General features: G+C 37.6%; 7 protein-coding genes across 8 annotated transcripts; 4 read left to right on the top strand and 3 right to left on the bottom strand.

Moving 5' to 3' along the window:
* Nucleotides 1–34,288: 34,288 nt before the first annotated feature.
* LOC120426268 (uncharacterized) lies at nt 34,289–111,023 on the top strand. The gene is made up of 4 exons (XM_052707916.1): nt 34,289–35,185; nt 105,771–105,993; nt 106,053–106,246; nt 109,418–111,023. The coding sequence occupies exons 1-4, from the start codon at nt 35,026–35,028 to the stop codon at nt 110,359–110,361; spliced, it is 1,521 nt and encodes a 506-aa protein (XP_052563876.1). The 5' UTR covers nt 34,289–35,025; the 3' UTR covers nt 110,362–111,023.
* LOC120426282 (potassium/sodium hyperpolarization-activated cyclic nucleotide-gated channel 3-like) lies at nt 92,432–94,317 on the bottom strand. Its single transcript, XM_039591027.1, has one exon. The coding sequence runs from the start codon at nt 94,296–94,298 to the stop codon at nt 92,469–92,471; it is 1,830 nt and encodes a 609-aa protein (XP_039446961.1). The 5' UTR covers nt 94,299–94,317; the 3' UTR covers nt 92,432–92,468.
* A 3,797-nt stretch (nt 111,024–114,820) lies between the features above and the next one.
* LOC120426269 (transport and Golgi organization protein 6) lies at nt 114,821–117,762 on the bottom strand. The gene is made up of 3 exons (XM_039591010.2): nt 117,749–117,762; nt 116,210–117,587; nt 114,821–116,153 (listed from the first exon to the last, which is right to left on the bottom strand). Exons 1-3 carry the CDS (start codon nt 117,760–117,762, stop codon nt 114,900–114,902), a joined length of 2,646 nt encoding a protein of 881 aa, XP_039446944.1. The 3' UTR covers nt 114,821–114,899.
* Nucleotides 117,763–121,243: 3,481 nt separating this feature from the next.
* On the top strand, nt 121,244–121,991 carry LOC120426277 (NEDD8). Its single transcript, XM_039591022.2, has 3 exons — nt 121,244–121,404; nt 121,469–121,599; nt 121,665–121,991. The coding sequence occupies exons 1-3, from the start codon at nt 121,387–121,389 to the stop codon at nt 121,750–121,752; spliced, it is 237 nt and encodes a 78-aa protein (XP_039446956.1). The 5' UTR covers nt 121,244–121,386; the 3' UTR covers nt 121,753–121,991.
* A 5,262-nt stretch (nt 121,992–127,253) lies between these two features.
* Nucleotides 127,254–128,440, top strand: LOC120426271 (KRR1 small subunit processome component homolog). Its single transcript, XM_039591013.2, has one exon. It carries the CDS (start codon nt 127,345–127,347, stop codon nt 128,410–128,412), a length of 1,068 nt encoding a protein of 355 aa, XP_039446947.1. The 5' UTR covers nt 127,254–127,344; the 3' UTR covers nt 128,413–128,440.
* A 67-nt stretch (nt 128,441–128,507) lies between these two features.
* On the bottom strand, nt 128,508–135,998 carry LOC120426270 (TBC1 domain family member 15). The gene is made up of 4 exons (XM_039591012.1): nt 135,566–135,998; nt 131,937–132,845; nt 129,823–130,473; nt 128,508–129,111 (listed from the first exon to the last, which is right to left on the bottom strand). Exons 1-4 carry the CDS (start codon nt 135,584–135,586, stop codon nt 128,734–128,736), a joined length of 1,959 nt encoding a protein of 652 aa, XP_039446946.1. The 5' UTR covers nt 135,587–135,998; the 3' UTR covers nt 128,508–128,733.
* Nucleotides 135,999–136,113: 115 nt separating this feature from the next.
* Nucleotides 136,114–138,923, top strand: LOC120426272 (uncharacterized). 2 transcript variants are annotated; one of them, XM_039591015.2, is made up of 2 exons: nt 136,114–136,591; nt 138,731–138,923. In XM_039591015.2, exons 1-2 carry the CDS (start codon nt 136,213–136,215, stop codon nt 138,877–138,879), a joined length of 528 nt encoding a protein of 175 aa, XP_039446949.1. In that variant the 5' UTR covers nt 136,114–136,212; the 3' UTR covers nt 138,880–138,923. The 2 variants fall into 2 exon arrangements, with proteins under 2 accessions (XP_039446949.1, XP_039446948.1); XM_039591014.2 differs by having other exon boundaries at nt 136,123–136,591; nt 138,728–138,923.
* The last annotated feature ends 5,256 nt before the right edge of the window (nt 138,924–144,179 follow it).

Raw genomic sequence — 144,179 nt, 5'->3', positions numbered from 1 at the left:
CCCTCAAACCCCTACCACCCAATGTGATATCCAGCTATCCCACGTAGTCCTCACCTAAATCGCTCTAATTATTGAGTGTCACCGCCGCTACTCAAGCTCGCACGTGCATATAGATTATCTGCTCTGTGTCACATGTGTACAATTCCACTCCACCTATCTCATTTGACCGCTCTGAAATCCATCCCTAGTGACCATGTGTGTGAATACATACCAATACTCATCTCCGAAACACCCTCTCCATTCATATACGTACCCTCCTTCTGCCTCTACCCCCACCACACACCCCATTCCCACCAACCCCCACGAACCCGCTCTCGCACAGAGAATACCCCGCACAAATCACACGTCACTATACACACTCCAAAGATCTCTCATCATCATCTCATAATAATCTCAAAGATAGATACATCTACTAACCTCAAAAATCAGAACTTATCACCACCACCCAACATAGAATCCTATTCTCTTTACACAATCATCCATATATAGATCCATCCACATATCATAACATCTCCACACTCTACCTCACATCCTCCCTAAATTTAACTACATATAACAATAATAGAAATCTCCTCACACTTCATCACCAAACAACCACAACTATGTGCCTCTACACCTCAGACTTCCAATTAATCCACACATACTTATGCTATAGCCTCACACACTCAAACCCCTCTCCTGTCTCATGATCACCTATCCCCGAAACCACATTTGTCCGTCCACCACCTACCCTCCAACCCCGTCTAATTAACACACTCCAAATACACAAATCCCGTAACTACACGACTTACCGATATCCAACTACCCTGACACGCCAACACCTCCGTATGAGTCACCATCTATCCATATGCCACCACCTCATAATATCCCCATTGAGTCATCCAGACCTCCACACCTCACACACACCTGTCTCTCCGCGTAACTACTCAGTAAACCGTCACCACTACCAATGATCAGCACACCTCGACGTGCATCACCAGTGCAACGTCCCCCATCCACACCTCCAACAATGAAGATGCTCTCTTACACTGCAACTCAATGTGACAATCTACGCACCCCACAAACCCCCCAACCTCCCCCGCTAAACAAACAGAGCAAACCCCTCGTACAGCATCTCTCGAGACTACTCTTCTAAACCTCTCTCCCCACACTGTGTGCACAACCCTCTCCCCCAGATCAAGAAACCACATCACCAACATACATCTCAGATCCTATCATCTACACCACACACCACCAAACTCAACCACAGTATCCTGATGAGATGACTAACGTCAGTGAACCCCCACCATCTACTAATACACATCTGTGACTCGCCAAGTACTCACTACCACAACACCACCACCCACTCTGACACTACCCACACCCTCGATAGAACACCACACTGTCTAATTCATCAATAACACACACCTGCACACCCAACCACCATCCACATCCCCAATACTTAACCTCTTCCTCCTACCCCCCTACTACAGAATATCTCCCCCACACAATACTACCCAGCCGCCTATTGTAATCCCCTAGCCCATGTCACCACCCATATATATATATATCCTGTATATCCACCCATATCACTCGCTATATCTAACACTACCACACACACTCACTCCCAAACATACTCTCCACCCATTCTCCCCAAGTCGTGTACACACCTACCTATACACCGTGTCCACCCTCCTCCTGATCTCTCCTTCTCCACCACTAACTATGCCAAGACAATCCTTCTCCACGTGTGTCAAAACCGCAATCCTCTTGTTAAGAGTCACTCTACACAAAATAACCTCTCCCCACCCGTCCAACAGTAACATACCTTACCACTTCCCCAGTAATTACACAACTCCAGCACAAACACATACACATCATCTCTCGTGTGACCGCTCTCCCCGTGTCAGATAATCGTATACACCCCCAAAATATAAATATCTATCACAATCTGTCTCAAGTCACTACTATACACGCTCAACCACATAATGCAACCCAAGTCTCACTCCCTATCACACCAACCGAAACCCAAAAGCTCACATGACTCAGACCCCCACAAGCTCCCTCACCAATTGTGTGCTCACTAATTTCACCACCCCGCAAACACTCCAACTCACTATCACTGACCCACACGCCATTATCCACCTCCCAATCTCACACTCCATCCACACTCGTGTGAACACCTATACATCTAACACCCAACACTCTACCATCTATCTATATCGCCAACCACACCCATCACTCCATACACTGTGAGACACTTATCTATACTCTCTAACCACCTCACCTAGATGCCCCCTCTACATCTCCCCAAACACTAAGAGCACCATTACTTCTAGGACTCAGCTCACCCCATGTAACCCTCCCTATGCTCACACCAGAGTCCCCACACCTTCCAAGTCTCTCTCCGCACCTTAAGCACCTCATATCTGTGTCGTCACATATCACTGCACCCGTGCCCAACCTACACACCACGAACACCTCAACCTAGACACGCCTCATCTAATCTCTCACTAATGTCCCTCCCACTACAGCATACTCCACTGTAACTCCACCCATCCATAATCACCCACAACACTCCTCTATACTCTCTCTCACTCAAATATACCTAAATATCAAACACGTGAAAACTCTCTCCTCGATAACCTATCTACAAGTGTAGATACTCCTCTTAACCTCAAGTCCAAGCAGTCTCTATCACTAACGCTCGTGTGAAAGCGTACCAGTATAAAACACCCCCCCCCTAGTGAACTCCACCACACCCTCCCCTCCACTGAACCTGTGCTACTCACCAACACTCTCCGAAAGAATCAATATCATAAGAACCTCTCCTCCTCTATAACCTACCCATCATGACCTCTACTATATTCACCATGTCCACTCGGAAAAAAGCAATCAGACTACACGTGCACCTCTCCCCTCCATCCTCTAAGACTCTCGCTGTGTGTCACGTGCCACACATCATCACTTACATAGACGAACTCCTCCTCCCTCCTAACTCATATGAACTTATCCAATATTGATGCCCCCATCCATATACCATCACAATATAGTCCTCATAAGAGACTCAACGTCGCCTCCCAACAGATAACTACCACACTCTCAACCGCTCCCTCCATCCACAGACGAAATCGTGTGTCACTCTCCCTACCCTGACTCTCACAGCCACCACACATAAATGAACATACTCATATCCCCACATGAAAAGACCCCTACTCTCGTGAATATCCCACTTCTCCTTACTCTAAAACCCCATGCACTCATTCCCAAGAATCCCCCACTCTATAAGACCTCTGTATACCTCACCTCAATTACTACCCTCCTTCCCCCTGCACACTCTGTGGTCAATGCTTCCTACACATACATACCTCCACCGATACCTCTATCCCAAATATGGGCTATATTATATATACCTCTACCCACCTCATAATCACTAACTTAAGACCGTGTGAGAAGTTAACCTTCACCCTATCTATCTAAAGTGAAACATAGCTATATAGATATCAGTCACATACTTCCTACCAAATTATGATCGTGTCACATAGACTTCCGCCCCCCGTACGTATTCTCTATCGTCAAATACATGTACTAATCTGTAAGAGAAACATACAATACTGAGAGAATCTCATATACATCCCATCACACAGTACTATATATCCTCATATTCACAAACCAGCATCCTACAAATAGTGCACAAGTAAAAGAGAAGCTAATCTGTCCCCCCATACCACTGACTGCCTGAAAGTACACAGCTCTCATACTTCACCATTATGAGTCCTATCCCCCTCCCTCTTACAGAAAACGCTTACTATGTAGATCATGTGATCACAACTCCCTGTGTCCTCATAATCATAGAGACAAAGATCTACACCTTACTTATTAGTTCTAGTAATATACACAAGATATGATATAAGTAGAGTATAAATATGAGATATATATACACTAAAAGATAAATAGAGAGATAGATAGAGAGTATCGTGTGACGTGTACTCTCCTCTGTGTTTCCACTACATCCATGTCATTGTTAGACACTTGTTGTTGCCCTGTGTCCCAATACGTGTAGATATGTCTGTTTATGTGTTAACTCCCTGATCTCATATCTCTATCTATAATCTCTTAATTGTTATAGACGCTGAAGAGAAAAAATATCATCGACAATTCCCAATCCTGTGTACACATCCTTGCAATAAGAAAAGAAAAACCCACTCTATGTGTTAGTGTCCTTGAGTCCTCTACCTCGAGTATCCAATATGTTGATGTATGTGTCATATGTGTCTACAACACAACTATTTATGATTTACACCTCTACCAATATTCCTGTAGTTGCCATTAAGTATGTCTTCCGCTAAATAAGACTATACATATCATTACCTAATTATAACAGTCTCTATGTTCTCTGTCCAAGTGTGTCACTAATCATGTTGCATCTAACAAGTCAAAAACCTAAGATAATATCTTACATGCACACAAAATCCAATGTCTTGTTACTAGTTGTACACCCACACGTCTAAATCTCCAGCTAACGCAAATCCACTGAAATAGTAGATAGACAATCAAACAATGTGCCTTTGATAGCACACTCAACTGCCAAGTTCCCCACCCAGCATGAACATGATACTGTCCCTCACTCCTCACCCTCAATTCACGCACTCACTTCCCGCGTCTCTATTCCTCGTACCTCCTGACCATGTGTCTCTTCCACCTCATCCTAGTACCACTGTCTTCGTCATACTCTAATTATACTATCCCAAGATATACCCTACAAATGGTTGTCTTATGTGTTGCCCTCCACTCTACATACATCTCCATGAACACCCTCACTCATTAAGATAATACATCATTCATCTCAGATCCACATTAAATTTCTGATTGAATACGTGATGTCTTTGCCCAAGTATCCATGAATAATCAACGAACCCAATTAGTATCCATTCACACTATCCTCATTCACTCTCACTACTCCAGTGCGTTGTATCTAGACCGTGTGTTATACCAAATACACCCACCCCCCTCCCCATGTGTCATAGAAGCCTTCCTCTCATCCTCTACAGTGTTGTTTGAGTGTGAACTGATCATGCCCCTATTAAACCTCTTTCTACTGAAACAATATTGTGTAGTCAACTTGCTCGCTCAGAAATATGCCCCCTCCTCACCGTTAACATAAAATCATAATCATTGTCACCTGTCTACCGAACTGACACTGTAATTAATATGTAGTATTTATTCATCCAATCTCCTCCCCTACGCACTGTGTCAATTTAACTAAATTTCCATTCCTTGAAGTACCTTCTAATCCTCGATCTGCCTGTGTTCCATCCGTTGTATATGTTGCCTACATGTTTATTAGTTGCTGTTCTTACTCTGTGATCTTCTTCCTTCTCCCACTCAGTGTGTCAAATTCTCTCTCTCGCTATCCTCCCTCTCCTCTGTGTAAGTCTACAATTCTATGAATACTTGTCTAATAAGACATAACTCTGTAGAAGATACCTCTCTGAAACTGCCCTGTCTCCCAGACCAATGTTAATATAATTATATATCAGTTGCCCTAAGAATGAATTCCCTGTCATTAAATGATATATGTGTAATAATTACGCATAAAAATAGTCACGTGCTGTTTGTAATGTGTGACCCTTAATAAGTAGATACGCTCTTGCTAGAGTTCCTCGTCTACTCCATGTGAAAGAAATAACTCATCTAAGAGAAGTGATCGCTCTCGACATAGTTGTACCCCGCTGAGAACCACACCTACTCACCAGAAACGAGTATCAGTATCCAGTCCAGTTCTCATGTCTTACTGAACAATTGTAGCTGAGTCTAAATTTGAAGCCTTCTCTGCCACCGTGATTGATATCTCCACGCCCTCCATATAAACCCTCGTCCACATTGTCGTGTCCCGTTATCAACCCTAGTGTATCACATCTGTATATGTGTCAAACTGTCATAATAAACCAATATTTGTAGACGCTCTACCCTCAATAGTTACGCAACACCCCAATTGTCCCCTGACATCACATGACACTGTGTAACTCTCTTGGAGCTCACTCCGCATTCTACCTTGCTCATCCTCTATGTCACATCATCTGCCTACAATTTACACTTGTCTCTGAAAAATACTCAAAAAAAATGACAATCACAAATAATTAGTTAACACATCCCCCCCCAATGAACCCCCCGCCCTGAAACGACGTGCGCTCATGACACACGTTTCATTCTATTTAATCACAATGAAAACATAATAGTATCACCTGTACCCACATCCTTATCTGATCTCTCTGTTGTTATATTCTGACATTGTCACATATAATACCAATGTCACCTGTGAGACGTCTCTGTCTTCACACTCTTGTCCACCCATAAACCATCTCACCAGTACAGACCCACGTTGTATTTGACTCTCCGTGTATAATGATTCGTGCTAATGGTGTTTCATGTACCATGTTATTGTGTCGTCTACATCAGACATTCAAGTTGCTCCACTACCTATCTTGACTGTCACTGTCTATCCTATTAATCTAGCACCTAGGTTCTCCTACACTAACAACACTGACATATGTACTCTGACACTGGATATACAAGTCCTCATCCATACCAAACATGTGACTTCCTACTCTGAACCAACTATATCAAACGTTACTATTTATGATATCTGTTACATTATAATGTACTTAAGATCCTGTCATTGTTCATTGCTTAACCTGTAAATGCTCTATTCTCTAAAAACTCAGAGATACACTGGTCACTCTGTTATCTAAGACTACCAATGTCACTGTGTGTGTGTGCGCTTTGTAACAAGAGACGTGTACGCCCATTTACACTCCTAACAGTAGTACACTGATAACAATGACCAAATGATACTACATCCCTGTGAAAGTGTGTGTGTGCTGTAAATAATGCTCCATCTTCTGCCCCATACTTAAGTGCAATAAAACCCCCACACACCCATCAAAGATCTACGCGATCCCGTCTACCACTGAGACCTCACACAGAGTCACACACACTCAGACTGAACAACACCCTCAGTTCCGCTCTCATGAACGCTCAGTCCTATGAATCTCTTACATAGTACACATATATCACACACCCTCAGAGTCTAAACATGAACCACTGACTTTGGTCTGTCTCTCAGATAGACTGTAGTTAGCTGTCAATAATCCTGCCTATGTCTCATATGAACCTCCATGCTCTCCTGATCCGTGACTCTCATATGTTCTGCAGATATATAGCTTTTCTATTTCTCCTCTCCACTTCACACCAACTCAAGTCTCCTGAGATAAATAACATGTCAAACTCTCTCTGTAGTGTCTCATCAAAACTCTCTATCACTTCTGCTTCAACTATAACTTCTCATATACTAACTATAGTCATAAATGCCCGTCCCAGTAGCAGTGTAGCTGTGCTGACATGTGTGAACGTATAGACACCGTCGATCCCTCGCAGTAGCCCTATATATCTATACAAATGAGTAAAGATCAACGTTATCAATATGTCACGATGACTCTACAATAGTTGAGTACACGCATAAACCCCGCTTCCTTTTCCCATATCCCTACCAGATCAGTAGTACATATGTGTGACTTGTTGTCCTGTCTGATGTAGACAGTGTATCCGAAAATCGTAAACGTCATTGTCAATCATCCTTAAAGCCATGATGTGCACTGTTGTACTGTGTGTAGAAGAAGTAAAACACTACGCTACCATGTATCATCACCTCCTATACCTTATGCCCCCCTCAACTACACACAACTACACCCAGTATACCTCACTTAATACACTGCCTTAACCACTCATTCTCCTGTCCTGTCTCTATGTATCTCTCAGCACCTCTCTGATCTCTCTGTAAACGATTACCTAGATACTATTGTGTGTCGCATCGTATCATACCTGATACTTTAAAACAGTGAGTGGCCTAAACTCGCTATGTCCCTTCTATGACCCAGTACTATGATAACTTTACCATAACTATAAGTCCCCTGTCCCTGTGTTTCTCCACTTTCATCATAGTCCCTTCATATATAAAAGTAAATCATCATATTGTGAGTAAACGTGATAATAGATACCGCTCTTATTGTTAAAGTGAGTAATCTCGTGACAACCTTAATTTGCAACCGATGATGAAAAGTATGAGTCATTTTGTTCTCAATGCACCAAAAAGTAGTTCAGCGTCAGTTTATTCAGATATCCCTACCGCCCCCTGACTGATCGCCATCATGCAGACTCTACCACTCGAGTGATAAATGTTACAAATAATAATTATAACTGAAACAAAGTGTAAAACTGTGCTCGATCGAACCCAAACAAATCTCATATAGTATGTGCTACATCAGATATTTCCCCACACCCCCAACAACACTAAACTACTAAAACTTTGTAACTCTATACAAAGCTCTCCACTCAGCTCGCATGTGAAAAGTTTGTATCTCTCTACGTGTTTCTTGACTCGTCCTTTCCATAAAAAAACCCCTTCATCATTGTATTGACACTACACTCTCTCTCTGTGTTGCCCTCAAACCGCAAGAATCTCCAAGTATAAACAATGTAGACCTACTGAAAATACATCCTCCCTCACGCTCAAACCACCTCGTATCATAGTGTAATTATCCACAAACTTGAGTGTGATAAATATTAATAAGATATATACAATATAGATCTAAACTATCCCCCCCAGTACACAATCATAGAATCATATCGAGTCCCTATATGGTATCGTCTTGTTGTCTAAGTATGTACTTAGCTATCCATGTAACTTAAAAGGATCACATTACAATCAACAGACTTCGACTCGAATTACTCCTAATTGTTAAACTGTCATCATCTCTTGTGAAACTGAGTCTACTCTATCGCACTCCTCACTCACCGAAGACCCAACCACGATTTGTGCAAGAAATCGCTACTTGTGTTTACTCCTGCCCACGATGACAATCATACTCCCCATTCCTGTAAGTGCTGAATGTGTAGAATAAAACTATGTGTATAATGTGTTCTGTCAGTCTAAAATATTGAAAGTACCACATATAGTGATATCACTACCACTCAACAGCCGTCTGTCAAAACAGTTAACCCCACCTCCTCTTTGTCATGTACTTGTGTTTCGCTCTTGATAACACTCTTGCAAATTGTCCCCGTACTTAGCTCTACATATAACTCGCTATGTTATACTGATTAAGTGAGCGAAGAGTAAAAAGTGTACAGACCTCACTAGATAAATGAGAATTCACAGTTGTTGAAAGTGTAGATACATCGTTATCTCTCCAAAGATAAATGCTAAGCAGTGACTGACTTATTATAATGCTCTTGAACTATGTGAATAATAGTAGAAGTTTTGGTGATATAGAGTGTAATATCCGTTATCATACCCCATGGATAGAGATCTTGTCTCATGTACATCACACTCTACAATCCGTCCATCGAGTGTGTGTCATGTCAATAGTGTTTTGTCATTATGATCTATATGTAGTATTCTCAAACAAAAATTACTCTACCAGTTCCAAAACATACAATGTTAAGTAGTTATATAACAAAACTGAATATCATTACAGTAACGTTAGATTCATGTGAACCATATCCTGATGAGTATGAAATTGATAACTGAAGTTGTTTAGAGAATTGATATATATGTTAGAATTAACTTAGTAATTTTAGCTTCACTCACTTGTGCATAGATAAAATTTATGAGCACTTATAATCAAGTGAGTTTGTAGTGATTCATATATTAATATAGATAGAGTGTTAGTGAGTTGCACCCTCAAAATACTCAGATAAATGTTTTTGTGAGTCTGAGACTGTATAATATGATCATTTTTTAGTGTAGTTTGTGATACGTTATTATGTATTGCTCCAGAGCTGTTCTATAAATCTAATCATGTATGTGAGATATAGCATCTAGTCTAACATAGTGATATACATAAGAGAGATTAGAATATTTACCTCTAATGTCACTCATATATTTTTGTGCTCATCAGAAAAACATCGTGACTATCTGGTGACGCTAGGATCTTTGTAGTGCAATGTCTGATGTGTGTTTGACGTAGATGTGAATAGTATCGCAGTAGTATTGCTAATATAATCTAATATCAATCAGGCGATTCTGCGAGAGACTCGATTTATTGTCCTGGGGTGCGCTTTTTCTTTGTCCAATATTTATTCATCCGCACCGACAAATAAGAACTATGAAATGTGTTTTTGGTTAGCGCATCATAGGATCACACAAAAAAGAAACGACGGAAGTTTACGTTTGATAGGCCACTCATGAAAGGATTTCCCAGGGGGGACCTACTTTAGCATCGTTTAAATGATTTGGCAATTTTAAAGAATGATCCCCCTATAGGGGTACGCGAGGATAGCTTTTTAATGTTAGTTGCATTACGTAAGGAGTCACAGTACTTTTTGGATAATTTAGTGCGCCGTTTGCAAGTTGGGGGCCGTTGATTGTTTTTTGAATAGTCGCAGTTTCCATTTTTAAATTAGTGGATACTTTGTTTGCCCATCTTTGGAAAGATAGCTAAATGATTTATTTGAGAAAGCTTGAGACTTGAAGATTAATTCATCTGATATTCTCGCTTTGTTTGAATCTTTGTTGATACGACCTATAGTTGCTTGAGATATTGCATGCAGAAGGTTTAAAAGAGTGCAGGAAAATTTATGTTTCGTAAGTCTCCTATCCAAACGAATCGCCACATTGTTCTATGTCGATATCTCAGCAACTAATGTCCGATTTACAAACGTTAAAAAATAAAAATAAAAAAAAAAAAAGTGAGTAGAGAGGGTAGACTGAGAAGGGAATATATGAAGAATTCGAGAGAGTAATAGTCAAATAAATAAATAAAATATGTAACTCGTGGAATATATTTTCACTCTATTTTTACAAACAATCATATTTTATAATGATGTAATCGAGACTATGAATGACAAAAAAGTACTCAGATATCAGATATTTAATGCTCCTTTTGGATAATGTTATGTTGCTTTGATTTGAAATAATTCGGTACATACTTTTGTTTAGAAGTGGTTTTAGGAAAAGAGTAAAAAATATGTGAATTCGTCTACTTGGATTAGTAGAGACAGTTTAGTAACTCTTTTCTCGTAAAGTGTTTCCTGTTTTTGTAAACATTGTAATAGGCTATATTATTGCTAATGTAGCGTATGGTCGATTATTCTATAAGATAGTCGCAGACGAATGCCAGATTGTAATAGTCGAGAATTTTTTCTGCAGTCTGTGTTGCTAAAAAATTATGGTTTTGATTCAAGAGTGGGCAAACATTTGTACTAATTTAAAAAAATTGAAAAACTGCTACAAGTTTTGAAAATTTTCAAAAAGTTACCAAAAATTGTTAGTTATAGGAACTTCAAACGGTGCACTTTATAAAAATTTCACTAGAGTACTTTTTGATTTCAGATTTGATTTTACATGAAATAAGTTTGAATAATTTTGTTTGGGAAAACTTATTTTTGTTTGATTTAAAATCGTATTGATTCTAAAAATATAACTCGGGAGATTTTTTGATTTGGAATTTTTGAAAAGTTGGCATTTGATGTCTCTTAATAATATCAGAAAATATAAAAAAATCATAATAGTTTTTTTTGCAAATCATGGGTGAGTAACTAAATGTGAATTAAAAATATCAATTTTTTTACGTATTTTTTTTTTTCTAAACTTTGCCGAAGACAGCAAATCGATCAAAAAATTCCTTCAAATGATACAGATTTTTGAATTTTCATACATCATTTTTGTATGGACAGCTCCCAAATTTGTATGCAAAATTATATAAACAAACTAATGATGCAAAATGGCTTCTTTGGGCATCCGAAGGCATCAAGAAAGAGTCAGCTTGATTAAAAAATACAAAAAACAAATCGAATAACCGTAATCTCAGAGAATTGCTCACATGATTTCAATTTGTTTTAGAAAATTGATTTTAAGTGTTAAGAAACCTTTGTTTTCATAGAAACTGTTTGCTCGAAATTGTGACTAAATGTTTGATTCAAGTTTTCTTCTTTTCTAAATCACGACCTCCAAACAACACACAGCAGCGGACGGACTTCCCAAATGATTCGCATGATGGAGCGTTTATTTTCTGGAATATAATGCTACTGGCTGTTCCACCACCTAAAAATAGCGCTCAAATACGCCCTACGCCACGCCACTCACGCCAGCTGACGAGGAAAGCTTCTGCAAAACTCGCCTCCGCTAAACAACATCACTCACAGTGGTCGGTCACTGCTGGCACGATAACAGTCCAGACCAGGCAGTGTGCACTTACCGTTTTAATGAATAGATGAAGTTTCTATTATTTTCTAATGGTGCTGCCACCTTGCGGAGCGAGAAAAAAACAAAAGCTTTTGACTTTTGATTTTGACTGGGGTTGATACACTCAGTTTGCAGAAATAGAGACAAAATATCTTGTTAATTTTTTCAGCATACAAACAACATTTTAAAAAGGGAACCAAGTGTAGCAACCCACTACGCCCGAGATCCGTTCCACCAGAGACCAGAAACGATGTTTCTTCTGTTCCGCGCCACTTTTGACAAGACCGCAGCTCTTCACCGGCGACGAAATCCCGGGTGGGACCAAGTTGTAGCTTCTGGCCCAGCTCCAAAAGGCGGCCCAAAAGTGTTCAAACCGTATAATTTGCGAGCCCCTCACCCGGTTGCCCAGATTTTGGGCTGGGTCGAAAATTACATCCAGAGTGTCGTGGTTCCTACTCACACCGTTTGATAATGATGGCGGCGACGATGATAGTGCTGCAAATGCTGGCCAAATTGGGGCTTAGGACGTGCTAGGGTTCAGGGGGAAGGAGGTCGTCCAAACCTCTAATGAAAGAGGTTTGATTTTGACGCCGTACAAGCAGATTTTAGTGAAATGATTTGATGAGACATGTTTGGACTTGAATTGACTTTGACTTGATTTGAGTAAAATGAACTAGTATACTTAATACTAACTAAAAACCCATTTTTTTTAAATTTGTAAAAATTTAATTTAGTATAAGATGATTCGTTAAGACTTTAATTGAATTCAACTTAATGGATTTTAATGATTTCCTTTTTGAAGAATCAACAACAATAAATTACACGATTTACAAGCTTTTTTCCTTCAATTTTCCTCTCTCAAACTGGGAAAAACACATCCATTGCTCACTTCCCGTCTCCTTCTTCTGATTCAAATCCAGTCGCGTGGCCAAGTCTCCGCCAGGTCAGATAAGGTTTGGGCCCTCCGGTTCGACACGTCGGCGCCATTAATTCACCACTGCTGGGCGGAGAAGCCTTATTCTCTTCTCAACATGCAACAACGACGCCGACGACGACGCATTTTCCTTTTTGATTTTTTCCCGAGATATCATCTCCGTCGTCGTCGTCGCCGACGGAGAGTCGACATTCGTGATTACATCAGGAAGTAACGAGGCGTGCGTGCGATTTTTCCGGGAAAAGTGCATGCCACCGTTTTTTGGGGGAGAGAGGGAAATTCCGGCCCACTTTGGAGGGCGAAGGCTCGGCACGTTTTGCTGGGTCACGCGAACACGATGTGGCAGGAGGAAGCACGAAACTCGATTTTCGTGGAATATTTTGGGAAATTTACAAACAAAATTGATGGAGTCACTTTTGAGAAAGGCTTTTATTTTCGAATCTCATAGTAAAATAAAAAAAAAATAAGTTTTATCAAACCATTTTTAATTTAGTCTAAGTCAATTTAAGTCCTTTCAAAGAAAATTTTAAGTGAAAGTCTATAAAAGTCCAATCTAGTTTTGGCAAGTCGAGTGATAATGATAAGTCTCTGCTACAACCGATTAAAGTCTACTCGAACCCCAAATCAAATCAAGTTTGAATTAATCTAGTCAAAGTCAACCGAAGTCAAACCGGTCAAAAATCCTAAAAAATTACATAAATTGACCTTTTTAAAACATTTCCAACGAACTTCCACGAGTGATGTGTGATTCCAGCTAACAAACCATGACTAGACTGCCGACTCTCGGAAAATAGCTGAGTCGTGTGTCTCCTAGAGTAGGAAGCTGGACATTTTTACTACCGGCGGCGACACGCATTCGTCGCCATGGAAAGGGTCAGACAGAGCTCAGCCCAGCCAGTCAGCCCACACGGCCACCGGCGTCACTTGAATGGCTGTGCACACTTGCCGAAACTGTGAAAAATCGATGAAATTATAAAATTAAAAAAACCATTTGTTTTAATTTTATAAAATCTTTGACTTTTACAGTTTTTTGTTTTTTGTAACATTAAATTTATGCAACACTTTTTCAAACTTTTACTGTGGTATCCGAACCACAGTCGTCGAAGTTTTTGCTAGGTCAATCGTGTGATTTCAGCAAAAAACTTACAACAACTGTTCAATTTAAAGTGCTGTATTTTACCAAACAAAAAAACCAGCAGCATTGCGCTGTTCGAACTTGAATTCAATTTATTTAATGTAAATTTATTGGATAAATAACAGCACTTAATAAAATCGCCGTGCCACCCATTCCATCCCGGGAGGACAATTGCATTTTTCCACCTCACCAGTGCCAAGCCACTTCCCTCACTCTTTTGTGGACTGTGTTGAGTTTTCCCGTTTCGCCGTTGTTGCTTCGAAAAGCGTGAGAAAAGTGATAAAATTTGTCTCGATTTTTATATCTCAACCTAAAAAAAAACTTTAAGGTTACTCCAAACTTTAAAAATCAAACCCTTCACCGAGAATTGAAACGTTGCTCTTTGATTGTTAAAGTGATCCTGTACCTCTGTGCTACTATAGCTTGATCTTTCTTTCTCCTTCTCTCTTTGTGTTGAGCATCTGATTGACAGAAAGTTTGACACTCTTTGTTACGAATGTCATTTAGACGTTGACTGTCAGGCAAATTTCGTTTGGATGTAGGTGGATCGTTCCTCAATATTCGCAGTATGTTTCAATTCCCACACAAAGTTTTATTGTTCCTTGTTCAACATTACCCATCCAGAATGGTGGTAGCGGAAAAAACACTGTGTTTGTGTCGAAGTGGTCACATCACAAAAAAAAATACACTGAATGATTTTTGCAGGATATTTTTCATCATTTCATTTTCATTCATCACCACACTGTCATTGTGTTGCGAACAAAGCATGACTTAACTACAGTGACGAGTTGTGTTATTGATTCAGTTTGAAAAAGTAACCTCTCAAAAGTGAAAACAAACACAAATGTGGTTAAAACATTAACTCATCCCCAGTGGGTCAAGGGTTACCCGACCAAGAGTAATGGTATCAATTAACACCATTGGGTCTATTGTTTTCCCTTTGGAATACACATTGCTCTCTGCTTCTCTCGTTGTGTGCGGGGAGGTGGGGAGTGTTTGCATTATGGTTTCGATTATTTATACTTCTCCAGTGGCCGACGGTCCGAATGTGTTTTCCCTCGGGGAAATCCGCCAATGAGAAGAGGAGTACTTAACCCCCGCTGCCCTTTCACGAACCCCTGAACTCAACGACGTGAAAGCGTCAAACCTTTATTTGCGTACTTTTCATTTTCGGATTGTGGTTTGACGTTAATTGTGTAACAATAGCTGCGGGTGGAGACTTTTCGATTGAAATGAATGTGACATTCTCTGGTTAACTCGGTGACATTTAATTATGTTGAATTACATTCCTGCAATCTGTGCAAAAATCGTCCTGTTGGCAAACTAAATGAAAATATTTCCCTAAAATTGCTCAGCTACCAATCTATGATTCGACAATATTGATGAAAGACAAAATTTACCTGAATATTTCGTTCAAAACAAGCTCAGAACCATTTTACGTCGATTTCGTTAAGCTTTATCGACTTCCAAAGACCAAACATTTCCTTGACCACTCAAATTCTTGAATTTGGCTTGTTGACATCTCTTATCGATGTGCGTTTGCGTTATTAAAGTGTAATAAATTTTGCTTGCATCACTGTAGAAAAATTAAATTGTTAAATTGTTTAAAAAAACTCTGTAAATTTGAATATTTAATAAGTTCGTGATTGCACTTCGATAAAATATATACAAATAGTTTTATGTGGAAAGCAATTCATGGTGGCCATTCAAATCGGAAAATCGTGAAAAGTCGGAAATTCGCCAAAATCCTCAAAAAATCGTGGATTTGTATTTTTTTTTTGTCAAAAAGTCAGGGCAATTTTGATTTTTTTTTTCAAAATGTCGGGAATATCGGGAATCTTAAGCAATTGAAAATTATTTTCTAAATCTTGAAAATTATTTAAATGTTTCATACAATTTTCAATTTAAATTTACTCAATTCTTCCAAAGGAATTTACATTAAATTCAAGGTTCCTTTCGCTATTTCTATTTGAGAATGAAGCGGTTATTTAAGACATTCAAATTCATAATAAATATTGGATGCAATTGACATGAAACAAAACATTTTTTTTTGTTATATAACAATAATACTCTTATTTAACAATGTTGATGAAAAATTGATATCAAAATATCTATTTTCAGTGATCTCTTTCTGATTTGTTATTTGTAAATTGATGAGTTTGATTTTTTTTTGGTTCGTTTTTTAATTTGAATAATAATTCATTTAATAAATGTTTTTTTGATTTATAATTTTTATTTTTTTTTTAATTTCATTTCATATATTTAAAATAACTATACTGCCCTGTACTCATTATTTATCCATATTGCAAAAACAGCATCTCTCGTTAGAACAACGCAATTCTAATTTTATTTACAAACTACTAATGCTTCGTTATAATATTTCATTACAAATAAACTTTATTCAACATCATACTTATAAACACCTACCATTATTTATCATCAATTTATAAATCTTAACAATACCTAACATTACTAAACCCCAACTAAATTCACCATATATATAAATACACACTATACTCATCAATAACAATTCTTCAAAAAACACTAATTTGCCAAATACAAATAAATACTATAAAAACAATAAACTAAACAAAAAAAACTACACTATCTTACAATAACACTAATTTTAAATAAACAACGACATATAACAATGTACCATTATTTTGCTTATATAACTTGCAAACTACACTTTATTTCATAAATTTATCTACAACTCAAACCTACCAAAGCTAACTTTAACTAAAAATAATTTCACACACACATCACCCCTCTTTTCCACATCTTCAAATTCTCTTATACCAATATATATCAACAAAATAAAACAAAACAACACACTAAAATAATACCATTACAAACCATGTTACACAAAATAACCCCATTACAAACACATCCAAAACAAACTCAACAAACACACTAACTTAAATTCTAAATCTTCATCCAATTCTCCCATATTCACATCCAACATATACAGAACAAACTCATTCCTACACAACCAATTATCAATACAACACCATACCAACCAATTAAAATCCTTCACCAACTCCAAAAAAAACCACCAACCAATAAAAAACCCCCAAAAACATACTTTCATTCATAATATATTCCAATAATTCTCTATTCACAAACTAATCTAATATTATTACCCACACACCTCTCACACCCCTCTCTAAGACCCCAAAACAGAGTACAAATGATGGTAGATAACATTAAAATATCCAAACACTAATCAACCACAACATACTCCAAAAAAAATAAACCTTTAACTCTATAAAATATAAAAATCACTAAACAATTTAAAATAAATATATAACAATAACATATATAATTCCCAATACTATATCTAAAAATTACAAATTTTTCCCATATTTCAATCCACTAATTACCTAATAAAAATATCTCAAATACAAACTTTACATATATATTACCAAATAATATTTTCTGATATATTACAATACAAATAACCAATACCCTTCAAACACTTACTCACTATAATAATGTACTAACACAATTGAAAAATTGTTATCAATTTTTCCATTTTTCTATTCATTATATACCAAAATAAACATATTACAAAAATGTATTGTAATTGTATCAAATTTTGTTTATTTTTTACCATTTAATCTTTTAATTGTAGACAACTTAAAAATCAAACACAAAAATAAAACCATAACCAAACTCATATAATATCAACTCCCCTACAAAATGCAAACACAATTACTAGTAAAAACTATAACACATTAATCCCAAAGTATTTAATAATAAACAACTCCAATAACCACCTAAACACAAAAATTTAACGTCGACCATGCACCCAAATACCCAAACACTTCCTATTCAAATACCTGAAAATATTTATTAATAATTTCCCCCCCATCATAACTACTAATTTTTATTTTGTTTTTTTACCCCTCTTAAATTGTTTTACAACACACCATTTCACACCCCCACCAACCCCTAGATCACTATCCAAACACTGAACACGCTTTTAACCCCAAATCCAAAACCCCCTATCAAACCACACCTAACCACCCCCCCCCCACCTCTTGATATCTCGAGTTGTAGTACATTTCCCTCCAACTCCATGTGTACTGATACCCTCCGCCACAAGAACACGATTGTCCAAAGATATCAGACAACTGCTCCCATCTCCAACACCACCTAAAGAGTGTGTCTCAGAGCCAAGTGTACAAGAGGAGCTGAATTGCATGTCTAATCTGTATATCCTAAGACGCAATATAAGTTGTGTAACAATACTTAATGAACAACTTGCGTGACCACCAACTCAGATGAGTATCACAGTACTCTGTCCGGATGTCATAACTAGACACCGTGTGTCGCTATCACAAACCCTCACTCCCGCTTGTAACATCCTCATACAGTATATCAAACTACTTTGATATGATTATACCACTATATAAATTACATATTATCCCTCCCAAATCCACATGTTCTATACTGAACGCTCCCTACTCTCGCTAATATATTACTAACTAGTCCCATGAGAATGTTTATCGCGCACCCTCCTTTGTGTGCTCACATCCCAACGCACCAATACGCTCTTCACTCAGACCACCCATGTACAGTCCGCATATTAGAAAACCATCACCTCACTCCATGATGTTAACTTGATAAGATACTCATATATTTGTATATTTATTCTCAACGTGTTCTCAGTATTGAAATACTTCCCTATAGACCCTATTACATGTTTTCCTACTCTGTCTCTCACCACTCTCTCTCCGTGCTACCACCTTCGCTACTGTAGATCACACTCCTCCCCGTGTTTGTTCACTCACCTGATCACCATGCACATTTTTCATCCCAGATGCGACCAACCTATAAAATAAAATGATGTTCCAATCTGTCTATCTCATTTTATTTCTACTCATCCCGGTTTTACACATATATCTATCTAAATATGTGTCTGGTGAAGTCTCATGTCATAACTAACTACCGCCGGTTTATGTCCGCATTAGAATACGACACGTCATGAGCTCACGAAGCCGACACTCTTACCCACGCCTGTAGCCACTCTTCTTTACCAGTGACACACGCTTTGTGATTTCGATGTAGATGACATGAACCATCACTAAATCAGTGTAGACTTTGCCATTCGACCTTGTTTATTACGTAAGCATGGCTCGTTGATTTTGTCTTTATATTGATTCAACTGAACAGTTACTCACTCTTCTCTGTACTGAAATGATGTTCTCTTCTATGATCTATTTGCGAATATGCCCAATGTATTATATCCAAGAAAATCTTCGTCCCCTTCTACTCATGTCGTGTCTACAATGATGTTCACCTCACAGCACTTTGTCAGAAATTTCCTCGCACATAGTCTGCTATCAAGTGTTAGACCATTATCTGTAAGTGTACAATAAGAGATGTTATCTAGCTATCGTACTCAAATTCCTATACCCCTATAAAGACAGTTTATATTGTTGTGACAGATGGATCTCCTCTGCTAGATAGATCATCCACTATCCACTTATTATTACATCCTCCATATGACCTATATTTACACAACTTGAAGTTTAACATCGCGTCATCCTCGATCATATAGAGAATTTCTAACGCTTCTCTATAATGTTTGACGTGTTGTGTCAACATATAATTCTAATGTGACAAACAATAGCGTGCATTTAATGTATTGAGTAGTAATTGAGTAAAGATCTGACGTGCATCGCTATTAATATAGACTGTTCAAGCGCGAAGATAATCATAATTCACATTGAAGAGTGTAATTTCACCACAGCATGATAATATGTGTACTCCAATGAGTTATTTAATTGTGTAGTAGTACTCTTTAATTGTATATTTTATTGTAAATTGGATAGTGGTGTCAGTGATTCATGGATTTTTGGAGATAGATATAAGGATTGTGCTCTGAGTATCTATTCGCCGTGTCTATAGACTGGAGTATTATACACTTTTTGCCTCTCTTACAGCAAGTCAACACCTGTGAATGTTTGATGGAATCGATTGCCTCACGCTTGTGTAGTGTCTGAGGCGTGAGAGTGTGTTGTGTTACTCCAGTCGCACGACGCACTCCGCGCTATTGTAGTTTGGATGTCGGTTAGTCGCGCATCTCGACGACGTGCGCTCCTTGTTACTCTGATCTCGATTATAGCGTTGTTCTATAATTCTCTCGCTGCGGCCCGCGTTTGTTGGATTTGAAACACACAAACAGTTTTAATAGAAACAAGTATAGAATATTTAGTTAAAAATATTTCTTTCACTACTAATTTACTTTAATTAATCTAATATTTTCTTATTTCTTTGCAGGTAACACTATTTGGCTTATTTGTAAGACTGGTGTATCTCCATGGATTTGTGGTAAGATAACACAAATAAACTCAATTTTCTACCTAAATTTGATCTAAGTTTTGTGTACCTCCCTTTTGATTATCAATTAACACGTGAGCAATTCTCTACCAAAACCGGAAATGGATTTTATTTATATTTTTGATTTGGCTCAAACTTTTGTGGTGTCCTTCCAATGACCAAATAAGCCATTTTTCATTATCGATGTTCACGCGCTCCGTGTACAGGTGCTTCATGAGATACGTGTTGTGTCCGTCTTGGTCTTACGTACCACAGGGAAATGTAGTTTTGCAAAGTACTCTCAAGCATCGCTCTAACATTGTTCTGTTTAGTTTTTGCTGGAACCTGTTTTGATTTCTTCTGTGACAAATTGGCTATGTTATAGATGTTATTGCATCTATGAGAAGAACAGCAGATGTATAACGCCGAGCGGTGACTACTAAATTCCAGGAGTTTTGTATCAAGAATAGTTGGAGTAGTATCACGAGCGTATAATAAAGACGTCGTTTACTATTGATAGAAGTACGTGTGTGATTGGTTGTTGTTTAGTGAAATTGATATGAGTGTGTTTTTGTTTTTATCTGATTTTGTGTGTGACTAGAATCTCTCATCTTACAAGACGTAGTAGGAGTGTATAGATGCGCTCTAAACTATTGTGGTGTCTCTATATTGAATAGAAATGTCTCGCAGTGGTCTAGAGTTTAGTGAGTTTTGTAAGATAAATAGAGTTGTTCTCTCTGGGAGATGTTCGCGTGAAGTATTGCGCATGCTCTATAGAATATAGAGATAATGTTTGACTCGTAGTATCTTTTTTAAATGTCACTAGATAGTTGATATTTTTTGTCTGCTCGCTCAAAGTGTGAAGAGTAGATTAGCGTTTTATGAGATGTAGATTTCTGTGAAGTAAGAAGGGGCATCAGTGTTTTCTAAGAGATGTATAGCTCTCAAATCTAGACTCTAGAATCTCGAGTGTTAGATGCGAGATGTGAGTGAAAATAGTGCTGTTTGTGCTCCAAGCGCTGTTAATAAATAGTGAATCGTGAGTTGCACATTGTCTCTAAAAAGATGTTGTGTTTTGATTTGTGTGTGAAAAGTTCAGGGAGAATATGTCAGCATGTAATTGTCTGACTGAGATGAAGATTAGGACTTGGTAGATCGATATAAAACGCTCGTGGCTTAAAGAGGAGATAAGACGAAACACGCGCGAGAAATTGAAAGTTAGTTTTATAAGTTTTTCCACGCGCCAATCAGCCGCACACCATGTTTCTAGTGTTCGTTAGTCTCACAGTCATAGTGAGGTAGGTGATCACGAAGTTTTTAATGTTAATACATGAAACATCGTGAAATTTTCACGGTGTCGTGATGTTCGATAAAGAGAACATTCATATGTTAGATGACCTAGAGTTTCTAATATCAGACTAGAGACTCCGAGCTAGATTTAGAGACTCACTTCCCTGTCGTCTTTGCCTTCGCGTCTCGGTGGTTGCGCCATATGTTTGCCAGAACTTACGACCCAGATGGTGGCGAGATGCTTCTTGGTCAAGAAATAGTATAGTGTAACCTTTCCTTCCCTTCGCTAGTACTAGCAATTCAGTATGATATCGAGTATTGGTGAAAAATCTTATTAATAGATGGGTTACGATTACGTGCTGACTTTTGCGTGGTTGAATTTTCGCTATCTGCTGCCCGATATCAGCCTGCTGAAATCTAATATCCCAGTTCATGTCCAATCCTGCAGTGCGCTTCTGGAAAATAATCGTGACAACCACAAATAGTGTAAAAATGAACCTCGTCTGATTTGTCTCTCGCTGCTGAGCCACCCTGTTCGCCTAGAGCAATAAGGGCCCCGAGGCGCATGTCGATGTCTTAATGGGTAACGTGGTGGCGCCGTTCCCGATCTGAGGGTGAGTAATTTATCGACCAGGTGGTAGTGATGGAAACAAGAAACGCCATCAGTGACATCGCCAGAAGGTCACGATCGGTTCAAGAGTGAGTTCAAGTTCCACGGTGGAAATTGAGTTAGTGCTGAAGAATTACCGGAGGCCTCAATTACGAGAAAATTTGGGTCAGAATTGTTTCGATGTTGAAGGCAAAAAAAAGTTCTCTCTTTGATTTTCGGCGGTGTTTTATTATACCGCGATATCACTCAACGCTTTTTTTCCCTACATCTAATAGCTTCTCCCCGGACTTTCAAAGCTACCGCCGTGGCACTTTGAAGCTCGCAACAGCTTGAAATTCTATCGATTATTTAGCAGCGATTGGTGTTAGTCAATTGTTCCATTTTTCTTCATTATCGAGCTAATCGCTCGATTTTTTGTTGCCTCCGGCCTTCATTACCGATTTAAGATTGATGATGATATCGGCACAGAAACTTGGGGACGCTGCCACGAAAATTCATATTTTATCAAAATAAAAGCAGGCCATCGATTTCACTCATTTAATGATTGGAAATTATTATATTCCGGCCATTAAAAAACTAAGTTGAATAAAAAAAGGATACTTGCAGAAGAGAACGCTTTAATGTTACAGTGATTTTTCCCATTGTGATCCATGTCGGATACTACCTCTGAAGCAGAAGGAAGAGTTTCAAGCTACGAGTTCATATTAATGGAGCCATCCAACAGGAAAAGGGGTCTTTTCGTGGCGATTATGTAATTTATCCTTCTGCTCTTGGCTATTGCTCGTTCGCTGGGGGAAGGAAAAAGTTCTGTCCAGCCCAGTTCAGATTAAATTCAATCAAAACAGAAAAGCGAAATGGTTATCGTCTCGCTACTCACAAAGGAAGATTGATTGGTTTCCTTTATTTTTTTTTTTACAGATTGTTGATTATAAAATTTTAATAATTTTATTTTTATATTACCACAATAAATTATAAATAAAAAAAAACACTTAATACAAGCAACCTACAAATTAAATAACCCTTTAACACTAAAACCCATGAATCAAATAAAAAAAAAACATAAAATCTTATTTTTTTTAACTCACCCAACTAAAAAAAAAACAAAAACCAACAAAACACAAATCAACAAAACCTTATACACTTAACCAATATTATATTATATATAGAGATGATATTTAGACAACACTCTCTCTCCTCGCGCCCGCTCCCAATAACCAACCAATTATGTTATAACATGTGTGTGTGTTCATATATTGATTCTATTTATTTTACAATTAACTCCTGATACATTTCCTTCAGCTCTCTCTTTTATCACCTCACTCTCCGAATCTATTAAATTATTTATCAGTTTCAATATTGTACTTCTCTCTCTCTCTTTGTTTTTTGAATTCTAATATATTTTCTAGATCATCAACGATAGAGAAACGCTCTTTTTTCGATGTAAGAATATATAAATAGACAATAAAACAATATCTCTTCAATAGTATAGAGAGATATACTGACACCACGACTCCTCACCCCACACATACTCGCTCTCAATATAGATATATGATATATGTCGCAATATAGAGTAGAGAGAGAGTATAGATATATCGCAACCCACAACCATAAATAAAATACTCAACTATACAGCCCTCTAGAAAACTAGGAATTAATATTACCCATATGTTGTTAGGATATCAATCAACCACAATATATACAATTTAACTTTCTCAATATACAAGAATAATGAGAAATTCCATCATAACAAATAATAGTACAAAATGACTGCTCTAATGTAGTGTCCTCTTAAAAACTGCTCTCTCAAATAAAGCCACCCCACTCCCTCAAATACCTCTCTCTCATCACTGCTCTATCCTTATAGATATGATATGTCCCACACCATTCCTCTTTTGTGTGATATAGATATATATAGACGAGAAATATATAGCTCATCATTGTAATATGTTAGTAAAGAAAATATAATTGTCTACCTACCCCCCCACCCCTCTCACCACCTCCATACCTCTCTCTCGATCTCACCTCCCACACATCTACTCTACTCATATCACTTATCCTTAATCAATTACCACACCCACTACACAGACTTAACACACTTCTCTCTCACGCGCACCCACCCCCTGTGTGTGTGTGTGTGGTGTGTCTCCATAGAGAGTATAGAGAGTCTTTCACAAACAATGTTTTAATAACTAATATTCTCACTTCCATTAGCTGCTTCATATATCTTCTTATAACTGTTAACTAAACACAATAACATTAAAGAAAAAACAAAACATCAAATAATAACTTTCTAACAGATAAAAGATAGCTATATAAATTATATTAAGAAAACTCTCCCACTCCTCTCCCCCTCCCGTCACCCTGTGTGTGTGAGATATATAGATAGAGATGAGAGAAGTTTATCATACTATAATAATATAAATTTCTAATAATAGGTATAAATATTATATATCTCTCTCTCATCTCTCATCGAACAATACCCCCAAAAATAGACCCACCCAAATAAATACATCTCGACGTCTCTGTGTTTCTCTCTGTCTCCTCTCTCACTCTCTCACTCTCTCTCATCTCTATCGCTCAATCACACACACACCCACACACAACACCAATCTAAATTGGCCTCTCTCTCATTAACACCCAAAAACCATATAACCTCTCTCTCTCTGCGCGCGCTCTCTCTCAATGTATAAAACACACTTAACCCATATCTACACAATGATCATCTTAAATTCCTATAACTCATTACACTACTGTATATAGATGTGATATATAGATAAATCCACGCCAATAGAGTGAGTTGCTCTATAGTATAAACCTCATCACACCACCTACAAAAAACTCTTATGCTAATAATCTATATCTTAGATTTTGTCATCATACACGCTCTCGCTTAACTCTTTAATATCACACGTACAAATAGTGAATATATATATTACTAATTCTCTGCTCATTTAACAGATCATCGCTCACACTCCTCACTCCCCACCAAACTAACCAACCCCACTAACTCCCAAACAGAAACATACCCCCCAATGACTCCCTAAAATCATTCCTACACATCACACACCCTATTTCACGCGTCTTGTAATAGATTTAGTTACAAATACAAAAAACACGAGACTACACACGTAATCTAATATCATTTTAGATATTCTCTCTCTCACTGTATAATATATAGATAGATATATATAGATATATATATACATTAACCCAATAACACTCTCGAACCACACAATCCTGACACTCTCCCCTCCCACCTCCTCATTGATCCCTAAACCATACACATTAAAACCTCACAGATCAACAAATCGTATACCTGATAGGAGAGATAGAAAATATACAACAAATGTTAAACCTTATCCCCATATCTCTCTTTGAATTCTTATTTAAGATAATAAAATTATATGAGTTAATTTAGTCTTTGTATTAATTATAATTTTAATTATTAACTAGCCAAATAAACTCATTTAATACTCTCTTGGTAATATAGATATTAAGCTATAGAACAGCTAGATAATATGATGTAAAGTAATATCATTACCAACACCCTATAGTAAATAAATAAAAACCTGTCTAACATAAAACCTAAAAATCCTATAATATTTTACTACTGAAAGTTGTAAAAACAATTATCACTTCACATTACCCATATAGTAGACCACGCTCTCACTATCGCGCTCAGCTCATCGTAACCTAATATCCCCTCTATATTAACCCCCACTCCCCCATACCAAAAACACCACAAAAAAAACCTAACACAACAAAACTCTCAACCCACCCCCACACTCTTCTACACAAATCCCACCCCCAAATACACACAACCAAAAAAATACCAATACATAATTAACTCTCTCTCCAAAATATGTTGTGTCCCTATAAAATCAACACACTCAACCAAACTAAACACAATTCAATAAATCCTAACCCCCTCCCCCCATATATATATACAAATACAAAACCCCCATACCACCCAAAATAAAAATAGTATATCTGTCCCCCCTCCATCACCTACCCTTTACCCATAACCTCGTATGTGTGTGTGTAACCACATCACACTAATTATAGTATAGATATATATATATACCATAGAAAACTCATCTCCTCACCCCCCCCTCTACACCCCCCTTGTCCACTCACCAATTTCTCCTCCCACTCCTCTCCCCCCCCCACCTCTCACTCTCGAGTCTGTGTAACTCTCTCTCTCATCGCTCTCGCATCTCCTACGAGAGTAATTAGTATAGTTAGAAATATTTATTATTGTAAAAATTACTATCTCTAACTAAAGAAGCCTTTTTGAATTTATTATATAATGAACAAATAAATAATAGAGTATACACCGTCATGAGAGACTCTCACTTGTGTCTTCGCATCTACCCCACCCAATCACAAGTGTGTGTATAGATATTGATAGAGATATGTGTGTATGATACTCACACCAAGAGAGAGAGAGATATTTATTCAAATAATGTGTCCATAATCAAGATTTTCACACTCTCTCCACACACATGACATCATACCCTGCCATATCAAACACCCTCCTTGTGTGTGTGTGTAGAAGATATGAGTGACACATACCACTCTTCACAATACTCAGCTCGCTCACCAATAGAGAATATTAAGATATAGAATAGATCTGTGTATCTGTAGATAAATAGCGCTCGCTCGCCGGCACTCACCAAAACACCGCCAAATATAGTACTAATTATCTAGACACACCTAATAATTTTTAATCTTTCTCACTGTAGATGGAATGTCTCATAGATATATATAGTATATACTCACTCGCTTGCATATATAGATATAATATCTACATCTCTCTCACACTTCACCGCTTATCTAAAATCCTCAGTGTAAGATTTAACTTGTTATTTTTTTTAAGTTAATGTAAACTTATTATATATACATTAATAGTTTTTGTGTCTCTTCTAATAATAAATATCCCAAAATTTTCTCTTGAAATCAGTGTGTATATATAGAGATAGTGTGTACATGTAACTACTATCTCAATTATAACCCTCCCCCTCCCCCCACCCTCACTCCAACCCACCACACAGATATAGATATAGTATAGATCACATATACCCAAACTGTGTGTTAGATCTACTGATTTGACTCCTGCTTTATCATATAGCTCGAGCACATCATATTATCCAAACATCCCGCTTCCAACCCAATACTCTCTCATGTTCACCTTACACCATAACCCACTGATATATATATCAATGATATCTCTCATCATAGATATAGTATATATATATAGAGTCAAATCCATCCAATCATACCACCCTAATAATCTCATTATTACATTTGTGCAACTCATATTCAATATTATAATAAAAATTTTTTTTTGTACTTTAACGATCATTAACTAGATAGTAATTCACCCCCTTTCTAACATCCTATCAACAAGAGAGATCGCTCTCAAACACTCAAAATATATAGAGATAGAGATGTCGCCTCTCCCTTCACTCCCTCTCAATATAAACCTTATATTTTAAACTCCTCCTTAAAATATATAATCCCCCACTCCACACTCACTCTCACGCGCTCTCTCGCGCCCTACCCCAACCCCCCCCACTCTAAAATCGCTCTCACGTTGGTAATTTGATATGTGTGTTCTACCAGACATTTGTTCTGTCCATGTTTTATATGAATTTTTTGATTACTCATAATATATATATAGACAATATTTTAGCACACACATATCAAAAACACCTCACTCAAATATAGAGATGTTTCCTAGAGAACCTTGACACTCTCACATCACTACTTCACGCTTTAGAGCTCATATATTCTTAGCTCTCCACACAATACCACCACCCACACACGCTCTCACGCTCTCTCCACTCCCTCCCCACTCCACAGCCCACCCTTTCCCACTCTCTCTCATCAGCTCGCTACTCCGCGCATCTCCCTACCCCTCCACCCCCCATTTCTCGCTCATAGTAGAGAGAACTCTAGCGCTCGCATAGGTGTTATCTCTACTTAATTACGACACTCACACTAACCTTAATGTGTGTCCACGTTCCGCGCTCACAGATTACTGTCGGTATTCGCCTACTACTGTAGTGTGTGTGTGACACCTCTCTCCCGACCCCCCCTCTCCCCTCGCGCTCCCCCATGGGGCCTAGCTGGAGCGAATCTCAATAGATATTTGGGGAATTTGGTTGTCACAGAGGAGAACTAAGTGTGATAGTAACTCTCTTGTCTCCTTTCCCCATAGGTGTCTTAGACTATCCCCCCCGCTCGCCAAGCTACAAAGTAGACTCATTCTATATATGCTTCATTCATCTGTATACCCAGACGATTTTCTTCTGGGCATCGCGTTCTCGCAGTTTGTCGGTCAGATGCAGAGAAGAAGGTATCGCTGCTGGGTATATTCTTCCTTCTTGGGAAGAGATGATGGTGATGTGATAAATGCTGCTCTCGAGCGTCAGATAAGCAGATAACCCACAAAAGGGAGATGAGGTAGGAAATCGATTGGGTTTTGTTAGAGTGATCTCAACTACAGTGACTTATGATGAATCGAAGTTAAGACTGTCAGCACAGTCGCCTGAGTGCTCACCCGCAGCAGATAAGCCCTGTAAGTCCTCATTCATCTACGCACAGCCTAGAACTCTTTCCGCCAATCAACTACATACTACTTCGCCACACTGCCCATACATGCCAGATATTCCAAGATTGAAGATGCAACACGCCCCCGCACACCTTCGCGCCGCGCCACACCCCCCACGTGCTCCGCTCATAACACCACTGGCCAGACCTCACCCCCAGCCCCTGCTACGCCACCGCTCACCTCGTCTCCTTTGGCGCTAATTTATGGGATGCTGCGCTTTATGTATTCATGTATAATACCACATCTAGGCAATGTTACACCGGGTAATTAATTCCGCATCGTGCTTTTGGGCTCTGTTTCCCCTCATCCTCACCCTCTCCACCCTCCTCCTTCAGGCTGCTCCCCAATTGGAAAAAGAGCACACGATCAGCTCGTGCTCCAACGCCAAGCTAGTTGCGCTAACTAGCGGGAGAGCAAAAAACAGCTCATGACAAATTGTTACTTCAGCAGCGACACGACACGAAGACGACGGCGGCGACGATCTTGTACCAACCAACTCTCGGTACAGGGAGGGTGGCTGTGAAAATGCACCCAATACTGGCTAGTGGAATCTTGTTTGGGTTCCCGTGCGGCTGCCAACTGAAACAGTACCGGAACAACAACAATGCTGCAAAAAACAGGTCTTGCGATGTACCCACCTCTAAGGTTGCTCCACGTTCCTTCAAGAGTGTTACAGTTTTCTTCGCCGGAGTGTGATGGATGGTAGGGGAGCGGGGATCACTTATTTTGTGTTAACTATAGTGCTAATTTTCCTATTTTTTTTTAAACTTAATTTTCAAATCTTAATCTAAATAACAGTACTGAATAGTCAACTTTTCAGCACATGTATCAAATATAGTAATATTAGTTTATTTACCGGCATTGCTGAAAATTTTAACTTTCCAGTACTCAAATGGGTGCTGAAAAGTACTGTTTTTGCGATGAAAAGTAGGCCGATTCATCATTAGAGAATGACAGGAAGTAGTTTCACAACGGAATTGCAAAAAATGATGTATTCAATACGTTCAAAACTCGATTTTTTTAACACCTCGTTGGATAAATGTACTCAAGCTGATTTTTTTTTGCAGCTTGTTGTAATAACTACTTTTTTAAATGAAAAGTGTTAATTTAATTTTTTGCAACTTCGTTTCGAAAATAGCTAGTTTTCTGTCATTCTGTCATACAATGATCGACCTATCACCAAAAATAACAATTCTGAAAAGTTCGTTATAGAACTAATTTGAATGCTTAAAAAAGCACTTGTATCGAAAAGCTTTGACACTTTTTTTTTCGGTATTCGAGTTGACCAAACACACGGTATAATTCAGAGAAACAAACATTTCCTATTTAAAAATGTTTTGAAATTGATTTAAAATGTATTCTCCAGCGTTTTAAATCATTTTTGCAATTCCGTCGTGAAACTACTTACTTTTCATGTCATTCTTGAACGACGAAATAGCCTACTTTTCTGTACCAAAAATAACAGAATCGAATAGCAACACTTTTCAAAATAAATGCTGAAAAGTTCTACTTTTCAGCACTGAAATGGGTGCTGAAAAGTTGAACTTTTCAGCACTTGTTTCGAAAAGTAACACTTTTCAACATTGTTTTGATTTAAACGATTTATTGACAAATATATGAAAATTTGACTTAAAATTTCACTCAATGGGTGTTTTTCGGAATTGCAAAAAAAGTTGTATGGAACTCGTTGCAAAACTTGATTTTTTCAGCACTCGTCGTATTTATCCAACTCGGTGAACCTCGTTGGATAAATGTACGACTCGTGCTGAAAAAATCCTCTTTTTGCAACTTGTTGCATAAACTACTATTTTAGCATGTTTGGTTTAAACATCTTTTGAATTTTTAAAAATTTTCGATGGTTAGTATCGCAAAAAGTTTTTTTCAGTTTACAGAACGATGCAAAATGAAGACTCGATTGATATTTGCTTTTTCTTACTAACCAGCTATGTGAGAGAATCATGGCAACGTCCAGCAAACAAAAACTAATAAATGTCAAACACCCTTCAAAGCTTCGTTTCTCAAAGAAAAGTGTCTATGCAAGCCATGAGAAAGTAAAATTATTGACAACTGGAATAGATATTTAAAGCAAATAGAATCCAAGGGATCGTCGAGGAAGAGATTCTTCAAGCAAGAGAAAATATCGAGGAATAAAGACAACCGAAGTATGCAGTTTGAAGGGACTGAGAAATTCATCGGTACATGGAGCAATATTGATATCGAGAAGATCGACAGCCAGAGGGTCGACTGTATTACAAAAACAACTGGACTAGAGTAAAATGCATTTTAAAACACTTTTTGCATTCAAATGGCTTTTTATTTCAATTTTTATATTTTTTGCCCCCCTCCCCACCCTCGGCCAGAGCCAGAGCCGAGGGAAAAAAACTTTGATAAATATTTGATAAATCGGCCTTATTTAACGGTGCACATCAACCAGAGCTTTTGCACCCAGATTTATGTTACAGACATTTTAGTATGTTCAAAACTAAGGGTACTGTCGAAATATTTTGATATTCATCCCCTAATGTACTGCCCACAAAGTAATTTACAACAAAGTTTGACTATTTTTACAATCACGTTGTTGCAGGATTGGGTCCGTAAGTTTGACAATTTTGGAATAAGAAGGCAACAACTTCCTTCGTTGCTGTGTACCCTTAAATGTAAAAAAAATGCAACATTCGTGGAATTTCCTGATCTTTTCGCTGTGTTCTAAACCAAAATTTTGAATGAGCATAATAATTAATTGGCATTGGTTTTTTCAAATGTTAGCCTTGATTCCAAAATTAGCAAATTCAGAAAGTTTAACAAATGTTATTTTTCTGGCATTGAAATTTGTATTATTTAGTTGTTGAGATATTGCCATAAGACAGAAGCAGGCAGGAGGATATTCGATTTGAATTTAAGAATTTAAGTATTTTATAATTTAATAATTTTGAAATTTTCAGATTTTGGAATTTAAAACTTTACCCAGAAATTTATTTAAATTTTGGAATTTCTGAAATTTAGAGTTTAAGAATTTGAATATTCCATAATTTTAAAATTTCATAATTTTAGAATTCCTTACATTAAGAATTCAAATTTTAGATTCTTTCTAATTTTAGGATTTTAAATCGAGAAATCAAGAATTTTGAAATTTCTATTTTAGAATTTTAGATTTCAAAGCAGTAGCAAATTTTTAGTTAAAACAAACCATATTTCGAAAATGGTGCACCATATAAAAACTTCTGAAAAGTATATTTCGATTGCAAATTCGATTATACATTAAAAAAAGTCTTTTGTAAGGTAAAATTTCACTTTTTCCATAAAACTTTATTTTCTCTAAATCATAACTTGGCTCGATGGCTTAAAAGTTGCGTGTTTTTGTACCATAAAAAATAGTAAAAATCGGAAAAAAACCCATCCATACCTGTTTTTTTCTCTGAAAGGTCCTCATCAATACCTTCAACTTTGCCGAAGACACCAAATCTATCAGGAAATTAATTCAAAAGATACAGATTTTCGGTTATTTACGTACCATTTTTCATTGGTAGTATGGTGAAATCGATTTATAGGGGAAGAAATCTTGAGTTTTTTTTTGAATAGGTCCTATGAACATATGGAACACAATTTCTTATAGCACCTTTTCAAAAAAAAAAAAAAACTCTAGAAATGAATATTTGTCAAGTTAAATCAGCAACATATTTGTTTGGTTCTTTTTGGGGTCCAAAACAACCATCTAAAATTTGGGAGCGATTATTCGAGCCCCCGATAGGCGCAAAAAAATTGAAATTAGTATGGAAGTTTACATGTTAGCAAGATAGCTCCATACTGTCTTCGGGAAAGTTTTAGAGCATATTCTCTATTCTAGACCTGCGCTAGGGTCTGATTAGATTAGATTAGATTAGATTATTTGAAGAAAAAAAATTACAACAAAATACAATAAATAAGGCCGATTTCGTAGAGAATTGCTTATACGTGACATCAATGCAAATATGGGCGCTACAATTGATTTATCATTAATACTTTTTATACTTGGTTTTGAGAATTACTTAAAAATTCTTTGAAACAATATTGGATACGGAGTGTTCAGTTCTAAGAGTAAGACTAGTATGAACGTAGTACTTGTTTAAAATTCTTCAATTTCTCCCCCGTTTCTCCTAGCAAAAATCTCTTCGAGGGCACTCCCTTCCCGGATTTTGGTCTCTTCAACTGATGCTGCTGCTGCTGCCCTATCATGTGCCAAGATGCTGCTGCGCTACCACATTTTCCGCGCTAAAAGAAAGCACCTATTGCACGGTTTTTCCAGCGCAACCTCCGGGGCGTACGGGCGTTCTCCTAACCAGATACGATCAGTCAAAGGTATTAACATTTCAATTCGCTCTCACACTTGGCGGGTTTGTTACCGTGCCCTAAGCTCGGCTCAACATGCTAATTTGTGCATGTTCTACAGCGACTTTACACGGCTTTTGCTCTATACTTGCTACTTGAGCTGGCGCAGCCTCATTTGGGATTTATGGGACAGTTTTCCTGAGAGCTCAGCTGCTTCATTCGCTTTCTGATGTGTATTATTTATGACAGCCAGCGTGGAAAGAAGCTCTCGAAACGGGTTTGACAGTGAGGTGTGTCGAACAAAATGGGTTGGCCCTTAGTTTGACATCATTATGTCGAGATGATCTGTAATGGGTGTGTAGAGTTTACGAGGTACTCCGTGGTTGTACATTTCAATTACGGATTTGACCTGTTTAGGGGGTTGTGATCCTTACAGCTACTTCCAGCTGCTTAATTGGAGCAATTTCGATGTTTTCCTTACAATCAATCAAATTCACAGTGAGCTCTCTCCAGCCGGTTTGTAACTGCTTCTCCAGACGGGGTCGAGCGTCCGCAGACGAGAAATTTGCTTATTAATATCAAGAACCGTTCCGAGACCCCCGGCTTGACTGATTCGATCTGCAGCAGCAGCACGGGTTGACCAATAAGGCGCTCTGCTGGAACTCCTTCTTCTCGTCAAACCTTCGTCTCTCCCTGGCAGGGCAGCTGATTTGTTATTCAACTTCCCTTCAATCTTCCTCAACATCACGCCCCAACAACAACAAGAAGATGACTCGTTTTTCTCATCGCTTTTCCTTTCCTTTCTCCGCAGGTTCTCTTCTTGGCGGTGCATTCATACTCCACAACTCAACGCAAGCGAGAGAGCGCGACTTCAACAGCGCAAAGAGAGGAACCCCCTAACGCTGCAGAGGAACTCCACGGTTGCGGTGAAGTCACTGGCTCAGTTCCACTACGGTTGCCGACTCGTGCAGAAGCAACGCTTCGGAAGTTTGGTGCGGTGTTTACGTTGCTGAGTGCAACGAAGTTCTTAGAGGTACCAGCAGGAGAGAGAATCGAATTCCCCAAGGAACTCCCCGAAGAAATGGTCCGCCGGTCGTGAGTGCTTCAAGGATCAACTCGAACTCGTCGGGGTTCGTCGCTTGTTCATCCTGCCCGTGAGTTCAAGTATCCCGCGGGATTAACTGTTGTGTTGTTGTTGGCGGTGCTGCAAATTGTCTCGAAGTTCTGTTGTTTGGGGTAGCTGTTGTTGTTGCTGGTGAATTATGAGCTGGTTGCGGAAAGGAAAAGAAGTTATGATAATGAGGCTGCTCGCAATGATTGCGCTGAACTAGTTCAAGAAGAGCGCCCGCGCGCACACACACATACGCACACACGTAGAAATTGAATTAATTTACCCATTTCGGCGCAGAATTGCAGAGTGAAGAATTTCTGTAGCAGAAAAATAAGGTGAAAAAAGGAAGAGGAAAAAGCTCGAAGAATCTGTTAGCTGTTTCGTTCAAAATTGATAATTGTTAAGTGGAAAGTGTGAAACCCATTATCATCAGGCAAGATCAGCATCGACGGCAGCAGCAGCAGCGATCGCGGGATGTTCTGGAGCACTCGTAATCTCCGGTGGTCCTCGGCAAGAATGCATTTTATGGCGGTAATTTGCCTGGTACTGTTGGCGGTAGCGATGCCATTGATGTGTGCTGCTACCGCGACGGAAGCTTCCGGCCAGGAGTCGGCGGCACAGGGCCAGGATTTTGGTAAGTTTTGCAACTTCCATTTATCGAAATTCAATGTAATTTGAGAAACCAGGATTTGAAAACTTTGCTTTGGAAATTTTTGTTTTCTGGCAAAGTAAACAAGAATTTTTAGTCCTTTGTTAGGCCGTTGCAAAAATAATCCTTAAGGGGTTACATACATGTAAATCGGCAAACATGTCAAGGGTTGGTATTGGCACACACTCAAAACTAACTTATCTATTGATCATTGTTTCCTCTCAGAGGAGATCATATAAACATCCTAAACATCAACGCTCTCTCACTAAAACTATCAACATAAATTTGAGAAACATAGTTTGAGCCGTTAGCAATATCATATGCCAGCTATATATAAGCTATATTGACCAAGATTAGCAGTACTTCCAAAACAGCGTGCCACCAGACCCCTAACTCATCAACACTTTATAATCAGCCATCACATCGAATCTGACGGCTAAATGATATAAGATTGAGTAGCTATCATCTCTAATACACTCTAGAACATCAAAAAACCCAGAGGCGAAACCAGTTGCATTGACGAAGGCCGATTATTAAAAAGTCTCTCTCTACATTCATCTTAAAAAATGAATAAATCAACGTATGAGGAAGGGAAGAGGAATCGAAGGTATTAAAGAAGTGAGAGGATTTAGGCGATGGGGTGGCATAGAGTGCGACGCGGCTATCTGCGACTAATTAGTTCAAAAAATCTCAGGATATCGTCAATCACACGGAGGATAAATAGTATACTACTCTGAAGCTACAACCATAGAAATTTGTAAAGAAATGAGAGAGATTAGAAGAAGACAATAAAAAGGTTTAACTATAGATAGATAAAAAAACGAGTAAGATATTATTAAGATATTGGGACAGTAAGATTTGAGAGATGAGAACTTGTATAATTTAAGATATAGATAGTAATATTGAAATGTGTTACAGATGATGGAGAAAGAATTGAGATGGTAAAAAGTTGAGAAATATGAAATTGAAAAATGAAAAGTATACAACAAATTCAAAGTATGAATTGAGAAGAATAAGTAGATAAGTGTAAAATAATATAAGAAGATATAGACGTTAATGAAAAAATGAACGATAATAGTAAGGTTTAAGAAGCCATTTAGTTTCTGAAAAATACACGTACGACTGAGACGATGGTTGTATAATTTATTTGGTGCGATAGTTCAATATGATAATAGAGGAAATAAGTTTATATAGGCGGATAGAAAGTCTGATAGATAATAATCATAGTGAGAAGAGGGAAGATGGGAAAGAGTGAAATAAAAAAAGATCGTGGTAGGAGAGTACGTTAGAGGTGTTTGGGTTGGATAAGGGGATAGTCTAAAAGGTGGGGAATCTGAGCGGGAGTAATTAGGTTATTTATTTTATTTTGATTTTAATGATTAGGAAGTAGGGTAGGTATGGTGTATATTTTAAATTAGAGGGTAATTATAAAGTTTGTGAGAGTGATTATTGGGTAAATAAGTTTAAGTGAGGTTTAGTGTTTGATGATGGATTAGAATGATTAAAGATTGTAGATGTGTTATCGAGGATTTAGGTTGTTTTTGAATGAGGTTTGAAGGGAGGAGATAAGAATACTGATAAAAAAAATTATAGTGGTGATATGAGATGAAGGTGTTTAGTTGAGGTGATAGGGTATATTTTTTGGTGATAATTTGATTTGAGGTTGCGGTTATGTATAAAAGTATGGGAAATTATTATGATATGGGTTGAGATTAAGTGAATATTTGATTGTGAAGTTGTGTAGGTGGGAAACATTAATAAATGAGATAATATATAATTAATGATTTTTATTTATGTGGGGAGAGTGAGGGGGGAGGTGAAGTGAGTGAGGTTCTATGAGTAATGGTGGTAAGTGAATTAGATTTGAGTTTGTAGTGTTGAGGATGTTGTTGTTTGGGTGGTAAGAGTTATTGATTGGGTGGGGTTTTTGTTTGGTTGGTTGGTTGTGGTTTGTTTGTTTGGTTGGGTTGTGGTTGTTTGTTGTTTGGTGTGTTTTTTTTTGGTGTGTTTTGGTGGGTGTTGGTGTGTTTGGGTGGGTGTTGTTTGGTGTGTTTGGTTTGTTTGGTTTTGTTTGGTGGGTGGGTTGTTTTTGTGTTGTGTTTTGGGTTTTGTTTGGTGTTTGTTTGTTTTGTTGGGTTGTTTGGGTTTGTGTGTTGGGTTGTTTTGGTTTGTTGGTGTTGTGTTTGTTTTGTTGTTTTGTGTTTGGTGGGTTGGGTTGTTGGTTTTGTTTGTGTTTTTGTTTGTTGGTTTGGTTTGGTTGTTGGTTTTTGGTTTGTTGTTGTGTTTTTGTTTTTTGTTTGGTTTGTGTTTTGTGTTGTTTGGTTGGTTGTTGTGTTGTTGTTTGGTTGTTTGTTTTGTTTTGTTGTGTTGTTTTTTTGTGTTGTTTGGTTTTGGGTTTTGGGTTTTTTGTGTTGTTGGGTGTGTTGTTTGTTGGTTGGTTTGTTGGTGTTGTTTTTGTTGTGGTTGTTTTGTTTTGTTTTGTTTTGTTTTGTTTTGTTTTGTTTTGTTTTGTTTTGTTTTGTTTTGTTTTGTTTTGTTGTGTTTTGTTTTGTTTTGTTTTGTTTTGTTTTGTTTTGTTTTGTTTTGTTGTGTTTTGTTTTGTTTTGTTTTGTTTTGTTTTTGTTTTTGTTTTTGTTTTTGTTTTTGTTTTTGTTTTTGTTTTTGTTTTTGTTTTTGTTTTTGGTTTTGTTTTTGTTTTTGTTTTTGTTTTTGTTTTTGTTTTTTTTTTTGTTTGTTTTGTTTGTTTTTTTTTTGTTTGTTGTTTGTTGTTTGTTGTTTTTGTTTTTGTTTTTGTTTTTGTTTTTGTTTTTGTTTTTGTTTTTGTTTTTGTTTTTGTTTTTGTTTTTGTTTTTGTTTTTGTTTTTGTTTTTGTTTTTGTTTTTGTTTTTGTTTTTGTTTTTGTTTTTGTTTTTGTTTTTTTTTTTGTTTTTGTTTTTTTTTTTTTTTTTTTTTTTGTTTTTTTTTGTGTTTTTTTTTTTTTTTTTTTGTATGGTAGTTTTTTTTGAGTTGTCTTCTCTTTAAAGGGGAAGGGTGGGTTTTTAATATGGGGTTTTATAAAGTATATGTTTGTTTATTTTTGGATTATGAGGTAATATGTGTTGTTTGGGTAGTGGTTGAAGATTTGATTTTTTGTGAAATGTTTTTTGATGGTTAGTTTTATGGGGTTGTTTAAATTGTATAAATTAATATAACAAACAATTGCATTCGATTGCTGAGAGTTTTTTACATTAAATTCAATCAAAACCTCAGGGTAAATTGAATATTTCTTGAGATATCACGTTTTTAAGTTGGAAAGCCCTGTATTGCATAGCAAATGTTTTACTTAACCATCAATTTTCAACAGTACATTGCGTTAGAGCATAGTTGGCCTTGAAATTTGAAGTTTTTTTTTAAATTTCGTAACGGAAGTAAGTAAATGTAAAATTAAATGAAATTGGATTCATGTATGTATGTATGTATTGTATGTATGTATTTGCACCCCCGTCTTGGCAGGACTTGGCGTGGTTCACGGATAAATGAAAATGACAAAAAAAATCGAGCGCATCAACCGGAATTGTCAAGTATTAAATAAGTATTATTGCGATGTTCTATACAAAGTTGTTCCCCGGAAAATCTTTAAGAAAATTTGATAGTGTTTTGGGAAACTTTGTCGTTGAAGATGTTAAAAGTGAAAATTCCCCATATTAAATAGATTAAAGTTCCTAAAAAAAGGACCCGCTAAACCTTAGCCAAATGACTTTCAACATACATGAATTCAATTTCATTTAATTTTACATTCACTTACTTCCGTTACGAAATTATAAAAAAAAAACTTCAAATTTCAAGGCCAACTATGCTCTAACGCAATGTACTGTTGAAATTGATGGTTAAGTAAAACATTTGCTATGCAATACAGGGCTTTCCAACTTAAAAACGTGATATCTCAAGAAATATTCAATTTACCCTGAGGTTTTGATTGAATTTAATGTAAAAAACTCTCAGCAATCGAATGCAATTGTTTGTTTTTCCGTAAGTGCTCGTCCAAAGGGTTAAAAATGCATTTTTAAACTTAAATCGCCAAATTTTCATATTTGGCAACACTGTACGTAAATTTTGAGTACGCCATTCGATTCTACGTCAAAAAATCTTCAAATTTGCATACCCAAAAGTTGACTTTTTGTTAACTTTTCTCTTAGCAAAATGCATTTTAAAAATGAGGTTTTTCAAAAATCACAGAAAAAGAGGGGGGTGCCATGGGCGCGGGGGTGGACCAAATGTCACCAAACTTGGGATTCTTTGTTTTTGGGGTAAAAACAACCCCCATGCCAAATATGAGCAGATTTGGTGAAGGTCGATGTTGGACGCGTGGTCACTTGGGAAGGAATGACCCTTATATGAAATTTTTATGGCAGCCTACTTTTTTGTTATTTGATTTTTGTTATTTAAATTTTACTGCCAATTAAAAAACTAAAACAATAGCGTTTAAATTGAGAAAATTTGCTTAAATTTTCACGAATTTCCTTGGCTCCTTGCTCTGAGTCCGGTTTTAATATAGCGTGAAACGTGAATTTTATAACTATTAAAATAAAAAAAAATGTAGATTTACTACCTTTTAGTTTAATCAATAAAACAACAAATTACAAACAAAGTTTGGCTGTAAAATAATTTAAAAATTAATATAGATGATTTTTGGATTTAACTTCTTTAAGGGCTGGTTTTTTTTGAGAATTAATTGGTCAATCATCTTAAATAAGTTAAATGAATCGTTATTCACAATAAAACCTCACTCACCAAACACAATAAAAGTAAACAAACAATCACTCTGCTACCCCCCAGACAAAAGCGCGTCCAAATCGGACCATTTCTTCGAAGCAATTTTTAAATCAAATTGCCTCACACACTTGTGTACGATTTACACCCCGCGGCAGACTGTTGGCAGCTACTAGCACAGTAGTAGCTATGGCCTAATAATAAAACGCTGTTTGCGTGTTGGTTGTACCACTTTCCTGCCAACATGATTTTTCATTTCTCCTATACTTGCTTACTTACTTTTTCCGACTGTTTTGCGGCAAAAAGGCACATGATTTGATTTCATAACTCAATCATCATTATCCACCGCCCCGAAAAGCCACTGCCGCCACCGCCATCGATGAAAGTATATCTATCTGGGCAGTATGTGGTGCTATCTTTAAAGCAGTTATTTAAAATTTTACTTTCATTTTAACACACAGAAAAAAATGTGGTGTACCATCTCTAATGAAGAGGCGATGCACATGAGCTGCATAACCAAACCCAGTCGTCCAAGCCGAGTAGCCAGCGGTTTGTTATTAATTTAAACATTTCAATTAGCTATCCATCTGCGCTGCTTATCCGCGCGATTTTCCGCAAAAAAAAAAAACACCTGGTTGAATAACGCCGCGGAGGCTGACTTTGATAAGCAACACCTAACGAGACGCTTTCCACAGCCGCGTGAACATTTTTTCGGTAAGATCGGCAGTCGAGGGCCCGGGCCATCAAATCAGCTGGTCCTTCAAGCGTAATTAATGCGTTATTTAAGCGTTCGCAACTTTTTCCTGCTTTGCAACGCTGAACAGTTTTCTCCGGTTGGTGCGGTGTGGGTTTGTGCGAGGGAGTCATGATTATAAAATTTTCATTTTTGAAAGTAAACTTCGACATTTTATTGCAGAGTTGCGAAAGTTTACATTTAGCAAACATCTGAATTAAATTTCGAAAATTCAAACAAATGTCTGACATTCACTCAATTCAGTTTTAACCTCTAGGATTATTGGACAAGTCTCAATGAACAGCAATGTGTAATGTAATTCGAAGCTTGTGTTGGGAAGATATGAGTAAGAGCAATTTTCTTTCATTCGGATACGGATACCCGGATAACTAATTTATCCGATCCTAAACCGAATTCCGAGCAGAAGAATATAACGCGGGAAGGCTAAATTTTGGCATTACGGTGAAAAACTTTAAAAGCAAAAATGATATAAATATAAATCAATATAATTACGAACAAAAAAAAATCTAAAGTATTTCAGCCAAAATTACAACTTTTTTTTTATTTGCATTAGAGCAATTCCAGCTCAAATCAGGAATTTTTCTGGTACTTTTGTACCCGACCCCCTCCGATTCAAATAAAACTTTTTAGACATGTTATCCTAGGCTAAATAAGCCATTTTTGTGTATATGGAGCCAATTGTACTCGAAAATAACATTTGAGAAGGGCGTTTGTAATTTAAATATGTTTGTATTTTGTAAATTAAAAATTAGTGTAACTCAAAGCCGTTGCATCGTATGAAAAAGTGGTCAAAGACAAACTTGTAGGAAGTTGGACGGGCTATCTGAAAAAAAAAAAAAATACACTGAAAGAAAAATACACGCCACTTCCACGAGATTTTTCAATTTTTATGTTTAAAAGTTAAATTTTAAGGTGATGTCACGATTATTTTTCGTTCGAAATTTTTGAAGAAATAGCCTAAAATGTTACAAAAAGACTCACAAAAATGCAGAATGGTATGTCTCTCCTAAAAAGATACAAAAATCATTTATTAAAACTGTTTTTTTTTAAAGTGGTCTAAACGTCAAAATTTTAGAAAACCGATAGTAGGAATCGATTCCCCAGACAATTTTACATAAAAGTATCCATATTAACCATTGTCCTATGTCCAATCCTTGTGAAGATACAGCGGTTTGAAAAATAAAAATGTTGAAAAAATAGGTTTTTTTTATGGCTTTTTGCAATTTCTAAATGACAGACTTAATTTTTCAGTTTTGAAAATATTTTTACCGAAAAGCTCGTCCAATTTCCTATAAGTTTGGATTGTATGGGCTTACAGATATGACCTTAAAATTACATTGCTCATAACTGAGAATAGTATATTTTTTCAGTGTAGTAGAAACCTGGATAGTAAATAAGCTTACGTAAATATTAAAAAGAGTCAAATTTAAAAGCTTTCAAAGGCAAACTTATAGGAAATTGGAAAAGCTTTTCGGTAAAAAAAATTTCGAGACTGAAAAATTAAGTCTGTCATTTAGAAATTGTAAAAAATCCATCATATTTTTCAACATTTTTATTTTTAAAACCGCTGTATCTTTACCAGAATTGGACATAGGGCAATGGTTAATATGGAGACTTTTATGTAAAATTGTCTGGTGAATCGATACTATCGGTTTTTGAAAATGTTGACGTTTAGACCACTTAAAAAAAACAGTTTTAGTAAACGATTTTTGTATTTTTTAGGAGAGCCATACCATCCTGCATTTTTCGTGAGTCTTTTTGTAACATTTTAGGCTATTTCTTCTAAATTTTTGAACGAAAAAAAAAATCGTGACGTCACCTTCAAATTCAACTTTTAAACTCAAAAAATTGAAATATCTCATAGAAGTGGCGTGTATTTTTCTTTCAGTGTATTTTTTCAGAAAGTCCGTCCAATTTCCTACAAGTTTGTCTTTGACCACTTTTTCATACGATGCAACGGCTTTGAGTTACACTAATTTTTAAATTACAAAATACAAAAAAAAAATCAAATTACTTACGCCCTTCTCAAATGTCATTTTCGGAACAATTGGCTCCATATACACAAAAATGGCTTATATAGGCCTAGGATAACATGTCTGAAAAGTTTTATTTGAATCGGAGGGGGTCGGGTACAAAAGTACCAGAAAAATTCCTGATTTGAGCTGGAATTGCTCATTAGCCTTAAAAAAAATTCTTAAAAAAAAAAACTTCCAAATTCGATTTATAACCTGCGATATTCAGCAATATCCGGAAAAACTCCGTCAAACATTCTTCCACATTTTTCTTGTAACTTCAAAAAGCGACGTGTGACAAGATAGCACGATTACGTCGATATATAACTTATAATTTTAGAACAGCTGATATTTGGTACTTCGTCAAGGACGGCTCGGTCAATATATCGATGTCCCTTCTTGATTGGAATCCTAACAAGCTTAGTACAAGAGAACACAAACGATATATGAATTTTCAAATTGCTTTAAATATTGAATTTCAAAGCAAATTTAAATTATTAGTGATTATTAAAACAGGCCATACAAATTTCCTGACCATGTTTTCCTGATTTTCCAAAAATCGATACTATTAATTATTACAAGGTACAAGGTTTTTAGCAGACTTTGCATCAACACTCTCGCACGTTAGCTATCGAACAAAAAACAAATTTCAAGCAATTTCCTTTACATTACATCAGTTTGCGATTAAAAAAGGTGCAAACTTTCACACATTACGTCGGCTTAAATTGGGTGTTAAATTGCCATCATTTGTTTACAATTTCCTAAGCAAATCATTACGCACAAAACACCATCAAACTGTTCGTTCCGGAACACGTGAGGTGTGACAAAACAGCCCATCAATTTCTTAAGCAGCAGCCACGAAATGCACGGTTGTGTGTGTGTGTGTGTCCAATCCAATACCCGCTAACCGGTAGCGATATTATGGGAAAGCATAATTTGTATCAGACTTTGTATATGCCGAATGCTGATACAACTTATCTCAGTCCCGGGTATTAGGTGGTGATAGCCCTCGCGCTGCTTCCAACGACCCATTTCAGAATGACAGAGCTCCTTGCGGTCCAATTCCGAGGTCGTTGGGCATTGTTCGGCCCCGCCTAAACATAGAAGCAAGCATCTGAAGGAAACTCGATCTATATTTAGACTTCCAATCCCCTCAGGCAAATCAGGGATCAGCGTGTATTTATTATGAGAAGATAACATGTTGCAACACTACGGATCAATTCACTGCTAGAGTGTAAACCATCTGATGGCCGACTGCCTAGCGTCCCAGACCACCAATCCAAAGGTGTGAGTTCGAATCCCACCTGATTCTTTTTCGTTTTTGTTCATATTCAAAGTTAAAATTCCTGAGTCCAAATTTCAAATGTACCGACCGGGATTTGATCCCTGAACCTTCTGCTTGTGAGGCAGAAGCCGTAACCATTAAGCCACGGAGCCGGTTAGCAGCCACCAAATGCACGGTTGATGCAAAAGACTGGCGCGGAAAATGCAAGACTGTCTTTTAAGTGGCCGTTTAGTTCGTGACCAGACGGAAGGTGAGAAATCGATCCTATGTCATCAAAAGTTTTGATTTCCTTTTCTCCACCAACGTGTTATGCCTGCAACCAATTTCATGCTTTCCATCAATTTATCATCCGATGACGCCGTCGGAGAGGGCGGATCCCTCCAGCGGAAAGAGTTTTTTGACGGCGGCCACACTTTGTCTTTTTCGGCGCGTCACTCACTCCAAGGTCATTGAGCCGAGTTGAGCCGGGCTGGTGGCGTTCCCATGTCCGGCCGGACCAATCATCGAGCTCAAGCTTTGTGAGTGAATATCAATTTCATGCAATGTTTATGTTGCTTCTCCGTCGGCCATCGATCGCGTGATCGAGGCATCCACGATCGTGCCCGGCTGATCAATTCGGTTATGACTGGCGGAGGGGTCCCTGAACATCGTGCAGTAACTGTTATTACAATAGCTCGAGAAGGGTGCATCCATTTCAAGGTTGCTGCCCCAAGTCTTTGCAGCTTTGAGGTTAGCACGAGGTCCCTTTACTTTCAACCGGTATCGTTCCTATATATGTATATAAATAACTATGGAAAACGAGCGCCATTATACCAGCCCGTCGATCGATCGTGTAAATTGGAGTATAAAGCGATCCTCGATAAGCTCAAATTGATCCATAAAGCCCTCTGTGTTACAAGCCGGTAGCTGACATTCCATGTTCCCATGTCGAATCCAAACGGGGTCTGTTGGTGTCTATGTAGGAACATTGGAGCGCAGGCCAGTTTGCGACACGGAACAGATTGAGTCGGAAAACTAATTTAATAAAGGTTCCCCTCCCCGATTGTGGGCTGGCGGCGGCTAAATGAAGAGATCTGCTTTGATGGCCAAAGTGGGCGAAAGTCGCTGCTGAATCGATCGATCGATCTGGCAGGCAAAGAAAATGAGGGCTATTGATTTCAGGTGCGATTAGTGCGCCACAGCGATTCATGGAAAGTTTGGAACGCTTTTGTTTTCGATTTTTGCCATAATCGTTTTGCTAAAGAGCTGAGATGTTTTCTTTTCTATAAACGCAGTAAATGATTTTGAATTGAAACAACTGGGGCATTCAAAATTCAAGGATAAACTCAAAAAAAAAAAAAATATCTGAACTGAACTGAACACAATTTATATATTTTCCTGTCTAAATCATGTTTAAAATAAAATATAAGATCTTTTAAAAAGGTTTTTTTCTCGTAAAGATGAGGAAGTTAAACGATTTTATTTTTATTTTCGGAATTTAAAATCGTATCAATAGTTACCAAGATATCGTAGATAGAAAAATGAGGGTTAATTAGGTAGCACTTAGAAATATGTAATTTTTCTGATTAGGAAAGTCTAATTCTCAGCAATAAAAGGTCGGATCTGCTTTTTTTAATGGAGTAGTTCTCGAAGATTTCGCAATTTTTTCTTGATTTTTAAATATTTAACTTTCGACTTTTTCCATGAATTCCAGTATAAAAAAAGTCATTTTGCATCATTAGTTTTTCCATACAAGTCGCCATACAAAATGGGCTATAAACATATGAAATTCTGTTTTTTAAGAAGGTATTTTCTGATCGATTTGGTGTCTTTTGCAAAGTTGCAGGTTATGATAAGGACTTTTCTTTAAAAAAATAAGAACACGGAAAAAAAATTTAAAACTTTTTATGACTACAGTCCAGACTCGATTATCTGATGGTCACGGAAAACTTTCTAAAAGTACTTAACTTTTTTTAATAAAATGTATCGTTTTCATGTTATAGCTACCTTTAGGTATACATTTTTAATTTTTAATAGTTTTTTTGCGTTTAGAAAATAATTCTTGAAAAAAAATATTTTTATATATTATTCTCTCTGAATTTTTGAAAATCGAGCTAATTGCTGAGATAAATCCCCACAAATAATTCAAATCGATGAAAATGAATTTCTTTAATTATCATTGATTTATTTAGCCTGTAAATTTTCATCTGACGATATCTCGGAAAATATTGGTCCAATTTCCAATGTTGAAAATTGAAACTTTTGCGAAATTTTCTGAGATTTTTAAAATATTTTCATTATACTATTTCAAAAAAGTTATAATTTTGTCTCGAATATTTTCATATTTAAAATATTGTATATAATAGATAAATTTTATATTTTAAGACCTTTTTAAAAAGTAAGCTTGATTTAAAAAAATGGGAAATAAAAAATATCTAAAAGCGAGTACCGTAAACCGAAGTGACTTTGATAGGATTTCAAATTGTTTTTGGAATATTTTCCAACAGGTAAGGTTTTTTCTCAAGATTATTAATTCTTAAACATGTACTGGGGTAGGCTACACAAAGTCCACGCACTATTTTGGAAAAAAAGTTTTAATAATAGTGTTTAGAAAAATAGTTACGTTAAAAATTCTTAGTTTAAATTCCGGGGTGACTTTGATAGTCATAGTTTTTCTTGTTAAAATCATAGTTTAAAATTTTTAAACTTTATTTGTACGTTAAATGTACCTTCACTAAAGTATCAAAAAATCAATGTCTATATTTAGTCAACTAAGTTTATAAGCTTTTTTAACAAAATACATTTAAATTTTAGGTAAAACAAGCCTTACCCGTCAAACTTCGTTCTGCCTATTTTCGTTTGTTGACGTTTTGAGCTTTTTTGCTTATTCAGCCTCCTGTGATCAAAATTTGATTTTACGCAACTTTTCCCATACAATCTGCAGATTTTCCGGAATCGGTTCCAGAGTGGCCAAAGTTGTAACTTTTTGACGTAAGAACCATCCTTGGGCTTATACGAACCCAACGCAACAAAGAGCACCTCGATCCGACGCTCCGTATTGAACTGATTCGCGTTCGAACAAAACCATCGAAATTTTTTATATATATAGAAGATTGTTTAAATAAGTCGGAATTTTGCCAGAATTTTTTTTAAACTCGTTTTGTTTATAAAATTAACGATTTATACTGCATTTTATACTGAATTCGAAGCACGAATCACACGTTTTCACATTTTACATGAAATTTGTTAAACTGAAATTACCTATTAATTTGGAGATTTTTTTAAATTGTGTTTCAAAAACACATATATTTATTATTTATAAACTTATTTAACCTTCTCCTAGTGGAAAATTGTCCAATAAATCCGATAATGCATTCCGTTTATCGATTCAAAATCATCTTCATTGAGAAAATCATGACACTTTGAGAAGTTTAAAATAATGACTTTCATCAACATTTTCTCAACTATAGTTAACTAACTTTTTAAACTTTTCAAAATTTTATGAAAAGTTCTTCTTGAGGTACTTTGAACACTTCTCTACCACGGTCAGTATGATTCTAAACCATTCCGTACGTATTTTAATTGAGCTCTTCATTTTGCGGAAAAATCGTGAACCTATCAAAGTCACCCCGGCTATCAAAGTCACCCCGTTTTACGGTATTGTAAATCAATTTCACATTTGTCTATCAATATCAGAAAAATATATTTTTTAAGGTAACTTAAAATTTTTGCATCAACGGAACCATTTCTAAAACAATTTGATAAAAATAATTTGTGTTCTAATTCCTTTTGTAGACAATACTTCAGGGGACGAATCAAAAAATCTTTAGGTAGTTCCCGTAGTTTTAAGGATACTAAAATGTTTTTAACACATTCCACATGATACACATGATGTTTGTTCGGTGCATAATTCCCTGATTCATGTGCAACGTAAACTAAAATGTGTTGTTCAAGATTTATACATCTACTCTGGTAGGCCACACAATGTAATATTTTATAAAATCTTAATTTTAATTTCCGGGATGACTTCGATAATCAGAATGTTTCACATCAAAAGTGTGCAAATCAAATTACTCACGTGAATAGTGAAATGGACCATCACTAAGGATGATTTAAATTAATTTTTCAATCAAGGAACTCTTAACCCAAATTTGAACCAAATCGGAACACTTTTGTGGATTTGCGCATTTCTCCTGCTGTGCCTACTATAATAGCAAACACATCCTCCTAGTTGAGTACCATTGAGCTGTTCCTATCGTTTTACGCTCCCTCGGGATACTCGTTTCAATTGCCATCTCCAGCCATGTTTTAACAAGCCACCTCTCAAGGCGATGATCTGGCACCGACCCTGGGCTGGCACCATTTTGACATGCACCCGCGCTGCAGCAAAACTAAAACTCCCGTTAAATTACCCTCGTCATTAAATGCTAACCAGGCGATTATCGCCGTCATAAAACGAAAGTTCCTTTGGCCCTGGTTCGGAACCTACAATAAAGTGACTGGATTTATACTGAGATTGCCAGGAGCCGGGACTTTTTCCCTTTGTTGATTAATTTTGCAGCCCCCGATCGGCAGCCGTCACTAACCTCATAACAAAATTAGCATACCGAACCGCCGCGGAATGCCTTTTTCGGAAGCATTCTCCGGGCCCAAGTTCCATGTGCCCTGCGGCAGGACAAATTAGCACTCTCTTTGCCTCCAAATGGCTTCCAGTGTTGAGGGAGCGCTTTTTGATTTGCGGTTTCGTATAGCTTGTGAATTGAAATTTGACCACCACCCGGACTCTTTTGTGGTCACTTGATCATCATCATTACGACCCGGGATAGAGCTCGATATATAGCTATGACGTGACAAGGGGTTTCCTCCATCCAAATTGTATTATGACCGAGGGATTAACCGCTTCATCACGGCGTGGCGTTGACTATAACTGTCCAAAGTTCCTCCCGTGATCGCTTGCTCTGGTGCCCCCCCCCTAGTAAGAGTCCAATCAAATCGATCGCGCGGAGATACACCGAGTAACCGAGTAGCTGCGATCGTATACAGATCGCAGAGCTCGACGGAGGAAGTTGCACTGTTATGTGGCATGTAGTCCAAGTCGAGTCGAGTCGATTTAAACCAGCATGGAGTCGGTTTGTGTATGCAAATTACTCTCGACTCTCTGCGATGGACGGATGATGCTCTTTGGGCTATCTTTCTGGAAAATCGAGACCGAAGAAAGAATCTCCACGGCTGGTGGTTGAAGATGCTCTGTTGCTCCATGACCGACTGGTCAATAAATATCGAGCTGTTTCCGCCGCAATCAGCTGGAGTTGTTGTTTATACGAATTGGATTGGGTCGAGCGTAAAAGAAAACCGTTTTATGGTTTGTTGCTCATTTGTTTACAAATTGTGATTGTTCCGGCCGGAGCCACAAAATGATCTTAAGAGGGTTCAAGGATAGAAAACGGTCATTCCAGAAACTCGCTTTATGAGAGCATAATTTTTTCAGCCATTAGATCTTTTCCTAAATGTCAACTTCATCACTGTCTCAGCTTAGACATTATTAAAGTTGTTATAAAAGTATTTTTCGTCCAAAAAAAAAATGTCGTTACTCAACTGTAATTACGTGAGTATCGAAAAATGACAATTGTTTTTAAATTAATTGTCTAGATTTTTTTTATAATTTTTTTTTGCTAGTCGGCGTCCAATTTTACATACAAGTTTCTTTGACACAAATTTCTTAATCTTCTTCTTAATTTAAAAAAGGCGTATTTTTTCGAATGTTCAAACATGAAAGGCGTCGAATCGCCCCATCATCACGAGATCAAAACAAATCTAGAGTTTTTTTTTAAAGGTCATATAAACTATTGTCTTTCATATGGGAGGAAGATCGCAGCAACCGGTGCGCGAGGTTGAACTTTTTTTCCGCTCCGCGTCATTTTTCCCAACTTTGGAATTATTGGTCTTGAAGAAAAAGTGAATTTTGTTAAAGTCGTCGGGAAGTGAAGTGGTTTTCTAACATCCGGCCTGGATGGATCGCTGTGCTGGAGGAGGACGGTTCAATCAAGGACGTGTGCTCGTTCCAGGGTGGCCGTCGAAACTTCCCGGAAGAGCAGGGTGGTGTTGGGTTCGACCGGGAAATATACAACAACCGGAAGCATGCGGAACCTGGCCCGAATTGGAAAGGTGGCGAGCGCAGCGAGCGAGGCGGTCCTCGGTCACAGCGTGAACGATCCCCGTCAAGGTAAAAGTCTTGCGAGCGAAAAAGAATCGGAGCCGTGGGCACGGATTACTGCGCCGGCACCGTTTTACATGGCAAGTTCGCTTAGAGGTGGAAAAAGAGGACGACGGAGGCAAGCGGAAGCAGCCCAAGCGCAAATCTGGTGTCTGCTGTTGTTACAATCCTCCTGAAGACGTTTGGAGAGAAGCTATCTGGTGAGCTCGTTCTTTTTATGAGACAACCATTCTTTCATATATTCTGACATACACACACATCATTCAAGACAACCACGCCAAATTATTACTATAAAGGAGCGGCCGTAGCTGACTGGTTACGTTGTTCGCTTTGTAAGCGAATGGTTCTGGGTTCGATTCCCATCTGCTCCCAACGAGAAAGTTTAAGAAATATTAATTGAAGCTCTGAACATGAACGAAAAATCAAAATTGCTCGAGTCGGGGTTCGATCCCCCGTCCTATGGATTGTCAATTAAAAATGCAAAACACTGAGTCATCACGGCTTGGTGAGCTACGACCGGAATTAAGAACACTGTTACCACTAAAACTATATACGTGCTGGGTCTTTGTCCATTTGACAAGGGTTCAGAAGTTCTAAATAACGTTTGAATCCGATTGATGCAAACGTTCTTTAGGGCGGGGCTTGTCGATTCAAGCTGAGGTACCTCGCGCTCGGCTAGCCAGCGTAGAAATGGGTCACCGAAGCTCGGCAGAGCTAACACCATCCAAATGCCTATGCGAGTTATTTGCATGTATAGAATGTAAATCTATAATACATGGAAACAACTCAATTTGTAAGAAGCGACCGCGTGGTCCCGTTTGGTCGGTTGCACACACACACACACACATATAAATTATTGCCTTTCATATGTTTATAGGACCTATTCAAATAAAACTCAACAAATTATTTCTTACAGCAACGTTTCACACAAATCGAAAACGGCAACGGCTGTGGGAGTTGGTGGTTCATTCACACTCTAAATTTCAAATTTGTTAATATTTTTTTAGCAAAATTTCTTGAATGTTGTGATTAGTGATGTTATATTACCTCAATTTAGACTGAAAAAGTGGCATTACAACTAAACATTGGCTAAATTTACACATTTTTAGGGTTAAAGTTACACATTTTTTGACATAAAAGATGTACCCATTCCCACATGTAATATTACCATGATTTGTTTTATTGTGTTGCAAACTACGAAAATTTTAGCATTTAAAAAGTTGTATTTTATGAAATGTATTGTACCATTTAAAATTATGACACTTTTTTAATGCTTGAAATCCAATAAATTTGGAGATTAACGAGGCCCTTTTTAAATCATTAACTTTGTTTTTTTTGTCTTCAACATTCACGTATTTTTTTAAATAATAATGCCGACTTTTGACATTCATTAAATTAAAAAAAAATACAAAATTAAATCTGAGCACTTCTCTCCGGAATAAAACCTTTTTCCAAATTTAATTTTTATAAACTGGCTCTGGAGTCTTTTTGGGTGCCTTCCGTATGCCCAAAGAAGCCATTTAGCATCATCAGTTTGTCCATATTATTCTCCATACAAATTTGGCAACTGTTCATACAAAAAAAAATGGTATGTGATATTTCAAAATTGTATCCTTTTAAAGATTTTTTTTATCAATTCGTGTTTTCAGCAAAGTTGTATGACTACACTGAATAATAACGGAAAAAAATCTGATTAAAAATCACTCATTGTCACTTAAAATTGATTTCCAAAAAACCACATTTTGTTATGTTTTAAGGGACATACAATGCCACAAACTTCCAGAAAGGGCCAAGTTATGATTTTTTGAAAAATTCTAAAAAAGGTCTTAAAAAACAAATTTCGACTTTATTTTATATTGCAAAATCAAATTTTGCAATCACAAAATACATTAGTGAAATATTGATAAATTTCATCGTTTTCAAGTTATATCCATTTTTTGATCCAAATAACTGTTATTGAAAAGAGCAGAACATTTCCAAAATTTTAATTTTTAAAATTGTAAGGTTTGATTAGTTACTTTCCGAAATATGAAAGAACGGTGGCTTATTGGACAACACTAAGAAAATTTATTTTTTCCAGTTTGTTTTCTATTTATGAATGGCCAAACCTCAGCAACTAAAGGCAGTATCAACAAAGTTGAAAAAAGAAAAACGTAGGGAATATTCTCAGCCTATCGATATTTTTTATTAATGGTCAAACATGGGCACCATTAATAAAATCAAAACTGTGATTTTTTTTTCAAAAAATACGCAAAAACGGATTTTTCTTGGAAACGTAGCACTGAAAATTTTATTTTACAATAAAAAATAAAGTAAACAGTTTTGTTTGGCCCTTTTTTTTTGAATTTTTTTAAGATTTTTTTTCCAAAAAAAACATGACTAGGTCACTGAATCATTTTCATCCTTTTTTTATACAACTTTGCCGAAGACACCAAATCGATCAACAAATTCTTTGATCATGCGGAAGGCTCCCAAAAAGTTTCAGCTAGATAAAAAAAGCAAAAAATCGGATGGCCGTAATTTTACAGAATTGCTCATATTGAAAAAATAAATTGCAAAAATTGTACAGAATTACTCACAAGAAAAAAAAAACTTTTTTCTCTGGATTTTTTAAATCATAAGTATGAGAAAAAGACGTTATCAAAAATTACTAGGTTAATTCGTCACAATTTCCAGAAGCAGAACTAATCTTGACAAACTATTCATAATTCCATCTCAAATCCGGAAAATCTCCCGTCAGATCATTTCTTGGAAAACAGATATGAGATAATACACAACAAGAAAAGACGCTGATGAAGAAATTATGGGGTCAATTGCAAAACCCTTTCAAAAAAAAAAGAAAGAAAAAAAAAACCTTTCTTTATTTGTTCTTTCAATCAGTGAAGGCAAAGTGAATGCAAGTTCTCACGGCATGGTTCCGGCAAAAGAACTGCCGCCCTCCCTCCTGGAAGAGAGATAGAGGTGTGGAAGATCTCGACTTTTTTTCTCCTCCTTTCAAAATAAGTGGAAAAGGCTGCTGCTGTCCATCGTGGGTTGGAAGAACTTTTGCTAAATAATGTGTTTGAGAAATGGAAATTAATAACTGCTCGCTTTGGTGGGACTTTTTCGCGGCCAGAACTCGCGGCGAGGGACCAGCAAAAGGCGTATTCGGAGCGTGTCGGATTGTGTCTTCTGGATTTTTTTTGTTATTCATGAGTCATCTAGATGGAAAGAGCGGGGGTTGATACCGCCAAATTCCAGAGGTTAGAGGTTCAGAAACTGTTGCGAAGGTAAACAGTGATTTGCAGTTGAATAATTTTGGACTAATTGTTTTCCTGGAGGCGTGGAACATGGAAACGCTTTATTTGCTTTTCGTTTTGCGTGTACCTTTAATGTATTCGGAAAATCATGTTCGAATTACCGTTAGAAAACGATGTTTTTCCTCCCCTTGATCGACGCTCTGATTGAAGAGAGTTCGTTGCGCCGTTCGTAGGAGGACGCTCATTGAGTAATCTCTGCACGATGATTATGAAACAATAGCATCGCGATGCAAACGATTTTTCAATTGAACACAAACGTACTGCTTCAAAGCTCCTCATCACTCGCGAGCGTATGTATGATTCAAGTGCAAAGCGTTATGGAAATCGAAAGTTTATCGTACATTTATTGCCTCATTTGAGATATGATGCCAATGGCGCGCAGACAGACGGACGATGGAAATCGTTATAAGGTTGAAATATTTAACGCATTTAATTTTCATGGAATACCATCCACAAAGAGTCCACTTATTACCGGCGCCGGCGCTCAAGAGAGGCTAATAACAGCGCAATAAGCAGATTGTAGGTATCAAGCATTTGAAAACAATTCAATAAGCTTAAGCTAAGTGCATCCGATGCCGCTGTTGTTGTTGTTGGTGGCTCTTGTTCGGCCCGGTTGTTGTGATGAATAGCAGAAAAGTGCAGTGCAGTCAGCAGCTCGAACCAATTCAACATTCAAGAGCTCGCAAATAATAGGAAAAAAATGGTGTGATAATTGGGTGTGAATGCAAAATGAACCAGCCACCAAACTCTCACTCTCGTTTATCACGTGGAGCGCGCACTTTGTCATTACCATAGCCGGCGCTTAATTGTTATAACATTGACGGTCGATTGAACGCATGAGTATACACAATCACGGCTGCCGGGGAATATGTTTCCGTTTTGCATACATTTATTTATGCGTAATGATGAGAGCGGCTCCGAAGACGAAGCCATTGAACTTGATGCGTGGGTTCTCGGTTGAAACGATTGTGTAACATTTATGTATTTCAATTTTCAGACCTCATTTTCTCCCAAAATAGAAAAAAAATATTTCCACAATTTATACATACATCTCGCGCGAAAAACTGATTCGGAGCCTTTGCAATGGTATGTCCACGCATTCTTCCTCCCCGGTTGATTCTGTGGAAGGCGATCTATTCACAGAAATTATTGTAATTGTCTGATAGAACATTGTTACACTCTAAAAAATAACCCTGCAATGTTAGAAAAAACACAAAATCTTAAAATGAAAATTTTTGTTCTAAATGAAAAAAATGACCCAGATTTGAAAAGTACATTAAATTTCCCTAAAAATGACATGTTCTAAAAATGTTTACAGTCGAGTAACGAAAAATGGCAGAGTTTTTAAAACTTTTCTAGAGTTTTTTCGATGAAAAATACGTTATTTTTTTCGGAATTCTGCATTCGCCATCAAATCGGGGGTCTAATTTTACTTAGAAGTCTCTTTGACACCAAATTTCAATCTCATCACCGTTTTAGGCTGAAAATTATTGAAAAACACCTCTTTTTTCGCATGTTCAAAAATGGAAGGGGTCGTACCGCCCCTCCGTCACGAGATATCATAAAACGGACCACGGATTCGTGATCAGGGACAAAAGTTACCCCTGGTGCAGTTGGTAGATAATTACCCCTCTAAAGTGATTGTGAATTTTTAAATCCAAGATGGCGGCCAAAATGGCGGTGATGAAATATTGAAAAATACATTTTTTTTAAATTTTATATGAAATAGCAGAACTTGAATTTGATGTTAAAAGTAAGAAAATAAATAAAACATGAATTTTTTTTTCGTGATTGTGATGTTTAGGATAATCCAATTGCCAATTTAAGTTGGAATTGTTTTTCAAATACACAAGAAAAACGATTCCAATTAGAGTTGTCATTTTTTTTTGTAGTTTATATTTTTTTATTTTTTAAACCATATTAATTGAGGATTTTGTAAAAAAAAGATAAGGCATAAATTTCATTCATAGAAATAAAATGTGATTATTAAACTTTTTAAAAATGTAAAAAGACATTCAAACTGTTAAAATGTTTAAATAAGTATATTTTTTTTTATTTAGCCTCTTCAAACATTTCGCATAAAAGTAGAAGTAAAAAAACTATTTTTCTTACTGGCATGCACTGAAAAAAGGAAATCATTTAGATACATGATAAATCAACAGTGATTTTTAAAATAGAATATCAACTTAGACAGTTTTTTAAACTGTTATCGTGATTTATGTTTTTTTTTCTGATAAAAAAAACAATATCTTTTCTTTTCGAAAGACGTTGGATGGATGTTTATGTTTGGCATTTTTTTTTTAAATAAAACTGGAAATGTTATTGTATTGTTAAGCTATAATTTGGTTTTGGACTGAACTTTTTAATTTACAAGTCTAAATACAATTTTTGGGGCTGGTCATACAAAATTTATGAAATTATGTATCTTGAGAAGAGATTTTCTAATCGATTTATTGTCTTCGGCAAAGTTGTAGGTTATGATTTTCGGAAAATATAGGTACTTTGATTTTTTAAATTTAACTTATTAGCAACAAAAGTTGAATTTCCTAAAGACGTACTTTTTATTTTTCCAAAAAACATCTTCTGAGCCATAGTACAGTCATCCCTCATATTCGGAACAGTTTACAGATCGGCCAATGTTCAAAAAATCATAGCAAATCGATAATTGAACATATTGATTAGCTTTTACCTTCATGTGAAAGCTTTTCTTGGGATCTTTCGATTGATGTATTGACCAACTGTAATTGTACATATTTTTTTTACAAAATAATGACGTCACACACTGAAACCAACGAATCTCAAGCTTAGTTATGTTTATGAATAGTCTAATAACTTTTTTTGTGAAAATATCAGTTAAATTCGGGTGTTACACAATTGTGAGAGACACAATAACATCCCACAATTATGGAACAGGCAATTTGGAGGCAGTGTTTTGTTGCTGTTAACAAAATAGTCTTGAAATGCAGTTTTTTGTTTTAAAAGTACTACTTTTACTAATGAAATAGCACGAGAATGTCCAAATAAACGTCTTAAAAATAGTACGGTCGCCACAAAAGATGCATTGACAAATTATCACCGAATTTGTGGGTGTTCCGAATATGTGGGATGACTGTAGTGGGAAATATCAAAAACCAGGATTTTTTTTTCACATCATTGTTTTCAAGCATAATCAAATTTGCAATCGAACGTATTTATTTATTATTATTCCAACCTTCCAAATGTGTCGTTTTCAAGTTAAAGCAAAATATGACATTATGACTTTTTATAGACAGCTTTTGATATCTATCCGTTCGTTGGATAAGAAATGCCTATTAGCTGATTTTAGCGTGACGTACTTTATGGATGAAGCCAAATCAGTTTTTCATTTAAAAAATCAATATTAATTTTAATTTTGGAAAAGAATTTGATTTTTCGGCAGCCCAAGTAAAATTTCCCATTTACACACTTTTAGTTTCTCTCATATCGGTTGCAATCGAAGATCATATCATCGCATCATCAATTCTGCCCACCTTCGCGTCACGGACTGCTAGCCGAGAGCTGGCGTGTGATGTGCAGTCGTTGAAATCGTTATAAAATTCTCCACTTATCACATCGTTTTCGACACTGGACTCTCGGCAGCGGAAGTTTCTTGCGAAAGCAGTATGGAGGAGAGTTTCGTTTCGTTGACCATCCCCATTAGGGTGGTTCAGGGCTCCTTGGAAATGCAAAAATGTCGTCTAGACCGTTGCATTGTTGATAAAATCATTGCTCTATGTCCACAGAAGCTCTCCTGAAATTTTCAGCCATTTTGGTTCAGGTTTCGTCACAGCTCTTTCGCTTTTAAGTTTGCATGCGTTTTCCATGGAGAATATTCACTTTTTTACATTTTCTCACCGCAAAAATCATCCTCCGAACCAAAATGGCTGAAACCTGAGATATATATCAATTATAATATGGGGAACAATTTTGTAGAACACTTTAACTTAATCTGAGCAGAACTGACTTAGTTATAAGTGGATTAAGTGAAGGTGTCGAAGTTGTATTTTCCAAAGGGCCTCTTTCGCTAAATTTTCCCCTGATGGCTCACTTTGATCGATGGCAAATCGTTTGACAACTTGTTTGTTGTTGATGTCAGAAAAAAATGGGCATGATGGTTTCAACTTCGGTGGAACAATTTAACCAGATTTCTTTCGTCTTTTTCAGGTTCCAGTTGAACAAGAGCTTTTGGCCAGAGAAGTACATGACTCGGACCGGGCTAGGTTATCCCAGAGAGATGGAGATCGATGCGGAAAACACGACGAATTTAATGATTTGCAGCTTCCGTTTGCTCGACCGATGTTTGCGCTCCGGCGATGTTCGGACGGCCAGTGGAGCTCCAGCTCCACTCTGTCGCTTCCATACAACTGGGAAGGGTGAAAGGGGGAGGGGGATTTTTTGGTTGATTGATGCCTACGGTTGTGTCTGCGGTCTTCGACACCGGTGCATCTTTTCTTCCCAATTCTTCCGTGTCCGATGGCATCCCGAAAGGTGTGCCTCCTGTGCGATGCAGGCCAGCAGACTGAGGCTTGTCGTTCTTAACAATTATGGCGGAGGATATCGCCAACGACGGGGGAAGTCATTATTGGACGTAGGCAGATGCCGCAAGGGACTCATACTGCTTTGACTGTCCACACTTCCGAGTGAGTTCCTGTGGGGCTACCTGTACTCTATCCAGCGTGAACTGTCCACTAGAACCTATGGCGAGTAAAAGAGGTCTATGACTTGGTCGATGGTCCTCATATCAGATCTTTTATAAAACCGTGTTCGGGAGTAGTCCTTAGACACCCTCGGGACTGAATTCCACGTATCTACTAATGCTTAGCTCTGGTCAATTTGGCGATCAGCTTGTCCACCATTGGAACAAAACGCAGACTCGAGCATGGAAGAACGTAGGGGGGGGGGAGGGAGGGAGCGAGAGGAGAGAAGTCCACTGATAAGGGCTAACATCGCGATCATTATCAACGGTCTTCGGGACATCAACGATCGAGGAAGCGGACATCTTCTCCGATTTTCTCTGAGAGGATCGAAGTAGGGCCGTCGCACGACCCGTCTGCTCATGGTAGTTGGGTTCTTGATGATCCACAAAACGGAATCGACGTAACACCTTATAATGTGGCCCTCTTAAAACTTGCGGTTTCGTCAACGGATCCACAGGCGTGTATCGTTCTTTTTGCGACAAGACTCCGCCTCCCGGGTCTCCTAAGTGTGAAGGTATGGCACGGGGAGAGGGCACCGAATACCTATATTAACACTTAGTAGGAGCTAAGCAGCTTTGTTCTGCTTTTTTTTATAATCTGACTTCTAGTTGATGTCAATTGAATTATGACGAGATGAATAGCCGGCCTCTTTTACTCGCCATAGTTTCCTGTGAGGCTACCTGTACTCTATCCAGCGTGAACTGTCCACTAGAACCTATGGCGAGTAAAATAGGCCGGCTCCCCGGTCAACGATGACGCACTGGATGGCAAAGATTAACTAGATTTGTGGATCATCAAGAACCCAACTACCATGAGCAGACGGGTCGTGCGACGGCCCTACTTCGATCCTCTCAGAGAAAATCGGAGAAGATGTCCGCTTCCTCGATCGTTGATGTCCCGAAGACCGTTGATAATGATCGCGATGTTAGCCCTTATCAGTGGACTTCTCTCCTCTCGCTCCCTCCCTCCCCCCCCCCCTACGTTCTTCCATGCTCGAGTCTGCGTTTTGTTCCAATGGTGGACAAGCTGATCGCCAAATTGACCAGAGCTAAGCATTAGTAGATACGTGGAATTCAGTCCCGAGGGTGTCTAAGGACTACTCCCGAACACGGTTTTATAAAAGATCTGATATGAGGACCATCGACCAAGTCATAGACCTCTTTTACTCGCCATAGGTTCTAGTGGACAGTTCACGCTGGATAGAGTACAGGTAGCCCCACAGGAACTCACTCGGAAGTGTGGACAGTCAAAGCAGTATGAGTCCCTTGCGGCATCTGCCTACGTCCAATAATGACTTCCCCCGTCGTTGGCGATATCCTCCGCCATAATTGTTAAGAACGACAAGCCTCAGTCTGCTGGCCTGCATCGCACAGGAGGCACACCTTTCGGGATGCCATCGGACACGGAAGAATTGGGAAGAAAAGATGCACCGGTGTCGAAGACCGCAGACACAACCGTAGGCATCAATCAACCAAAAAATCCCCCTCCCCCTTTCACCCTTCCCAGTTGTATGGAAGCGACAGAGTGGAGCTGGAGCTCCACTGGCCGTCCGAACATCGCCGGAGCGCAAACATCGGTCGAGCAAACGGAAGCTGCAAATCATTAAATTCGTCGTGTTTTCCGCATCGATCTCCATCTCTCTGGGATAACCTAGCCCGGTCCGAGTCATGTACTTCTCTGGCCAAAAGCTCTTGTTCAACTGGAACCTGAAAAAGACGAAAGAAATCTGGTTAAATTGTTCCACCGAAGTTGAAACCATCATGCCCATTTTTTTCTGACATCAACAACAAACAAGTTGTCAAACGATTTGCCATCGATCAAAGTGAGCCATCAGGGGAAAATTTAGCGAAAGAGGCCCTTTGGAAAATACAACTTCGACACCTTCACTTAATCCACTTATAACTAAGTCAGTTCTGCTCAGATTAAGTTAAAGTGTTCTACAAAATTGTTCCCCATATTATAATTGATATATATCTCAGGTTTCAGCCATTTTGGTTCGGAGGATGATTTTTGCGGTGAGAAAATGTAAAAAAGTGAATATTCTCCATGGAAAACGCATGCAAACTTAAAAGCGAAAGAGCTGTGACGAAACCTGAACCAAAATGGCTGAAAATTTCAGGAGAGCTTCTGTGGACATAGAGCAATGATTTTATCAACAATGCAACGGTCTAGACGACATTTTTGCATTTCCAAGGAGCCCTGAACCACCCTAATCCCCATGCACCATCCAACATATAGGGTTCATTATCACCATCGGCTCACTTTTTCGCCAATTTTTCGTCGGTTAATTTCTCCAATCCAAACTTGCCCCTCTAGCGTGGCGGTGGGCGTTTCCGCGAATTGCTCTCGTTTTGGAACGTGAAAAAAAATCGCTCGCGTCCAAAATCAATCAAATTTGATAAAAGTTGGCCGGATACGGGCGCTGCTGATTGACGTCGTTGTTGTTTGTTGGCTAATCATGGAAAGTGACCCTGGTACCGGTCATACTTTCGGCCAACTTCATGCGAGGAAAAAGCGCACTAAATACTTTTACCTCTTGACCAGAAAAGACGGCCTAATCATAGACAAACACACACACACGTTGACTTGAGCGGACACGACTTAACTGGTCGAGTTGAGCAGCCGAAAACAAGAAGAGTCATATTGTACACCCATCACCGCATTAAGCAGAGTTTCTCTTTAGCTTCGCGAGCATCTGGGAGTTGCCAACGCTTGACTCCTAAACGATTTCGGGGCGGCACCGAGCACCACTGGACCACAATTTGCTGGCAAGCACGCATGTCTTCAGGGTACTTTAGCGCCAGTTAACCAGCAAACGGCTGAAGCCCCGTGAAGTGTGCGAAACTTATTGGATAGTTTAGACTTTTTGCGAGCTTTGCCCGTAAGCATCACTTTGATTTTTTTTTTGCAACGATGGTATTTCTGGTTTGAAATTGGCCCGGGTTAAGTAGGGCAATCTCTGCACGTCTCTCGTAGATAGCTGGACGGGTGCTCTCAAGTAACATTGCGAATTTAAAAATTCTGCAAAAGCCAAGTCGATAGTTGACCTACCTTCGTCCAATCGACTTTGGAATCATCTTTGCTAAATCTCTGAGAGCTGCATTTGACACATTTTCCGAACCAGACACTTAACCCAGCCGGAAAGATGGGAGATGATCCCAACAAGGCTTTCACACCAGAGTATCAAATCAGGTTCATCTCCCATCCTAACCTAGTCCCATTGAAGTCCATCCAGAGGACACTAAAGTGTCAACAAACCGTCGTATGAAAGGGTAATTAAAATTCAGCGATTCTCGTACATGCGACACGTTGTCGGCAAATCTTACACATGGACCAGTTTTACCACGTCCAGACATGAACCATTTTCTGTTAAGTGCTGGAACTGGTTACCACCGCAGGTTCGGACAGCTGTCACGAGGTGGTGTCGTAGTTGTTGGCCAATAAACACGGGTTTCCGCCAGTTGATGTCCTCGTTTTACGATGAGTAGTGTTGATGATTATAAGGTCGGTTTACGTTCAATTGAATTTTAACCTTCTTGGAATTTGATAGGTAAAGACTATGATTGGTTAGAAAAAATCCTATTTATTTTTCTTTGTGAATATTCAGTTCACAATTTCATATTTTTTTAATAATCTAATAAAGTTTTGAAGTTCCTCAACTAAGATTTACACCATAATTTGTTTGGAAGTAACTGAATATTATAACAACTTGGCAAGATAAGGAATAACTATTAGAACCTAATCTTCGAAATTTGCTTACGAAATAGATGGAAATAGAAAAAAAAAAAATAAAGATCCAAATCATAGTTTGTAAATATTGAATAATTTTCGAAGTTTTTTTTTAAATATTTTTTTTTCTTTTGGCAAATTCATTGTTAGAAATTGTAAATTGCTTATTTACTAACAAAATCTAATTGAATTGAATAAATATTGAATAATGATGGATCGCAAATTAAAAAATGCATTTATGGAAATCCCAAATAAATTAACTACAACCTTTTCCTCATGAATGATGAACATGAAATAAATCTAATTTTTGGAAATCTTTTAGATGAAAAAAAAAGTTCTATTTTTAAATGTAAAATCAAATTTGCAATCAAAAAGTTCTTTACATTAAATTTGATATTTTGCACCGTTTTAAGTTATAGCCACCTAAATTTTTTTTGAAACATTGATTTTTTTTATCCGTTAAAGTCATGACCAAGCTTGGCCATATGAAAATATTTAAAAAATGAAACTATCGTAAAACTTTGCGTTCTTTTGATAAAAAAAACTATTTTCAAAGCATTTGTTTTGAAAATTACGAATTTATGAAAACAAGTTTTGATTTTACATTTAATTTTACATCTTAAACAATAGTTTTTTTTTTCGAGCTCGAAAATATGTTTTTTTCGAAAAATTGTCTTTTAAAGAATATCAAAAATGAGATTTTTCAAAAAGGGTTATTTTGCGCAATTCAAAATTCAAAATAAGTTAATTAATTTACTGTTTCACTTTTTTTCTGTTAGCAACATTGCCGGAGACACCAATTGTACGTACTCGTGTGGACGAATTAATCATGCAAAATGTCTTCTTTTGCGATAAAAGGAAACATTCAGAAACAAAGTTTCATTAAAAAAATACAAAAAATGGCGAAAAATGCTCATTCTTTGGAGATCTTCTCACAGCAAAAAAAAATAAATAAATGCGGATTATTTAGTTTTTCTTCCCGATGCTTGAATATCATTTTTGGGTTGATTTTTTAAATGATTTTTTACCGTCTATGGGCATTGCTAAAAATATAGTTTTTAATTAAAAGCAAGCAATTTTTTTAATATATATTTTTTTTAATTTTTGCATTTTTTTCTATAAAAAAATACCTCTTTTATGATTTAATTTTACCTCATTTTAGACTGAAAAAGTGACATTACCCAAGAAAAGTGGTAAAATTACACATTTTCAGATGCAAAATTACATATTTTCAGATGTAAAATTACACCTTTTTCTGACATAAAAGGTGTACCATGTTTTTTTTTTACTGTGCATCCTTTACTAACTCATTTTTTAATTCGTTTATTAATCTTTCGACATTTTTCAACTTCCAAAATGCCATTCAGCCCAATTCCCCACGAAAACAGCATGATTCGAAAAAAAAGTTCTACGATCGGACTCAATTTTTTTCTGGGGGTTCCTAGGCCGAATTTTTTTCTGGGGATTCCTTGGCCGGAAAAATTGGACCCGTATTTTTTTGTTTGGCCATTAGGGTGATCACACCGTGATAGGGTGGTCCAAAAAACTGCCATTTTCGTCGATTTTTGCAAAAAACATATTTTTTAAAAAATCATAACTCCACACCATTTCAATCTATTTTAGCTGTTTTGAGCGCAAATGAAAGGGTATAAGATAGGCTTTTAACGAAAAATAGTTAAAAGTTTCAAATATCTAGCCTAAAATCGATTGAAATGGTGCGGAATTATGATTTTTAGAAAAATTTGGTTTTTGCAAAAATCAACGGAAATTCCCTTTTTTAACCACCCTAACACGACGTAGGTCACCTTAAGGGGTTACATACATGTAGAAAATCTCGAAATTTCATATTACGGCAAAATTGTTAATTCCACTAAAAAGATGATTTCCAATCACTCCTGAAAGTTTCATGAAGATATTTCATGATTCAAGTGAGTAACAGACGATTTAAGTTTGAAATTTTGCCATGCGCAAAGCGAACTGTCAAACTTTGTGAGCGTTTTTCTCTAAACACAGAGTTGATTTACGGGTGCCACGATATCTCGAGATGGGATGGACCTAATTGAAATTTGGGATGAAGACTCTCAAGACATATCCCGTGTGCATGACGAAGCCCGATTTTTAAATTTTGCTTTTTTAAAAAATACAAAAATCGAAAACTGACGATTTTTAATAGGAAAAACTTAAAAATATTTTTAACTTTTTTTAAAATAAACTTTTTGAAAATCGGCCTTCGTCATGCACACGGAACCGGTTTAGCGAGTCTTCACCAAAATTTTGAGCCGATTTGGTCGAAGCAGTGTTGAGATATCGTGGCACCCGTTTTTTGAAACTGCTTACTTCAAATAGCTATATCTCGGTAAAGATACAACCAAATGTCTTCAAATTTGTTTTTTTAAGAGTTGAATATGTATATTTTAATGTCCTGAAAACAGATTTACAAAAAATGTAAGTGTGTGGTCATACCAACCTCTGACATTTTTGCCTATTTACATGTATGTAACCCCTTAATGGCCAAACAAAAAAAAAATACGGGTCTGATTATTTCGACCAATTTTGAGCCCGATCGGAGCACTTTTTTTCGAATCATGCTGTTTTCGTGGGGAATTGCTGAATACAATTAATTTTTTTGCCGAATTCGTTAGTTAAAAATCGGTAAAGTTTAAATCGGTAAACCAATTGTCAAAATGTACAAGATTTTACCGAATTTCGGTTAAACGATTCATGAACTCAATTACCGAATTTCGATAAGTTTTTACCGAATTCGGTAATTTTCAGTTTACCAAACCGTTCAGCAGTTGGAAAAGCGGTAAACTGTTCCGAATTCGGTAAAAAAATTCTAGTGTATGTAATGTTAAATAATAAAGCGTTACAAACATGACAGTAGCAACTTGCAAGAGATGTCTCAATTCACTTCTGAATAGCATGTGACCTAAAACGAAAGAGAAGTAATTTCCCTCGAACTGACACGCCAAACTGCCACCGACAAGCAAATAGCCTGGTCCGGCGCCAGTCCATGTTCCAACCCCCCCCCCCATCTGAGGACACCGTCAAATGACCAGTTCGCTGCAGCGATGTTTTCTCTCCGAGGTGCGTGCGCAAATGAGGGTGAAAATTGCAGCAAAGTCTCAAGCTCTCTAGACTGAGACTAAGCTCAACCCAATTTTCCTTCCCGGAATCCGGCGCTGCTGAGCGTCGTGGTCGCGTCACCTCCGAGAAAAGGGAAACGGGTTGGTGAGGACATGGCAAAACATGCTCTTTCTAGTTGGAACACGCTCTGGCCTATAGGGAGTAAATAACATATCAATTAATTACCCAGTACCTGGTGGCGGTGCCAGTTGGTTGGTGTGGAGAGTTGGATCTATCTGTTTCCAGGCCAGACCAGGTCCGTGGGGGACTCCTGTATGGGTGCATGTTAATTTAATAAAATAAATTGAACGTTGATCGGAGCTGATAGGCACGCGAACACGAGCGGTGAAATCGAACGTTGAACGTCTGACCAAGAAGATGGTGGTGGCGCCCCGGGAGCAACGTTTGTGGAAAGTCTCTGGAAAGTGTTTTGGACTTGATTTTCCCGAGGGTGAGCTTGTTTAATGCTGAGGTGTTGAAACTTCATCAGTCAAATTTCACTTTCTTCGAAATCTAGATTGATATCCTTCAGGCATTCTGTAGAGATCAAGTCATGTCCAGAGAGTACAGTAATTAATTAAAATCCAACGGAACATTGCTCGAAAGACCACCAAGAGAGAGTCCGTGACTTTGAGATTACCCCACAACGCATCAATCATCTTTCAATCGAACCGGGCTAGAAGACGTGAGCAGAAATCAGGCACCGTTTGACCATTTTCTGGTTGCTGGCAGCAAACTTCCGTTTTAAATTCGCTCGTCCACTTTGTCTCGTGTTTATAGCTGTTCTTGGGGCCTTTCTTGGGGGACTCTTTCTCACGGCCGCGTCGTGATTATCTGAAGGAAAGAACCGCAATCGCAACCGGCGGTGACCAAAGCGCATCCGCCGACGACGTCGTCGTCAAACTGGACATTTTGGTCAATTTGTTGGCTTCGATTAATTGACCAGTAATGGGTACAGCGAAACTGGCATTTTATACCTATTTTCACTTGCACTTCGTTTTAAAAATCGACTTATTGAGATTCACCTGTAAGCAACCTCCCCTAATCATCCCTTCCTTTTTGTCGATTCTGTATATAGTTACAGTGTAGTTACCCTACTAGTTTTCTTCCTCCTGCCAATTTCCCTCATTATTCGTGGCCAATCAGACCCGGGGGCCAGATTGGCCAGACATAATCGATGATCGGGGGCAGATTAGACGTGGTTTGGCTCTAACCTTGGCTCTTCACACTTTGGGCTGGGAATTTGGTCAGTATTTCAGGTGCCGCTGACGGACGCCTAATTGATGACGGTTGGATGTGCAAATTGGTCCGTGACGGTCGCCAATTGGCTCGTCGAAATTAAAGATGGTCAATGGATTGGCGGAGCTTTTTTGATCGCGGTCACAGTAATAGGCAACGATTTGTGGGTTTCGATGCTAATTGTCTCATCATTTCCGTGGCAATTTACAAGATTCGTTGGTTCAATCGATTTTAAGGGCCAATTCATTGTTTGTTTTAAATAAAAAGTAAAAACTAAAAACTAAAAACTAAAAACTAAAAACTAAAAACTAAAAACTAAAAACTAAAAACTAAAAACTAAAAACTAAAAACTAAAAACTAAAAACTAAAAACTAAAAACTAAAAACTAAAAACTAAAAACTAAAAACTAAAAACTAAAAACTAAAAACTAAAAACTAAAAACTAAAAACTAAAAACTAAAAACTAAAAACTAAAAACTAAAAACTAAAAACTAAAAACTAAAAACTAAAAACTAAAAACTAAAAACTAAAAACTAAAAACTAAAAACTAAAAACTAAAAACTAAAAACTAAAAACTAAAAACTAAAAACTAAAAACTAAAAACTAAAAACTAAAAACTAAAAACTAAAAACTAAAAACTAAAAACTAAAAACTAAAAACTAAAAACTAAAAACTAAAAACTAAAAACTAAAAACTAAAAACTAAAAACTAAAAACTAAAAACTAAAAACTAAAAACTAAAAACTAAAAACTAAAAACTAAAAACTAAAAACTAAAACTAAAAACTAAAAACTAAAAACTAAAAACTAAAAACTAAAAACTAAAAACTAAAAACTAAAAACTAAAAACTAAAAACTAAAAACTAAAAACTAAAAACTAAAAACTAAAAACTAAAAACTAAAAACTAAAAACTAAAAACTAAAAACTAAAAACTAAAAACTAAAAACTAAAAACTAAAAACTAAAAACTAAAAACTAAAAACTAAAAACTAAAAACTAAAAACTAAAACTAAAAACTAAAAACTAAAAACTAAAAACTAAAAACTAAAAACTAAAAACTAAAAACTAAAAACTAAAAACTAAAAACTAAAAACTAAAAACTAAAAACTAAAAACTAAAAACTAAAAACTAAAAACTAAAAACTAAAAACTAAAAACTAAAAACTAAAAACTAAAAACTAAAAACTAAAAACTAAAAACTAAAAACTAAAACTAAAAACTAAAAACTAAAAACTAAAAACTAAAAACTAAAAACTAAAAACTAAAAACTAAAAACTAAAAACTAAAAACTAAAAACTAAAAACTAAAAACTAAAAACTAAAAACTAAAAACTAAAAACTAAAAACTAAAAACTAAAAACTAAAAACTAAAAACTAAAAACTAAAAACTAAAAACTAAAAACTAAAAACTAAAAACTAAAAACTAAAAACTAAAAACTAAAAACTAAAAACTAAAAACTAAAAACTAAAAACTAAAAACTAACTAAAAACTAAAAACTAAAAACTAAAAACTAAAAACTAAAAACTAAAAACTAAAAACTAAAAACTAAAAACTAAAAACTAAAAACTAAAAACTAAAAACTAAAAACTAAAAACTAAAAACTAAAAACTAAAAACTAAAAACTAAAAACTAAAAACTAAAACTAAAAACTAGTTTTAACTAAAAACTAAAAACTAAAAACTAAAAACTAAAAACTAAAAACTAAAAACTAAAAACTAAAAACTAAAAACTAAAAACTAAAAACTAAAAACTAAAACTAAAAACTAAAAACTAAAAACTAAAAACTAAAAACTAAAAACTAAAAACTAAAAACTAAAAACTAAAAACTAAAAACTAAAAACTAAAAACTAAAAACTAAAAACTAAAAACTAAAAACTAAAAACTAAAAACTAAAAACTAAAAACTAAAAACTAAAAACTAAAAACTAAAAACTAAAAACTAAAAACTAAAAACTAAAAACTAAAAACTAAAAACTAAAAACTAAAAACTAAAAACTAAAAACTAAAAACTAAAAACTAAAAACTAAAAACTAAAAACTAAAAACTAAAAACTAAAAACTAAAAACTAAAAACTAAAAACTAAAAACTAAAAACTAAAAACTAAAAACTAAAAACTAAAAACTAAAAACTAACAACTAAAAACTAAAAACTAAAAACTAAAAGCAAAAAACTAAAAACTAAAAACAAAAAACTAAAAACTAAAAACTAAAAACTAAAAACTAAAAACTAAAAACTAAAAACTAAAAACTAAAAACTAAAAACTAAAAACTAAAAACTAAAAACTAAAAACTAAAAACTAAAAACTAAAAACTAAAAACTAAAAACTAAAAACTAAAAACTAAAAACTAAAAACTAAAAACTAAAAACTAAAAACTAAAAACTAAAAACTAAAAACTAAAAACTAAAAACTAAAAACTAAAAACTAAAAACTAAAAACTAAAAACTAAAAACTAAAAACTAAAAACTAAAAACTAAAAACTAAAAACTAAAAACTAAAAACTAAAAACTAAAAACTAAAAACTAAAAACTAAAAACTAAAAACAAAAAACTAAAAACTAAAAACTAAAAACTAAAAACTAAAAACTAAAAACTAAAAACTAAAAACTAAAAACTAAAAACTAAAAACTAAAAACTAAAAACTAAAAACTAAAAACTAAAAACTAAAAACTAAAAACTTAAAACTTAAAACTTAAAACTTAAAACTTAAAACTTAAAACTTAAAACTTAAAACTTAAAACTTAAAACTTAAAACTTAAAACTTAAAACTTAAAACTTAAAACTTAAAACTTAAAACTTAAAACTTAAAACTTAAAACTAAAAACTAAAAACTAAACAAGAAACAAGAAACAAGAAACAAGAAACAAGAAACAAGAAACAAGAAACAAGAAACAAGAAACAAGAAACAAGAAACAAGAAACAAGAAACAAGAAACAAGAAACAAGAAACAAGAAACAAGAAACAAGAAACAAGAAACAAGAAACAAGAAACAAGAAACAAGAAACAAGAAACAAGAAACAAGAAACAAGAAACAAGAAACAAGAAACAAGAAACAAGAAACAAGAAACAAGAAACAAGAAACAAGAAACAAGAAACAAGAAACAAGAAACAAGAAACAAGAAACAAGAAACAAGAAACAAGAAACAAGAAACAAGAAACAAGAAACAAGAAAACAATTAAAAATGTATTTTCTAGCATTGATAATCAGTTTTAACAAGATTAAAAGAGTTTAAAAATATTTATAATTTTGGTGAAGTTATATGAAACTAGCAAATAGGGATACCTGCTCGTTTAAAAAAAAAAGATTTTACAAAAAACAGTAATCAAACCTCGTGTTAAGCAACACAGGTGTTGCAAAAGTGTGCCCTACGTGTAACACTGCCACAGTGGAACTAATTATTGTGCCATATGGTGACGGCTGTGGGGAAATTTTAACACGGAGACTGAAACAGCAAAAAAAAAAAACTTGTTCACATTGCACATAAAACTGTCATTAGTGAATAGCGCAAGCAGATGAACCACTTACTTTTCGCAGAGCATAACTTTACATCAACCAAGAGTAACTGTAAAAAAAAGCTAGGCAAGGCGTTATCAAATATTCGTCGTGCACGTTATGGTTCGTTTCAATGCTCTTCCCCTCAAGAACCTCGTAAACACACATGACTTCGCTCAAGCGTTTGTTTTTTTCTCGCAATTTATTTTCACTTCTCACGCTTTGAGAATAAGAGTCAATTATGCAATCATGATGGGCTACCGACTGGGTTGTGGAGAATCAACAACACTTATCAAGAGACTTTTCCCTCCGGTTTGGAAGGGGAAGGGGGAATATATGCAAAATGTTTTTTTTTCTCGGAGGGGCGGAAAGAGCCAAGAACAACACAGCCGGAACGTTACAGGTTACTGGCACTTGATGGAAGCGGAGGTAACCCTTGAACATAAATTTCGAAATACTGTTGGACCTATTTTTGTATGTGAGGATTTTTATTTTTTTTGCCAAAGTTTTTTCTAATCGGCTATCACAGCAAAAAAAAAATAGTATTCCAGCTGTAAACATTATTTTATGACATTCTATGTAATTTTACACCCTGAAATATGTAGCCCATCAGTATGGGAAACCTACTTGACTGAAATGTCAAGCTCATATATGCGTTTATCTGATGGCCGAGCGGGCAAAGACGCCAGTCCTTACTGTTGGTGCTGGTGCTCCCGTCGGTTGCAACTTTTTCTCTGTGTTTACGAAAATTGTATATCCAGTGTGTTTTTTTTACATTAAGTGTCTTTTTTGACGAAGGTTATGTGCATGCTTTCGCATGCGTTTTTGCCATAGGATTTTTTTTTTGCTGTGTTTGTTATTTTTTTATTTTTTATTCTCTTTTGATTTTCTTTTGTTTCTGTTTATGACTTTTTAACTTGGGTTTTATTTAATTTTTTAATTTTCTTAGATATAAATAAAATACAAATTTGAGTTAATTATTTAATGTAATTTATGCACTCGTTTATTTCTTTTTATTATTATTATTTTTTAAGATTTTCTGTTAAGGGTTAACCTACCAACCAGCAAGCCTGGGACCGGGTAGCTGTGTTCGTTTGTCGTGTTCCCTTCAGCGTGCCCAGCTGAGCCTACAACGCGTGAAGAAACGTTTTGAACCGTAATAATTACACTTGGTCGTGTGTGGAAGATGTAGACGGCTTCAACAGAATCTCTCGAGAACAACTTCAGCGGGAATTTTATGTTGAAAAGAAAAGCGACTTTCCCACCAAGAGCCATTTGCGTTTTATAGACATTTACATGGCACTTGGTTGGGAACATGTGCAATGAGGCGCGTAACAACGGGAACCGTGCCCAGTGGTCACCGCTTCCGGAACGTACGTAATGACATGTGCCGATTAGTAATTGGTTGAGTAAAATTTTCGATTTTTTTGGTTCAAAAACACTTGTTTTGGACATTTTCAAAATGTTCAAATCTTTAGATTGCATAAAATTTAAGATATGAAATAATTTCATTGAAATTGTTTTTTTAATTGTATTTGATTTTTTAGTTTCCCTCTACTCGGGTCACCCATAATTCAAGGTTGTAAAACCGGCAGCAGAGGTTACCGTCTAGTGAGCTTAGCCTGTTTAGAGATGAGTCCACTCCGCTACTGAGTCGAGTTGAGTACGCGTGTCGCGACCTATTTCGCACATACACACCCGTCTAAGCCTGGCCATCAGCCGAGGTCTCAAACCTCGTTGTAACATACATGAAGCAGACAGTTTAATAATTATGGCTATTGATCCATTTTTCAATTTCAGCGCTACTCTCTCACACCAGCCTGTAATTAACTTGGGATGTAAGAAGAGGCCACCGCAAACACATCATTTCGCAAAAAAAAAAAAACGGGGAGGTTGGGTTGGGGGTTAGGCGATTGTTACATGTAAGTGCAAGCATAATTGCTGTATGGTCTGAACCGGGAGCTCTGCGAGCGCAAGAACCCGTCCAGACCAACGGTGAGGTCCACTTCTTGGCCAGCCAAGCCATACTTCTTCCTCGTAGATTTTTTTTTGCCAGATCAATTTTCCTCATTTGTTGTGCTATGAATGATGCTCTGGGCCATTATAATGTAGTTTTATGTTTTGATGCCTTTTGTTGGGTGCAACGTCATGACTGCTGTGGTGGTGGAGAGCTGGTTTGGGAAGCTTGACTCAGCTGTTTCGACCGCGGGATACCGCGGAACCACGGTTAAAGAGGATGGTTGAAGCTGGGGCAAAGTCGTAACATAATATGAAGGCTTGCCGCGGCCCAGGGATCATCCATCGTTATCCAAAGAGGAAGCAGGCAGGCGTATCCATTTGCCATTAAGACGCCCACCTCATTAATCAGTGGGTCACATTTGAAAGTTTATGATTGCTTTTAAGAGCGAAAATAAAATATGGCAAATTTAAGTTTATCATGATGAGAAAACTTATTATTTATCTGAAAGATAATGTTCAAGTGTTAGTAAACGAAATGAATCTAAAAATGAGACAGTAACAGTTTCACAGAATAAAACAACGACTGCACATCAAATCATTACCTTTGCTGCACTAATACCTTTAAATTTTTCTTCATAATTATTTTTTCTCTTTATAGTGTTGACTTAATTTTGGAAAGAAATACAATGTACATATATGATAAGAAGCAAAAATTTAAAAAGAATTAAGGTGCTTTTGAAGGCGCCTTTTGTAAGGGAATGCATTTAGATTTCCACACAAAATAATGTTTTTATCCCTGATTTTTAACTTCTTGGGAGAGGTGAAGGAGTCGACATAAAGATAAACAAACATAAATAATAACCGCAATTTTTGAAAATTATAAAAAAATACTTTTAAAAAATCCATTGACCAATCATTTTCATGAACTGTTTATTTCCAAATTGCTGTTACTTTATTGTACATTGAAAGGCTCGCATTAAAATATATTCTAAATCTGCCCAGAAGTCATTCAAATAACGAACTTTTTGATTCAAATGAAATATTTTTTTTTTAATCTGGGATCTTTTTTGGTGCCTACTTTATGTCCATAATAAATTTGAAAAATGTCCACCCAAAAATGGTTCGAGAAATTTTTAAATATCTGTATCTTTTGAAGGAATTTCGTGATCGATTTGGTGTTTTGGGCTTAATTTTAGGTATAAAAGAGCACTACACGAAAAAAAATATTCACGGAAATTTTATTTGCTGATTTTTATATTCACATTTTGTCACAACAAATTTACAAAAAAAAAAATGTTTCGAGGAGAAATCTTTCCAGAAATTCAAAAAAAATCATCGAATCTTTGAACAAGCTATAATTTTCGCCGAGCTTCCGTGGCCGTGAGGTTACGGGTTTCGCCTTGTAAGCGGAAGGTGATGGGTTCGATTCCTGTCTGGCTCGGCAAAGTCAGATCCCTTAACAGAGTAAATATGCTCACTGGGAATACTGACCGGTAGGGGTTGGGTTTCGACTAGCGGCGTGCTGGGTTTCCAATCCAGAGGTCGTGAGTTCGATACTCGTACCGGGATGATGAAGTTTAAAAAAAAAATTTAAATAAAAAAAAAACATAAAAAATGGTAAAAAAATTTTAACTTAATTTTGTAATGTAAAATCAAATTTGCAATCAAAAAGTAGGTACTTTGCATATTTTGGTTTTGATCGCAGATTTTCATTATTTTAAAAAGAGCTCATGTTTGTCCATCTTTTCTTTTTTTTTTTCATAGGCCTTCATTTTGCTTTTTTGATTTTTGTTGATACGGCCTATTGTTGCTGAGATATGGCCATGAAAAACTGGAAGAATAAAATTTCTCAGTGTTACGTAATTTAGACCTCGTTTTCGATCTCCGATATCTCTACAACTAGTAGTCAATTTTTCGACTTTTTCCATTAAAAAATATTGAAAAAAATTATAATTAAGAATAAAGGACAATAACCTTGCCAATTACACTTATTTTTAGCATTTTCAACTGTTGGGCTTGATTTTAAAATTTTGAAACATTTTTTATTGAATAGAACAAAAAAAAATTACATAGAAAGTTTTAGTATTCAACATTAAAAATATGCGTTATGGTCCTATTTTCGATTTAAAAAAAAACTTTTTTTTTTATTTTCATGGAATTATTTTTTAATTGTAAAAAACTGCGACTATTTTCAAAAATGTTTCTTGAAATGGCTTTAACTCGAAAATTGTGCACCTTAGGCTAGTACAAATTTTATTTAAAGTTTTTGTTAGATCAGGGAGCAAAACATTTTTTTTTCTAAAAACATCAATTTTTGAATGGGAATTTAAGTGCAATCAATTTTTTTGAATTTTTGGAAATGTTCGATCTTTAGTATCGCAAAAAAAAATTTTTCGTTGAAATTTTGTTTTCGTCAAATTTTAGATTTTTTCAAGACTAATAATGATTGCAAAACAACTGAACTAGTGTAAATTGCGTTTTAAAACACTTTTTGCATTCAAATGTTGAGCTTGTTGTAGCTTGTTGCCAGAGCCGAGGGACAATCACTTTGAAGAATATTTGCATCGGCCTTGTATAAAAAGTTAATTTGCACTTTAGTTTTAATTTTTTATTAAAAAATTGTAAAAAATACCTTTTTTTGGATCTGTTGAAATCATCACTGATTTTTCAAAAAATATTATTTGGTCAAAGAATTTTGCTCATGGTGGAATGTTCTGAAAAGATGGCAAATCAAAAAATTAATAATTATTTTTTGCAAATATTTTTTTTAGTGGCAAAAAACTATTTTAAAAATCGACAAAAAAAATCGTTTTGCTTTCGGTGTAGTCCTCAGCCATATAAACAACTTTGCCAAAGACACCATATCGATCAAAAAATCCTTTTGGTCACAGGGAAAATTAAAGTCAAATCAAAAGTAATCATTTAAATTTTATGAAATCGGATGATTTAGGAGATTGTAGCATCGTATGCAAAAAAATTGAAAAAGCCTTTATGCGCTAATATTTTGATGATTGTTAGAATGTTATTGACAGAACGAGACAAAAAAATGTTTTGTTTAGTTCGTCGCATTAGAAAAAATGGTTGTATTATACTTATTCAAATAAACAATGTGTAATGTTACCTCTAAAAATATGTAAATTTACCATATATCCAGTGGAATTCAAAGTTTTCTGTCTTATGTGAGGAAATGTTACATCATAAAAAAGATACACTTTCCAGATTTACACAACTCTTCACTGTGTACTCGCCTTCAAATGCATGTCAATAGAAACTCGATTAAAACCTCAACTTCTACTCACAAACGGTGGACTACACCTTCTCTGCTTGAGATCGAGCCCCCTGCCGAGAAGATGAAACATTAAATCTTCACCTCTTCGATGTTCTTTGCTTTTATTGCTTAAGCTATGTTGTTAAATCTGGAGCACACACCTCTGTTCTTCTAGGTGCAGAAGGTACGATCGAGCAAAGAAGTTTAATTCTTGGGTGTGATTAAAAAGTGTTACATAACACTAATTATGTTAACGACTTCCCATTAGTTATTTTCTCCAAGTGTTGTAAGATTTTTTTTATTGCATTTTTGTGTCGACTTTAACGTGATGGGAAGTTCGATAAGTTATTTGTTTTGAACTCGCTCCAACTCATCAACCTCTTCTGTTCCAATTCCTAGCTCTGACAAATGTACCTATGACATACTTAAAGGTTCCAATTAAAGCTGTTAATTCCATAAAAAAGAAGCGTTGGTAAACGCTACCTCATGTACCATAAATTCCAGAGCACAAGCTGAGCAATGCCAACCGTTTTACCACACACACACCTGACTCTAGCCCTGGACGGACTAGACCAGCTCTCGTATCAATGTCATTCTTTCATCACACCACACACACACTTTATAATAACTGTAATTCGCATCAATTGCGCGAGTTGAGGCGCGCGTCTGGTCACAAACCCCACTAGACTTGGTCTAGTGCGCGCACAATAAGATGTAATGGTCGAGAAGAGCAGAAGTGTTGAGCTGTTGAGTTGTTGATCAGCAGTACAGCACAGTAGCTAGAGCCAAACGGGTTAACGCCTTTCGACGCAACAACCATCATCAGAAGCAGCAGCGGGATGTGTTCCAGAATCCAACAATGGTCCGATCCCGATGGTCGTTGTTTTTTTCTGCTCGTCTGTGGGTTTTCCGTTGCAACGAGGCAGAGAATTGTGGGGCAATCGTTGGGGAGTGGAACTGGAGCTATTTAAATCAATGGAAATGACTATCATCGCCACGTTAATTGTAACAAATTGGACGAGCGCGGATTACCGTTTCCGGGCAAAATAGGTGGGAAAACTGGAAAATGGTTTCTAGGTAGAGTTATTTTTCCATGTTTTGCGCAAATTTCGATAAATTTTCTGTTTCGATAATTTACATTCTTGTTGGATTTTATCTACACTAAAATTAGAGAAAACTTCGCAGGAATGTCACAAACTGACACCCAACAATCACTCGATCTACATTCCCAACCAACTAAACGACCTTCCTCCCTTCTCACACTCATCCCACTTTGTCAACCCCACTCATCATCATCATCTTCGCAACAATGCACTCCAAATCATCCAAATCTTACGAGGCGTGTGTCTCGTCACTGTTTTCTTTGCCGTACTTTCCCACCTAATTGCTTGCAACTCTCCCCGAAAAAAAAGCGTCATGTTTTGTTGTAGGACTCCGAGGCATTAGGTTAATCTACAACAATGTTCACACTTTCCAGCATCAACATTAGTCAGTGTCGGCGCGCGGCTGCTCACTTTCATCTTTCCGTATACCGATGGTGATGCCGCAGCTTTAGGTTTTGAGCTTTTCCAAGGTGTGAGGACTTTGGAAGTGATGCTTCGAGACAAAGACTTGTTTTGATGTTGGTATCGTACGAGGAGAATCAGCCTGTTTCAACGCACGAGGGATTTTCAACCAACCGTGAGTTTCTGATTAGAAATTGTAGAAATTATGTACATACAAGATGTAGTGGAAAAAAAATGCTTACACGCGATTAGGGAATGTTCTCAACTTGTGAGCCATAATGAACGGTTATTAAAACGTTTATAGGAATATTTACAACAACCTTCGTGCACTACTATCTTCATTTAATCCTTCCGAGGAACTCATGCTTCATGAGGTTGTATTAATAGAATACCAATTTCAAAAAGCTGCAACACACCATACATTGGAAGGTCTCGATCCAAGAAGCACCCAGTGCACAGAATGATGGATTTCGTGTTGTTCGTACCAGGCCTGATGAGTCCGATTTCTTTTTCCGCTCGTTGATCTCGATCTACGAGGCCAGAACGGACGAGGTCCGCGGGTACAACCGCAACTCTGCCACGATTAAAGGCCACGACGTGTACAACATCATATCGCACTGTGGCATTCTGGAATGGGAGCAAAAAATGTGCGATTTTTTCTATACTCTGCGTCAGAACTGCTTAGGAAAAAAAATGTGAAGAGCAAAATAGTTCGTGTGTACAGATCCATATCGCGTTTCGTATACCGGCAGAGCAGCGGTGAATCGTAGGTGTGGAGTCCGCTTGAGCTGTTCTGTGTGGTTCTGTGCCGAGGGGCAAAGAACGCTGTTGAATGCTACGCTGTGAAGCAAGGTTTATTGCACCGTGTGGTCTTTATTAGATGCTTTGAACAAAAATAATAAAAGAAACATTGCGTGACTTAGCAAACACAGATTTAAATAGAAATTTTAAGTTTGAAATTTAGTTTGGGTCGATCATTTTTTGAACCTTCAAATGATTTAAAGTCTAGACTTCAATATCCGAAGGTTTCAAAGGAACTTCGTTGAATCGAATCATGAAAAAGTAGTTTTTTTTCTATTTTTGTATTCTAAATATTAAATACTCCATATTTAAAAAAATATTGGCAGTTCGTACCAAATGAATTTTCTCAAAATTCATTATCGCCATATTCAAGGTGGTTACACTTTGGTGATTTTCGCTGATTTAGTCATTGATGGCGCGGATATCGCGGATTATGAAAATCAAAAAATATTTTTTTATTCAATGCATTAGTTTGTTTAATGATATCCATAAAAAGAACCGGAACTGGAATTGAGTGCTTTTGACAATTTTCAATTTTATTGTTGAAAATGTAACAATGTTTTTTTTTTGTCAATATTTCTCTGATTTTTCATGGCAAAAACTTTAAATAATGTTTGTAACAGCCTTACACATATGAAAAAAAAAAATTATTTTTTTTAGCAGACAACAAAGTCAAAATACCTCTGCTTCTCATAAAGTTTGAGAAAAAATGCTATAGGTTGGTAATTAATCCCACTGTTAAAAAAAAGTATCCACAAAGTTTGCTCTAGTTAAATTTTATATTTAATTTTTGCAAAGATTACCAAATTGTTATCCGCGACAAAGATTGATGTTATTTTGAACCACTTGCAATTTTGTCATTTGTATAATTTCTATAGGTGATATTTGAACTAAGTTTCATAACTGAATAAGTTGTCTGACATCTCATCATGAGGAACCATTTTTACTTGGTTGAGTTATTAATTTTTTGGTCGTCACAAAAAATCATATTTGAGAATAAAAAAAAACGAATTCTTTGTCAATATTTGCAATTTAAATATTTAAAACAAAACTCTTTTAATTAAAACTTTTGAGGAAAAATTCTGAATTGTAATAAAAATTCTAGAGAGACATTTGATTGTTAGTTTTTTTTAAGTAAAGTGAAAAGAAATGTTAGTAAAACTCCATTTCACGTAAACAATTCATTTTACACACTTTCAATCTCATTTTTTTGAAGAATCATTGTTACTATAAAAATCATAGAGCACATCAATTTTTTTTATTTTTTTTTTTTTGAAAAAAGTAATTACATAACAAGTACATATATTATAAAAATAAATGATAAGATAAACTTAACCAGTTCAAAAATAATTTGTATTTGAAATCCTATCAATTTAACCGTTGTTTAACGGTAATAGAGGAGAAAAGCAACACTCTACAAAATTTTGAGGATAGACATTTTGAAAGATATGATTTTAAAAAAATATTCGCCTCCTTTTCTCTCCCACAGAAAACTGGGGACAATGTAGCTGTCAAACTAGGTCAAACTGTTACAGTCACTCACAAAATGAATTTTGAGTGATTTGAGTTCATTCCTAACGTCACGATTTTCTCCTCTATGATTTGTTACAGTTAGGTGATTTGTGTTTGTTCATTCAATCTGCTTTGATTTTGAGTGATTTGAGTTCATTCCTAACGTCACGATTTTCTCCTCTATGATTTGTTACAGTTAGGTGATTTGTGTTTGTTCATTCAATCTGCTTTGATTTTTAAGCTTTTACATGAAATTTCGAATATTGTTTTTCCCTTAACGTTGATTTGCGCAAAAATGGCTCACAATATAAATTTTTCCAAGGGTAGCTGACTTAGCTTTTAATTTTTTTTTGGTGATAAATTTGTTTTGTCTCTTTTCAATAAATTTTCTAGAATTTGAACCAAGAACTTTAATTTGTAATGCTGTTATATTGTGTTCTGACAGCTTATCAAGTAAAATGCATGATGCAATTTCTTTGCAAAACTGATTCAGTTCTAAAAAAATATGCTAGCATTGTCCAGATCTTCATTTTATAAATCAGTTATTTGATTCTTTATATTTGATAATAAACTGACTTGCACTGCGGTTTGGTAAATTCGAATTTTATTTTATATTTCTGCAGCATTTTTTTATTTGTTGAAATACTGCGATGATTTGAATAGTAAATGATTTTAAGGTTAATTAATTTTCAAAGTATCAAAAAATTACACAAAAAACGCATAATTTATAGGTATTCAAACAACTTTCATATTTTTATATTTCGGCAGCATTTTTTTTAATTTATTAATATAGTGCGATTGTTTAAAATGATTTTAACGTTAATTAATTTTCAAAATATCATAATATGATGCAAAATTTATTGTTATTCAAATAACTTTGATATTTTATAACATTTCGAGAAAAAAAATTTGACAAAAGGACCAGAACCGTAGGTTTCAAGAAAAATTAAATAAGAATTTATGTTTTTGCTAACATTGAAATTCTATTGCGACGAAATTCAAACCCAGCACCAACAGTAAGGGCTGGCGCCTTAGCCAGCTCGGCCATCAGACCGATGACAAATGGAATGGATAAACGCATATATGTGTTTGACATTTCGGTCAAGTAGGTAGGTTTTCCATTTTGATGGGCTACATATTTCAGGGTGTAATATTACATAGAATTTCATAAAATAATGCAAAATTTATTTTACACGCATTTTACAGCCAGCTGGATAACTACTTTTTTCGCTGTGTTGTCTTAAGTTATTGTCATTTAAGTGATATTGATATACTTTTGATACCGGATCTAGTTGGACTAAGTTCAAACTAAAAGCCGAGTTTGTTCGTAGTTGATTTCCAAAAAGTATTATTCCGGATCTGCAGTGTGACCTATTTTTGTCAGGTAGGAGTAAGGAAGGCACCAACCACATAGGTGGATTATGTTCGTGTTTAATTTTCATCAAATTAGTCTGGACTTAAGCCAAAATCGTTTTAGAGGTAACTTTCGAATTATTTTACCAAGCTTAATAGTTTTCAATGACCACCTTTTCTAAGCGAAGAGAGCAAAAACACTGTTGAATTATTGTTTGCTCAACAGCCCTTCAATAGCATGCCTCGATTCCATCTTTTGAAATTTACGCGCAATTCGACACAGTTCTGAAGAAAGGCCTCCTGCGATGGATTGGCATGCTTCCCAAGCGGCGCCCATTATTCAAAACTATTCGCGATCAGATCTCCTATTGATGCGCGCACAATTTCAACCGCAATCCAATCTTATCGGGGCGTTCGTCATCTTTTGCCTTCCTCACTGAGGTAAGGCTATAATCCTGCTCTAAAAATGAACTTCTTATCAAAAGCTCGAAGACCCACCTTCATGTATACATATCGACTCAGAATCGAAAATTGAACAAATGTCTGTGTGTGTGTGTGTATGTGTGTGTGTGTGTATGTATGTATGTGTCAAATATTCTTGCCAAGTTTTCTCAGCACTGGCTGAACCGATTTTGATCAAACCGGTTGCATTCGACTTGGTTTATGGTCCCATACATCGCTATTGAATGGTTTGAAGTTTCGATAAGTAGTTCAAAAGTTATGTATAAAAATGTGTTTTCACATATATCCGGATCTCACTTAAATGCATGTAAACGATGTCCGGATCCATCATCCGACCCATCGTTGGTTAGGTAATCGAGAGACCTTTCCAACGAGTCCACACATTGAAGATCTGGCAACCCTGTCTCGAGTTATGACCACTTAAGTGATATTTATGTATTTTTTTGAAGCCGGATCTCACTTAAATGCATGTAAACGATGTCCGGATCCATCATCCGACCCATCGTTGGTTAGGTAATCGAGAGACCTTTCCAACGAGTCCACAACATTGAAGATCTGGCAACCCTGTCTCGAGTTATGAGCACTTAAGTGATATTTATGTATTTTTTTGAAGCCGGATCTCACTTAAATGCATGTAAACGATGTCCGGATCCATCATCCGACCCATCGTTGGTTAGGTAATCGAGAGACCTTTCCAACGAGTCCACAACATTGAAGAAATGGCAACCCTGTCTCGAGTTATGACCACTTAAGTGATATTTATGTACTTTTTTGAAGCCGGATCTCACTTAAATGCATGTAAACGATGTCCGGATCCATCATCCGACCCATCGTTGGTTAGGTAATCGAAAGACCTTTCCAACGAGTCCACACATTGAAGATCTGGCAACCCTGTCTCGAGTTATGACCACTTAAGTGATATTTATGTATTTTTTTGAAGCCGGATCTCACTTAAATGCATGTAAACGATGTCCGGATCCATCATCCGACCCATCGTTGGTTAGGTAATCGAGAGACCTTTCCAACGAGTACACAACATTGAAGATCTGGCAACCCTGTCTCGAGTTATGAGCACTTAAGTGATATTTATGTATTTTTTTGAAGCCGGATCTCACTTAAATGCATGTAAACGATGTCCGGATCCATCATCCGACCCATCGTTGGTTAGGTAATCGAGAGACCTTTCCAACGAGTACACAACATTGAAGATCTGGCAACCCTGTCTCGAGTTATGAGCACTTAAGTGATATTTATGTATTTTTTTGAAGCCGGATCTCACTTAAATGCATGTAAACGATGTCCGGATCCATCATCCGACCCATCGTTGGTTAGGTAATCGAGAGACCTTTCCAACGAGTCCACAACATTGATGATCTGACAACCCTGTCTCGTGTTCTGACCACTTAAGTTATATCTGTGTACTTATTTTTCTGGACCTAAAAAAATAGCTGAAATATGTGTCTAAACCACTCATATTACCCATTGTTGGTAAAAAGTGAGGAAGGCATCAACCACATAGGTGGATTAAGTTAGTTTTTATCTGTACACCCGAAGGCCCGAACCCCCTCAACAACTACAACAACAAAAAAGGCGAGGGGGGTGATTCAGACAACAACAAAAAAGCAAAAGCTTAGCAAAAATTACTCTCGCCCATTCAACGTGGGTTCGGTCTCGGGTATAAAAATGTAGGTTATCCGCAATTCTTTTCTTTTCGCTTACAAAAAAAAACTATCTTGCGCAAAGTGGCCACTCTGACGTCGGACGGTCAAGGTAAACGGTCGAGGTCGCACAACAAACCGCCCCGTTCCGAAACTCGGTGAAAAAAAGCAGAGAAGATGACCGAAAATCACAACACAACAGAGCGAACCAACCTAATCAGAGCCACCCTCGATCATGCAGAGTAATCAGTCGATCTGGCTGTCAAATTTAGTTGCGCTCATCGCCGCAGGCAGCGCTCGCGTCGCGTCTTCGACTCCGTTGCGATCTTTTCCATCATTCATTGTTGCAGATATTTAATATGTTAGGCTTTTGTTATTGGGCGGGTTTGGGAATTCGAGATAGGCATCGGGGAAAACAAGCTGCACGCGCCCTGACATGAATCTTCTTTCCTCGTTTAGCTTCTTTCGCTTCTTTTTTTTTTGGGTTGATGGCAGGTTCGGCAGGTTTCTGCATCGTTGACTGAGGTGCAGATTGGAAAATTTTATGTAAATTGGGAGATTGAATGGGAATGTGAACGAACGAGGAAACTGTGTGCATGTTTTACATTTTCGCCTGGCGAAATGTTGATAATTCATGGTGATTGGGCTGGCTCATTCCCATGGGGTGCAGCATGACGTGCCGTGGATTGATCTTTGAAGTTTTTCTGGGAACATGCATTTGGGTCATCTTTAACAACATGTATTTGAATTTACAACAATCGTGCAGCTGCACTTTGTACACAACGTGTGTGAAACATTGTTGGAAGTTCGGCGGAATCCTTACCTGGTCCTGTAATGACACCTCATTCTCACAACTTTGAGTAAGCTTGGAGTTTGGCAAACACGACTTTAGGATTCTTTCTAAATTAAATTTATTTTTCTACTGTCAAATTATAACATTTTTCACAGTTACCTCCTCTGAAAGTTATACTCCATTTAACTACCCAATTTAACTGTAACTCAAGATACTTCTCACCCCATACCAAGTGACCCTTGTCCGCCGCCCACTGGGCCGACCATCTGGACAATTTGGACAACTAACGGCCTTCCCAGCCACCAGCACAGTAAGCCGCCCTTGAGTGACCCAATCCAAGCAGGCGCAGTGTGGCATCATCGCGCGGAGGAATGTTGATGACTGTTGAATTCTTTCGGAACAGTTACGACGGCCATGGCTTGCTGGGCCACTTGTTGCTGCAAGTGAGCTTGGCGTAAGCGCGCGTGGCCAAAAGGTCGCCCGACACGGAGGGAAACGTGATACTTATCTCGTCTGCTTGGACTTTGTGGGGTGAGTTCTCTTCTGCGTTGAAAGTATGGGAAAATTAGAGGAAATGAATGGGGAAGTCGAGGAGGCTTTCTGGAACAGTAGTAACTACTAGTGCGTACACACTTGGACCTGTGGAGTACACAAAGTCGTAAGATGAATGAGGCGGGGAGAATACACCGAGGAAAATGGGTCAACCGCCAGTAAGGGTTTCGCGCAAATAAAAATGGGTTAATGCTGGCTAATTGAGTCGTCGTCGTCGTCTTGACAGGTCTAAGAGAACCAGGGATGACACAACAAGCTCAACCAGTTTTCCGCTTGGATGAACCGCGCGCGCGCGGTGGTACAATACGGAACTCCGCAGTGAAAACCGGATCGCTGGCAGAATGTCAAAGTATGATAACTTTGTTTCCCCCTCTTTAAGCTGGATTTTTAACCGGTTGTTTAGAATATGTGCATTTCCCCTCCTGAACCTCTCTCCTAAGTGCACTTTAGCGGGTGAAATGCGCCACTTGGAAGAGGTGCGAGATAAGATATATGGCCAGTATGTATAATGGCCGGATTTATACGAGAGATATGGGAGTCCATTCATCACACCCCATGCCGGGGCATGGGCCATGTGAGTCCAGAGCGGGAATGGAAAACAATTTATCACGCTATTTTGAGGCCTCTTCTTTGCTCTGGAGACCCGCGGGTGCCACAGAGACGTTGAAGTTTCCCAGTTTTATGGTCATGAAACACACGCCACGACGGGAGAAAGACACTTTTCCCGAGGGGGTTCTTCTTGGCTGTATTTTCACACTGAATTATGGCTTTTTAATTAATTCCTCAAATTTCGGGTTTCCGGTGTCAAATCTGGTGGTGATCCATGCTTCCGTTAATGGAACAAGAGCTGTCTCGAGCTATAATCGTAAAAAAATGAGTTTATTTGCCATTGTGGAGGGTTTGAGACATCTCAAGAGCTGATTATAGAGAATTTGCAGCAAAGCTAAAAGACACATGTCGCCACCTATGAACAAATAGCGTAAACCTATGATTTTTTGAAAAAAATTGTTTTTTCCTTCAGATACAACATTTTTACAAAACTTATGCTGGATTCGGATGAGAAAAATTATTTCCAACAGTTTGGTGTATAACTTTCCAATATTTGTTTGATTTTACTATGAGAAAATTGTAAATTTAGTAAAAGATAGCAATTTGAACTATTTGGCAAGAAAGTCTGTCAAAAATCAATAAAAATTGTTGAATATACGTTAACACACTTGTTATCAACGATATAACTATTTATTTCATTGGTATATATCGGGAAACTCATTTTTTCGTGTTCCAAAACATGTTTTTTAAACAAAAAGTTCACAAATTTTTGCGCGCCCAAAAATTGATGTTCATTATTTTAAAGCAAAAAAATTTTCTCGTCTTTTGCAACCAGTTTCATTAAGATTGATGCAGGGAATCATGAGAAATAATCGATTTTGTTCTTTGATCGGCAGAAAGGCATACGATTTTAGGCAAGTAACCTCATTTTGGCGCCACCTACATTTGAAACGCAGTCGCGCTGCAAAACCTCAATCGGATTGCGATAATACGAGTGAAGGATTGTTCTGTTTGACCTCATTTGTAATTATGTTTTCCGGTTATGAAAAGTTTACTTTTGTATTGCATTTTGTTGTTGTTGTTGAACAGGTTTTAAATTTCTAATTTAACAAAGTATAAAATACTTAACAGTAGTAACTTCCCATATATGATAGTAACAGTTACTTCTCGTATTGAGGTTGCTTAGCGTAATTTAATCGGCACCAACCGCCATCAACAGTGAAACACCGAGAAATTATTACAGAATCTACGAAGAAGCGCGTTTTTTTGTTTCTCGTAAATTATACCTGGAACCAATTAGAAGGGAAGGCCGCACCTCGGACCACGCACTGTTAAATTGCCCAGCCCAGGGAACAAAGACCTCCGGCGAGATAAACACTATCAGAAGACCTGGGCCGCCGCCGCCGCCGACATTCTTCGGGGGGTCCATCAACACCCCACCCGTCTAAAGGTGGAGAATGTGAGGGGAAAATTCTCCATGCATAAAAGCGATTTCCCGCTTGCGTACGCATTCAAGTCACCTTCTCATAGCATTGCTGGAAAATATACCGTTGGATGATGAATTGTGTGCGGCGGGTTCGTCGCTTCGGTTGAAACTGAGCCCCGAATTCTTGCGCGATTGCATGACCATAAAAAAGCATTAGTTCTATATCGCCCGGGGGCACGCACTGCTTTGTGGAAAGTACCGGAATGACAATCATGCCTTCATCTCTTTAATAATAATTATCATCCATTAGCGCACACCGACACATGCAACAGCATTTCAACGTAATCGGTTGATGTTGCGTGACAAACAATGGGCCACAATAACCGTAACTTTCAACCAAACAATTACGAAATCGGTAATTGAAAGAAGTTTACCTCTAGAACGAGGACTTATTCATTGCTCCGGCAGAAGTCTCAGCGGTTAGTCGTGTTTTTTCGCGGTGTGTTTGGCGCGTTTTTCACGGCGATTCCGAGGCGTGTGCGAGCGGACAAGCCCGTTCCGGTGGTCAGAGAGGCCACAATCTGGTCGTCGTGGACACGGCGGCGGTGCAGCAGCGGAAGAGGAACGAGTTCCTGCATCCGAGCAGCAGCAGCAGGAGGAGTGAGCAGCAGCGGCCGCGGAGGCAGCTGAGGCGAGAGACGGTCGTTGGTCGGTGGAATCGGCCCCGGAGAGTCGACTGCGGTCGGCGGACCAGTTTTCGGCCAGGCCAGGTCGGAGACAACCCCGTTGTTTACGTGGCGGGCAGCAGGCAGCACAACAACAACAACAACAACAAGCGCGCGAAAACGAGCTTCCCGCGCATCCCGCTGCGGGCGGCAGCCAGTGTGGCCAGTTCGGCGGTGAGTGCGAAAAGCAAGTTTTTTGTTAGCGTTTTTTTTTTTTTTTTTTTTTTTTTTTTTTTTTCTCATTGTTTTTTTTTTCGGTTAGTTTTTTTTTTCTTTCTCCTTTTTTACTTTTGCGATTAGTTTCATCACTTTCATTTTCGTTTAGTTTATCGCGTTTCTTCGCAAACATGGATCCGACCGAGTCGGACCATGAGGAATTCGACTCCGATTCAACCCTTGAGGGTGACGAGGACGTGAAAATGGAGGACTTTGTTTTGGGAGTTCCTTCAAACACCACCAACAGGGACCTCTTCCTGAAGGATAAGGATCCTGGCGGTAAAGGGGGATCCTCGGACGGGTCTAAGAGGACGAAGCGAAAGCGTTCTAAATCAGATCCGAATCCGGTTCCCCCTCAACCACCGATTCCTCCCCTTAATCCGGACCCGATTCCTCCCAATCCAGATCCAATTCCTCCCAATCCAGATCCAATTCCTCCTAAAACACCGGTGCCGAATCCGGATCCAAATCCCCCCCCGCCCCTGAATCCTCATTCCCAAAAACCGATTCCTCGTCCTCGTCAGTATCAAGAGGGATCGCAAACGGAATGGGTGGTCTTCTTCCGGCCCAAACAGAAGCCGTTAAACTTTGTACAGATCACCAAGGATTTGCAGAAGCACTATCCTGGGGTGGTCGAATGTACCAAGCTGAACAAGAGCAAGCTCCGCGTGATCGTGAACTCCGCGGTGCAAGCTAATCAGATCGTAACTGATCTGCGGTTCAGCATTGAGTACCGTGTTTGGATTCCGGCCCACAAAGTCGAGATCGACGGCGTGGTGACCGATGACAGTCTGTCGCTTGTCGACCTCTCAAGGGCGGTGGGACGCTTCAAGAACCCTAAACTTCCAGCTGTGGAGGTACTCGAGTGCCGGCAACTGGGCAACGTCACCACCGAGGCTGGCCAGAAGAAGTTCATTCCTTCTGCCTCGTTCCGGGTGACTTTTGCAGGGTCAGCTCTGCCGGACTACATTGAGCTGTACAAGCTTCGGCTTCCAGTTCGATTGTACGTTCCGCGAGTGATGTGCTGCGAAAACTGCCAGCAGTTGGGACACACCAAGACCTACTGCAGCAACAAGAGCAAGTGCTCAAAGTGCGCCGGCCACCACAAGGACGTGGATTGCCAAAAGCAGGCTGAAAAATGCCTGCTTTGTGGCGGGGAACCGCACAAAACTCGACAGTGCCCAAAGTACAAGGAGCGCGAGGACAAGATGAAGCGATCCTTGAGGGAACGCTCCAAGAAGTCCTTCGCGGAAATCCTTAGTCAGGTGACCCACCCCAATCGCTTCGCTCCTTTGGCGGACGAAGATTCGGGGGACGAAGATTCCGATGTGGAGGTCCTCTTCCAGAGAGACGAGGAAAGTGACTCTTCCGGGCCAAACCCGAAGCGCAACAAGGCTTCCAAGTCCAAAAAAGCCGCTGGCGGCAAGGGTAAGGAAAGTGACTCGTTGAACTTCGAGGAGGATTTTCCTTTCGGTCCGTCGGGTAAGCCCGCTCCGAAGCCGGCACCGAAGCCCGTTCTCAAGCCGCTGAAGCCCGTTCCCAAGCTGCCAAAGATCCCCCTGAAACCGGTTCCTTAACCGAATCCGATCACCGATGTTTTCAAAGGAGTCCTTCCTTTTTCCACTATCGTGGAATGGCTGTGCTCTTTTGTGAGTGAACCGACGCGTTTAATCATAAAGCGGTTTGAGCCTCTCGCTAGACACATCGGGAAACAGCTTGCTAGCACGATGCCCCTCTTGTCGTTCATTTCCTTTGATGGGTAATACACCAAAAACGAAAAACGGCATCTCCTTTCTACAATGGAATTGTAGAAGTTTAACCCCCAAGTTAAACGATTTTCAACAATTCGCATTCGAACGGGACTGTGATGTGTTTGCGCTGAGCGAAACGTTTCTTATCGGAGATGAGACGCCAGCTTTCCGGGGGTACAACATCATCACAGAGAGCAGGGCAGGACCAAATAGAGGTGGAGGCGTACTGATTGGGATCAGGAAATGCCACACTTTTAGAAAGGTCACGCTCCCGAAGCTAGGAGGAATCGAAGCAGTCGCAGTACAGGCCAGGATCAGAGGACTGGACATTTGCATTGTGTCCGTCTACGTTCCCCCACAGGTGTCGTTAACTCGACAAAAGTTGTGGGGTATGCTTGAGCTGTTGCAGGCACCGCGACTGGTTCTGGGTGACTTTAATCTTCACAGCACCGAGTGGGGAAGTCACAAGACAGACCCTCAAGCATATCTGATTCATGAACTGTGCGACGACTTCCAGATGACCCTCCTAAACAGGGACAAGCAAGTTACGCGGATTGCAACACCACCAACGTCAACCACGTCCGGTACGAAGGCGAGTGCCATCGACTTGTCGCTCTGTTCCAACAGTCTGGCAATTCTTTGTGACTGGAACGTGCTCCAAGATCCTCGTGGCAGTGATCATTTGCCGATCGCTATTCTGGTTAGCCATGGCCCACAGCAATCGACAACGGTGGAGATGCCTTACGATCTGACGCGAAATATCGACTGGAAACAGTACGCGGAGGCAGTCACCATTGGAGTTGAGTTGCAAGCAGGGTTAGTACCGCTTGAAGAATATGCGTTTCTGGCTAATTTGATCTATGACAGTGCGTTACAAGCTCAGACGAAACCCGTCCCGGGACCGTACATCCGAACGCGCCCTCCACTTCCATGGTGGGACAAGGAGTGTACGGATCTCTCGGCGGCCAGGTCAGAAGCTTATGTGGACTTCTGCAAGTGTGGAATCCGAGCGAACTTCCAAAAGTACAGAGCTCTTGATCGCAGGTACAGTAATACTCTGAAGCGGAAGAAGCGAATGTACTGGCGGGAGTTCGTTGAAGGACTACCAGCAGATACGTCCATGAGCACTCTGTGGCGCGTTGCGAGGGCCATGCGTAGAGGTTCCGTTCCGAACGAGAGTGTGGAAAAATCGGACAAGTGGATATTGGATTTCGCCAAGAAGGTGTGCCCGGACTCGGTGCCGACACAACCATCATTCGACGTTGTTGATGGGAGCGATTCTAATCCTCCCTTCTCGATGGTAGAGCTCTCCATAGCACTATTGACGGGCAACAACACTGCTCCTGGTCCGGACAAGATCAAGTTCAGCTTGCTGAAGAATCTTCCGGACATCGCCAAGCAGCGTCTGTTGAATCTGTTCAACACGTTGGTGGAGCAGAACATAATTCCACACGAATGGCGACAGGTCCGGGTGGTTGCCATTCAAAAGCCCGGTAAGCCGGCGTCCGACCACAACTCGTATCGTCCAATCAGCTTGCTGTCGTGTCTACGCAAGTTGCTGGAGAAGATGATCCTCGACCGCCTCGAACCATGGATGGAACGAGAGCACTTGCTGTCAGACACGCAGTATGGCTTCCGGAGAGGCAAGGGAACAAGCGACTGTCTAGCCTTGCTGGCCACAGGAATCGACATAGCCCGTGGTAAAAAACAGCAAATGGCTTCTGTCTTCCTAGACATCAAGGGTGCATTCGATTCAGTCTCCATCGAGGTGTTGGGAGTAAAGCTGCGGCGGAGCGGTCTCAATCCGACGATGTGCAACTTCCTCATCAACCTGTTGTCAGAAAAACACATGCACTTTGTGCAAGGTGATCTGGCAATCACCCGGATAAGTTACATGGGTTTGGCACAAGGCTCACGCCTAAGTCCATCCATGTATAACTTCTACGTCAGCGATATCGATGATTGCTTGACCGGAGACTGCTCCCTTATACAGTACGCAGATGACGCAGTGGTTTCAATCGCTGCCAAGAAGGAAGTCGATCTGCTAGAACCCTTGCAAGATACCCTGAACAACTTGGCCCATTGGGCAGTTGGAAAGGGTATTGAATTCTCTCCGGAGAAGACGGAACTGGTCGTTTTTACGGGGAAGCATGAACCGCCGCAGCTCAATCTTTCTCTTTCGGGAAAGACTATCGAGCAGTCGGACCACTTCATGTACATGGGTACCATCTTTGATCAAAAGGGAACATGGGGGAAGCACATTAACTACCTGAAGCAAAAGTGCTTGCAAAGAACTAATTTCCTGCGCAGCGTCTCTGGCAACCGGTGGGGTGCTCATCCTTCTGACCTGCTTCGACTGTACAAGACAACGATACTCTCGGTGCTGGAATATGGCAATTTCTGCTTCCAAACAGCTGCGAAATCACGCTTGTTGGTTCTCCAGCGGATACAGTACCGATGTCTTCGCATTGTCTTGGGATGCATGCACTCAACTCACAACATGACCCTCGAGGTCTTGGCGGGAGTGTTGCCTCTGCGAACTCGTTACTACGAACTGTCTTACCGGTTCCTGATCCGGTGTGATTACAGGAATAAACTGGTAATTGACAACTTTGAAACGTTGCTGAACCTTCACGTTGAGTCTCGGCGCATGCTTCTATATTATGACTTTATGTCATCGTGGGAGTGGAGCCCGAGCACAACGGTACAGCGCACGCCTCCGTTAACCAGCAGCACCCTGATTGGCTTCGACACGTCCATGAAAGCCGATACTCGCGGTATCCCAAACCATCTTCTGCGGGGAGTTGTACCGTCGATCTTCGCATCAAAGTACAACCATGTTCCTCCAAACAACAGATTCTTCACCGATGGCTCCAAGCTTGACGGCTGTACGGGCTTCGGTGTTTATCATGAATCTTATCAGCTGTTCTTTAAGCTGAAGGACCCGAGTTCGGTTTACGTCGCAGAGTTAGCCGCGGTTTACTGCGCACTGCGAAACATCGAGACCATGCCACCTGACCACTACTTCATCTTCACCGATAGCTTTAGCTCTGTTGAGGCTATCCGGTCTCTGAAGCCGACCAGGGAGTCTACGTTTTTCCTCACGGAAATACGTAAGACTTTAAACAACCTGGCGGCTCAGTCCTTCAACATCACGGTGGTGTGGGTCCGCGCTCATTGCTCGATCCCGGGTAATGAGAAAGCGGACTTGCTCGCCAAGAAGGGTGCTGAGAGTGGAGACATTTTTGAAAGGCCAATTAGCCTACAAGAATGCTACGGTTTTCCGAGGCAGCGTGCGCTTCTGGATTGGCAAACACAATGGGACGGCGACACCAAGGGACGTTGGATGTATTCCATACGACCTAAGGTGCAAAGAAAAGCCTGGTTCAAGGGAATGGACTTGACGCGTGGATTCATCAGAACGATGTCCCGCCTTATGTCGAACCATTACTCGTCCAAGGCTCATCTTTACCGTATCAACATGAGTGATACGAACCTTTGCGACTGTGGGCAGGGTTATCAGGACATCGACCATCTCGTATGGGCGTGTCCAGATCACCATGTTCACAGAATTAAGCTGAAAGATACCCTCAGGGCCCGAGGAAGACCACCAGAAATCCCGATGCGAGACGCGTTATCTCAACTAGACCTTGATGTTCTCTATCCGATCCATCAGTTCCTCTTAGATTCCAAAATATCCATTTAGTTTTTCTTCAGTTAGTTTTCCTTCAGTTAGTTTTCCTTCTGTTAGTATAACTCGCCTTCGCACAAAGCCGTCGTTTCTGGTTTGCACCGGAAGCAAAGCAAGAACGCCCCAGCAGCTGGACACCGAGTTGCGGCTGAGGACAAAAGCAAAGGCCAGCAGAGCCAACCAAGACCCCTACACAATCCCCCTTCCCTTCCCACGCCTTGTCTTTAACATCAATCCCTTTCCTACTAACCCCGAGTAGGCCGCGGGTAATCGGCTCCCCTCCCACTAACATTTACACACAAGATCCTCTGTAATTATTAAGTCAAATGTAATTACAAAAGCCGACTCGGTCCTAACCAGGTCCCAGTACCGAAAAGGACCTAATAAAAATAATTTTATGAAAAAAAAAAAAAATTACGAAATCTACGATTGTGTTAATTTTATTTCTTCAAACGCCCAAGTTACTGTAAAAAGTTCTCATAAACATCCTCCTCCGACAGTTTGTCCGTGGTCCCTTGCGTTTTGGCCAACCGCTCGTCCGCCAGCTTCTCCATCCTCTTCAGAAGATTCGTGTACGGCGCAATCAGCACTTGAAAATCCGCGTACGACAGCTTGTACACCTCGCAAACCTCCAGCGCCACAACGTTCGCGATCCGCTTCTGGTCCTTCTTCATCAACGAAATCTCCCCAAAGTGTGCTCCGTCCACCAGGTGAACCACTTCCTTCCCACCGACGGTGTAAATCCCCGCCGTACCGCTGGCAATAAAGTACATTGCGTCCCCGTAACTTCCCTCCTGGATGATCACGTCGTTCTCCAGGTAAATCTCAAGCTTCAGCCGATCGACGACCTTCGCGATCAACGCGTTCGGCAGATCCCGGAACAGCTCGACGTTCTTCACCAGATGTTGGCACGTCTCCATCCGGATGCTGCGCCGCAGGTTGTTCGAGATGGTGTTGTGGATCGCTTCCTCGTCAAAGTACCGCATCTGGTAGCGGTTCGCAAAGTGGCGCAGCATCTTCTTGGTCATGGCCGGACTGAGGCGTTTGTTGTACGCGTACGCGTTCAGCTCGTTGATGATCTCCTCGTACTTGGTTTCGCTCATACCGGACGAGATGACCATCCGGATCATGTTCAGCAGAATGTAGCTGAGCCACAGCCAGCCACACAGAACGAGGAAGGACGAAATCAAGTCGCTTGTCCTGCTCGTCCCAGCCAGATCAACGCGACTCGACTGCATTGTAACCTGGATCGTGTCCATCACCGCTCGGACGTACATCGCCGGAATGGACTGGTTACGCAGTGCGTCGTTCAGCTTGGTCAGCACGAACCGGTGATCCCGCGAAGACGTCAGCTGGAAGTCCACCTTGTGGTAGTACTCCCGGAACCGCGCATATCCTGCTACGGCTTCCGCAAAGTCGTTGTTACGATATCGGTACGAGAACACATTCACCAGAAACGTTCCCACGAGGTAGTCCGTGTTGTTCCACTCGGGAGCACCGTCCGTTGCTTGAAACGCCAGCAAAGGGACAATATCGCCGACGCAAGCCGTCCAGTGAACCACGTAGATCGTTCCGATGATCAGCCGCATTATGATGATCTTGTTCTCGCTTGCTCGGAAGAGCTTCGGAATAACCACCAAGTAGCGGTTGATTTCCCGGAACCGGAAGATGTTGATGGCGTACAGGAACAGCACGATCGTCAGGTAAAACCGCGGATTCGCATCGTAGTAGCAATCGTTCAGCTTGTACAGCAAGAGGATGAACGGAACCACATCCAGCAGGTCAAACACCACTCGCAAGTACTTGAAGTAGTTGAACACAATCTTTTTCGGCTCCAATACGATCTGCTTTCGATCCAAAACCACGTACCCCGTAAAGAACTTTAGCACAATCTCCACGGCCAAGATCACGCACAGAACCAAATCAAACCGGATCAACCCAGGAAAACTTCCCACGTCCATGTAGATCAGGTAAGCAACCACAAACGACAGCAGCATCAAATGGACCGCCAAAACCGCCCCGATCACAATGTTCCAGTACTTGCGGAAGCCGCTCAGCGGATGAATCACAAAGCCCGGATAGTGCTGGACCAGGCGGCGGTTTTCGTTGGTGATTTGGGCGAAGCTCCGGAAGAACGTCTCCGTGTCCGGGTGGGTTGGCGAGAGGAGGAACAGCTTGCGCAGTCGGCGCCGGAACCGCTGCCACGGTGTCGTGTCCAGCTGGTTCGACGGCAGCGTCGTTCCGGAATCCCGGGCCAGAATGCACTGGTGGCCCTCCTGGGTGTCACGCATGGCTGAGTCTTGACGTTTCGAAGAGTAACTCGCTGCCTCCTTTGATTTGGGCGTTTCTTGATATTTCATGGAGACGCCTGGCTGGTTTCTGGTTGAATCATTCTTTATTCAATTACTCAGGGTGGCCACTCAAGTCGGGAAATCAGAAAAGTCGGGAAAAAGTCGGAAATTCGTCAAAATCCGCAAAAAATGGGAAAAAGTCTGGAATTTGAGATTTTTTATTGAAAAGTCGGAAAAAATCGAGAATCCTAAGCATACTTGTTTGAAAATTATTTTTTAACTCTTAAAAAATTTGTATTACAATTTTCAAATTAAATTCACTTAAATCTTCTTTAAATTTAAGTTCCTTTCACATTTTCAATCGATTTGAAAATGAAAAAGATTTTTAAGGCATTAAAAATCCAAATAAATATAGGATGCATTTGCACAAATTTGCATAATATTTTATTATTTATTAACTATATTTATTAGGTCATTTAAAATATTGTTTTCCAAATGTTAAACTTGAATTTTTTGTGAGTATTGGTAGATAACTATAGATAAAGCATGATTTTCAGTTGTCGGAAAACTTAAATATCGAATAAAATCCAATCGTTGTTCGTTCTGAATGAAAAAACAGAAAAACTTTTTTACGTTTTGAAAACATGAAAAAGTACTGAAATTGCTAAAAAATAAATCCAAGAAATTTTGATTTAAGTTATTGCAAATATGTTTAAAAAATATGTCTCTTCAAACATTTCACTTAAAATAAGTGGTAAAACATGGAACCATATCAAAATGAATTTTTCATTGAAAAAAAAAAACAGTTCAATACTGACAACTAGATAAATCATTGATTCAAAAATTCAATATCAAAATTTATAAAATTGATAAGGGAACCGGTAAAAACTTTTTTTTGCGATTTCCTTGATATTTTTCTAAATTCTTTGAATTAATAATAACAATAATCATGTTTTAAGCGTTCTATGATTGCAAATAAAATTAAACGAAGAATAAAATTTGTGATTCAGTCATCTTTAACTTTTGCCATTTCCAGTTGAAACGAAGAATCAAAATCTATACGTTATCCAAATAAAAAAAATAACATTGAAATTGAAAGTTTTCGGTTATTTTTCAAAGACTGATTGACTGACTGACTGATTGATTGTTTTTTGTTTCTACTCTGAATCAAAATAATGAGTGCTTCCATTTTAGAAGTATTATTTAGAAATTTGTTGTCATGGTTCTGTTTTTACAAAATTTTCAATAGTTTTTTTTAAATTTATTTAGAATTTGTTTTTGATAGTTGATATTCGCTTTTATAAAGAGTTTTTGTTTGAAATCATTCTTTAGATAAAAAAAATCTATTATTTGAGTTTCTGGAAAAGTCGGGAATTTGGAAATGGAATTTGAGTGGTCACCCTGTCAATTTCCCCTTTAGGCTGAAAATCGTCAAATTGAAAGCAAACAGGACCAAATGTTTAGCCAGCCAAAGTGAAACGTGATTTCTCGATTAAATTTTCAAAACAACCTATCCCTCATGGGTTTCCTATGCAGATAGGACCTTTTGAAAATTTAATCTAGATTTTCCCCTTTTTCGAGGATGCAATTTTGCTTCTTGTATAACAAATTTCAACTTTCTATTAATAAATCCATCTTTACTCTTTTGCATCTCCAAAGTTTATTGACCTCTCCAGCTGAACCAGCAAAATCAAACATTTCCTCTCTTAACTTATATTCTCGATTGCAAATGATTACGATGACTCAGCCGAGCAACGATTCCCAACCATCCCGCAACAGTTTATTAGCTAAACCCGACGGAGCCGCTGCTGCTGACCCAGTTTCTTCTCACTTTCAACGACTCTCGTCTCGGCTGAAGAGGCTGCTGCAGAGTCTGGAGTTCAAGACTGAGGCCTTTGGCCTGTCTGCGCCCGACAAATCCAATCTAGCAGAATGAAAAAGAAAACCCATTATTTCTGGTTTTGTTTAAGGTTGAGCTTCATCGGCGGGATGTGAGATCGATCTCCCTCGCCCGAAATTCGTAACAAAATGATAGAAAGTATTGCGGTGGTAACCCTTTGTGCGGGGGCGCGAGCATAATTTCGATCCGCCGCTACTTTCTTAGCGGCAGTATTTTCTCCCGCCTGATAGAGCCATATCGCGGTGGTGAAGTTTATTTCCGTTGCGGGTCGTCCAGTCATAACTCACGGCATTGACCGTTTGCCCCGCGGCAGTTAAATCATCTAATCCGGCTCTCTTTAATCACACTCAAACTGTTATTACCCCGCAAATCCCCAACATCTCTCTGCATCTTTCGTTTTGAAACATGCAGGAAAATTTACAGCTCCATTTGAGAACCCTCTGGGAACTAGTTCTGCAACGGTCTGGCTCTGGACCGCGGTGTTAGAGGTCATCCCGTCCCATCGCTTGATGCGGAACCATTTGCATATCGTCGTAAATCAACGCGAGTTTGAGCTGGGAAGACCTTTTCCGTCGTGGTAAAAATCCTCAACATATCTCACAAGACTGTAGTTAATATGAGTTGGGGGATGCTTGCGAAATGTGATTAACTCGCTTTTGCGTTAGAGGGATACGAGATTTGTGGAAAGCACCTGCCGGAGGCGGATGACTTTCGAACTTTGACTGTTGGTGGAAATTTAAGGAATAAACACTGGAACAACTCTCTACCAAAACCGGAAATGGATTTTATTTGTATTTTTTTATTTGGCTCAAACTTTGTGGGGGCCTTCCCTATGACCAAAGAAGCTATTTTGTGTCATTGGTTCACCCATACAAGTCTTCATACAATTTTGGCAGCTGTCCATACAAAAATGGTACGTAAATATTCAAACAGCTGTAACTTTTGAGTGAATTTTCTGATCAATTTTGTGTCTTCGGCAAAGTTGTAGGTATTGTTGAGGACTATTGAGAAAAAATAGGTACAAGGAAACAAAAAAAAAATCCCGATTTTTTTATTAACATCTTTTCACAAAAACTCAATTTCCCAAAATACGTATTTTTTGATTTTCGTGATTTCCTGATATGTTTTAGAGACAAAACCCCGCAACTTTTGAGCTATAGAGAAGTATGGTCAAAACATCTGCCGCCGAGTTATGCATTTTTGAAAAATAGTGATTTTTGGAAAAAATCGAAATTTTATACCAAAAAAGAATTTGTAATATTGAATGTTTGGCCCTTTTGAAATGTTAGTCTTGATTCAAAAAAAAAAAACAAAATATTGTTTTCGAAAAGATCGGAAAATTTCACGAATGTTTCATGTTTTAACATTGAAAATCGGACCATTAGTTGCTGAGATATCGACATTAGAAAATGGTGGGTTGTTTCAATTTTTCTGTTTCTTTTTCTTTAAGCCGCTGTATCTCAGCAACCAGAGGTCCAATCTTCAATGTCTTTTAGACAATTTCAAAGCAAATTTTCTGAACTGTTCAAAAAAAATATTTTTAGAGGTTGTCACTCATGGTCACTATTTTTAAAAATCGAAAAACTGCAAATATTTCGTTAAAATCAAACTTTTGGTGGCTATATCTTGAAAACGGAGCCCTTTATCAAAAAATCTGTAAAGTACTTTTCGATTGCAAATTCAATTTTACATAAAAAAATGAGGTCAAATTCTGTTTTGGTATAAAATTTCGATTTTTTCCAAAAATCACAACATTTTCAAAAATTTATAACTCGGCGGCAGATTTTTCGACCATACTTCTCTATGGCTCAAAAGTTGCGGGTTTTTGTCCCCTAAAACATCAGAAAATCTCGAAAATCAAAAAATTTCAAGTATCAAGTGTTTTGGGAAATTGAGTTTTTGTGAAAAAAATGTTAATAAAAAAAATAGTCAATTTTTTTTCGTGTACATACCTATTTTTTCTCAATAGTCCTCAACAATACCTACAATTTTGCCGAAGACACCAAATTGATCAGAAAATTCACTCAAAAGTGACAGCTGTTTGAATATTTACGTACCATTTTTGTATGGACAGCTGCCGACATTATATGGAGACTTGTATGGGTGAACCAATGACACAAAATAGCTTATTTGGTCATAGGGAAGGCTTCACAAAGTTTGAGCCAAATCAAAAAATACGAAAAATAAAAATGGGCGAAATCGGCCGATTTCGTAGAGAATTGCTCATTGTTTCTTTCAATCGATGGATATTTGTAAAATCATAGTCAATTATAAAAAAAATGAAAATGGGGTTTTCTCAGTGTCATCAAATAAGACCTAATTTTTACTTTGACGGTATCTCGGAAACTTTTGCTTCAATTTTTAATGTTAATTGGAACTTTTGTGATTTGTTTTTTGTTCTTTTCAATAAAAATTATTTTAAAATATATTTATAACCAAGCCTTAAATTTGAAAATATTTAAAATAAGAGCTCAAATACCAGATTTGGTACCATCCTAAGCTTATAATTAAGCGCAAAAGATACTTTGTTTTGGTCCAAACAAATCTTGAAAATTTAAAAAAAAAACTAAAAAGTTTGGGAATTTTAGTATTGATAAAAATTGAGAAATTCTAGAGTACCAATCTGGGATTTTCTTCTAAAAAAACTTTTATTTGACATTTCCAGACTTTAGAAAAAGTATGACTCAGTTGATGCAATACTATCTCTTTTTTGCTCATAACAATGACAACCCTTTTTATGCTCAAATCTTGGTCATTTCTGGAAGCATTTCACATACTCATAACTTTTGTTTTCCTCGGCCAAAATTATGCTTTATGTGCTGGCATACGAAAACGAAATCTCCTCACCACAATAAACAACCGCTCAGCTATCGTATAATTTACGACTGACTTGTGTTATTTACTGATTTACAACCAGCTAATTCCAGTGCAGCTCACCCGAAAACAAACGAAAACACACATGCATACATTGCACTCTCTCTTTCTGACGGTGTGCTGCAGCCACCCACCCACCTACAGCCTCTCACTATCTGCGTCGAAAATCTATGCTCTGGTTAGTCATAAATGGTCTTCTTCGCTCGAAACATAACTCCAATAAAACAAACGAAAGGGAAATTCCATTCCAGCCACCCTGACTGACTGATCGGTATCATGTCGAAATCACGACGAAATTGCATTTTTCCGAGAGCACTATCTGAGATGAAAACCTCTTTGATTCGCGAATTTTTCTGATTGAAATCACCACGTGAAGGTGAAAGCAAAAAAAAACCAAACAACAATGCCTCAATAATTACAGCTTCTCCTCGCGAGCGCAAAGAGTGCAGTTTGACTTTCGAGAATGCACTTGGATCGAATGCATTTGCCCATGGTACCTTCAAGCAAGATGGTTCGAGAGTCACTTCGACCGGAACGATGACGACGACAGCTTCTGGTGCTGATGATAATAATTTACCACAAAATTTATGGTTCGGTAGCTAATGAGATGAAAACAGATATGCTTGCACGTTGTGGAGGTACTACACCAGGTAGGTGTAGATCAGGTTTGGCTGACAAGACAGTGTATAAAGGTGCCGATTTGGGTTGCAAATATCTGTACAACAGAGTGTGGAATGACTATGAAAAGCAGATAGATTCATGTCTTTTTGCCACGTAAACAGCGTGTGAGGGAGTGCCGAACGAAGATTTGTGTCAGTAGAAATTAAGAAACACGAAAGTTGAGATACAGTCATCCCTCATATTCGGAACAGTTTACAGATCGCCCAACGTTCAAAAAATCATAGGAAATCGATTATTGAACATAATGATTTGCTTTTACCTTCATGTGAAAGCTTGTCTTGCGATCTTTCGATTGATGTATTGACCGACTGTAATTTTTTACGTTTTATATCAAATTTTCAAAGAAAAACATTGACCCATGAAATCCACAAATTCGGAACACTTTTTTCTTACGGATGTAAACAAACTTTGGTTCACTCCAGGAGTAAACATTTATTACAAAATAATGACTTCACACACTGAAACCAATGAAATTCAAGCATAGTAATGTTTTATGAATGGTCTGGAATCTATTGACAAATTATTACAATAGTGTTGCGAATTTGTGGCTGTTCGGAATATGTGGGATGACTGTACTTTACGAGACTTTGTTCTCATTTTGGATTTTTTTTAAATATTTGTCAGGGGACTAAAGAAGTCTTCTGGAGATATGATTTTTTGAAAAAATCGAGTTTTTAAAAAAATATCGAAAACCTGGACAAAAAAGTTATAAAAAAATATTTTTTGAGGCAAAAAAAAATTGCAATCGAGAAGTTTTAATTTTTTTGTAGAATGTACCGTTTTCAATTTATTGCTACTTTTAGATATACATTTTCGACTTCTTTTCGTTTTTTTTTGCATTTAAAAATTCTTCTTGAAAGAAAAGCAAGAAGCAAGAAAAATACAGCCATTCCACGTCAAACAGGAAGTCTCCAAATCAAAAGTGCTCCGATTTGGCTCAAATTTGGAGTGGGGGTTCTTTGGCCCAAATAATTAGACCCGTATTTTTTTGTTTGGCGATTAGGGTGGTCCTATCCGAAATAGGGTGTTCCAAAAAATGCGTTTTTCGTCGATTTTCGCAAAAACCAAATTTTTCAAAAAATCATATCTCCTGAACGGCTGAACCAGTTTTGAAGCGCCACAATTCAAAAGAAAGGTTATTAGTTGGGCTTTTAAGGAAAAATTATGGGTATTCGGCGCCGTCGCTCCGTGCCATACATTCATACACTGAGGAGCCCAGGGCGGCGAAGTCCTTGTAGATAAAAAGGAAGACACTAGTGGTTGGTACTAGCAATGGTGGCCGACAGCTATAAAGTCAACTTCGCTTTTTTAAGGAAAAATATGTTGAAGTCCAAAAAAACTTGTTGAATATTTGAAAATGTCCTATAAAAATTTAATTTGCCGATTTCAAGGTCTCGGAACCAAAGAGCCCATGTCTGAAAGTATTTTTCCCTGATTCCTTGTAATATTTTACACAACATATCAAAAAATTGCGAATATCCATTAACACGTTTTGGAGATATGAATTTTTAAATATAAAAACTGGGTTTTAGACGCGCCGCGCGCAAAAACGGGAAAATGACGGAAACAGGTAAAAACCAACTTTTTTCACTAAAACTGCGATAACTTGAAAATTTCAGCGATGACCTATACATGTTTGGGTACCAACATTTTCGTAATTGAAAGACGCAACTTTTGGTACCCAGACTGAAATTTTCAAGTTATCGCGGTTTTAGTGAAAAAAATTGGTTTTTACCCGTTTCCGTCATTTTCCCGTTTTTGCGCGCGGCGCGTCGAAAAACCCAGTTTTTATGTTTAAAAAATCATATCTCCGAAACGTGTTAATGGATATTCGCAATTTTTGGATATGTTATGTAAAATATTACAAGGAATCAGGGAAAAATATTTTCAGACATGAGCTCTTTGGTCCCGAGACCTTCAAATCAGCAAATTAAATTTTCATAGGACCTTTTCAAATATTCAGCTAGTTTTTTTTGGACTTCAACATATTTTTCCTTAAAAGCCCAACTAATAACCTTTCTTTTGAATTGTGGCGCTCCAAAATTGGTTCAGCCGTTCCAGAGATATGATTTTTTGAAAAATGTGGTTTTTGCGAAAATCGACGAAAAACGCATTTTTTTTTGACCACCCTATTTCGGATAGGACCACCCTAATCGCCAAACAAAAAAATACGGGTCTAATTATTTGGGCCAAAGAACCCCCACTCCAAATTTGAGCCAAATCGGAGCACTTTTGATTTGGAGACTTCCTGTTTGACGTGGAATGGCTGAATATATTTTTGAAAAGCTGAGAGAATTTCCTACAATTTTCTCTCTGAGACTTGAGAAAATCTGAGAAAATCGGGCAATTCGTTTTTGAGAAACAGCCTCACAAATCTTGGAAACTATTGGTCCGATTTTCAATGTTAAAAAATGAAACTCTTGCTAAATTTTCTGATCTTTTCAATAAAAAAGTCAGTCCTAGAAGAAAAAATAATAGATTTTTTTTAAGTGTGTCGATAGTTTTTTTGAAGGGTGCTTAAAAATGAAACGAATTTTAAAATTTTGTGAGCCTATGTTCCCGCTAACAGCGCCCATGTTAATTTTTTTCCAATTTTTTTTTAATTCATGGCCTAATCTCTAGTATCGTGAACTGGGGTGACTTTGATAGGTTTTTCAAATGCCCGTCAAATTCATAGCTCAACATTTTTGAGAATGTTGGGTTAAGCACTAAGGGCTACCTTATTATCGAACATATGTGTAAAAATGTGACTATTATATGATATGTATCAAAATTAGTGACCAAATCAAATTTCTGTCAATGTCACCCCGGGCTATCAATCTCACCCCAGTTTACGGTACCACATTTTGCACCATCGTAAACTCAAGTGCAAAAAATATTTTTAATATATAAAAAAAAACCCGAAAATTAAAAAAAAAGGTATTTTGAGAACTAAACACTTGGAGAATCAAAATATAATAAAAAGATGATTTTTTTCCCTGTGTCTATTTTTTTTCCTGACAAGTCCTAAAACCTACAATTTTGCCGAAGACACCAGTTCGATCGGGTCCATCCATAAACCACGTGGACACTTTTTTTGGGGATCTGTAAATTAATAATCATCTTTTGAGTGGATTTAACAAATATTCTGTTATATAAAATTTCGTGATTTTCTACATGTATGTAACCCCTTAATTGCGGCTGGATCGCAGTAAGCCGGGCGTGTGGGCAGACGTGTTTTTTCTGCTGTCATTTTTTTTACGATGAGCTTTAAGGAAAAAAAGGTTTTCTCAAGTTTTTGGATCAACGCGAACATTTGTGGATTAGGCCAGTGGCCTAGAGGGCAGGACAGTGGCGTGGAAGAGGCACTTAGGAGCAGTTGGACGTGCTGTATGAGAAACCGCTGGCATGACGAACGCCATGAAGGCCACGATGGGTTGCGTGCCGGATATGTCCGCACTACGAACCGGCGCTAGAGGGTTGCTTTAAGGTTTCGCGCTGCAAGCTCCTGCTCGTGGCCAAAGATCCGGACGGGTGAACCCGCGACCAGACACTTCACAAGGAACAAGCCCAAGGTTGGTTCCGTGGTGCTCATGAATCCGACGACCATCGAGGAGGAGGAGGAGTTTTACGCCCATCTGGATGTGATGGAGAATGGCAGCAAGTTGACCGAGCTGCAGGCACTGCTGAATGTCCTCCGGAACGTGAAGGCGTGCCGTCCCCTGGACCACAAGACTTACGCGACAGTAGGTGCCTGCTGGCACTGGAGGGAGAGATTGAGGGAGTGTCTCTACTACACTGGAATCTGAACGGTATGGGGATCATGAGGGTTTTGTTCCTCCTCAGGTATGCTTTTCATTTTCAGATGTTTGAACTCAGCAGTTTTCTTAAAGGTGAGTCTGATTATTTTTTGCAATATAGAATAATTACACGTGCACACAACTAAGCAAAAAAAAATTTAACTTTTTAATTGTTTACACTTACCAGATATTGGTGATCTATGTTTTTACTTATTAATTAATATTATCTACTCTACCAACAGAGAGCGAGTTGTGGCGCTATAACCACGGCATATAGTGTCCAGGGCATTCGTGGAAATACGATGTCCCATCCATGAGGGTCCCGGAGCACCAAAACTTCTTAGCATGGTGCTCCCAACGATTCATTGCCTAAACAAATAGGAACGTGAGCGGGAGATCCCCACGTTTCTTCCTCCCCTGTAGATTCAGAACTGTATTGTTGTTTGATCATTTATGCTCAAATTCAATCCAATTCAACGAATCATCTTTGCGGTAAACTTTACGCAGTAGGCCTGGCCGCTTTAACGTTTATGATGTTTCAATGCAATTTAATGCAATGGGGCACTGCAAATGTTAATAATGACAAGAAGATGCTAGGCGTTAATCAACCTAAGGCATTCTCCAGGATGCCCTCGAAAGACTGGCTGCGATAGGGTTAGATTAGATTAGATTAGATGTATGTAACCCCTTAATTGCACTTGAAGAACCTTCTGTTACCAAACGGTTATCGAAAAGGAAATAGTTGCAAGGAACACCAAATCTCTATGGACCAGTTATTCACACAAATTGTAAAATTGTTATTTCGGTAAATAAAATGAATTGAATTGAATATTTTTTCAATATTCCGTTTAAATAAAAAAATATTGAAAAAAATTGTATTACAAATTACGATCGTAATTTCTCGATCCACGATCGAGATTTCCCAACAGTAAAATTCCGATTCGTAATTTCGATGGTAAGTCGTAATTGGTCGATGGTAGATCGAGATATGTCGATGGTAAGTCGTAATCTTACTATCGAGAAACCTCGATCGTGAGTCGAGAAATTACGATCGTAATATTACGATCGAATGCAATTATCACCACGCAGATCTCGAAAATGTTTAAAAAATGATTATCGGAACCATCAACTAACTTATTATTGCTAGGAAGTTGAACATCTTATGAAACAAGTATTGTTTTTATGAAAGACCATTTTGGATTTCCATAAACCTGCTTGTTGTCTGAAATCGATGTACTCAGCTTTGTTTGAACACACTGTTCAACATAAATTGAAATACAAAACAGATCTTTAAAAACGCTAAGCGTTGGCAATTTCCCACATCCAAAGCTCAAACGTAACCTCATCATATTTACGATTGCCTCTGCAATTGACCGACTTTCGGAGCGCATTGAAAAGCAGCTCCCTCTATTACCGAACCCATTTCCTTCGGGTCGTCGCCATCCCGACCTCAAGCAATAGGGCCAACAGTCATACTTTAAAGCCCCGAAAGGTGCCCCCGGCAATGCATTAGTTGCCCTGTTATATGACTGGTACTTAAATCACATGCAATAAGTTTTTGATCCGCGCTTCAAAATGTGCAGTTTTTTTTCGCTTCTCTCCTTTCTCTCCAACTTGATGTGTTTTATTCTTGCATTCGTTACATTGTACAGCTCCTCCTCCTCCTCAAATGAAACCATCAACCGAAGCTAATGAATAAACTTGAAACGCATCATCTTCTTCGTGGTTTTCTTTCTTAATACCAACTTGCCGCTGCCTAGACTGCCTCACTAGCCGACTGACATTAAACTAAATTCATCCGCAAGTCGGTTTCGAAAACTAACAAAAAACTAAAAGTTGCGCAATTTTGCGGCGCGGAAGCATGAAGCAACATACAAAAAGAAGAAAATATATAATGGCTTCTTTCGGAAATGTTGTTGTTTTTTGCGGTTAATTGCTTTACAACAAATTTACGGATAATTTCGTGCATTTTATGAATTTTGCTCTTCCAACCCTGTCTTTTCTTTGTTCTCTGAAATTGAATTGGGTTTAGTGCGCTGGTATATCTTGTGCCAATTAGAATATTACGCTTTTATGGTTGATTGTTTCGCGTCAGAAGAAAGGAAGCCGCCCCGAAGGGGTTCGTCGCTTGTTGGAGGTCACTTTAACTTTAGGAAAAAAATATTTGAAAATACAATTAATGGTTATTGCATGAATCTCTACTAATCGTATTCTTTATTCTGTTATCTCCTTCCACAGAGGTTCGCTACCTATCCGGTGAGCCAGACTACAAATCGGTCAACCTAACCTGGGAGGTGGAACCCCTGGACAGCAGCAGCGCCGAACGGGACGACGAAGAGTCCACCACGGGAGCAACACATCGACGGGGACGCTCGTTCAACGTGTACTACTGTGAGATGCAAAACTGGGGACCACATCGGTGCCGGTCCAAAACCCTCACCGATGACTCCGAGGACAGTGGGTAAGTGCTCCAAAATTCCGATTCAAGTAACATCGATTCTGACGGGCCAAATTCTCCAGGAACAGCAAGCAGTACACGATGACGGTGAAGAATCTCCGGATGGCGACCAAGTACTCGTTCCACGTGAAGCCGCAGGTTAGGCGGGGTGACCAGAAGGCCAGTGGGCGGTCCGAGCAGGGAGCAGGACTGGAGGACGAGTTTGACGGGAACGCGATCAACCAGGGACAGACGATCGTGATACCGACCAAAGGATGTGAGTTTGAAAGTATTTATTGTTTATAATATTGTAATTTCACTTAAAATAAGTAATTTTTTCACCTTTTTCTAATTTTTTTTTTCTAAGGTCCGCGAAAAAGACGTCAAGTTTTTTTTATTGACTTAAAAAATTGTCTTGAATTTTGACTTTTACTTCTGACATCAGAGCAATTTTCAAAGTTTTCGCAAATCTAATTTTCGCTAAATTTTTTATTAGATTTTTCCATCGAATCCATTTAATTCCATAATCCCTTTTTTTTACTTTGTTTTCTCCATACAAAAGTCTCCATTAAAATTAGGAAGCTGTCCTTAGCAAAATGCAAAGATTCGAAATCTGGGATTATTCGTAAAAAATAAATACACGGAAAAATTACTCATTTATAATTTTGTATCACAAAAAAAAAATATTTTGACGTTGCAGCTATCCTTACAAAAGACAAAGTATTCGAAAATTGAAAAATTTGCTTTTCTGCAGTTTTTTAAATTTACTAAAACTCAACTGCCCAAAAATCCGTGTTTTTAATTCTTTGATTTTTGTGATATAAGAGGACAAAAATGCGCAACTTTTCATCCATAGAGAAGTACGGGCAAATCATTTGCAGCCGAGTAATAAGATTTTTTGAAAAAAATGTTTTTTGACAAAAAAATAAATTGCACCAAATTTTTTTTTTTGGTACAGTTTTTAATGTAATTGGTTCGGTATTTTTAAATCTTAATCGTCTCTAAGTTTTTTAATCGGATTTTCAATCGAAAAGCACTATTTTGCAAAAGTGCATCATTTTCAAGATATGCCCACTTAAAGTTTTATGTTAACAAAAAAGTAGCTGTTTTTCGTTTCTGAACATTTTTCTCGAAATTTCCCAAAATTTTGTGTAAGGAATATTGATTTCAACCTCTGGTTGCTGAGATGCAGCGGATAAAAGAAATTGAAATTGGAAGTTTTCAACGTCTCACCCAAACAGAAATATAAAAATGCGTTTTTGCCTTCCTCACTTTACTGAGGAAAGGCTATAAAATCACTCGAAAAATAAACTTCTTTATTCGACCTCGTAGACCCACCTTCACGTATACCTATCGACTCAGAATCAAATTCTGAACAAATGTCTGTGCGTGTGTCTGGATGTGAGTCCGTGCACCGAAAAATATGCACACGATTATCTCCGGAATGGCTGAACCGATTTGGACCGTGTTGGTCTCATTCGATCCGTCTCGGGGTCCCACAAGACCCTAGTTAATATTATGAAGTTTAGAAAAGTACTTCAAAAGTTATGCTAAAAAAACAATTTTAACAAAAGTCCGGAAGATTGTAAAAAAGGGTGGTTTTGTAGTGTTTTTATACACTTTTTAGAGGCCGGATCTCAGATATTTTGATAAAAACGCTGTCCGGATCTATCATGCGACCCATTGATAGATGGGTAAAGACCTTTCCAATGCGTCCAAAACATTGAAGATATGACAACCCTATCAAAAGTTATGAGCACTTAAGTGTAAATATAACACTTATCAGAGGCTGGATCTCAGATATTTTGATGAAAACGTTGTCCGGATCTATCATGCGAACTATCATTGGATAGGTTATCAAAAGACCTTACCGATGAGCCAAAAAGATTGAAGATCTGAAAACCCTATCGGAAGAAATGAGTAATGAAGCTTAATTTGTTAAACATGTTAAGGGGGAATGATGCAATTCTGAATGAAGATATAATAAAGAAAGAAATTTTGCTGAAAATGTGCACTATCTGCATTGCATAGAAGATTCTAATGAGCAATATCAAATATAAAAAAAAAAGTTCTGAATCTGACAGGCAACATTTTTCTATTTGGAAACTGCCATTAAATGCTTGTCAAAAATCATGTGAGTGTTTAAATTAAAAATTAAAGCTTAAATGGACTGAGAGGCGGTTTATCAATTGAATATTTAAAATTTCACGGATTACGCTCCTTCCGTGAAAATGCGAAAAATCACTAGCCCTACCTATACCTGAGCAACTGATGTTCCAATGAAAATAAAACATTTGTAAAACTTGTTGAAATTTGTTATTAATTAGCACTATTTTAACAAATCGAAGAACTTCAAATTTTATTAAAAATCGAACCAAAGGTGGCAATATTTAGTAGATTACCGTGCACCTTTAAACTACTTTTCGTTCGGGTTGGGTGTATTAATATACAATCCGGAGCCCATATTTTCAAGAGCCTCGATTATTTTAAATTATTTACAAATCTTCCAAATCTAGGTTCATTTTTCCCAATTTGAATAATTAGACCCGTATTTTTTTTTTTGTTCGGCCATTAGGGTGACCTACACCGTGCTAGAGGGGTCCCAAATGTGGCAATTTTCGTAAATTTTCGCAAAAACCACATTTTTCAAAAAATCATAACTCCGCAGCATTTTAACTGATTGTAGCAGTCTCAGATGCAAATGAAAAGTGGTTAGTTGGCCTTTCATTGAACAATAATTTGAGGGCCGAAAAAACTAGTCAAAAACAATTTTTCCGTAACATACTCAATAACTATTTTTTTCGGTCCTCAAATTATTTTTCCTTGAAAGGCCAACTAACCACCATTCATTTGCATCTAAGACTGCTAAAATCAGTTGAAATGCTGCGGAGTTATGATTTTTTTTTAAAAATGTGGTTTTTGTTTTTGCTTTGTTTTTTTTTTTTTTGTGTAGGTCACCCTAATGGCCAAACAAAAATATGCGGGTCTAATTAATTTGGCCAAGGAACCCCCACAAAAATTTTGAGCCCGATCGGAGAATTTTTTTTTCGGTTTGTGCCCTTTTCAAATGGAATTGCTGTGGTTCCATAACTGCCCCTGATCACAAATCCGGAATTATATTAGCATAACTCGTAACGGAGGATTTTTTCAGGATTTTTACTAGCACTAAGATTTGTTGCATGAAAAGGTGAAGAGATAGAAATTTGGTGTCTAAGGGACTTTTGTGTAAAATTGGAATTGGGTTTAGGTCTCCAAAAAAGTGTCCACGTGGTTTATGTATAGTCCCTGAAGATGCTTCCAAAAATTCGTGTCGAAGCCGATGCGATCCACTAAAATCCACTGAATGAACCTTGCGTCTCCATGATAAATATGTTCCATGAAACCGCATGGCATTTCAAAAGCTCCTTTTCATCGCATTTTCCTCCTCAACTTTTCCCTCTCTTTCCAGTCTCCGCCCACGCAACCCAATGCCTGCCGCACGCGTCCGAAATCGAGGTCCAAACGGGTCCCTTCTTCGGCGGTCGAATCGGTTCCGAGAACGGCCAGTGCGGCATCCAGGGTGACGGCGCGTCCGACCAGGAAAGCTACACCATGCGCATCGACCACGAAAAGTGCGGCAGCCGGGTCAATCCGTCCGATCTGACGGTGGAAACTTCGATCACTGTGCAGGAGAACCTGGGCATTCTGACGCATAGTACGCGGAGGTTCGTGGTGGTTTGTACCTTCCAGCCGGACACGCTGACGGTGCGGGCACGGTTGGCGCTGCCGAGCAAGGGCAAGGGGGGCGCGTCGGTTGTTCCGCAGAGCGAGTGGTGGCCAACGGGCGGGAGGAACGCCAGGGTGAGGCAGTTCAACATGGTCGACAAGAGCAGTTTGGTGCTGAAGGGCTCGGACGAGGAGGAGGTCGAAGATTTGGTGCCGGCGAAGGTGGAGGAGGTCACGGAGGAGGTGGATGAGGAGGTTGGTAGTTCCACGGATGCGAGTGGGGTTGGGAAGCAGGAGTTGAGTTCGAAGGAGAACGAGATCGCCGAGAGGAAGGTCAACTGGCGACGCGTGGACAAGAGTGAACCTCTGAGAGATGCAAAGTACGCGCGGTTGTTTGAGAGCAAAAATGGGGCTGGACCGGTGACGACCGGGGAGGGTGGCGTTGGGGTTAGTGAGTTGGAGACCAGCGAGGGCGACGAAGACGGCTTCAGTTCGCGAGCGTCCGATGGCGATCGGTCGCTCGACTTGCCTGGACTGCTAATTTCCGCCTGTTTGGCCGTGATCATGATTGGAGCGTTCGTGTACGTGCTCCAGAAGGAGTTCAAGAAGCAGCGAATAATCCAGCAAATTCACCAGCACCAGCAGATGCAGCGACCTCCGGCGGCGAGCCGGATGCCGACCTACTGAGAACTAGGGTGGTTCGTGAAATTGTGGCAGTTAAAGTGCCCCAGTGAGATTAGTGATAACAAGAAAGAGAGAGAAAGAGAGTAGAATAATTTTAATTCTTAATGTAGCCGTGTGTGTACGCGACTGGTAACGTTTAAAAAGATAAGTTTTAAAGTTTCTAGCCGGAGACTACCATCATCCAATCACTCACTTTTCCGCGTAACGAAACGTAATTCTATGCTCGTTTGTTTTGTTGAAATGCTTTTCACTTTAGCAAGTTTCAATTTCTTAAAAATGACTGAGCATAATCAAGCCTTTACCCATCATCTCCTCATCAACTCATACAACTCATCAACCTTCCCATATTTAAGTTACTATTTAAAATCATCACGAACTATGATTAAGAGACGCACACTCACAGTTAGGTAGGCAAGTGTACAAAACCTTTTCGATAGCGAGAAATAAAAAAAAAGAAAATCATTTTGAAAAATGCAACTTAAGCTTATCTTACTCTTGCCAGACAGTGAATAAACCCCGTAAAACACTTAACTTAATCCTCAAACCTAGCTTGTAAGCAACTAGTTTGTAAGATTTTACAAAAGAAAAACTATCCCTCAAGCTATCCGCTGTAAGCTCACAAAAAGTCTGTAATAAAACAAAAATCGATTTTTAGTCTAACAGTTTGATCAGCAGGCTGTTCAGCGCCTTGCGACGTCGTTCCACTCCATCCTACTTGATGACACATAGTTATCCGAATTTCCTCCGGTTTTCTTTCGCACTCTTCCCACAACATCAAAGTTGCAACGCATTCGCCATTTCTGGAGTTTTTTTTTTTTTTTTGAAAAGGTCCAATAAACCAAATTTTTCTGTTTTTGAAACCGCCTTGAATCAGGGGTATCAAAAAACACACAAAAATCAAAAACTGAAAATTTGGTTTATTGGACCTTTTCAAAAAATCTCCAGATTGTCATCAGCGAAACGACTTTTTAAAGTTGAATGAAAAAAAGCTTCGTCTGTTTTGGACTATCGAGAAATGAAAAGTGCAACATGGAGTTAAACTTTCTGTCAAGCTGCTGTGAATTTTACCATGACAGTTGCGAAAGTTTAACTCCATGTTACCGGCTCACATCTCTCTTTTTAATTACTCGATTGATTATCGAGAAATTAAAAATAGAGATGTGAGCCGGTAACATGGAATTAAACTTTCGCAACTGCCATGGTAAACTTCACAGAAGCTTGACAAAAAGTTTAACTCCATGTTGCACTTTTAATTTCTCGATATATTTTTTTTAGGAAATACAAATATTTTTAAGAAAAACAAATACAACATTTTCATACTACCTGTTAAATTATTATTATGAAACCGGTCGTGGCTGAATGGATACGATGTTCGCTTTATAAGCGAATGGTCCTGGGTTCGATACCCATCTGCTCCCAACGAGAATGTTTTGGATTCATTAAAATTTGAAATATATGAAAAACTTGAAGCTCACGGCGGGGTTCGATCCCCGGTCCTTAGGGTTGAAAAGCAAAATGCTTTGCATTGGTAGCTGATATAGTTGAATCCAAGAATCGGACAACGAATCAAATTGAATGCAAGTTGAATATCAGAACTCGAAAAACAAGATTGCATGCAAGATTGCAAGCGCAGTTGAAATTGAATCTAAAAATACCTCGCTTAAAATAGCCTAAGCGACTGATAGAATTCATCCAATAAGAGATGAGAAGAATTGAAAGCTCTTTCCCATTAGAAGAAATGAGAACACACGGAAGAATTCGAACAACAATGCAAAACGGTCGTTACCACTCGCCCAGGGTGACTCCTCAGACCATTCACCTTCCCAAAAACCATCCAACTCCAAGGCGAAACTTACTTGAGGATTCCGTGGAGATTTTCCCTTAATGCTCTGAAAAAAAAGTGGAGCATCAACACGTCCCGTCTTCCAAATCCCTTTCGATGTCCCTGGTGCGCGGTGGAGATGGGAGCGGCCGGAAATGGACGGCTGCCATGGTGGTGAGAATCTAGTTCAGGTGGAATTGGTTCTATTCCCAATTATCGATTCCTAGGCAACTTGGGCTTAGACAATCAACACATCACATGGCGAAAATCCAGTCTGCAATCCGCTTAAATCACCGTCTCCTAGTGAAGCGAATATTTTTTTAAGAAAAACAATTACAACATTTTCATACTACCTGTTAAATTATTATTATGGTAATATAAATTGATTTCATCAGCAAAACGACTTTTCAATGTAAAGAGAAGCTTAGCGTGTTTTCGAATTTTTATAATTTTTTTATCAAGGAAAAGAATTTTTAAAGTAAAAAAGAAAAACAAAACTCGTTTATTTTAAACTATTGACAACAAGGTAAAATTTAGTTTTAATGCTGACATAAATTTTGAAAAATATTTGCAACGGCAAAATATAAGAGCAATTCCAGCTCAAATCAGGAATTTTTCTGATACTTTTGTACCCGACCCTCTCCGATTTCAATGAAACTTTGTAGACATGTTATCCTAGGCCTATAAAAGCCATTTTTGTGCATATGGAGCAAATAGTACTCGAGAATAACATTTGAGAAGGGCGTAAGGTATTTAAATATTTTTGTATTCTGTAATTTAAAAATTACTGTATCTCGAAGCCGTTGTGACAAACTTGTAGGAAATTGGACGGGCTTTCTGAAAAATATACACTGAAACAAAAATACACGCCACTTTTATGTCATTTTTCAATTTTTAAGTTTAAAAGTTCACCTTCAAGATGTCACGATTTTTTTTCGTTCAAAATTTTTGAGGAAATAGCCTAAAATGTTACTAAAAGACTGACGAAAAATGCAGGACGGTATGTCTCTCCTAAAAAAATTCAAAAATAATTTACTAAAACTGTTTTTTTGAAAAGTGGTCTAAATGTCAAAATTTTTAAAAACCGGTAGTGGGAATCGATTCTCCAGACAATTTTACATAAAAGTCTCCGTATTGACCATTGTCCTATGTCCAATCCTTGGGAAGATACAGCGGTTTTAAAAATAAAAATGTTGAAAAACGGGATTTTTGGTGGTTTTTGACAATTTCTATATGACAGACTTGATTTTTCAGTCTCGTAAATATTTTTAACGGAAAGCTCGTCCAATTTCCCATAAGTTTGCCTTTGACAGCATTTCAATTGGATGTAAGGGCTTACATTGCTTATAACTGAAAATAGAATATTGTTTTCAGTGTGGTAGAAACCAGGATAGTAAATTTGATTACATAAATATAAAAACGATATAAATCAAAAAGCTGTCAAAGGCAAACTTATGGGAAATTGGACGAGCTTTCCGGTAAAAATATTTACGAGACTGAAAAACCAAGTCTGTCATATAGAAAATGCCAAAAACCACCAAAAATCCCGTTTTTCAACATTTTTATTTTTAAAACCGCTGTATCTTCCCAAGGATTGGACATAGGACAATGGTCAATATGGAGACTTTTATGTAAAATTATCTGGGGAATCGATTCCCACTACCGGTTTTTAAAAATTTTGACGTTTAGACCACTTTTCAAAAAAACAGTTTTAGTAAATGATTTTTGTATTTTTTTATGAGAGACATACCATCCTGCATTTTTCGTCAGTCTTTTGGTAACATCTTAGGGTATTTCCTCAAAAATTTTAAGCGAAAAAAAATCGTGACGTCACCTTCAAATTTAACTTTTAAACTTAAAAATTGAAAAATGACGTAAAAGTGGCGCGTATTTTTGTTTCAGTGTATTTTTAGCAGAAAGCCCGTCCAATTTCCTACAAGTGTGTCTTTGACCACTTTTTGATACGATGCAACGGCTTCGAGATACAGTAATTTTAAAATTACAAAACACTAAAATATTTAAATACCTTACGCCCTTCTCAAATGTTATTCTCGAGTACTATTGGCTCCATCTACACAAAAATGACTTATACAGGCCTAGGATAACATGTCTACAAAGTTTCATTGAAATCGGAGAGGGTCGGGTACAAAAGTACCAGAAAAAATCCTGATTTGAGCTGGAATTGCTCATAAATAAATTCGTCGGCAAAATTTTTGACCAAGAATAAAAAAAATACCAATTTGGGATTTTTTTTCTGTGTACCTATTTTTTTCTGAACTCGTGGGATCGGTCCCGGTGTCAAATTTTGAGATGAGATTTGTCTGATCACGCCTTCCTTTGGATAGGGAAGTAAATGTTGGCTCCGGTCTAACCTACAGGTTAGGTCGTTAGCTCAATCCAGGTGTAGGAGTCGTCTCCCTGGGTCCTGTCTCGGTGTAGTCGCTGGTAGGCAGTTGGACTCACAATCCATAGGTCGTCAGTTCGAATCCCGGGGTGCCAACTTTGCCGAAGACACCAAATTGATCAGAAAACTCCTTCAAAAGTTACAGATTTTTGAATATTTACGTACCATTTTTGACACTTTTATGGGTGAACCAATTACACATAGGGAAGGCTCCCACAAAGTTTTAGTCAAATGAAAAAAAAAAATCCATTTCCGGTTTGGGTAGAGAATTTTTCAAATATATTTATAACAACTTTTTGAATGCGAATTTTTTTTTTACTCCAACATCTTGATTAGCACGCTGTCGGCGCCTTTGGCCGCCTTGCGCCGTCGTTCCGCTTCTTCCTCCTTGATGCCAAATATCCGAATTTCCTTCTCCAGCTTCCCTGTTTCCTGTGCGGCGCTGAGAAATTCCTTCGTCCGCGCGTTCAGATGGTCCAGCGCGACGGCGGCTTGCAGCTGGGTTACGTCGTCGAGTTCGGTTGAGATTATGTGCTTGAGGAAGCGGTACACGAGCAGAAGGTAGTCCTCCAGGGTGAGCAGGTTGTCTATGCCTTCGAGCAGTTGGGCGAGGACGAAGATGGCGGCGCGACGAGCGGGGAGGTATTGGTCGGTTTCGATGGTGCATTTGATGACGAGGAACATCTCATAGAAGAAGTTATGCACCTGATACGACAGAATCTTGCACACATTCCCCAGGTTCGCCAGGCTCGACGCGCGAAACTCGTCCACCCCGCTCTTGCATCCGTGCAGGAAGCAATTCACCAGCTGCTCGCGATACTTGAACGCCACCGGTCCCATCGCGTCCACCGTCTTGAGCGCCGCTTCGCCCACCTTAAGCCGGAAGTCCAGCTCGTTGTCGGCGCGCTGGTACTCCCGGATTAACGCGTCCAGCGTGTCCGCTTCGAGCACCGTATCGCAGAGAGCAACCAGCAGACGGACCGAGTTGAGGAAGGCGTAACTTTCGACCGATTTGAGGTTGTCCAGGGCGAGGATGAGCACGGCGTGTTTGTTGGCGGTTGTTTCCGGGTCGCGCTCTTTGAGCAGCTTGATCAGCAGGGTGGTGCCGTACACTTTGCAGTAGGGTTCTTTTTCCAGGCAGAGGCTGGTGGCGTTGGCGTAGGGGGTGAGGTCCTGGTCGGGGGGTTGAACTGAGTTTGGATCTTTGCAAATGTGCTCGATCTGCGTTCGAAGTTGGGGGGTGTAAAATTTGGAGCTTTTGTAACGTTGGAGAAGCTTGACGATCTGCTGAACGTCGTCTCGGGTTTGTAACCGTCGCAGGTATTCTTGGAAGATGGACAGCATGACTTCGAGGAGGTCTTCGGATTGGGTCTTTCCTTCCAGAGCTCGCTCGAGTGTTGATTTGATGAAGGTTAGGATTTCCGCTGGGTTTTCGTACAGTTGAGCGTGGAAGTGACGGTGACTGATGAGATCCGTCAGGGCTTGGATAAGGACGTACTTTTTGAAGAATAGCTTGCGGTTGGAAGCGTCCTGTTCTTCCGCGTCGAGTAGTAGATTCGCGGAAGATTTCTGGAAATTTAAAATTATCAAATGTTGATCAATTGTTGGATTTTTTCAAAACTCACCGAAGTTATCTCATCAAACAGCTTCAAAAGAACAACGAATACGTCGTAGATGAGAAGATTTCGATTTGACGCCTTCAAAATTTCAACCAAAATTGGACCTAAACTGTCCTCTTCCGAATCGTCATCTGATCCTGGTCCAACTTGCAGCGAATACTTTTCTTCTCCCTCCAAATTCTTCAAATAAATCCGGGAATGAAACTTTTTCATGGCTTCGTCTGCCTCAGATCCAACAAGCAAATCCCTCAGCACCGACTCCAGCTCCGCCTTTTCCCGATTCGCCAGACAAAAAACGACCAACGTCTGCAAATAATTCCTCTCGTCCAGCTCACCCAACGGCAGCAGCGAGTACAACTTCAAAAACATCTGCAAATAAGGCACCAATATCGACGAGTTCAGCGAACTGCACGAAGATCCGCTAAAGGCCATGTAGTTCAGATACAGCCCGGTGACCAGTTCCGACCGCTCCACCACAATCGACCCACTCAGCAAGTCCTTTGGCTGCGCGAGGACGTCAAATCGCGCCACAAAGTACACCCGAATGGTCCGTCTCAACTCCTCGTACGCCGCCGGAAGCTGATACATCTGCCGCAGACACTCGATGCACGTTCCGACGTAGGTCAGATTGTCCTGCTCGCCACTCAGCAAGGAGGTCTCGTAAAAGGTGAAGCAATCCTTCAACACCTGGCGGTAGAACGCCTTTGTGTGGCCTTTACTTGCAACAATTTTAGCGATCACTTCGCTCTTCTTCCAGGTGGGCGTTTCGTCCGAGGGCACGTTGGTCAGCAGCGTCCGGCAAAGCACGGGAAAGCCTCCCGGCTGACCAGTTTGCCGCAACAGCTCCAGGTGAATTTGTTTGGCCAGTTCCAGCGAAACATTTGGACTTCCTTTGATGATCAGCAAAGTCTTGAAAATCGCATCCAAAGAGAACAGCTCGAAACCTTTGAACAATTCGTTATCCCGCAACCCACCGAAACCTCCCTCCATCAAACACAGTCCAAACGTCCCAGCAATGTACTCCAGCACGCAATACTCCAATCTTTTCTCCACCGCAACCGCCCGAAACTCAAACAACCTCCTAAAAGCGCCCAAGCAGTACCGCAACCTCCTCATCCCCTCCTCCGGTTCCAGCTGCACCATCAAAATCAAGTCGCACCGGGTCAGTCCCCGCAGCTCCTTCGGCAGGTACAGACTGACCGTAAACTGGCGGATCCGGTCGACCGCCGTGAAGAACTGGATTTGCTCCCGTGGATTGAGGATGTCTTCCGCAGGGGCGTCGGAATCGTTGGAAGCTGGTCGTTTTTGGACGAGGCACGTCGTGAGGAACTGCTGCATGATGTGGAGATAGTGCTGGGAAAGTGTCCACAGGACGTCGCCGGAGCTGAAGAGCAGTTGGGGTCATCGGCGGTGAGGTTCAGGATCGATTGTAGTCGGGATATGTTGAGGTCTGAAAGTTGCAGGTTTTAGAGAATGCTTACATAAAGAATAATTGCCTTACCTTCTGGTTTTGCCTCCGCTAAATCGGATATTATCTTGAAGCACTTTTTAGAATCCATGATCGTAATAAACAACGAATTGAACCAAATTTTATTCAAACTTATGAACTTTGCTCAACAATTTAATGAGATTTCACAAACTTATCGTTTTGTTTACGAATTGGCTCGCGCGCGCGGCGTGCGCTCAAAAGGGAGTTGTCTATTGAGACGACCAAAGGAAATGAATTGTTAGGTCGACATTATGGCAGGAATTGCAATTTAATGTCGAAGAAATTTGAATACACTCAACCCCCGGTGGTTGGTCACTTTTTCGTTTGACACTTTTTTAGTTTGTACCCCGTTGGTTGGTCAAAGTCAAACTAAAAAGTGACGAACTGTCACTTTTTACACGGCGCTCACGCACACTATCAAAACACACGTTTAGTAGTGTGTGTGAACTCCGTGTAAAAGGGGTGTCAAACTAAAACGTGACCCCGTTCGTTTGACAACAGTTGGTGTCAAACCATCGGGGTTTGAGTGTACTCAAATTATAAAATTAGTTTTTTTAAGACCTATGAAATTTATTTTTTTATGACTAAATCTGGAAAAAACAATTTTATAAAATTGATAAATTGTTTAAAATGTCAATTTATTTAAAAAATACTGTGCTTAATTCAAATTGTCCTTTTTGAATAAACTTTAAAATTATAAAATTGTGCGATGGTTTTATATTTTTTTTGCAATAAATATTATTTTTTGAAATCAATAGTTATAAAACATAAAAAAGCTGTAAATTAGTAAAACAATAAAATAGCTTAAATGTAAAATTGTAAGGTAGTAAAATAATTAAATTCTAAATTCATAAAGTTTGTCAAAGAGCACTTACATTCACGCAAAAAAATCAGGCCTGTTTGAATCAACAATATTTTTTGTTGTTTTTATTTTACAATTTTTTGTTGAAATAACGCTCAAAACCAATTGAAACAACTCAAAATTTTGCGATGAATTGACTCGATGTATTTTGTCAAACACTTATGAAATAACAACAAAATTATTGCGTTGATTCTACCAAAAAACGGCATTGAATCAATTTGGCTTTACACGTGCCCACCATCTGTCAAACATTTTTTTTTGTTAATTCGTCAACGGTGCGGTTCAATCTTAAATGTCTGTTTTTCCGGGTTTTGCGTCTGTTCCGTTCACGCAATCTACCCATCCAAGGGCTGTTCGCTAAGCGTCAGCGGAATTTCGTAATATTTAATAAATTTATCCGTGGAATTCGTGGTGAGAAACCTTGTGAGAAACGGATGCAGCAGGAGTAAGAAATTACACCGCCTGTTACTCCTGCGGCGGATAATTTTCCCGGATTTGTCCAAACTCTCAGCGTAACTTGTTTGGTAAAAACTTTGGCATTCTATCTAAAATGACCTCGTTTCTAAACGCCCATTTTTACTCTTTTAGACCTCTGTGGAAAACAACCTCAATATGTTGGACGCCATTAGCCACACGACCCATTCAACCCGCGGATACAGTTTGTCGTTGATTCCTTCCGGGGTGACGACAGCATTGGCATCAGATGCGGTTCAACCAAACTGCACACGAACCGATCGTGCTCGAGGTCGTGATTTATCGTTTGAAGATGCAGAGTGATTTTTTCTTCTTTTTTTTTAAATAAATAAAATAAAATGCAATGTTCCAACGATAATGAGCATTTTAATTTCAATTCAATGTTTTTGTGAATCAAATAAATTTCAGGTCTTATTTTGAAACATATATCTGCCTTGTTTCAACAAAAACGTTACTTTGATTCAACAAAAATCTGATTTGAACACACTTTCTGTCAAATATTGATCAACAAAAATGAGGGTAGATCCAACAAAAAAATAGCTTTGAAACAACAAAACATCCCGATTTGAAACAACAAAATGCGAGAGTTGATTCAGTGCAATAATTTTGTTGATTATATTCAACAAAATATTTTGTTGAATCAAACCTCGTACAGGCTGATTCTACAAAACATTTTTCTGCGTGTTCTAAAATTCTAAAATTCTGAAATTCTGAAATTCTAAAATTCTAAAATTCTAAAATTCTAAAATTCTAAAATTCTAAAATTCTAAAATTCTAAAATTCTAAAATTCTAAAATTCTAAAATTCTAAAATTCTAAAATTCTAAAATTCTAAAATTCTAAAATTCTAAAATTCTAAAATTCTAAAATTCTAAAATTCTAAAATTCTAAAATTCTAAAATTCTAAAATTCTAAAATTCTAAAATTCTAAAATTCTAAAATTCTAAAATTCTAAAATTCTAAAATTCTAAAATTCTAAAATTCTAAAATTCTAAAATTCTAAAATTCTAAAATTCTAAAATTCTAAAATTCTAAAATTCTAAAATTCTAAAATTCTAAAATTCTAAAATTCTAAAATTCTAAAATTCTAAAATTCTAAAATTCTAAAATTCTAAAATTCTAAAATTCTAAAATTCTGAAATTCTAAAATTCTAAAATTCTAAAATTCTAAAATTCTAAAATTCTAAAATTCTAAAATTCTAAAATTCTAAAATTCTAAAATTCTAAAATTCTAAAATTCTAAAATTCTAAAATTCTAAAATTCTAAAATTCTAAAATTCTAAAATTCTAAAATTCTAAAATTCTAAAATTCTAAAATTCTAAAATTCTAAAATTCTAAAATTCTAAAATTCTAAAATTCTAAAATTCTAAAATTCTAAAATTCTAAAATTCTAAAATTCTAAAATTCTAAAATTCTAAAATTCTAAAATTCTAAAATTCTAAAATTCTAAAATTCTAAAATTCTAAAATTCTAAAATTCTAAAATTTGGGCAGGTTTAAAAATATTTTGATTTTCTATAAGTTTATGCCCACCCCCCTCTCCATCCTTTCTAAATCGGTCCAAAAAATAAGTGGACAAAAAAATTATTTTGAAAACAACTTCAAAATTTTACTGGAAATAGAAGTCTAATTAACTGAAAACAATCCTGATGATTAATGATTATAGCTAAAATCTAAACTTTTTGAAGTCCTATAAACATAATAGCTTTAAAAAAAACATGAAATATAATGCTAGAATTTCAATATTTTAAATTAAATTTTTATTTTATTTGGAATTTCAAAACCGATTCTAGCATAATTTTTATTAATTGGGTCCTAAAATGAAGCTTAGATTGCTGATATTATTGTTAACAGCGATAAAGCTTATTTTTCTGAGTACAATGACCCTTTGTACGACCACAAAGAGTTTAAAATGGATTTTTAAATCAATTAGGAAAAATTAACCTCGCGGTCCTTCTTGACAGAAAAGTTCCTACTTGACAGCTCGTTCCAAGGGGACCATAGTTGATCCATCGAAAAAATGTTGTCCTGTCAAAAAAAAAATTTGCATTAAAATGAAAAAAAGTGATCAGAAATGGTTTTTAATCGTGTTTTTTTACCGTTGTACATAAAAATTGACATAGGGCTTTAGTACCCAATTCTAAAGCAAATGTCATGTCGTCCTAACTGACAAATCCCTTTTTATAGCAAAGCAACAATCCCAAAGGGCGTCAGCAGCCGCCGGAGAGCAGCTGTCAAACCGCGAACCGAGCGTCATCGTCGCAGAGGGAAGAACCAGAAAAAGTTCCGCAAACACCTTGAAATTTTGCAGGGGAAAAATTCGATTTTCGTCCGCATCGCACGAGCCAATTTCGCCAAAATGCTGATCAAAGTGAAGGTAAGTTCGAGGGGCACCCGGTTCCGGTGGAATTGAGGTTGATTAGGTTGGTATCTTCCCGCAGACCCTGACCGGAAAGGAAATCGAGATCGACATTGAGCCCACGGACAAAGTGGACCGAATCAAGGAGCGGGTGGAGGAGAAGGAAGGCATCCCACCGCAGCAGCAGCGACTCATCTTTTCCGGCAAGCAGATGTGAGTCGAGGCGTATTTTGGGCTGGGATTGAGGATTGGAGTTAAAATTTTGCTTCATTTTGTAGGAACGACGACAAAACCGCCCAGGATTACAAGGTTCAAGGTGGTTCGGTGCTGCATCTGGTGCTGGCGCTGCGTGGAGGTGGTCACTAAAGTTACCATGGGGGAGGATTCCGTATCGAATAAGCTGGAAGTGAGATAGTTTTGTAACTTATTTTTCGAAATGTTGCCCCCGGGGTCGCCGCTTGGAAGGGGGAGAAGATGTTGGGGAAAGATAGACGTTGTAGGCTCACTTGAATTTCTAACTTTACTTTATTTGAAACAACGGCAATTATTCTCTGTTTTGTAATCGTCACTCATCGTTGGAAAACAAAATAAAACCTTAAATTGGATTTCAGCCGGACAGGCGCAATTTCATTGCTTAAATATTGAGAAATTATACATCAAATTCATTGAACAAAAAAGTAATACGGATTTCGATTTTTAATGTTTAAAGCAAGTATGCAGCTCGCAAGAAACGAAAACATAAGTTTTGATGAAAAAATCAAATGATTTGGATTTGGAAAAATTCCGAAATAAAGTTTCTCGATATTTTCTGGCAGAAAAATTCAATAATTGAAAACTTTATAATTTTCGAAACACAAAAATGCAGATGTTAAAAAAATTAAAAATTTGAAAAAGCAGCATTCATAAATACCAATATAAGAAAAAGAAACTAAAGATGAAAAATAGAGTTGAAATTTTGAAATTCTAAGGTACCAAAACTTTGAAATTTAAAAATTAAATAATTTGGAAATCTGAGTATTCAATAAATCAGATTTTCTTAGAATTAAAATTTCAAAAGCTAGAAATAAAAAATATCAAATTAAATACAATTTCTAAAATATCAAAATTCGATATTATAAAATTTTTAAACTCTAAAATTCGTTAAATTAAAAGTTCATAAATTAAATATGAAAGCAAGGAAGAACTCAGTCATTTAAGAATTTAAGAATTTAAGAATTTAAGAATCTAAGAATTTAAGAATCTAAGAATTTAAGAATTTAAGAATTTAAGAATTTAAGAATTTAAGAATTTAAGAATTTAAGAATTTAAGAATTTAAGAATTTAAGAATTTAAGAATTTAAAATTTAAGAATTTAAGAATTTAAGAATTTAAGAATTTAAGAATTTAAGAATTGGGTCCTAAAATGAAGCTTAGATTGCTGATATTATTATTTACAGCGATAAAGCTTATTTTTCTGAGTACAATGACCCTTTGTACGACCACAAAGAGTTTAAAATGGATTTTTAAATCAATTTTGAAAAATTATCCTCTCGGTCCTTCTTGACAGAAAAGCTTCTACTTGACAGCTCGTTCCAAGGGGACCATAGTTGATCCATCGAAAAAATGTTGTCTTGTAATTTATTTTTTTGCATTAAAATGAAAAAAAGTGATCAGAAATGGTTTTTAATCGTGTTTTTTACCGTTGTTCATAAAAATTGACATAAGGCTTTAGTACCCAATTTAAGAATTTAAGAGTTTAAGAATATAAGTATTTTAGAATTTTATTTTTTCTTTGCATTTTGCATGTTTTTTATGTTTTTTCATAATAAAATTTTATTTATTTCAATTTAAAAAAAAATGTTTCAATTATATATTTTGGGTAACTATTTTATTTTAACCAAAAAAGTTTGATGAGGTTATTTTGCACCTTTTTTCGCCTTGTTTTATTTCTCTTTTTTTATTTTTCGATTAGCTGAATTTTGAACAAGCTCGTCCAAAATCACTCAGTTTTCGTCAAAACCGAACCAACTCCAATATGAGTAAATCAGTCTGCCAGATTTGAGTTAATTTTACTCCGATTTCAACGAAAATTGCGTGAAGTATAACAAGATCTTAATGAAGTTCACAGAAATCTGTCAGCTGCTCCATTTACTCATTTCTGAGTAAATTCGCTTTTGACGTTAACTGATTGATTGGAAATGGTGGTGAAAATTTTAACTGAAGTTAAAGTCCGTTATGAGTAAACTGAGTTGTGCGTGCATCTGTCTTAAGAAAGCGACATCGTTTCTGAAGGGCATTCCTCATTCGACACACGCAAAACGGACATTAGGTATAAATTCCTAATTTTTAGGTATAATCGAACCTGACTGCAATAAGGTATTTTATTACTAATCGGCTATTAGTAATAAAATTACTAATAGCGTTTTAGTACGAGAATTCCTATATTTTAGGTATAATTGAAGAACCAAAATACCTAAATTTTAGGTATTTTCTGGAAAAGTTTGGGATCCAAAATAACTAATATTTAGGTATAATCCAAGATGGCGGACCATGATTATTACTAAATTCTAGGCATAAATACCTAAAATTTAGTTATTTTCTGGAAAAGTTCGGGATTCAAAATAACTTATTTTTAGGTATAATCCAAGATGGCGGACCATGATTATTCCTGATTTCTAGGCATAAATACCTAAATTTGAGGTATTTTCTGGAAAAGTGAGGGATCCAAAATTACTTATATTTAGGAATAATCCAAGATGGCGGACCACAATTATTCCTGATTTCTAGGCATAAATACCTAAATTTGAGGTATTTTCTGGAAATGTGAGGGATCCAAAATTACTTATATTTAGGAATAATCCAAGATGGTGGACCATGATTATTACTAAATTCTAGGCAAAAAAACCTAAAATTTAGTTATTTTCTGGAAAAGTTCGGGATTCAAAAAAACTTATTTTTAGGTATAATCCAAGATGGCGGACCATGATTATTCCTGATTTCTAGGCATAAATACCTAAATTTGAGGTATTTTCTGGAAAAGTGAGGGATCCAAAATTACTTATATTTAGGAATAATCCAAGATGGTGGACCACAATTATTCCTGATTTCTAGGCATTAATACCTAAATTTGAGGTATTTTCTGGAAATGTGAGGGATCCAAAATTACTTATATTTAGGAATAATCCAAGATGGCGGACCACAATTATTCCTGATTTCTAGGCATAAATACCTAAACTTGAGGTATTTTCTGGAAATGTGAGGGATCTAGAATTACTTATATTTAGGAATAATCCAAGATGGCGGACCCCGATTATTCCTAATTTCTAAGCATAAATACCTAAATTTAAGGTATTTCCTGGAAAAGTAAGGGATCCAAAATTACTTACTTACATTCAGGAATAATCAAAGATCAAATTAGGTACTATCGAAGAGATATGCAGGCAGAAGAAAACATTGGTTTAAATGATATTAATATTTTTATTTACATAAAACACAACTATTTCATAAATGTTCTAACATAATAATATTACATATTTTTTTATTTTTTTTGCTTAAAACTATTTTTAATATTAATGTAGTTTTTTATGTTTAAGTTTTTTTTATTGTTTATTTTAAACTTTATTTTTTTTTAAGTTTAATGTTTTAATATTTTAATATTTTCATATTTTAATATTTTAATATTTTAATATTTTAATATTTTAATATTTTAATATTTTAATATTTTAATATTTTAATATTTTAATATTTTAATATTTTAATATTTTAATATTTTAATATTTTAATATTTTAATATTTTAATATTTTAATATTTTAATATTTCACTATTTTAATATTTTAATATTTTAATATTTTAATTTTTCAATATTTTAATATTTTAATATTTTAATATTTTAATATTTTAATATTTTAATATTTTAATATTTTAATATTTTAATATTTTAATATTTTAATATTTTAATATTTTAATATTTTAATATTTTAATATTTTAATATTTTAATATTTTAATATTTTAATATTTTAATATTTTAATATTTTAATATTTTAATATTTTAATATTTTAATATTTTAATATTTTAATATTTTAATATTTTAATATTTTAATATTTTAATATTTTAATATTTTAATATTTTAATATTTTAATATTTTAATATTTTAATATTTTAATATTTTAATATTTTAATATTTTAATATTTTAATATTTTAATATTTTAATATTTTAATATTTTAATATTTTAATATTTTAATATTTTAATATTTTAATATTTTATTATTTTAATATTTTAATATTTTAATATTTTAATAATTAAATATTTAAATATTTAAATATTTTAATATTTTAATCTTTTGATATTTATATATTTTAATATTTTAATATTTCAATATTAATACAATTTTTTATATTTTCATTTTTATTTATTTAATTTTTATTATTTTTTAATATTTTAATAATTTTAAATCTTTAAATATTTGAAATTTTGAAGTTTAAGAATATTCGGAAATTAAGAATTTTAAATTGTTTTCTCTCTCTCTCTCTCTCTCTCCTTCTCTCTCTCACTATTCCTCTTCCCCTCTATCTCTCCCACATTTTCTCCCCCTCTCTCTTTCCCACTTTCTGTCTCCTTCTCCTACTCTCTCTCACTTTCTCTTTCATCTCTCTCTCTATATTTTCCTCTTTATTTGCCCTCTCACTCCCACCTTGTATCTCCCTCTCTCTCTCTCTCTTTTCTCCTACTTTCTCTCTCTCTCCCACTTTCTCTCTGCCCCCCCCCCCCCCGTCTCTCACACACACATTTTCTCTCTCTCTTCCTCGTCTCTCCCACTTTCTCTTTCCCTCTCCTCCTCCTCTCTCTACCTCTATCTATCTCTCTCTCCATCTTTTCACTCTCTCCCACTTTGTCTATCCTTCTCCCCCTCTCTCTCTGTCCTGTTAATTGTTTTTTTATTTTTATTTTATTTTTTGTATGGTTTTTGTATTTTATAATTTTTCACAGATACACACACACACACTCTTCACCAACTTTCACTGCAAATTAGCACCTGTTTTGCTTCACCAACTCCCGGCGGAACAAACAACTCCTTTACGGCATTTCCCTTTTTGCCGCTGTCTTCCGTCCGATTCTCATGTTTAACCGGTGCCGCGTTTATCCGTCCACAAGGGATGGAGGAGGAAGAGTTGGTGAACTTAACGAACTGCCGCATGTTGACGGAACAGTAAACGTCCCGCCAGAAATTTTCCGGCCCGACCGGCACCTTTTTTCAGCGAAACATTCAACTCCCAGCGGATTGTTTAATCAACATCCACCTCCTCCTCGCAACATCCCTGCCAACGCCAACCCACCAACTCTGCCACGCAAACCGGTTCCTTTCAATACTGCCGTCGATGCCGACTTGAAGAACAGCCACCGGGAGCCGGATCGCCGTCGCCAGGAGTTGAATGTTTCGTCCTCTTCCTTCTACACCCGGCGTCCGTCCTCTTCCTACAACACCCGGCGTTGCATTTTCCTCTGGCGGATAATCCGAACCGCAAAATCCGTATTCCTGATTACAACCCACAACGGGCTTTGACGCAAACCGGTTCCTTCCGGCAGAAAAATACAACTTACCTATAGCAGCTGGCCAAAAACCTTCCAAAGTGCTACACAACCGGCACCGAACTGACATGTCAAATCGTGAAATTAACGCAAGTTCCAAAAAATACTTAAATTTAGTATTTTTTTAGAAGTATTCCAGTGTTCTAAAAAAATACTAAATTTTAGGAAGAAAAAAATACTAAATTTTAGGTATAATTTGACAAGCTAGAACATAAGTTCAAAAAATACTAAAAATAAGTAATTTATACCTAACTCCGGTTTTGCGTGCAGTTCTGCTCTCCTCTGCGAGCCGCATTGTAAACATTTACCTCGAAACGAAAACAACGTGCGTTTTTTCTGGGAGTTTTTGAATTTAATTTTTAAATTACGTTCCGTGACCCGCAATCATGAGCGATTCCGAGTCGGACACCAATGACCAGGCCGGCGACCAGATCGAGCACTTTAACGGGCCGGTTGAGAACGCGTGGTTACTGAAGATTCCGGAGTTTAAGCAGGCGGACAACCCGCATGGCCTTGCGGAGGAGAGTTCGTTCGCGTGTTTGTTCCCCAAGTACCGGGAGAAGTACATCAAGGAGTGTTGGCCACTGGTGGAGAAGGCGCTGGAGGGACACAACGTAAAGTCGGAGCTGGATCTGATCCAGGGCAATATGACGGTGAAGACGACGCGGAAGACGTGGGATCCGTTTATCATTTTGAAGGCGCGCGATTTGATCAAGCTGCTGTCGCGGTCGGTTCCGTTCGAGCAGGCGGTCAAGGTGCTGGAGGATGAGATCAGCTGTGACATTATCAAGATTAAAAATTTGGTACGGAACAAGGCAAAGTTTGTGAAGCGGAGGAATCGGTTGATCGGGCCAAACGGATGCACGCTCAAGTCGCTGGAACTGTTGACCAACTGTTACGTGCTGGTGCAGGGCGCGACGGTGTCCGCGATCGGGCCGTACAAGGGGCTGCAGTGCGTGCGGAAGGTGGTGGAGGAAACGATGAAGAACATTCACCCGATTTACAACATCAAAGCGCTGATGATCAAGCGCGAGCTGATGAAGGACGACAAGCTGCAGGACGAGAACTGGGAGCGATTCTTGCCGCGGTTCCAGTCGAAGAACACGACGAAGCGGAAGATGCCCAAGGATGCGGTGGCCAAGAAGCAGAAGAAGGACAAGAAGGACCACACGCCGTTCCCGCCGCCGCTGCTCGAGAGCAAAGTGGACAAGGAGTTGGCCTCGGGCGAGTACTTCCTCACGGAGGCGCAGAAGAAGGCGAAGCGGAACCAGGAGCGCAAGGATAAGGAAAAGAAGAACTCGGAGACGCAGAAGGTACGGCGGGAGAAAGACTTTGTGGCACCGGATGAGGGCAAGAAGGGACAGAAGACGAAGCAGGACGGCGGCAAGGTTGACGTGAAGGCGCTCAAGAGCAAGATTGCGAAGGCCAACAAGAAGGCGAAGGTGGGCAAGTGAATATATAGTTTGCGTTGTTTTAAGGTAAGCTTCTGCGTGTTTGATTTGTTTTGAGAACTTCCTCCTCGGGGTCATCCAAGAAATCCTTCTAAATCTTTCAACTCATAAAATAACTTTAATAAACAGTTATGTACACATACTACAAAAAGTCCCATTGAAATATGTTTATATCAATTACAAATTTCTCGTCATAGCCCCCGTTCACAATCGACTCCAAATCTACATCATAAGCTGCGTGTTTATGTGACTGGATTAGGTAATTGGATAGTTTACAAAAAAAAAAAACATAAGATAAGTTGCTATTCCCCCCCTTCTCACTTGTTAGAAAAACGCATAACTCAGCGACAAATCGCACGCTTCGTCCACCTTTCGCTGCATTGCTTCCTGATCTTCGGTTGATTTTTCACTCACGATCGCCGCGTAGCTATCGTCATCCTCGTCACTTCCCGACTGCTGCTGCTGCTGCTGCCCGGGACTGATCTCTTCGCCAATCATCTTCCGCAGCTCCACGTGGGGCTCTTTGGACGTTTCCAGACTTCGCTTGACCTGCAGGTAAATGCTCTCGGCTTGTTCGAGGATCGCGAGCAGGTTCAAATTGCCGGAAAGTTCGTTGACGTGCTTGAGGATCTCGGTGAAGGTAAATTCTTGATTTATAAAGACGTCCATTTCCTGGTCCAAAATTGCCACGCAGATGAAGAGTAGCGTGGTTCACGTTTCTATGAAAAAGACAAAAGATGTTATTTTGTCTTGCATCAACCGGAATTTCATTCTTTTATGTCCCCAGAAGCACTCCTGAAAATTTGAGCCCATTTGGTAAGGTCTAGGAGCTCCAGTTTTAATTTGAAATTTATATGGGATTTTGATTTATTTTCCATGGGAAACTATCTTTTTTTACATTGTATTAGGATTTTTTTTTTATAAATCGATGAAATGACTTGATTCTTATAGTAGGAGATAGGTTTTGAACTGGGGAACAACTTTGTAGAACATACCAACATGCTAGGAAGTGACCCTTTAAAGATACAGATACTTTTAGATGGTGGCTGGCCCCTTCAAAAGCCACCATCTAAAAGTATCTGTATCTTTAAAGGGTCACTTCCTAGCATGTTGGTATGTTCTACAAAGTTGTTCCCCAGTTCAAAACCTATCTCCTACTATAAGAATCAAGTCATTTCATCGATTTATAAAAAAATATCCTAATACAATGTAAAAAAAGATAGTTTCCCATGGAAAATAAATCAAAATCCCATATAAATTTCAAATTAAAACTGGAGCTCCTAGACCTTACCAAATGGGCTCAAATTTTCAGGAGTGCTTCTGGGGACATAAAAGAATAAAATTCCGGTTGATGCAAGACAAAATAACAACTTTTGTCTTTTTCATAGAAACGTGAACCACGCTAATGAAGAGGTGGAAGTTGGGACAGGGCAGTCCCGTCCACAGGATCTCCCACAGGTGCATGATGTCGATGTTGGAAAATTCCCGCTTGAACCAAACCAGCAGCCACCGGAAGCAAAAGTACATATTCTCCGACTGGTTCTCCATCAAATAATTGTACAACTTTTCATTCACAAACGCCAACAGCGTCCGCAAATGCTCCAACTGCTGCTTCATGCCTTTCTGGTCGATATCAAAATTGTTAAACACCTTCGCCATAAATCCGACAAAGCACCAAAACGACTCCGCCTCGTTCTGCACCAAGCTCAGAATCGGCGCCAGCAAGTCGCTCATCCCTTGCACGTACCCCAAATCGAAATTGAACATCACATAAGTCATCAAAATGTCCTGCAACTTGGCCAGGTTAGGGTTGTCGTCCCCGGCGAAGAACTCGTACGTCCGGTCCGTCCGCTTGACGTCCTTTTCGATCTGGCACTTGCGTTCCCGATAGCCGGTAAAGTTGTGCTCCTGGATCGGGGTGATTGTGAGCCACTGCAGCTTCATCTGGAAGTATTCCTGGGTTTTGCTGGCACGCCGCTCGTCCCGTTGGACCGTGGTGTGCTCCCACACGTCCAGCCCGAGGAGATACTTCCACAGCTCGGCGCGGATGTCGTCGGAGATGCCCTGGAATTAGAAAGGGACAAATTTCTCGGTAATTTTAGGCCATTTTTCAGGGAGGCTACTAAAGACGGGAAATCAGGAAAGTCGGGAAAAGTAGGGAATTCGCCAAAATCCGACAAAAATCGGGAAAAGTCTGGAATTCCGAGTTTGATATTTTGAATAATTTTGATCAAATTTCAATTCAATTACACTAAATTTTTTTTAGCAGTTATTATTAGTATTGATTCCGAAATTACAGAATTATTATTAGTATTGGTTTGTTGATTTCAATTTGAATCAATTGAATGGAACTATTTCAAACAAAACAAAATTTAGCTGATAGTTGTATTTTTTCAGTTTAAAGCTTAATTTTTTGGCCGATTTTAGCGTGACATACTTTATGGATGACGCCTTAAAAGCAAAAAAAAAAAATACGAGACAACATTTTTTCGATGGATCAACTATGTTCCCCTTGGAACGAGCTGTCAAGTAGGACCTTTTCTGTCAAGAATGGCCGCGATTTCCAAATTGATTCAAAAACCCATTTTATATCCTTTGCGGTTGTGCAAAGGGTTATTGTACTCAGAAAAATAAGCTTTATCGTTGTGAACAATAATATCACAAATTTAAGCTTCATTTTAGGACCCAATTCGGATTTGCTTATTTGAATGCGACTGAAAATTACAAACGTTTTGAAAATTCTTAAATTCCTTATAATTCTGAATTTCAAAATGCAGAATCTTAATATTAAAAGGACGGATTTTGTTTACTGCTCGGGGGAGAAGGAAAGGGAAAGGAAAGAGGGAAAGCTAAACAATTATCATTAAATTGTCTGGCAGAAAAATTGAATTTCGAATTTAAAAAATTGAAAATTCAAAGATGATCAGAAATTTATAAATTTAAAGATACAAACAAACAAAAAATAAGATAAAAAATTCAAGAAATCTAAAAAGAATCCAAAATTTAAAAATCCAAAAATTGTAAAATTACAAACTTATTTTTTTTTCAAGACATTCAAAAATTTAAAAAATATTCAAAAGTTCAAAGACCCAGAAATTAAAAAATCTAAAATTCAAAAGTTAAAAATAAAAAAAAAACAAAAAATCAAAATTTGGATATCCAAGCATCTAGGTTTTTATAAAACCCACGTTTTTAAAAACCTAGGCAAAAATGTTGTTATGGTTTCGTTTTAGCAACCTGCCAAAAAGGCAAAAAATTGAAAATGAAGACTATCTGCAATTCTTGTTTTGATGGATCAAACCTTGGATCAAACTGACTGTTAAAACATGAAAAAACTAGATAGGCAAAAGTTAATGATAGGAGGTGGTAGAGTAAGCCAAATACTATCAGAAATACAAACTAAACAAGATGCAAATAAAAATACTAAAATAACAAAAGTTGCTCAAAATGACCTCATATTCAATGAAAAAAAAAAAAAAAAAAAAAATTTGGGTTGTAAAGGGTTAAATTAATAAAACTTGACTCACCCCTCTAAAAATGATCTCCTTCAGCAGATCCGGATCCGTGATGGACCCATCCTGAGCCTTCAGATCCGCCCACTGCTTCGCCGTCAACGGTTGTCCCCGGTGCACCGGCGGTCGCGGTGCCAATTTACTCACCACCGGCCTCACCTCTTCCTTCTTCATCTTATCGATTCCGTTGCTGGTCGGCTGCTTCACAACAACGTCCCTCCCCAGTTCCTCCTGCGGACTTCGCCGCTCCTCCGGGGCCGCCCTCCCAAGTGGCAATATCTGGTGATGCACGCTGGCCAGCTTGGACACGAAATCAAAGTACGGATTGGCACGGGGACGATTCCGGATGTCTTCGATGTTGAGCTCCGAAAAAGACCGCTGCAGTTTGTCGTCCGTTTCGGCCACTTCCTGACAGTAGTAGTAGTGCTTCCGGCGGGAGTTCTTCCGGATGAAGCGTCTCCGCTCGAGGAAATCCACAAACGAGTACGGCGACCCGTGCGCAAACAGGTACGCACTGTGCACGGAGTAATCCGGGTTGAAGAAGCGCAGCTCGTTCTTGCTGTACTCGATGCCCAGCAAGTCCCGGAAGAAGACCATCACGGACGGTTTGGCATTCTTGGACGTTGGGAAGCCCTCTGTTTGCCCAGCCGCCGTCGCGTCATTCGCCTCTGAAGATTTTTGCGCGCTTCCGGAGATTCCAGGAATGGGGCTGGACGAAGTGGACTCGATGGTGTCCACCAGCGACCAACCGGAGTCCTGGCTTTCGGTGTCCAGAATCTCGCACATGTCTGTTTGCTTCCACTCGAAAAAGTGCAGATCTCTGTTCTGGTACTTGCAAAAGGCCAGCACGCCCACTGTGCTCAGGGCGGACATGTGACTGGCGCTGGCCTTTTTGAGCGTGACGCCATGCTGCATGAAGATTTCCTGAAAATGGATGAGACAAAACATACTGTGAAATTAACAAATTAATTGAGTTGTGGCGTTAGAACCACGGCAAATATTGTTCAAGGCATTCGTGGAAATACAATGTCCCATACCAGAGGGTCCCGGAGTTCCAAAAATTTCATAGAATGGTTGTGGTTGTTAGAATTGTGTTGCTGTATGAACACTCCGTGCTCAGACTCAACCCACTTCAATGAATCATCGAATGCGGTAAACGTTACCCAGTAGGCCTGGCCGCTTTAACGCTTGTGATGTTTCAATGCATTCTGATGTAATATATTGCCAGTTTATTTAATTACGCTACAATAGGTTACACAGAGTTCAACCTTTGTCCGCTGCTGTGAATGTATGACAAAAGGTCGATTGGTTAAAAGGTCAAATATACAACAGGCCTAAATGGCAAGAAGTGATGAGGCGGAGTGTGATTCTCCGCCCATTACTGAAATAGCATAGCATAGCATTGGTGTCTACCCGTAGTTGCTACTCTGTTATTGGCCAGGACCTCCAAGAATTGCTCCGTGGACCACAGATGAAGAGTAGGAAACAATCATCACCACTTCGCAACTTTCAAATGTCCCTATCATGCTAGCCAATCACAGCGCCGGCCACGACCAGTGGTAAGACACGGGGAAGTGGATAGGAATTTTAGTCCGATACTTGAGTGATGAAGACCGCTAAATCGGCTGCGTCTTCGACAAAGTATCACGTGAGGTTTGAGGGTGTTAGTAAGATGGGTGTGAAGCCAGGATTCACCGTGGTAAGTGATGCGGCCGGTCAAATCTATTTATAGTCCTTAATTCTTCGTATGTTCTTGGATTCATTTTGGAAGCTTTCCAATTCGGTTCACCAAGCTTTTTGTGGTGAATTCTGGTCGTGTTGAAGTTCAATATTCGCCTAACGAGTATGCAACCAGTAAAGTTCTTAAATTCAACTTGCATTCAATATTGCATTTCCTGTTCTTAGGTTCACATAGATTCCAATCAAGTTTCTTGGATTCTTATAGCATTCTTAATCCTTCTAGTCAACTAAGCCTCGATGGCCTGGTGGTTAGCATTTTTGTCTGCTGACCCAAAGGACGAGGGATCGAACCCCGCCACGAGCTAATGAATTTTTCGTTCATATTCAAGTGTTCAGAATTCCTTCTTTCCATAATTTCTCGATAGGAGCAGATGGGAATTGAACCCAGAACCTTCCGCTTTCAAAGCGAACAGCGTAACCATTCAGCCACGCCTACCGCCCATTACTGAAATATAAATAAAGTAAATTTAAATACAGAGTGTAAAAATATGTTTGTAATTACCAAAAAAAATAGTTTTACTATTTTAAAAAACATCAAATTAAAAATAAAATAAAAATGAAACAAAAATATTACAAAAAAAAAATAATATAATACTATTTCAAAAATATGTAAGTTCAGATATCGTCTAATTTTTTTTTCAACTCTCAGAAAATTTAGACAAGGTAAATTTGATTTGATTACCTTAAATACGTATGATTAAAAAAAAATTCAGGCTGATTAAAGAAATGTTTGAAACAATGGAAGAAAATACTGAATCAAATAAATTATTGAAAATATTAGAAACTTATAAAACTATTACAGAAATTATTTTTAAGGCATTGAAGTTTCAATGAAATATGTTAGAATAGTTCTCAATTATTTAGATTTATTCTAAATGAGACAAAATTAATTTGTTTTCAAAGCATACAAAAGAATGTTTAAACTATACACAAAAGTCTAGTACAAATATTTTAAAAATGCATAAGAAACAAACAAAAACATGACAGAAATATTTTTTTTATTGTTTTGAAAGAATGAGCAAATATAAATGCAATATGTTTCAGTTCAGACTGTTTCTCAAAAATCTTTTTAAAGAACTGCTTATGTTCAAAATATTGGGAAACTCATAAAAAAATTGAAACAAGAATAAATTGGATTTGGAAGAATATACCAATGATAATGCATTTTTTTAAATCTCATAAAACAATTTTTAGAAATGCTTATTTTTGAAATAATATAAAACTCACAAAAATACTGATAGAAAAAATAATTATTATAAAGCAAAATTTAATTCTTAAAAATAAGTTTGAGTTCAGTATTTTTTCATAAACTTCGTAAAAAACTTTTAATTGGACAAAAACTCATAAAAACTGTAGCAAGAGTAATTTGAAATTTCATGGAGTAGGTATAAAATTTAGCTTGAATTAAAAAACACAGAAAGTTATTAGAAGAATGGAGAAACTCACAAAATTGTATCAGAAACTATAATAATTTGTTTCGAAAGTATTTAAAATTCTATTATTTTCCCCCATAGAACCAAAAAAGAATTGCATATGTTTAAAATAATTTAAAAGAATATTATGAATTATTTGGGTTCCGAAGATAGATGAAGGCCAAAGTCAAACCCTATACTTTGCCCGGAAAAGTCAAACTCAAAAATCAAACTGTTCTTTTAGATTTTACAAAAAACCAATCCAGCAAAAATATGGTTCCGGAAATCGGAAATCATTGCACAATGTGTGCCGTGATACACATCCACTAACCGAAAGCCATTTGTGCAAATAAAGTTGCCTGAAGGTCGCTGGCCTTCCCCTTCACTGCTTTTTAGTGGGTGACTACATACGTATACTACCAAACGCAAAAATAGTGGTCCGACTGAGCCATACACACTAATAAGGCCACATCAAAATTCCAATGCACTCACCGTGACGTTTTCGTTGTCCATTGTTCTCCAAATTTTCGTTCTAAACTTCCAAATTGCGTTTTGTTTTTCTTTTGTTGAACCACCCTCCTCCCCCCTCGGATGATGACACCGTTCCACGAAAAGGTGAAACGCAGACGACCGACGGGTCCCCTCCTCCCCTATCTAGTGTCTTCCACACACTTCCCGAAGGTACACCAGACAAACGATGAATCACTCAATAGATTTTTTCCAGGAGGAAAACGCGATTTCCTCTAAATTCCAACGGGGCGCGAACGACCTTCAACGATTCTGGCCGCGCGAACACTTCATTTTACACAAATTCCAATTTTTAGTCCAAAATGGGAGTGTTTTTCACTGGCAGGCACGGAACACAATGAACACCAACTTCGCAACCAAAATATTTTTCTTTCTTCGCTTTTGCCACTTCGTCGTCGTCACAGTTTGACAGGAGAACGATCAGTTTAGGAAGAGAGGAAGAGAGAGGTTGAGAAAAACGATACGGGTTTTCAATTTAGAGTGTACCTGCTGCGCTTGTTGATCGTTTCCATTCATGGTGTAAACAAAACAAAGCAAGCTGCAGCTGATTTCAATTGATGTAATCGTTTTCTATTGAGTGTGAAAATATTGTTTGAAATACTCGCTTTTCAATGAAAAAATCCGTCGAGCAGGACAAACCCAAAGCTGCTCGTAATAAAAATCGAAGAAAGTACAAACGCAAGAAGAATGCCAAGCAAGCAAAACGAGCCATCGAAAAGGGCCTGCAGTCGGGGGAGGAATGCTTTGTCGGGCAGAACAGGGCAGCATCGGTTCCCAACAACAACCCCAACTTTAACCACCGCACAGTGCCACATCATCCTCGAATGAAAAACGCTCAAAATATCTGGATCAAAACGTATCAGAATATCATAAAGTGGCACAGCCAGCATCAGATGAACTACTGGAAGCAGCACGCGTTGAAGCTACGTGTGGAGAATGCACGCCTCAAACGGCGTCTCACGGTGCAAGACTCGGAGGATGAAGACGATGGTGAGTTGCTAAGGTTCGAAGTCCGCAATAGTGAAACAAATATTAGACAGTTATCTTATTTGGAAGAAGGGCATTAGCTTTTAATTTGATTTGTAGTTTTCATAGAAAAAAAAAGCAAACTCTGTTTTAGTGATACATGATAAAAAAATTGAAATATTACAAAAATACCAAAATTTGGTATTCCCACTTGAAAAAGCTTAATTTTTTTTATAAAATGTTTAATTTTCTTTCTGAAAGAAAGATTTGAAATGGAATTTTGTTGCAAAATATCTCACATAGTTTCAAAATTATTTTGTAGAACCGAACATACAAAATATGGTTACTGACTTAGACAATTGGGTCCTAAAATGAAGCTTAGATTGCTGATATTATTGTTTACAGCGATAAAGCTTATTTTTCTGAGTACAATGACTCTATGACCACAAAGAGTTTAAAATGGATTTTGAATCAAATTTGAAAAATTTACCTCGCGGTCCTTCTTGACAGAAAGTTCCTACTAGACAGCACTTTCCAAGGGGACCATAGTTGATCCATCGAAAAAATGTTATCTTGTCATTTTTTTTTTGCATTAAAATTAAAAAAAAGTGATCAGAAATGGTTTTTGATCGTGTTTTTTACCGTTGTACATAAAAATTGACATAGGGCTTTAGTACCCAATTTCCAACACTTCATCAATAATTAAATAAATCAACATTATATTTTTTCATTTCAGCTTTAGTTTTAAAATGTCTGTTTGATGCAAAATTATTGTCCTTGTAAAAATTGGTCAACATTTTCCCGTATAACAGAGAAATTCGGACTGAAATACTAAAAAATATAAATATTTGGTATCAAACCTTCGACAATTTTTCTTTTGAATTTTTAAGTATCAGAATAATACCTAAAATGGGTTTGCTCTTTAATTATCCTTGAGATTATTTTTCAAGGATTACTCAATATTTAGCTATAGTATTGATACCGAAGAAATTCTACACATTTCCCTTGTCGTTTGCCTCATGCATCTGAAAAGTAAAGAGATTGAAAAATAAATGTTTTTTTAAATTAAACTGGGTACATGTACAGCAAAAGTTTTAACAAGTAGATAAAAACCAGAAAATACAGGAATATTTGATATAAACTGATATATGTACAACAAAAATACAAAAATGTGGTATACTGACTTTTATTTTTAATTTTCAAAGATTTTTCAAAGTTCCTAAAGGGGTTTATCAATAATAAACATAATCATATCTGAAATTTTTCAATTCTAACGAAAGCACTTGTTTTGATAATGCATTTTCTATATCTTTTTGCATTGAAATTTTAAAATTCTGTCTTGTTATTTCAATTTTTATATTTATTCTGCAAAAATACCTAAATTAGATTTAGACTTTGAAATTGGTAAAAATTGTCCAATGCTTTCAAGGTTATTTGGTAATAAACTGAAATACCCCAAACATACCAAAAAAATGGTATTTCGGCTTAGACAATTTTTCATGTTTTTACAAATTTTCTTTGGGGGTGTAATCAATAATGAAAAAAAAAAAAGATTTTCATTTCCAATGATAGTATTCGGTTTGAAATATAATTTTGTGTAGTTGTGAAATGTTTTTTGCAATACTACTGACCTTGGCAAAATCAGTCAAAAGTTTTTCTTTTCGGCACTTGTATCGAAAAGTAATCCTTTTTTAAAAACCTCTACTTGTTGCAATTTGCTGGCACTATTTAGGTGTATTTTTAGATTTCGCATAATAAATTGATGAAATCTTTCTATTTTACATCCGTAAAACTATACGCGTTGCGTTTCACACGGTCAGCTTAAGCCTTTGCTACTTTAAATGTGCGTTAATCACGCAGATCTCACTAAAATATCCTCCCTCCTCCCTCAATTACTGCTGCACCTTCTTCATCGAGTAAGATCTCCTTTGATACCTCTAACCCTCAATCGGTCGGCCTGCGTTCCAAATTAGCCAGAGGAGGGAATCTGACTGACGAATGTGTGTGCATGTGCGGGGTGTTGCATAAGAGAAATCCACCCGCTGCCACATGATTGAACATTGCTGATTTGCCTCTCTGATTTTTTTCTTCTCTGCTTGCTTCTTCTTCCATGTCTCAATCCCATCACGGTGGCGGCGGCGTGCGCGTACGTTTACGCAGCAGAAGCAGAAGTTCGTGAGGCGCAACAAAGCCAGCAGCAGGACGAGGACCAGGAGGACGAGGCCCTGGACGAGGAGTTTATCGCGTTCATGGAGGTGTCCGCCAGACATCGCCTGGAACGGAGGAGGCTGAAAAACGAAAGTGTTCATTAATTAGATTTATGAATAAATTAAGGTAGATTAAATATTTCGAGGCACTGACTGGCTTACTACTGACTGCAGAGTCCGAACTCCCTCCCTCGTATGAACGCAAGAGAAGCAGAGATTTACGTAACCTGGGGCGGGATGGGACGGGGCGGAGTGGTGGCCCGAGGGCAGTTTGGGAACGTCGTACGTGGCCAACGGCAGCAGCAGCGCATTTCTCTACGTTTTGGCAAATCGATTTTGTGTTGCATTTTTCATGTTTATGAACTTTGTTTAAATATTTGCAACGGTCTAAGAAAAACAGAATTTAAAATACACTAGAATTTTTGGAACAATTCTATCGTTCTCTAAGTCACAATTATTTTTGAATTTTTTTTTTCCCGTAGTCAGGAGGTAATTTCAAGCATTTTTATCTGCGAAAATGTTATGATTTATGTTTTTTTTTTCAATTATTTTCAATATGTTTATATGCATTTAACCTCCAATAATTATCTGTTGCTTATTACATTTTTTGCATAATTTTCCAGTTTCTTTTTCAATTCGTCGCTGTCGTGCTAACTTGTCATTTGTCGATTTTGGGCCAAATTGAGTTAAGAACGCTATTTTGTGCAGCACACAATGCCTCACCTTTTGACCTTTACGGATCCCCAAAATTCGATTTCAATCCTGAGATATTCAATAAAAATCGAAAAAATAATCCGTGCATTTTTGTCACTTTTCATATGAAAGAAGTTTCAATCTTGTCGTGTTATCTTGACACAGCATGAAAATTGATGTAAGTGCGATAATTGGAAAAAGAGATTCAGGTCAGAACGCGTTTGACACAGGAACGAGCTCGACTGCCGTAAACATTTTCAACTGGGGACTCCAGCAACCAAATTCAGCCAAACTTCGGGCAATGCACAGAATGGCCAACCAAATAAAACGTGTTTGTTATTGTTTACATTGCGTTCTCTCGTTTTTGTTTATTCAATGTCAAACATTAAAACGCGTTTTTCGGAACGTCAAAAAGCAACATACGACATGATAGCACGACGGCGTCGAATTTATGCTTGTTATCGCTCTGCACTTGTCACCCTCTCCAATTTCCATAAAACATTACTCTTAGGGGTAATTTTTGTCCCTAATTACGAGTCCGATGTTCATTTTTCGATCTCTTGTGACGGTGGGTGGTACAACCCTTTATTTTTTTCAGGATTTTCACTAAGGCTCATTTTTCAAAGATTTCTAGCTCGAAACCATGAAGTGATAGAAATCTAGTATGAAAGGGACTTTTATGACGCTCGATTCTCAAAATTATGAAAAAAATCTTTATTTCCATCGAAACAAAAGTACAAACAGACAAAAAATTCGAAAGACATTATATTTCATGGGAAACCCCATGTTCTATTCGAATTTTCAATAACGGAAAGAGGTTTTTTTTATTTAGAAAATAATTTTTAATTTTGAATTTAAACTCCAAATTAAAAAAAAAACTATATTGTCCCCTTCAAAATCTGCCCGAAAAATTGAGGGAACGATTTTTTTTTCAAAAAACTTCAAAATTTTAGTAGAAATAGATGTCTAGTTATCTAAAAATAAGTTTAAATTTATTTTCCTGCGTTGAAAATCATATTTAAATACTATATAAGTATTTGGATTTTTTTTTGTAAAATTTAGATGTTCATAAGGGCATTTTTTATATTTATTTAGATATTTTGAAAACTTATGATTGCAAAACAATTGGGCTTGTTTCAAACGCGTTTTGAAACACTTTTTATATTTAACAATATTTTTATTTAAATACATATTTTAAAGTGGTTATGTTTTAAGCCGGATGTTATCTACTTTATCTCGGTACGAAAAATAATAATTTTGTAACAATTCTAATCTGATAATCTGTTTCTATTTTTCGGATTTTATATTGCGCTAAACAAAAGTTTTACATTGAGTTAGTAAAATACTTTAAACCTGACGAAGATTTAACCTTGTCATTTCTCTCTAAGGCCGACGCAAATATTTAAAAAAGTTTTTGTCTCTCGGCTCTAGCCAATGTCAAGGGAGGGAGGGAGGAGGTGCAAAAAAAAAAAATGAATAACATTTTATAGTCTAAACATTTGAATGAAAAAAGTGTTTTAAAATGCATTTTACATTAGTTCAGTTGTTTTGCAATCATTAGTTTAAAAAAATTGAAGATTTGACAAAAACAAATAATTTAGCTAAAAAAAAATTGTTTTGTGGTACTGTAGGGGAAAGTGGGGCAAGTGTAACAAGCTAAGAAACTGCTCGTTAAAACCCAGTAAAAACGTAAAAAATCTGTCGGATTTTTTGATAATAATCTTATTTCAGGTCTTGACAAAGACTTTGATAGAACAAGTTTTAAAAAAATCCTGTTTTTCTCGATAAAAAAATGATTTTAAAATTACGTTCTACTCAACTAGTGGGACAAGACGAACAACTCTTTGGGACAAGAGGAACAATGCATAATATAGCATGTTAATTTGCTAACAATTGAACTGTTATCAATTTGACACGTCAGATAAGAATGTATTTGGAAAGTTTCTTTCATTTTTAGATGAACTAATACTATTTAAGATTATGATTACGTACTAACAAATAATTTGATCGTTTTTTCGAGAAAAAAATATTCAGAGGATAAATTTTGAAAAAAAAAGTTTTGAAATTATATTATTTAATCGATATTTTTATTTTTTTTTATTCGAAAGTTTTTTTTTACATTCCGCCATACCGTGAGATGTGATAATTTCACGATGTTTTTTCAACATTAAAAGTTGAAATAGTTATTTATAAGATTTCGTTGAATGAAAATAAAGGATTAACCACTAAAAGAACTTGTTCTTCTTTTTCCGATTTGTTATCTATACTTACAAAAAAAAAAAAATCTGACAATGAAGAACTAAGAGCTGAACCAAATAGTAGTATATGCCACAAGTTGCAAAAAGAAAAAAAATCAGCACGAGTCGTACATTTATTCAACGAGGTTCGACGAGTTGGATAAATACGACGAGAGATGAAAAAATCAAGTTTTGCAACGAACAGAATGATAAGTCAGATGTCCGTATATTTAGTCAATGAATCGTTTAAATAAAAAAAAAAAAAACTTTGACAAGTATTGCTTTTCCAAAACAGTGCGGAAAAGTTTAACTTTTCAGCATTTTTTTGAAAAGGGTTAATATTCGATTCTGTTATTTTTTGTAGAGAAAAGTAGGCTGTTTCGTCGTTTGAGAACGACAGGAAAAGTAATTAATTTCACGACGAAATTGCAAAATATATTTAAATATGTTTTTAATATATTTTATCTGGAAACGTTTTTCAACGAAATTATGACTTTTTGCCTAATATTTTTTTTAAGGAAAACTCTGTAGGTGTGAAAATTAGTTGCATCTGAATTTCTTATGAAATATTATTTATTAGTTTTTTTTAACATGATATTACAAAAATTGATTTGTGCACAAACAATATTTTCTTTAGATCAAAAAGTTCAAATATTTTTACAGCATTTGAGTATGGAGGAGAGCTCTTAAAAAGTATAGAGTATCCAATGATGCGAAATGGGTCAAACATTTTTTAAATAATAAGTTTTTTATTCGCGAAAATCTAGAGAACTACCCAGGCAACAGCAGCGGCCAGAAACGAGCATCTGGCATTTGACACGATAATGAATTATAAGAAAGGGAAGCTGCGCTGCGAAACTGAAGAAAACAGATCACTTGTAGTTTCATTCATTCGCGTTATGTTTGCGCAGCTTAAAACCAGTCCCAGCGAGAGGCTGACCAAAAACGGGGAAAGACCGGCCACCGAGCGGGGACGTGATACTATTAGTAGCCTCTTTCGTGGCGCGGTATCGATTCCGTGCAGATGACAGGCGGCTATACAAGCTGCTGCTGCTACTACTAGCGCTTGTTGGATATTGATGGACACTTTGGACACTCTCTTGAGCTGTTGCTGCTGCTGCCAGGCCAGCACTGCCTTTTAACTTCATCAAACTCATTTATAATCAATGTTTTGTAACGATCAAAATAGACCCATTAGTAGTAGATGTTGCTGCTGCTGTCCATTTCGTCGTCGTTTGCGCTAATCATGGACCAAATTCGGTCCGCGAAAGGTTCGATTAATTACTCTTGGCTCTCGGCTACTAGGTGTTGCATCAAGGCGAAAATTGATTTCTAAGCCCCGGGCACTATTGTTGGGACTTAGTTTGTGGCAGCGAGATATGAGTTCACTGTTTAAGGTAAGTAGAGCTGTTTGCGCAAGGAGAGCGCTGTTATGTCACGCAGATGTAGCAATTTAGTTATTATAAAAGTCTTATCTGCGCAGTAAAACAAATAATGTTAATTCTGGAAATTCATCTTTTATGTGTTTTGTTTTCGATATAATTTACCTTTTGCCTTCCTCACTGAGGTAAGGCTATAATCCTGCTCGAAAAATGAACTTTTGAAATACAGCTCGTAGACCTATATTCATGTATACCTATCGACTCAGAATCGAAAACTGAACAAATGTCTGTGTGTGTGTATGTGTGTGTGTGTGTATGTATGTATGTGTTCAAAATTCTTGCCAAGTTTTCTCAGCACTGGCTGGACCGATTTTGATCAAACCGGTTGCATTCGACTTGGTTTAGGGTCCCATACATCGCTATTGAATTGTTTGAAGTTTCGATAAGTAGTTCAAAAGTTATATATAAAAATGTGTTTTCACATTTATCCGGATCTCACTTATATGCATGAAAACTATGTCCGGATCCATCATCCAACCCATCGTTGGTTAGGTAATAAAAAGACCTTTCCAACGAGTTCAAAACATTGAAGATCTGGCAACCCTGTCTCGAGATATAGCAACTTAAGTAATATTTATGTAGTTTTTGGAAGCCGGATCCCGCTTAAATGTATGTAAACTATGTCCGGATCCACCATCCGACCCATCGTTGGTTAGGTTATCAAAAAACCTTTCCAACGAGTCCAAAACATTGAAGATCTGGCAACCCTGTCTCGAGATATGGCCACTTAAGTGATATTGATGCTCTTTTTGGAAGCCGGATCTCACTTAAATGTATGTAAACTATGTCCGGATCCACCATCCGACCCATCGTTGGTTAGGTAATCAAAAACCCTTTCCAACGAGTCCAAAACATTGAAGATCTGGCAACCATGTCTCGAGATATGGCCACTTAAGTGATATTGATGCACTTTTTGGAAGCCGGATCTCACATAAATGTATGTAAACTATGTCCGGATCCACCATCCGACCCATCGTTGGTTAGGTAATCAAAAACCCTCTCCAACGAGTCCAAAACATTGAAGATCTGGCAA

Source organism: Culex pipiens, chromosome 2 (genome assembly GCF_016801865.2).
Source record: "Culex pipiens pallens isolate TS chromosome 2, TS_CPP_V2, whole genome shotgun sequence".
Lineage (NCBI taxonomy): Eukaryota > Metazoa > Arthropoda > Insecta > Diptera > Culicidae > Culex > Culex pipiens.
Note: the sequence above shows the minus strand (reverse complement) of the source record. Positions and strands in the feature narration are given on the sequence as shown.

What these genes read in the sequence shown, in the direction of transcription:
- LOC120426269 (XM_039591010.2), bottom strand. An exon ending in TGTTTGATGAGATAACTTCG is followed by an intron (nt 116,154 to 116,209) that starts GTGAGTTTTGAA and finishes TTAAATTTCCAG; the next exon opens with AAATCTTCCGCGAATCTACT.
- LOC120426282 (XM_039591027.1), bottom strand. Translation starts at nt 94,298, where the DNA reads ATGCGTGACACCCAGGAGGGCCACCAGTGCATTCTGGCCCGGGATTCC.
- LOC120426268 (XM_052707916.1), top strand. Translation starts at nt 35,026, where the DNA reads ATGTTCTGGAGCACTCGTAATCTCCGGTGGTCCTCGGCAAGAATGCAT. An exon ending in GGCACAGGGCCAGGATTTTG is followed by an intron (nt 35,186 to 105,770) that starts GTAAGTTTTGCA and finishes CTCCTTCCACAG; the next exon opens with AGGTTCGCTACCTATCCGGT. An exon ending in GATGACTCCGAGGACAGTGG is followed by an intron (nt 105,994 to 106,052) that starts GTAAGTGCTCCA and finishes CAAATTCTCCAG; the next exon opens with GAACAGCAAGCAGTACACGA.
- LOC120426271 (XM_039591013.2), top strand. Translation starts at nt 127,345, where the DNA reads ATGAGCGATTCCGAGTCGGACACCAATGACCAGGCCGGCGACCAGATC.
- LOC120426272 (XM_039591014.2), top strand. Translation starts at nt 136,213, where the DNA reads ATGAAAAAATCCGTCGAGCAGGACAAACCCAAAGCTGCTCGTAATAAA. An exon ending in CTCGGAGGATGAAGACGATG is followed by an intron (nt 136,592 to 138,727) that starts GTGAGTTGCTAA and finishes ACGTTTACGCAG; the next exon opens with CAGAAGCAGAAGTTCGTGAG.
- LOC120426270 (XM_039591012.1), bottom strand. Translation starts at nt 135,586, where the DNA reads ATGGACAACGAAAACGTCACG. An exon ending in AGGAGATCATTTTTAGAGGG is followed by an intron (nt 130,474 to 131,936) that starts GTGAGTCAAGTT and finishes TTCTAATTCCAG; the next exon opens with GGCATCTCCGACGACATCCG. An exon ending in TGCCCTGTCCCAACTTCCAC is followed by an intron (nt 129,112 to 129,822) that starts CTCTTCATTAGC and finishes TGAACCACGCTA; the next exon opens with CTCTTCATCTGCGTGGCAAT.
- LOC120426277 (XM_039591022.2), top strand. An exon ending in ATCTTTTCCGGCAAGCAGAT is followed by an intron (nt 121,600 to 121,664) that starts GTGAGTCGAGGC and finishes TTCATTTTGTAG; the next exon opens with GAACGACGACAAAACCGCCC.